This window comes from Pteronotus mesoamericanus, unplaced genomic scaffold, assembly GCF_021234165.1.
Source record: "Pteronotus mesoamericanus isolate MK-2021 breed Mesoamerican mustached bat unplaced genomic scaffold, CSHL_Meso_final contig_94, whole genome shotgun sequence".
In the NCBI taxonomy this organism is placed as follows: Eukaryota; Metazoa; Chordata; class Mammalia; order Chiroptera; family Mormoopidae; genus Pteronotus; species Pteronotus mesoamericanus.
The window spans coordinates 35,704,005-35,848,183 of record NW_026555285.1 but is presented as its reverse complement, the minus strand read 5'-3'; the positions used below and the strand labels follow the sequence as shown (position 1 = coordinate 35,848,183).

The window sequence follows — 144,179 nt, the reverse complement described above, 5'->3', positions numbered from 1 at the left end:
GGTAAGAGCTATGCAAACTCCATAGCAGTATTGATAATAAGGGTAAAAAAAATCACTTCTGGGTCACGCAATTTGGGGGACTTTGGTGGATATCTTTTTCACGGTGTTGATAGTATTTTACCAAATGGAAAAGATAAGACAAAATAGTAATTATTGGTGGATTAACAGAACTCTAACTGTATGAATAAAACGACTCAATACAGACTCTTTGAGGTAGTGCATATGAGCAAAAATGGCACAATAAAGAAGATAATCATAGAAAACTATTAGGAAATACTTAGCAACGAGTTAAGAATGAACTCGGCTACAGCAGATAAAGGTCTAGTGAAGATTTTGTAGAGCAACAGTTCCAGCGGGAATTCTTTCTTAAATAATCAACAAGAAGCAAGTTATAATTTCAAGTGTAATTTAACTGACTCTTAGCTGAAAATCTTATTGCTTGGGAAATACAATATTATAGGTAAAGTGTTTATGAATTTATGAGAGGAGTTGTAAGCAGTAGAACCAGATTAGAATGATCGTCTTCAGTTACATAACGAGTTGAGGACTATGAAGCACTAACAACAATGGGAACAGGAGGCAAGCTCGGGGCAGAGAGCAGCTGTAGTCACTATTTCATCAATTTCGCAGGGAGAAGATTTGCTGTTGGAAACACTGTTGTGTTGGGTGATAAGCATATCCCAGCCCAGGGGGGTCTATCAACCCTCTGAATGTAAACAATCTGATTCGCAATCACTTCGAAAAGAATACAATACCTAGGAATAAATCTAACCAAGGATATGCAAAAGACCTGTACACAGAAAATTATAAGACACTGTGTCTTACACTTCTTTTGGGTCATACATCTCAGAGACAGTAGTACGGAAGCCATAAAAATCATTTTCTGAAAAATGTACTTGTCCAGAGCCAATTGGAACTAAATTATATATATTTTTGGAGAATGTGCCTTTTAAGAGCAAAAAGGACCAAGGACATCTAAACAGAGCTTATGCTTTGAGAATCGACAGAAGTTTAGCCCTTATCATACTGATTTGCCAAGCAGGAAACCAAAGTCAATTGTTACATGTGGAATGATGGTTAGAATACAAGTGCTCTCTGCTGCAGATGCCTTTTGTTGCTGTGCTTCTGAGTCAGAAAATAAAAAAATGAAGAAATGATTGGCTATAGCAGTTGAATATAAAATATTTTAATGAAAAATCCCAATAATTAATCATTGCTGAGGGATTAGAAAACACCCAAGTTATTACAGTGAAATATAGTCAGACTAGACCATTCCTGAAGTTTAAGTTTTATAAAAATGGACTCCCCAGATATTAATGCACACAATGATTTTACTCAAAGACCCGTTGAAGAAAAATTGCACTGGATGTTCCGACACTGGGATGAACTAACAGAAAAGCACTAAAGGCTGCTAGGAGAGAGGGAGGGTTTTTAAGTGCGGGCAGGTATCTGTGTGGGCTAATTGATACTTCTTTAACCGTGGCTCCTACCCTGCCCCAGACAGTAGGAGGTAGAGTCTCTAGCTTTCCTGTTGATTATATTTCAAAGGGATGACTTTCAGATCTTTGAGAAAGACATTCTTGGGTATGTGAAACTGGCAAGAGGCAGTTTAACATATCAAAAGATCAGGAAAGAATTTACACTTGCTAGTTTTCTACAGTAGGTGCTGTAGGAAAAGGGAGATCAGGGGCCTGCAGTGAGGAAGAAAACTAGCTAAAGCTGAGGGGGACATCAAGCTGTCTTGGTCACAATCTTCTGTCATTGGGTACTTTCCTGGTATGACAGCTGTATACTCAATCTACTTAGTAATGTTTTTCTTTAACAAATTCCATGGGAGAGCTTAGACTTGAAGCTGCCCTACTAAATGCCATTGCCGAAAAACGGAGCACCGTGTATTTCTGCTTGCCACCTTCAATTTGCTAAACCATCCTGTTTTCTTTAAGGAAAACAAAAATGTATATGCACACATATTCAAAGGGGTTATTTTCACACATATGCAGCCTGTGAAAATGTTTCCACTAGAGTTTCAAGGCTTTGCTGAATTGGCTGAATTTTGTATATTGCAGTAAAACTAACTATTCTTTTGCTTACACTGCTGTAAATTTCGCTTATTGTTATGTATAATGTATAAAAAAGCACAGATATACAATTTATCTTTCGCAGGAAGATTATGAACTAAATCAACAGTATTTTCAATATAAATAATAAAATAGAAAAGGCAATTTACAATAGAGCTAGAAAAGCTTAGACACACAAATAAAATTTCCAGAACTAGTTTAGAAATCATGTGAAAAACAAAACAAAACAACAAGAAAGAACCCCTCGTAGACACAGGCAACAATATGGTGATTACCAGAGGGGAAGGCGGGGCAGGAAGAGCAGGGGGAGGGAGAAGGCAGGATGGGGGGCAACAATGATGGAGGAGACCTGACTCGGGGTGGTGAATGCACTGTGCACTATACGGATGATGCATTCGAGAACTGTGCACCTGAAACCTATATAATTTTATTAACCAATTTCATCCCAATAACTTCAAGTAAAAAAGAAATATGTAAGGCAGGTTGTGGACATAGGACTTTGTTATTGTTACAACTCCTTGGAAATATGTTTAGTCGATATGGGCAAGCTAATTTCTGATGAAAGTTAATCACTCAGATTTGGGGCTTCACACTAATACTTAGTAGCTGAAGAAGAAAAAAATAATTTAAAATATTATCCATAAAGGAAGGGAAAATGTGTGAGAAAAGTTTTCTAAAACTAACACTACTCAAACTGTAAGTAGAGAAATCTATTCCAAGACATCATTGGAAGAGTGTGTTCTAGACATTGGATAAGGTCAATATGACATTAAAAATGACAAAGGGCTCTGGCTAGTGTGGCTTAGCTGGTTGGAGTATTGTTCTATAAACCAAAAAGTTGCAGGTTTGATTCCCTTCAGGTCATATTGAGAGTATGGTTTCCCATCAGGGCATATTCTAGAGGCAATCAATGGATGTTTCTCTCCCTCACTCTTTTCCTTCCTTTATTCCTCTCGCTTTAAAATCAATAAGCAAATCCTCAAGCAAGGATTTTGGTGGGAATGCAAATTTGTTCAGTCACTGTGGAAAGCAGTATGGAGATACCTCAAAAAATTAAAAATGGGCTTTTTGACCCAGTGATTCCATTTCTGGGAAAGTATCTGAAGAAATTAAAACACTACTTCAAAAGAACATAGGCTCCCTTATTTTCATTGCAACATTATTTACCATCACTAAGATATGGCAGCAGCCCAAGTCCCTACTGGTAGGTGAATGGATAAAACAACTATGGGACAGTTACACAGTGGAAAACTATTCAACCGTAGAAAAGAATAAAATTTTACCTTTTGTGACAGTATAGATGGGCCTGGAGAAAATTATGCTGAGTGAAGTAAGTCAGTCAGAGGAAGAGAAATACCATATGATTTCACTCATATGTGGAATCTAATGAACAAACTAAACCAACAAGCGAAACAGAGACAGGCTCATAGATGGAGAGCAGGATGGCAGCTCAGGGGTGGATGAGGTTGGGGGTGGAGAGATTGAGCAAAAAGGAAAAAGAACGCACGGACATGGACAACAGTGTGGTGATTATGGGGGTGCGAGGAGGTGGGTATAAGGGGACTAAATGGTAAAGGGAAAAAATACAATTAAAAATGAGAAAAAAATAAAATGTAACATTGTCAAAGTGAGGGCTTCAGGTCAAGTAATTTTTCTTCTGAAATAAAACATTTGAAAAAAAAGACAAAGGAACAAGGTCTCAAATAAGACAAACTTTTACTATTACTTTTTTCATTTAATATTGAAACAAATTTCAAGTATAGTCAATTCTGAAACAATAGAAACATTCTCAGTTTGATAACATTGTTGGTTGTATAACCTAGACAGCAGATATTCAAGGGACAATCTAAACAGTTCTCAGTCTTTTGCTAAATCATGGGTGGTGTCCACATCTCTGTTGGCTAGTATTTAGTAGAAATATTGGAAAGAAACTCAATGGTCTTTCATAAAGAGAAAATTTAGTCATGAGTGTAAATGGTTCTTTTGCAAATTAAATATGCATAGACCAGTTGTCCTTGATAATGCAATCTGAGTAACAGCCAAATTAAAGTTTTATAGAAGAAACAGACCATTATCAAGCTAATGTTTTTGGCATATTGTACCTTACTGAGAGAGTTAAAAGGATGTGCATGTGTATGTGTTTCTCCCTCCCCCATGTTTATAGTGGGGTTTTGGGGGAATTACATTTTCATACATATTGAGATTGTTCATTCTGAATGCATGCATTTCAATTCTAGTATCAGTAGCCTTGTCCAGTGTTCAGTTGGTTGGAGAATCCTGAAAACCAAAAAGGTGTGGGCTTGATTCCCAGTCGAGGCGCACACCCAGGTTGGGGGTTTCATCCTCTGCAGGGCCTCACACAAGAAGGCAACCGATTGATGTTTTCTTTCTTACATCAATGTCTCTCTCTCTCTCACTCCCTCTCTCTCTCCCCTTACCTCTCTCTTTCTCTCTTCTCTCTTTAAAAGCAATGAAAAAATATTCTCCAGAAATTCTAGTACCATTACTCTCATTTCATCTATTGCCTTTCTGCTTCACTGCCTAATTTATTGTCATTGAATATTTCAGTCTGCAACAAAGATAACCTCAACATTTCTTTTTCTATTTAAATATCTTTAATTCAGACTAAATTCCACTTCTGTTGGAAAATAATAGATCTACACTGAAAATCCCTGAGAATGTTTACAGGTTGTATGTTACATGTATCTTCTCTTTTTATTAAATTACTAATCTCAATTTAAATTCATTTAAAACTGCTTTAATTTCCCAGAACCATGGAGATATTCTTTCTCCATTTTCCTAAATAGTCATAAAAAATCTTATATAAAACATATATATGAAGAAATATAGTAAATAATAAGACTTTCAACACAATACAGTTAAGAGTGTATACACCTTTCTGGTCTCAGAATACCACTGATTTTTTCTTCATCATCGGTACTCTTTTGCCCACAAATAAGTTATTGTCCCAGTAAGTCGATTGATTTTATTATGTAGAGAAATTTCATTTGACAGAGTTATGTAGAGAAAATTAACCTCTACTTACTCATGACAGACTTATCAAACAATACTTAGCTTTCTCAAAGAGAGGCATCAGAATATATTTTTCTAAATAATCAAATTCTATTCTTGGGTACAATTAACATTGCTTTGGAAAAGGGGAAAATCACTGGCATTTAGATTTTTGTATTAAAGAATATCTTGGCCCTATTTTTCATATTTTATGTTATATTCATTAAAATATTCTAATGAATGAATACCCATATATTTTATTATTGGTTAACATTCATTCTTAATTTTCTTATATATTACTATGGGCATTATTTTGTTCATGAAGTAACAAAATTAAAGTGTTAAATATATGTAAACTTTATAGTATACATGTATATGACTTACTATTTTATTTAAATATATTTAATATTGATGTTAGCAGAACAAAGTTTAAATTATTTTTATGAAGCCAGTGATAAATATGAACTTCAAAAAAAGTCTGTATTGTCTAAATAACACAGGAAACCAATGACTATTAAACTAAACAGGACATATTCTATCAGGTTTTTTATTTTTGTGTGTTCCTCAGCATTCAATTACTTTTATTGCCCAGATTCTATTTTTTTTGGTAATTTTAATTGTAGATGATATTTTTAAAATAGTACGTTGTACTTGGTTAAAGACAAGATAGTTATAGATATTCAGCTGAGAGAAATACTGCAGAAGGAGTTGGTAGGGAAAAAAATCCTTGGAAAAATTAATAAAAATAATAACAAAGAATTTTAGTGTGCCATAAGGGCAACATGAATAATCGGTGCTGTGATTTATCACATCCTAATGGTTGAATTCTGTTTTTATCAATGCTGCAAATTTTATTATTAGTAGCAAGAAAAAAAATAATAGTAGAGTTATATATCTTTAGGGAATAATTGAATTTACAAGAATGTTATTTTTTCATGCCACAGAGACTCAAATCACCAGAATTTACTTGTTCTTTCAATTGGATTATAAATTTTCTGAAAACTTTGAACCCTTGAACAACTAGCATTACTCAATATTAATGTTTATTAACAAAACACTCTGTTACTTTTTAGTCATGCAATAGAATATAGTTTAATATATACATATAAAACAATTCACTAAATTTTAAACTATCATTTAATTGTGAACTTTATTTTTTTAAAACTAAAATTTTCTTCTAAAGAGTAAATCATACCTTTAATATTAACCCACTCATACCACAAAACTCTGGCAAAACTAGTGGACATATTTCTTTTTAATTATATGATTTAAGACTCTCATATACACCACAACCTATCCAGAAAGTTTCCAGCCATGTATTATGAAAAATGGAGACATTCTTTGAAGAAGATAAAAAATAAAAGAAACATTGTAAATAGGACAATGATGCTTCAGTTCCGGTCAAAGTAAATACCTTGGGACCTCACACAGTACCCCTAGTCACCATCAGCTGACTCATCATATTTTCCTGAATCTCATCGATAATCTGAAATCCCTTTCCTCTCAAAAGTGATTTTTGTTTTGGGAAAAACCAGAAGTTGAAATATGGGCTGAAGAGGGAGTCACCTGGGAGATCTGATGTTTTGCCAAAAAACTCTGCAGAAGACTTGATGCATGAGCAGGCACATTATGATGAAGCTGCCAATCACCAGCTGACCACAGCTGCAACGTTCTGAATCATCTGAATAGTTTCTGCAGAGGAACTTTCGAGCTTAATGCAAAATTTGACTCAGATTTGTTGCTCTACTTGCCTGGTCATTTTGAATGTGATGTCTACACAGTACACATGCTCACTGGATAAGGTCTATTGCCCTCACTGGCTAGTACAGTGAAGTCGTCATTGTTCACCTATGAGCATTCCAGTTCACTCTCCTTGCTGTCAGGTTACACTGAGATCGCTAAAACCGTTCTTGTTATGTTAACAATGGCTGGACTTTTTCCAGACAGGCCTCATAGTATTTATATCCATTTGGAGTGTAAAAATAAAATATTATTATAATTACATCTTATTGTGGTCTTGATTTACATTTTACTAGCTAGTGAAATTGTGCATCTTTCCAAATATCTGTTGGCCTTCTGTGTGTTGTCTTGGAAAAAAAATATCTGCTCAGGTCCCCTGTCCATTTTTAATTGGATTATTCACTTTTTTTGTTATTGAGTTGTATGAGTTTTTTATACATTTTAGATATTAGCCCTTATCATAGGTATTGTTTGTAAATTAATTTGTAATATTAACTAAGTTAAATAATTTATAAGTTCAATTTAACTTAGGGAAAGGGGAAAAGGAAGGGGAAATTTATTGATTTATTTGGAGAGAGAAAAAAGCTGCCTATATTTCTGTTTTCTGGCCTGGGGCATATTTTCTGTGAGTTTATTTTAGGTCAAGTAGAAAATGCTATTAAAACCTAAATGATTTTGCAGTTACTCTATCAAAAAGTGCTCCCTGATTTAAAGGAAACTTTAGCAGCTATGGAAGAATTTGAGCCAGAAGTGAATTTTCACTTCCTAGAGCCTGGAAGTGCAAAGCCACCTAAGAGTTTGTGAAGAACTCACAGCTACACCCCAGTAACTCAGCAATACCAGTACAGAATTTAATATTAAACAGAGGGACAGGAAAAAATGGATTATTCCGTTCTTCACATTCGAAGTCCATGAAACCACAGGTTTGGACAGTCAATGGAAAGTATCTTAGTGCAGACTGCTCTAACAAATTACCTCAGACTGGAGGCTTAAACAAGAAATATTTAATTCTCCTAGTTTTGGAAAGTAGAAGTCCAAAAGCAGGGTGCCTGCAGGGTTCCTTCCTGTGTTTTCACATGGTGGAGAGAGAAGTAGCATCTTCTTGTAACACTGTATTTTCTTTTGCTGGTTTTGGTAATTTGTGACTTCTGAGTAATCTCTTTATCTCCTATAATGGCCATTAAGTTATTTATAATGTTCCATTTTTATCATATTAATATCTGAAATATCTTGAGTGATGTCCCTCAATAATAGGTAATAATGATAATTTATCATGTCTATTTTATTTCTTAATGAAAATAGCATAAGGTTTATCAATTTTATTGAGCTTTTCTAATAACAAGCTATTAGTGTTATTTATTTTAACTTAGAGTTGTCAGATTTATCTAATAATAATACCAGCACCCAATTAAATTTGAATTCAGATCAACAAGGGATAATTTTGTATGCATGGGTCTGTATTTTGTAGTTTTGAACTTTTGTAATTTTTTGTCCATATACTATTTTTGACATGCTAAAAACATACTTTATCTAAAAGCTGAGTGTTCTGAATTGTATGGGACAGCTAGCTCTATATTTTCCATTTGTGTCTGTTCTATTTTGTTGATTTCTGCTCTTTACCTCATTATACCATTCCTTCTACTCGATAGATGTTTCCTTAATATATTGCAATATATAATAATAAATGCATTCTATATGTATATATGAGTGTAATACATGTATGAAGTCTATAATTTTAGTGTTAATTACATATTGAAATGAGTACTCTGGGGTTAACTTTTGTTAAGTAATTCATTATAATGTTAGCTGTAAGGCACTGTGATTATGTTTTTGTCTAGTAATTTATGACTTATAGAACATATGTTTTGATGATTTAGTTGCTCAATGAGTATTTAATACTTCCCAATTGAATCCTAGCCTCCCCTTGCATATTCCTATGATTTCTGCCTAGTATTTTCTTCTAGGGCTTGAGTAATTGAGAGTTAATTGGGGTGGGATTCAGCTGAGAATTTTCTGCTTACCGACAGACATGAGCTACGACAGCCCTTATGTGAAACTTCCAAACTTTTCACAAATATAGAAAAGTACCACTTATTTGTTTAGGGGATTTTTCTGGTATTTTTAGGCTCTGTTAACTATTCAAGACACGCTGTTGAGACAATATACATTCTGTAGATGTCAAAATCTTAGGTTTCTATGTGTGTGAGCATAATCCTTTATATGCTCAGCAACAAAAGGGAAATTTTTCAGTATATAAAAAATAAACCTATTTTGAATATTTCATGGATACCCTACATTTGGACTTTTAAACTTCTTGGAGATAATTATTATTTTGGAACATCCCAAAGTTTCAGAGTATGAAAGTCAAGAATGCTTTAATTTTTTTTTAAATATTCCCAGAAACTTAATTACTCATGTTCCTTACTGGCACTCTTGCCAACAAGTTCTATGACTATTTATTCTTGACCTACTATTACCATCCTCTTCCTTTAAAAGCAAACAAGAAGCTTAGCTAATTCCTTGACTATAGTGTAGAGAGGAAAGCAGATACCTATCTTTCATCTTGATAATTCTTTGGTACCTTTTGCTTCTCAGATTAGTTCTGTAATGAATCCTTGTTTAATTTCCTTCCTAGAGGTTAAAATTTTCTTGTTTCATTATAGAGAAAAATTCAACTTCCTTTACTCCTTACTCATATTTTATAATAAAAATCATTGGCATTGTCTGGAGTAGCAACATTTTCTTGACACTTTTATATAAATAATAACATCTTTTTATATTTCGGAATAACCATCATTTAATAAAAGTTTGAAGACAATAGGCACAAAATATAGAAAGGATATTTTTTCACACCACATAGAGTTATTGGTCTAAATAAAGTAGTATTTATATTACATAACATGTTAATATATACTGTATATTTGAAGAATACTTAATTTATTGGTCACATTAGTCAGCTCAGACTACCATAACAAAATATATAGACTAGGTGGCTTCAGCAACAGCAATGTATTTTCTCTCAGTTATGGAGGTTGTAAGCCTGGGGTGCTGGCATGGTCAGGTTCTGGCAGCTAACTTATCACTGTCTCTTCTCACGGCAGCGAGAAAGAGGGAGAAAGATTCTCTGTCATCCTTTTTTAATAAGACCACACATCAGATTAGGGCCTGATGCTTATGACCTCATTTAACCTTAATTACCTCCTAAACACCTTATCTCCAGATACAGTCATATTGGGGTTAGAACTTCGGCATATCAATTTGAGAGGACAATTCAGTTAAGAGTACTGTTACTCAGTAGTTGCTATCTGAGTAGTAATGTTACGGCCCTTACTGAATACTTACTCAATGTACAGTTTCCATTTGATGCTCTTGCTTTTTCATTCTTTATTTGTAAAATTTGAAATATGTATAACCACGTTCTCGAGAAATGGCTTAACACTTCTTTATGAGTTTGTATCATAAACATTATCTAACTAAAGTCTCTAATTTCTAAGTAACAAAAATCATTTGATTCATTTTAAATCTTTAACCATAATATAGTTCTAATATATCTTTTATTTTATATACATTTGCTAATATTTTACTTCATGTATCAAATAATGAGAGACCCAAACATTCTTATTTTTAAATATTAAGCAGTTTTCTTGTATTTCTTTACTTTTTCTGGAGCATGTATCAGTACAGTAACCCAGGCTGTGAAAAAAGTGACTGAAAGAAGAATGTCAGGCAATATTAGGATTATAGTCATTTGCGGCTCAATCAACAAACAACATCTGCTAAACCAAATGGACGCAAATAGAGCTGCATTTTTGATAGTCCCTTGAAAAACCCCTTCTTTCCAGTTTTTGCAACAGCCAATATCTATAAAGCCTGGTTGATAAAAAGGGTTTTGATGTTTATATTTATGACTGAATTACAGTCTTGAAGAGAAAGTCCGTGATTTTAGATTTTTATGTTTCGAATTATTTGATTTACAAAGGCAGGTGCACTTTGTGAAGAAAATATGTAAATAGTTAAGTTAAGAAAATTTTAAAAATTCTTACAATTACTTTGTAGAGTCTTCCTTATATAAATTATTCAAATATCACATCAATCAGATGAAATATGGCTGTCTTGACACTTTCAAAGAAAAAGAGCTAGAAGCGTTATTTAGTCAGTAGTCTGTTTTCTGCTCCTTTCAGATATACAGATTAGATGGGAAGAAAAGATTTTCCTTCTCCTAAAAGGCTATACTCATATGATGATATTCCATTTTCTTATTGTTTTTTCTTTTAGTCTTAAAACAAAATGTATATGCTCCACTGATTTCTCCAAAATGTGAATTTACCTGGTAGTCAATCTTCTAATTTATTGTATTTGGATTTTTTAAGAAAGAAATAGCTATTAGATACTATGGAATTTCTTTTACAATCCTCATAATATGAGGTGTGTAAATATATTTTCATGCCATGAAGGGTTTTGATTTATGAAAGCATTTTTAAAATGTTCAGGAGGGAGTCTGCCACTACAGGGAAAAAGAAGAAATAGCTATTCCAAAAATTAAGAATTTCCTATTCTTATTGAGGAAAGAAAAGAGATTCATAAACTCAATAAGCATTATAGTTGAAGATAAATGATATGTGGCTCATTATTAGTGATAAATTGAGTGAAACTATTCTAGATTGATAGATAAGTAAATATATGAAAAAAATTGTGTGTTAGAGAAGAATGGATAAAGGAACAAGTAAACCAAATATTTATTCTCATTTAATTGCATAAAAATTCATAGTTGATATTTGTAAATGACTAATTTATTCCAATATTTCAAAGTAAACTATGCATTTTGGAATTTATTCAATACAGAATGTAGTATTCATGTAAATATAATTTCATGTAACTTTAGTAAGTAAAATGTGCCCACGTAAAAATTCAAAAGCACTCATTAAGTAGAAGTGATATTACCAGAATAATTTAAATGTCTAAAAAAGAGGAAAATAAATAATGAAGTAGAAAAAAATAATTAGGAAGAAAAGCTTAATATAAGCCTAAAAGAGGTGGAACCATAGCCTGCATAGGAAGCTATGGAAAGAAAATATGTAAAAACCATTGATTTAAGAATGTGGTAAAAAGCTAAATAGCTAGAAAAATGGACATTAAAAAAATGCTCTCTTGTTGAATAAATTAAAATAGGTTTTCTTTTAGAACAAAAGAGACACAAGTAGAATAAGTACTATAGAGTCCATCAAATTAAAGATCAATAAGAGGGTATATTAAAGATGAATATGGCTAGAATCTGAAAACCCGAAATTCTTATTTACAAATTTGGCATCATTATAGGCTTACTAGTTGCTATAGACAGAATATTTCTGTTTCCCTCCAGATGCATATATTAATTCCGAAATCGAGTGTGATGGTGTCAGGAGTGGAGGATTTGGAAGTGATAGGTCATGAGGGTGGAGCCAGTTACGCATTTTATTTACTCTATTGCACTTACAGGAAAATTGGGATATGTTACCAACTGCCAAACAATCCATCTTTTCTTCTAACCCATGTTCATTTATATTCAGGGGGCTGTTCATGCTTTTTTTACATTACCCTTTGAGCATTTTTCTGCCGTTCAGTATTTTTTTTTTCCTGGTTTTATTAGATTGTTTTAATTCTCATCTTCTCTGATTTCTATCTTAAATTTTTTCCTCAAGTGACCCCACATGTGAATGACAAATGCTTCTGCAGTGTGGACGTTTTTAAAACTTCTTTTGCTGTTATTTATCTGTTTGTTTGTCTATTTATTTATTTATTTTTATTTATTTTCTAATCACATGGGGTAGTTAAAATTGGCTTTTAGAATGGGACACATGTTATCTGAGTTCAGTTTGCTGTTGAATCTCAATCCGTAGAGGAGATTTTTGAAAAATATTTTTCCTGTTGGACCTTACATGTTCAGTTGTCATTCTTTGAAGTTGAATACATTTTTCATAGTCTGTTGTCTTTGATTTTTTTGCTGACATATTTTGAATGTTACAGATGTGTTTTATCATTTGAACATTTACAGATTATCCTTGCTGCATAACATTTGCTAACTTTTTAATATTAATTTCTCCTTTTAAACCCAAAGCTTTAGGACAGAATGATATATGCAATCTTTATCCTGAATTTGAATATTTACTATTCCATCTTTTCTATAGCTGTGCACATCTGTGTGGGCTTCTTTGATCCCAGTGCTTGATCTTCTTGCATGGAAGTCTGTAGTTTGTTATAAAAACTCTGATGTTATTTGTAATTTTCCCTTTCCTCAGAATGAGCAAAATATAACCTTTAGAACACAGTGAGTTTAGTTTCTTTCTTGTAATACACGCATATACTCAGTTGTAAAGAATGACTGTTTTCCATTTTTGTCTCTCACTGTTTATGGCATGATGAGAAAAATATGAAAATTGAGATCAAGCATCAGTTATAAACGGAATTGGTCACTGCCATTTTTTCTGTCACTAGCAAAACCCATCCTAAGGGAAAAATCCCAGATAGTAAATGTATTGTGGTATAGGGTAGGTGACCAGCTGATGATTCAAAAACTTCCTCTTTTGCCTCCTAAGTTCATGACACCTGACAAATAGGTCTTTTTATGAAGAAAAAGCATTCTTTTAAAGTATCTGATTATGACTATTCAATTCAGTAAGATCAGTACGTTAAAAATGGATAGGCAAGTAAATCTTGAAAAACAATTGGTTACATTCCTCTAAGAAGTGTAGAAGATACCTGAAATTCAGGAAAATGTAATAGATGATCACCTTTTTTTGCCAACTATGGTCCCAATGTTCTATCAGAGAACTTGTAATCTGAGAAAGGTGAAAATTCCTTACTGTTTCTGACCATATTCACAATTCCCTACTGTTGTGCACCCCTTTTGGGTGTTCATTAATATTTAATTGGGAAGTTAAAAGAGAGTTACTGAGATAACACTCTCTTTTTGCAATCATAATTGCTCACTATATTTTTACTGGAAGAATAAGTGATATTTTCAACCATCTACAGAAAAAACAATAAATTAGAATTGCATGAGGCTTCACACATCCAGCTAAAAGGCACAATGTGTAAGAAGTTTTGAGAAGTTTTGCATGTATATTCATTAGACTTATTGGTCTGTGGGGTTTTGTTTTTTTTGCAATGTCTTTGTATAGTTTTGTTATTAGAGTAATTATGACACCATATAATGATTTAGGTAGTATTCCTTCTGCATCTATCCTCTAAAAGAGATTACAAAAAATTGGTATGATTCCTTCCTTAAATGTGAACCCATCTGGGCTTAGTATTCTCTGATGTGGAAGATTATTAATTATTGAAAAATTTATTTAATAACTTACATGCCTATTCATATTTTTTTATTTTTTGTGAATTTCAGCAAATTCGTCTTTGATGAAATAGGTCTATTTTGTCTAGGTTATAAAATTTGTGGACATAGAATCACTCTTAGTATTTGTTTAATTATCGTTTTAATGTTCTTTGGATCGGTACTGATGCCCCTTTATTGCTTTCTGGTATTAGTAAGTTGCGTACTTTTGCTTTATTACTTAGGTAGTAGCCACAGTAGCTTATCTAAATCTTTATTAATCTTTTCACATCGCCAACTTTTTGATTGATTTTGCTCTAATAGCTCCCTATTTCCAGTTTTACTGATCCCTGCTCTAATTATTGTTTTTCTTTTGCTTACTTTGGATTTAATTTGTTCTAATTTTTCTAGTTTTATAATGGGGCAAACATAGATTATTGATTCATTTTTTTCTAATCATTACCTTCAGTGCTATAATATTTGTTTTCAGTACTCCTTTTACTGCTTGCCACAAATTCTAAGTCATGTTTTCATTTTCATTTTGTTCAAATTAAAAAAAAAAAATCTCTCCTGAGATTTCTTCATTGGCCAATGTGATGTTAGAAATCATTGTGGCTTTTTTTTGGGGGGGTGGTACAGGGGGTTTCCTAATGATTAGTGATGCTAAGCCCCATTTTTAGATACCTCTTGGCCATTTGCTTGTCTTCTTTGGAGAAATGATGATTCAAGTCTTTGGTTCATGTTCAAAATCAGGATTTTTATTTATTTCTGGGGGAGGGGGGTCACGGATTAGTTTCTTTGAGATAGATTTTTCCAAATATTTTTTCAAATTAAACATTAGTCACATGGTTGGCAAATATTTTCTCTCATTCAGCAAGTTGCCTTTTCATTCTGGTGATGGTTTCATTTGCTGCATATAAGCTTTTTGTTTGTTTGCTTGTTTCATATAGTCCCACTTGTTTATCTGTGTTTTTGCCGCTTGTGCCTTTAATAACATAGCTATGAAATCATTGCCTAGACCAATGTCACGAAGATTTCCCTGCTTTTCTCTCACTAATAGTTTTATAGTTTCAGGTCTGCATTTTAAGTTTTTAACCTTTTTGAATTGATTTTTGTGTATAGTGTAAGATAAGGATCCAATTTCATTATTTTAAAATTGGATATCTAGTTTTCCTAACATCATTTGTTGAAGAGGCTATCCTCTCCTTATTGTGTGTTCTTGGCACCTTTGTCGAAATTCAGATGACTGTATATGCATGTATTTATTTTGGGTGTCAACCTATTTCCTTGTTCTGTGAGATTGTTCTCAGGTTCCTTTATTCTGTTCTGATCACTGAAGCTTTCTAATATATTTTGAAATAGGGGAATGGGATGTCTCCCCATTGACTCTGTAGATTGCTTTGGGCAGTATGAACATTCTTAACAATACTAAGTCTTTCATTCCATGAGTATGGATATCTTTCCATTTCATTTTTTTGTGTTTCTTTTTTAATTTCTTTCATCAAAACTTACAGTTTTCAGCCTTCAAGTCTTTCACCTCTCTAGTTATGCTTATGCCTCATCTGTTTTTTTAATAGAGTTGAGTTGCCTATAATGTGGTGAAATGCAAAATCAGCACCAATAGTAAAAGTCATTTAGACTCTTCATTTTCCTTGAGAACACTAAGAAAAACAATATATTAAACAATACCTAATGTATTTTAAACCAGGAAGTTTTTAATGCATTGTTGAAATAGATTACATTTTTTGGACTTCATTACTGCATGAAGTAGTTAATTTGCCTTTATGGACTACATTGTAAATATAATATATATCAGTACACATAAAAGTTGTAATTGAATCTATATGAAAGGTAACAGACAGTGGCTCTTGACAAAACAAACAAACAAAAAAACCATTTCAGTTTTGTACCTCACACATCACTCATTTTTAAGAAGCACTGACCCTGACTGCTATAGTTAGTAACAAGAATTTTGTGCCAAATGATCATTCTTTTTCTTTCTCCTTCCCTTTTCTTCTTAACATTTGTTAATCTAATTAAAGGATGATCATGATTGCATTCTACTTTGTTTCTCTGTAAGCTTTTCACTAAAATATGAGAAATAAGCCATATTATTTGAAGTAGATAATCAAGTATATATACTTCCTTTGTTCCTATTACAACTTTGCACTCAGTGTCAGTTTTTAATCAACTGATATTCATGACATGTTTAATTATGCCCTTGCAATAAAAGAATTTTAAGTTATAAAACAGAGGATATGATATGGATAGAGTAGAAGGGTGCCTATAAAATGACACCTATCAGTGTTAGGTCTTACAACTTAGTTCACTGTCCAAATTAGTAGATGAGAGGGTTTATAGTTTTCTAAAAATATTACAAGGAGGTATTTCAGATATGAAACTCTGATGCAAGCCTTACTAATTCATAGTTTAAAATGGTAATCCTCTTTACTTCCAAAATCAACCAGGAAATTACTACTCTAAATGATGAGAGAATCCAGATTTAAGGTGTGTTTGTTTTTAGGGGAATGTCAGTATCTTCATGTTGTGGAAAGTGACTGCAATGTTCATAAGCAGTTTAGCGGACAGTAGACATGTCATAGAGAGAGAGTAGTAGTATTGCAAGTCATCTACTTCTAATGGGCTTTTTTGTTTGCATGGGTAAAGAAGGCCTTTAAGACCTACTGTAAATAATGAAAGAATGTGAGCATTGAAATAGCTAGGTTTTTATCATGATGGTAGGGATTGCATGAACTATAATTCAACCAAAAATAGCAATGGAAATTTTTCAGTAGTATACAAGGATTCCAATTTCTGTACGTACTCACGAATACTTATTATCTTTTGTGTTTTGGATAATAGTCATTCTAACAAGTGTGAGGTGATATTTCATTGTGATTTTGATTGTTGTTTGCGTAATGGGGAAGTTGAGCACGTTTTCCCTATACCTCTTGGTCATTTGCATATTGGTTCTTTTTTTGTAGAAATGTCTGTGAAAGACCTTTACCCATTTTTTAAACTGTTTTCTTTCTTTATTTTACTATTAAGTTATAAGAATTCCTTATATGTTTTGGGAATAAAATACCTATCAGATACTTTATCAGATACACAGTTTGCGTATATTTTCTCCCATTCCACAGGATACCTTTTCAATAGATATAAAATTACAATTTTACAAGAGGAATAAATTCTAGAAGTTTGCACTACAACATTGTGTCTGCAGTTAGGAATATACTTGCACACTTAACAATTAGTTAAGAAAGTAAATCTCATGGTGGGTTCTTACCACCAAAAACTGAAACACAGGTAAAAATAAACTCTCCCACCCCCCAAAAAACTCTCAAGCAGAAACTTTGGAAGGGATGGATATGATTATAACATCAATTGTGGTGATGGTATCATGGGTATATGCATGTCTGAACTCATCAAATTAGGTACGTTAAATTCTTGCAGTTTTTTGCATATCAGTTTTGTTTACATATGATCACTAAGGGCTAGAGAGCCCTGTGGCATCTGGGCTTTGGAATTACAACTGAAGTGTGAGAAGCAGCTCATTACTTCATGTGAAAACAAACCTTAAAACATGCCTTTGCCCTTCTCGTTTTGATTGGACAGCACACATTACCCAACCTTAAGTAAATATACTTTGTTGCCTGGAAAGCTCATGTGCTTAGTAGAGTTTCAGAAGAATGAAAAACCACATATTCATATAGAATATAGTTCTAATTGGAATCCTACACAGAAAAACAAAGGAAAAAGAAATAATGTCTCTTTTCTCTTGGACTTAGGAAAGAGGACAAGAGAGGAAGTGAATGAAGAATCAATTTGAATAAACTATGAATTATGCAATATATGTATCCTTAAAGAATATACTTGCAAAATAAGGGCAAGTTAAATTAAACTCCATAAAAATTAACCATATATATTCATGTAGTATTAAAAATCACAGAAAATAATTGTATGAACTTACTTATTAATAAAGTCAGATTACTGCTATCAAATATTACAAAATAAGGCCATATTCAAGCCAAAAAGGACAAATATGACTTTTGAAAATTAAACATGGAATAATACATACCATTTTATAATATTGTGTAGTTTTTCTACATTTAGTATAATTAGATACATGATATTTGAACACTGGTTAATATATTACATTAAAATGAGACTTAAAGTCTTGAGATTTCAGGTACACTGTTCGCTCTATTCTTCCATTTTGTGTTTTCTTTAATGATGACAAAAATATTGGGCTTATAATTTTGTGTTTATTTAAATGGAAAGTCTTTGGACTATCTGATTTTTTTTTCTTTTCAAAAACATGAAAAATACAAAGACAAAACAGGGTTCTGATATTCAAATGAGCTGTGGAGTATGTCTTTTGATAAGACATCAGGAATGATACCTGATGACAAGCAGAATAATAAGTATGATAATCATATTTTATATGACAAAATTGAATGAAGTTGTCTGACAATAAAAATAAAAAACTAGCAGATAGTAATATCTAACCCCAAATGTATTAAGACTTAGCATTTTGTCTGAATGTAGGAAAGAGCTTAATTGTAACTTTAACATACCTAAATGGTAAACTTATAAAATATCAAATATTTAAATTAAGAAAACAAAGAATTAAATGAATACAATTAAAATTTTAAATGAATAAAATATAATTTACATACAGTGCCATAGCTCAGAGGTAAATAAAAAATTAAAAATATTTTTTCTTCCATTTTTCTGTCACATGCACTTAAATGCATTTGAGCTCAAGCACTGAATTTCTCTATAAATAGCTGTAATTTTTTCCAATAAAATTTATGTTAGCATTATTATTGCCTTTAAAACAATTTGTGTTTATAGTTGCAGTTTTTATTTTAAACAAATTGACTTTTTTTAGAGTGGAGACAAAAGAACAATTAGTGACCTCTAATGAAGAGTTCTGCTGAATTCCAGTAGGTTCTGGAAATGGAAGACATCAATAAAAATTTAGCTTAGAGAGCTACTCCTATAACCTTCCTCTCAAAACAAAATACTATGTCAATTTTCTCCAAAAATTTTACATGAGCCTTAAATATAAATGTAGAACCCGTCATACACCATCAGATAGTTTAGACCATGGCTGGATTTTCATTTTCTATAAACAATGATAATTCTATTAAGAAACAATAGGATACCACCCTAGTTCTTGCACCTGTCATAGAAAACACCTGTGAATGTCTCCAGGTATCCTCTCAAATCCATCCCCAGAGTTATCACTCAGTGATTCCATGATGTGGAACAATGTATAATTGTTGTCTGAAATGTGTTGGAAACTCTGTCTACTCAGAATGGAATCTAATGTTAGCTGTTACAGTGGGGTGAACCTGAGGCTGACTAACAGATTAGCAAACACTAGCCCTTGAGAAGTGTTAATATTTAGGTTGCCATCTGGTTGCATGTCTTAGAACCCACTATAACTGCTACCCTGTACATAGCTTGCAGTCTCAGCCCAAATTCTTCCACTTTATTAGGAAATAAAGTAGAGTGCTTATTGCCTGGTAGATAATAGCATTTTGAACATGTTCACTTGATAGCTCCCATGAATTTTTTTCAAATCCCATTAATCAACCTATAAAAAGTCTACATTCTTTTTTTCCAGAAATGCATGCCAATGTCAGCATCCCATCATTATTTCTAGAATTGTCAAGAATTATGAAAGATCTGAGATTTTTCTCTACTTACAAGATTGCAAGATGTTTGCCACAGTTTTGTAGATGCTGGCAGAACACATGAGGCATGGGTCAGAGACAGAGAACTTCACTACTCGTGGCAATGCAAACAAGCATGAACATCGGAGTGTGTCGCCAGTCCCCCGTGGCACTAAGGCCCATGGGAGTAATGCAGGTGCGTCCAGATGGATGCCTGCAAATGCAATAGTTTGTATTACGTGAAAAGCACCCGTAGTTCACAAAACTCAAATATTTTGTAAAGGGCCTTAAACATGCTTGCTTCAAAGGGAGACACTTTGTATCTTCCTAAGCTGAATGTTAAAACAAACAAACAAACAAAATCTTTGAAAACATAATCTGAAACAAAAGCAATGCATGTTTCTCCTTATAAAATGTCAGGAAACCTAAGGGACCCAAAAAATATTGGCTTATCAGCTTTACCTGCGCCTCTCTCTCTTTTCTTTCTCTCATTTTCTCTTTCTCTGTCTTTCTCTCGAAATGAAGTTGTCTGCTTTCTTTCTCTCCCTCTCCCCACTCCCTGCCTATGCCTTCCTCCCTGCCTTCCTTGCTCCCTCCCTACTCCTTCCTTCTTTTCTACATTTCTTCCTCCCTTTTTTCTTCTGTCCTTCCTTTAATAAGTTAATTTTTTTCTTCTCTCTTTCTACTTTGTTCATCTTCTTTTCTCTCTGACTTGGCTTTAATAGACTTCACAAAAGAGAGACTAAAATGGTGTTAAAAATATACTTAGATACAATAATTAAATGGTCCTGATTTCTATGTTGTGCAATTAGTCTAATTTTTCTTTACGATTTTATTTTTTGTCATATGTGTATTTCTTTGTGAGTATGTGTCAGGGGAGAGGAGCACTTGGAGTGTTACTTTTTTAGAATTTGTATTAAATTTGCCTTTTACAAATTTCCACAAGTGATCTTAGTCTCATATTATTCCTGTAGAAATTACATTCAATAGGCCTAACACGGTACCCAGGTTGTATATTTTCAGAATAGAATCCACATAAGTTATAAATAAAGAAATTTTGAGAAAAAATCATGATAGTATATTTTTAAATGAAAAAGAAAAGGATATATCTTCATTAAATAAATTTTTACAATTACAAAACAACTTCAAATGGTCAAACATTTTTTTCTTTGTGCACTGATTAGGTAAACACATTTTCACTTTGTTCATAACTACATTTTTTAAAGTTTTTCAACAAATACAAATTAGTTGCAATATTTATTTTAACATATGGATTGATTTAATATAGAAACTTTATATTAATTAATTTGTCACACAAAAACAGATCTGTAACATTTAAAATGAGAAAACAAGTAAAACAAAATCAATATGCTAAAGTAAAATTTATCTCATGACATCTTGCATTGTTTTGAGAGAAAGAATTAAACCTTGAAATCCTAAATGCATGATTATTACATTATAAATAAAGCAAATGATTGATAAATAGTTGTTTAGATATTTAATTATATAACAAATAATTCTTAGATTCTATAACATGGTGACACTATATAAATAATCTCTTCTTCATGAAATTTAAACTATACTGGTAAAAAATTATAAAATTATTTAAATATGAAGAAAATTCAAATTCTAATGAAAATGTAATAAATAGTAATAAAAATTGTATGAGAGATTATAGGGGGGGACCAATTTAGGTTACTTTGAGGGTTAAGGTGGACTCTCAAGATATTACTGAAGTATGAATTATTCAATATAAAAGAAATGAGGAGTAAATGAGTAAATTACACACACCTGTCCATGTATCTACCAAGGAAATAATGTGCTACTGCATTATAATCATAGGAAAATATTATTTATATTATCTTATGCAAATGATGGATCTCTTACAATGAACCCATTGATGTGAACTCTTACAGAATTTTCCTTAGGATATTGGAGGGGTTTTTTTTTTAATGCTTAAAGCATTACCAAGGTAATTTGAGCTGCAAAGTTTGTTCATTCACTTATGTTATGGTGATAATGGAGAAGATAATTGTATTTTTCATAAATGTTACATGTGTCACATGGTAGAGTAAAATGGTGTTGAAATTAATTATTCTCTTCAAGTGTAGGGGATTAAACACAAAGAATAATTTATTTTTGTGAATTATTTCAGTTGTTAGTGGTGAACAAAGATAAAGCACATTAAACTATATCAAATTTATAGGTAACTTTGTAAGCTAATCAGAAGTCCAGATGAAATTTTATTGTTAAGAATCAAATAACTCATCTCTGACATTTCTATGACACACAAATATGAGATTGTACTGAGCTGATATTCATTAGCATTTTGAGGGAGTTTCATTAGACCAGTAAGAGAAAATTCCCTAAAATCAAGTCCTCAAAACTTTTTATTTTACTTACGTTTTCCCATCAGTTCTAACTTGACTATTTAAATGAATTAAACAGCCATTGCATACTGAACATGTTGAATATGGCACATGGCTAGACATAAAAGCTGACTACAATAGCACTATTATTAAGATTTGTTTTAATTCAGATAATGAGATAGAGGAAAGGATATTTTGCTAATAAATATTGTGGGGAGACTACACTTAAATTGTGTTTTAAACAGAAAGAAAACAGAGTTGCTTTTTGGGGGGAACAACAACTAGCTTTGGATAAAATTAAATGGAACTGATTTATCTCTTCTCAGAATATTCAGAGTATATATGCAGTGATATGAAGGCAGAATGCGAGATGAAAAAATATTATCTCTTCTTCCTGAAGGGGGTAATTACCTAACTTAATGAATCCAGTAAGCTCTCAGGTCTAAATTTTGCAGGTTTCATTGCAAGCATTTAATGACAGCCCAAGCAAAAAGAATTCAGTATTATAATAATTCCCATTTATTTAATTGAAAGGAAGAGATTCACAAAAGAGCAGTCTGTCCCTTCTGATATATATATATCAAGAATGTAGTTAAAAAAAAACAAACAAATAAAAACCTAGTCATACGGATTATCTACAGTTTGATTTATCAAAGCTATTTCTTTAGTTTATATTTTTTTTTCTGATAAAAGTGAAGCCATTTAGGCCATCATGTTATTAGGTCCAGTGAAGCTATTCCACTCTGAAAGATTTTTTTGTCTTAAATATTTCCTTTTTCACTTAAAACTCAAAAGGTTTTTATTACATAAATCAGAATCATTCATAGATATTAGTATGTTTTAATATTCTTTCAAAGATGAGTTGGGTTTTTATAAGCATAAAATTGGGTAGAAGGCATACCTTGTAGAAGGCATAATGACCCATGGTAAAGTATTTTAGACTGTAAACTATTTTCAGGAAATTGGTAGAATGTCAAAGAAGCTTGAGCATAAAGCATACATAGATAAGCTTGGATATAACACAGTGGACTAGATATTGTTCATATCAGAATGTTTTTAAAGGTGTGCATATAGAGTTACTTTTCAGGAAATTGGTAGAATGTCAAAGAAGCTTGAGCATAAAGCATACATAGATAAGCTTGGATATAACACAGTGGACTAGATATTGTTCATATCAGAATGTTCTTAAAGGTTGTGCATATAGAGTTACTTTGAAATCTTAATTTAAAATACTACCAATGCAATATTTATAATATTACTTTAAAGTCTTATTTAAAAATATTACCGATACACAAACCTATATGTGCATGCACAAAAATACACACACATGCATACAGCTTGTCCTTTATTACAGAATCCTTATAATACAGAATTTATTTTGGCTTAGAAAAACTCATTGATATGCTGTAGAAATGAAATAACAGAGGGCATAATGACAAAAAACACTGACGTTCTTTTCATGTTATGAAGGTCAAGATGTGTATTATTTCCACTGGGGAGAGTTTGTTGTGAAGAGGGAAGAAAGAGGAAGCAAGTTCATGAAAGACCGCAGCCTAACTCATGGTGCAGTGCATTGTGAAAATGCGAGATAATGGGGCTTTATATAGGTTACTTTAGGCACTCATGTAATAATACATTCTAAGCTGTTAGAAATGATTTGATATAAACTTCTGTCACTCCAAAACCTTATTTATGTCACAGATGAGGCTTCACTCACCATTCTTTTTGGTGGTTGTCTTAAAAATTAGGCCAAGGGATCCAGTCCCTTGCCAGATTATGTTACAGGATAAAGGCAACAGAGAAAAAGTGGCATGATAAACAGTAAACTGATCAGTAATTCAAGAAAAGAAGAATTTGCACTAAATATTTGTCATGGAAACAAGATTCCCTAAATTCACAGAAATCTGGGGAGGGTATCAAAATTCCCCAAATTTCCCAATGTAATTTTAGATGTTTTTTCCAAACTTTTAAAAACTGCATCATATTTTGGGTAACAAAATTCAGTGAGGGATTTTGTTTTATGTTATTTGGTTAACTTGCTTTTATTTGGAGCACAGATTATCTTTCTATATATTTCACTTTAAAGCATTAGTTTGTCCTTTAGCACTGGATTTACTATTTAATCTTGCTCTTTAAGAAACACACACACTTTGAGCCAATATTAAGTGCATTTAACTGTTAATAGAATCACTATCTTAGTCGATCAGTGACTAATTTTTGGTTCCGGGTCAAATTACTTTTCTCATATATCTCCATTTTTAACTGTGACTTCGATCACATGTATCTGGAGGGTCCACATTAAAATATGATTTTTATAATCCATTAATATAGTTTTGAAACAGGTTTTGGCAGGAAAATTAACTTTTCCCTCTGCCAGCTTATATTTAATGATTTGGCCTGTGAATAAATTGACAAAAGACAAATTCACAAGAAAAAAAGCCAAAGTTTATTCATGTTTGTGGGAAAGCATAAAGAAATAGCTTCCCATACATCTAAAGTGTTTATCTATCATCATAATAAGAAGGAGAATTAGGGCCTCAAAAAGAAAAGTAAATGGTGGGAAACTAACAAAAACAAGTGGGAAAGCAAGTGGAAGGAACATTTCTATACCCTTTTGTTTATGTAAGTTATCATCCAGGTAAGGATGGGTGGTCCCTTTCCTTTCTGACTGTTACCCCCCAGGAAAGGAGAATTACGGTGCTTTACTTCTGGCAGGCTTTGCTTGTCAGCAAAAGAAGTTTGGATGAGGGCATTTTTTTTGCGTTCTTCTTTTTTTCTTCTCTTTTAGTAATACATTTGTTCTAATGTGTTTAGTTTAATTTTTTCTTTTTATTTCACATCAGTAAGTCCAAATTGGTCCCATCACAGGTAATACAGTATAAACTTCTTCAGAAAATAAGATGATCTCTTCCAGAACCTGATGATAATACATTAGATTAATTTGGTTACTTCTTATTAATCACCTTAATTTGATTTATAATATTATTAGAGCATAAGGACTAAGAACAACTTATTTCATTTTCTACATCATGGGGACTGAACCCTGGTTTTGTCATTCCATGCTCTGTGAATTTGGGAATTCTTTCTAGCTTTCTGGAATTATCCAGAAAAAAGTCATTGAGATAGATTAAGGAGCAAAACACTGAGGATTAAAATTAAAATGGACTATGGAATAAATGTTTTTAATTTGTAGAGAATAATAAAAATTTTAATTTTATATAAAACAGTGTGTGCAAAATATTTTAAAAGGTATATAATATTTTTGCATGTGTATTTTTAATTCACATTTTTAATTCAGAGAACTATAATATGGTTTTCATACATTTATTATAACTTTATCATGATGAAAAGTTTTCATGGGGGTTATGGTTTCCAGTTTTATGAAGAGCTACAGGGACCTGCTCCCCAATGAAACAAACATAATTGTTGAAAATCATTTTTAAAAATGCAACTATAGAACATGTCTGGAAATTTATCAAGAACATACAGAAAGTTAAAAAAAACTACAAAATTTTATTTTCAACACACCTACTAAATAGTAATTCAATAAGAAGACTGGAGTATAAACCACAGCGTGTTCCTGCTCTTACCTCCCTTGACTAAGCCTAATGGAAACTCTATCCTGGGTGTGTGAAGCCAAGAATACCAGGCTTCTTCTCTACCCAGTTTATAGTTTAAAGCTATAATATCTTTATGGAAGTAGCAGACTGCTAGCATCTCATCCCACACAGCTACATGTGTTGCAGAAAATAAATCATAGGTGAGTGCAGCCAAGAGCTTATGGCATTCCTTCTACTCAGTCCCCACTTGAGGAGCTAAGGGTCTTCTCCAGGTTAGACAGGCTAAAATATGGGGTCCCTGGTTGCAGTCACACCTGCTTGTTCATGGGCCAAAAGTTCGCATTCAGGGAAGTCAAGCCAAGAAGGCAAGAGACTACTAACCCCTTTCACTTCTCACTTTTACCCTAGAAGCATCGCTCCCAAAGAAATAGGTCTGTGTTTCCACTCCCAGCCCCAGAACAGTGGCTCCTACATTTTTCTAGGGAGGGAAAGCAGGCCGTTAGAACAAAGAGCTCTATAATAGTAATTACCATGCCAGCAGGATATAGCATGGGAGCTGGAAGAGCAGTGTCCTGCATCACAACTCTATGGACAACTTCTGGCCATCATGGGTTATCGAGAGACTCCAGGAGACGTTAGAGGTCATTGCTAAGGGCTCTACAGTAACTACAGTGAAGGAGATTTAAAGTGAGGAGGGGAAGGAATGCGTGGCACAAATGGGAATGCCGTTGTATTCCAGCTGGACCAGGTTCTAGTCTTTTGTTGGAGGGTCCTTATTTTTCTAGTAGGCTTGCTTGCAAGTAAAAGCATAAATGAGCTTAAGTAAAATTTGTTAGTGAGGGATATATGCATTACTTCATCTTGAGATTAGTTGTTACTTTTTAATTATTAGTAAATTAATCTAGCCATTATTATCTTCACATCCTGATTATAACTTAATTGCTGTAGAACCAGTTAAAAAATAAAAAACTTTTTACTCATTGTTATGTGTTTATTCTTCTCAGCTATTACCTATATTCTAAAAGTTTTTGGAGGAAGAGTATTTTATATCCACAAATTAATGTGTAATCACTTTTAAAAACTAAAAGTTGAAATATGCCTGAAGAAAGTCAAGCTTTGGCTTTAAAATCAAGCTAATCATTTATGCTTTTCTGCTTTTACATATCCTACTCATAATAAATTCTGTTTATGATAGGATACATTTTTATTATTTGCTCAAATAAGCTTGCATACTATTTATCATTTAAAATATTTTTATTTGATAGTTACAATATTTTAAATCCAACATATGATAAGTTAAAATAGATCATTTAAAAATACCTTGACACATGTAATATTTGGTCAAATAGCAGGGTCTTACCTGACTTGTATAGTCTTCAAGATTAAATTCATACCTAATTTAATTTGTACAACCTGTCTGTAATTCTTACATTTCCACATGTCCAACAGAGCCCTACCATTTTTTAGGTATATAAATCAGTGTTTTATTATCATATAATAGTCATGACTGAGTGCCCATAAAAATAAACATAGTCTCATGTCTGGACTTTTTTCTTTTTCTCTTTCATGGATTACATAACATCGGATATATTATGGAGTATTTCTTAATGAATCAAAGTCTGTTGTCCCAGCACTAAAACTAAAAGGGCCACTCTACTTTATCTCAAATCATCTTCAAAATAAGCAAAAAGCACACATACTAAAAGAAGCCACCAAAACCGAGCTGACAGGTAGAATGTCCTTAGCCCCCTCTAACCCTGTTACCTACCATTCCTTCCCATGAGTTTTGTTAAGATAGACCAGTCTACGGAATTCCTGAATTTATTTTATTCTTGAAGTTTGAACTGTAATGTATGAGAGTATTCTTTTAACTGCCTAAAATTAGAAACTCAGAATTTTAAAACAGGAAAGAATGTTTGAATTTGAAGACTTAATGAAGAAGAATATTGAAGAGAATGTTCTATACTAGCATTTTGGAGGTAGACACCAGGTGAGAAAAAAGAAGATAGAGGTTTGAAATCCCATTATGGATGGAAAATGATAGGGAGAGATATTGAATAGAAGCAGATCAACACGGGTTCAAATAAAAACAAAAGATAGCTGTATCAACTGTAATAAATGGAATTGTGAAATGTCAATTTTAAAAAGTCAAACTCAATCACTTAAAACACAGTGTAGTACTTATATAAGCATGTATATTTGAAATAGTTTATGAAAATACATATATTTGTTTCTCAATACTCAGAACAAATCTATTGTTTTAGGTACTGTTATATGCTATAAAAAAATGAAACCATTAAAGAGTATTTTAATGATTCACAAAGCTTTTAAAAGCTGCATCATATTTATTGAAAACATGTTATATTACTTTAGGGAATCAAACAAGTTTTCTTCCTTACCAACAAAATAATAAATTATTTTTTACTTCAAAGAAAATTCTACATACTGTATCTTTTTATTGAAAGAAAGAAAATCTAAAATATGGAGCTTTGTAAATCAGTAAATTAACAATTAAAATAATAAGTTAACATAGGTCAAAAGATAATGTGCTTCAAATTTCTATAGGGTTTTTCTTATAGCTCAAAGATTTTTATATATATTTAAATTTATGGCATTTTATTACATTTAGATTATGGTCCTCCTAAAAATCCTGCTTAAAATTTTATCATTTTTACTTTTGTGCAATATTATATTTGAAAACAAAGAAAATAGATTTGTTTACTTTTAATAGACCAGTTTACAAGTACTGCATTTATTTATTATTAAAGAAACCAAAAGTGCTTGTGGAAACAGTGCTCCATGAGAAAGTAAATAATGTTTCAGGAGGTTACAAGATTTTATTCCCTTTAAGCACAAACGATTCACATAATTTTATAGGTAATAAAGTTTCCTGGAGAAGTAGCCTGTAAAGTGGATTTAAGACATGCTAGGGGTATGCAATGCAACTTTCCTCATTAGGAATACAAAAAGATATTCAAGTTATAAACAGCACTTGTGATTTCTCCTATTGGAATTGCTATTTTTAATATGGTATTAAAGCAGTAGAACATCAATTTAAATAAATAAATGAAAATTGAGGTGCATGTTCCAATTAATTTACTCTAGACATGTATTATTAAAAATGTTGGGAGATTACTGTTCTGAGAAGTATAAGAATGTACAAGATGTTGGAAAACTGATCTCATTATTTTTTTAGAAGTGGATGCTAGATATTTCACTCTTCATAATTTCATGGAATGTAAATTTTATTTAATGTAGGTATTGCTGCAGATTCTTAATTCTCAAAGTTAGAGAAAAAAATTAACCTTTTGAATTTGTTGACAATATGAAAATATAAGGAAATGTTTACTATTTTTGTTTTCATTGTTTGATTATTTAAGCCATTAAACTTTTTTCCAGTTATTACTGATCAGTCATATATTAGCATCAATTCAAATCTTATTTTCTGCTGGATAACCTTGCTCTTAAGTGAACATTGATAAATGATTTAAAACAAAATGCATTTCATTCTTCCTCCAAATATCCAGTTATCACAGAAAAGAAAAGCTTATTATTTGAAAAATGAAAATTATTTCTAAAAGTTATATGTTGGAAGTAAAAATGGAGTTAACGCATAAAGTATAAAGTAATAATTTGTTATTGGACCGCACAAACAGAGATTAAGACTAGCGTGTGAATGGAGGAAGAGGGGCTCAAGGAGTCATTCTTAGGAATGTGCCTTCTTCTTTCGCCACTATTCCCTTCCTAATGAATCATTCAGCCTTTTGGAAGTTCATAGCTACAATAGTTATTTTACACTCAAAATGCAAATTAAATTATACTTATAGACTAGATGTAGATGTGTTCTCTGGTAAATCTACCAAACAATTAAGGAAGATTATGCAAGTTTTCTACAATACCTTTCAGAGAATAGAAGCAGAAAGAATACTTCCTTACTTATTCTCTGAGCCCAGTATTACCCTAATACCAAAAACAGACAAAGATGTGTTAAGAAAACTGCAGGCTGGCCCTGGCTGGTGTGCCTCAGTGCACTGAGCGCCAAGCTATGAACTGAAATGTCACCGGTTGGATTCCCAGTTAGGGCATGTGTCTGAGTGGTGGGCCAGGTCCCCAGATATTTCTCTCCCCCTCTTTTTCCTTCCTCTCCCCTCTGTCCAAATAAATAAATAACTTTAAAAAAGAAAACTGCCGACCGATATCTCTCATGCAAAAATACATGGGAAATTATCAATAAAATATTTCTAAAAAGAATCCAGTAATGTGTAAAAATAATTGTTCATCATGACCAAGTGACATTTATCCAATGTATGCAAGTCTGAATCAATATTTGAATAAATGTGAAACATCACATGAGAAAAAGTATATGATCATTTCAACAAATGCAGAAAAAAACATTTTGCAACATCTAACACCCATTATGATAAAACTCACAGGAAACTAGCAATAGAGAGCAACTTCCTCCATTTGATAAAAAAAGTATATACAGAAAATCTCCAGCTAATGCCATATTTAATGATGAGAAACTTGAAGCTTTCTGACTAAGATTAGACACATTTCTACTGTTACCTTGAGTAAAATTTTGTTTTCAAACACTATGGAATTTAATTGTAATATAGCAACATTAATACGTATCTATCAGTGTAATCTTTTGAAAGTCTACATAAACTTTTAAACCTACAGTAATAAAAAGCATATTTAAAAAACAGAGGAATACAATTGAATGTATAATATAAAATAAATCTCACTTTTTTGATTCAGTCACTCATGCCCAGTAGATCTTATTGTAATCATTTATCTTCACCTTTTTAATATCATTTGCCCATCATGAGTTTTGTTCAGTTAGTATCAGTGAATATGGTAAGTCGCTATTATTTTTAACTAACTTTCATTATATACAGATCTCATCATTTCTTTTTTTTTTTACATATGGGAAGAAAATATGTATTTTATCAGCAATGCAGAGCCAACATTTCCCAATACAATTTGCATGTAGCTTGAAGATGAAGGTCACTTGGTGATGGTTTCCTTTTTCACCTTCTTCACCTGTCTCTTCGGCAGTGGAGTCTGATGTAGCACCTGGCTGTTGAGGTGGAGACTTCCCCCTTCTCCATTGTGTCAAAAAGCCTATCCTCATCAAATGAATCATTTTTATGTAGCTTCTGTGCCACATTTTTCTTGCATATGGCGTTGAGAAGCCAATGCATATCCCAAAGCCAAAGGGGCCGCCCTCTCCAGGAATAAGCCTCCTCCACCTTGCATCCGCTGAGCATCTCCTAGACCAAAAAATGGAGAAGAACCTCAACTCCACCATTTTAATGATGGAATGTTACACACTGTTTCTGTAAAAATGACATCCTTCAGATGCTTCGTGGCTTTTCAGATATGCACACCCTTGATGGCTTGGCAATGCCACAAGTGGTCTTGAGCGTCCTTCTTTGCTTTCCATTGATGATGTTCTGTGACAGACCACAATCATACAGACAATTACAATAAAAAAATCATTGTTATACAATCACAGGTATCTCCATGATGAGTGTGTTCTTACACCCACATCCTGGTACTTCTTTGGTGAGCTCACGTGATTCCTGCTCTTCCTGTTCGCCCCGGGCTTCTGAAATCTCACTTTCCATTAATCTGTACCCCACTCTGGCTTGGGAATCTTTACTTATTGTTCACTGAGAAGCTTCATCAGGAAGTTCATGAAGGCTGAGAAGCTGTTGCCCTTTGTGCCGGAGGATGCCCTTCTCTGGCTCAGCAGTCAGCTCAGCGCTGAGGTTCTTCCAGCCTTGTAATATTTTCATGAAAGAGCTTCCACATTTCCTAATATAGTTCTTCATCACAATGTGTGTTTGTCAGACATTCAGTGTCTCTCTACAGTTTGACACTCTTGCTAATAGCCTCGATATTATTTTTAAGTCATCAAAGGCAATAAGCCAAACGGCTAGGCAGGATCAGTTTTTCTAGTTCAAGGGTCATCATGGGCGTGCTCTCAACTGTTGTGACACTTGTGTTGCTCCCATGTCTGGATATTTTAATGCTGGCAATTTAAAAAGGTATGAATCTTCAACACTTGTCAGGGGGCTATGATTGAGATTTAAATACTAGAGGGATAGCAGACCTTCAAATAAATCCTTATTAATTTGCTCAAGTCACTTTCACTGAGGATTAGTTTCTCAGCCCAATGCTATGACTTCCCTGTATCTTTATGGATGTAAGAAATAGAGTTCCTTTGGAAACTGAAGATGGTGAAGGTGCTGTTGTAGGTGTTGGGCTCTGATACTGTTATTCCGCAGAGCCTCTGCTTTGGGCTGAGACCAACACATGACAACGTCTCATTATCGTAGGTGCAGAGCTCACATATGTTCATGGTGGCACTCTGGTCAGTCTTTGGAGGACCTGTCTCAGATGACTCTGGTGGCTGAGTTCTGATAACTTCCAGATCCAAAGGTTGACCTGTGACTTCAGTCAAGGTTGGCTGCTGAGCTAGAACAGGCTCTGAATGTGGAAGTGTCACCTCAGGGTACTTTGGAGGAGCTGCGACCTCCTGCAGGGCTGTAGCATGTTCAGCCTTCAATGGCAGCTGAGCTGGGGTCTCCTGCTGAGATGGAGATGATTCTAACTTCTCAGAGGGCTTTTTAGGGACCCCTGCTGCATTGGAGGACCAACCACTTCTGTGGATTTTACAGGATTAGCTGAGATGTCCTTCACAGTTGCAGATGGCTTAATCTCCTTAGGGGCCTCTTGTGTTATCAAAACCACAACATCCACATTCATATTAGGCAACATTAGATTCTGAGTTTTACCTGAACCTAGAGGTGAGACTGTCCCTTCATGATATACTGAAGGTTGAGCTACAACATCTGTAGAAGAACTTGGAGGCTGAGTTGGACCCTTCTGCTGGACTGGAGAGTTGACATTTCCAGGGAGGGTTGGATGCGGATCTAAAAGTCCTTGATAAACTAACAAAGATTTTAGCAACTCAGGAGATACTGCAGACTGAGCTGGGGCCTCCTCCTGGGTTGAAGATGGTTCTTTAATCTCTGGGGCACCTCTTTGATGAGTTGGGGCCTCCTGAGGGGTTGGAGAAGATTCTATTTCTTCAGGGGCCTCTGTAGGCAGAGCTGAGGATTCCTGCTGGAATGACGAAAGTTCGAAGTCTTCAGAGATATAGGAAGGTTCAAGTGAGGGGTTTTGCCGACCTGAAGACCAAGGCTTGGTGGGCCCTGAGGGAAATGGTCAGCAGGGCAGGATCCAGGGCCAACTCCAGAGGTTCAGGTACCTGGACCAGTAGCCCCAACCGCCGCCATGTGAAAGGAGCTGTGGGGTTCAGGGGTGCATCCTGCACATGACAGAGGTTTGAGGCACAACAAGTGATCCAGGCAAGTGGGGTGCTGGTACTGCACGCTGACAGGAACCAAACAATTCACAGCTATGTCACAATTGGCAGCCATGTCATGCATGTGCTCCTTAGCAACAGAGCACCCCTCCCCTGCCTTGGGTTTCAGTTTTTATTTACGCAAATTTTACTAGCCTTGGGCTGAGAGTGACTGCAGAAGAATGAGCCTTTTCTCAAGAATCACCGGGGACCAAGAGTTCCTTTTCCCTTGAAGAGGGGACAACTACTTCCTACTGGGGCCCTCGTCATTCCTCACAGTGAAGCAGGATTTGAGCTGCCTAGCTGGGTGGCCCTGGACTCCAGCAGCCCAGGGGTGGTAGGATGGGGGCTGTTAACAAAGGTGAAGGTTTGGGTGCTCTGGGTTTAGACCCTACACTTATTAGGGGAACCCTGCGACCAGCCCTGCAGCTGAGCTACCCTTCCAGAATTTCAGTTGTTGCCTGTGGGTGCTCAGCCAATACACTCATGTCTCCATACTTCTTACCAGTCTCGATGTGGCTTCTTCTGTAAGTCCTTGGTTATAAGGCTTCTCTCCAGCTAGTCTTCAGTTGCTTACTCAGGGTGATTTTTTGATAATTTAATATAATTATAGTTTGATCCCAGAAGGAAATGAGTGTAGCTTCCACCTAATTTCTTTCATTGCTTTAAAAATATAACTGTAGTCTTCTGTCTGGCATAGTTTGTGTTATAATTTCTGTCTTTCCTCTGCATGTGTTATTTTATTTTACTCAGGACTACTTTAGAAATTTTCTGATTATCATTAATTTTCATTAGTTTTAATATGATGATTTGAACATGATTTTTCCAGGTATATGTGAATGTATGTACATAAATGTATGTTTTGTTTCTTCATTTTGTTTAGTCTTATTGGGAATTCTCTAACATTTTAAAATTTTTGGCTAATGCTTCCATCTTCTCAGTCACTTATAAGTGACTACTCAACATCTCTTCAAATGCACCATGTATGTTTTTCTTTACTTATATTTTGAAACTTTAATTACATATATATTAGATCTTTTGATTTTATTCTGCAAACATTAGATATTCTGATTTTATTTGGCTTGCTTTTTAGGGGGAAGTTTCATTTAGGTAATTTTTTATTGACTTATTCACATATTCTCTCCTTGAATATGTGATTTTCAACTGATGAAGTCATTGAAAGAATTATACACACACACACATGCACACATACACATGCATATATATTCTATGCTGAAATCCTCCATCTACTCCTCCATTTTGTCCCCATTATTTTTTTAAACATGCTTATTTGGCAGCCCATCTTCTCTTCACTGTTTTACCACATTCAGTCTCTTCTTGGAAGCTTTGTCCCATGTTAAATTTCAGACCCTCTAGTTGCCTTGACACTCCTGTTCTCATCATTCTTTAAACAAAATAATTACTTGTAAAATCTATCTTACTTTTTTCTCATTGTTATGGTAGGACAGTATTTTTCTGCTTGCATCATCCTAGGTGAAAGCAAAATGCCATTTGGCTCTTATAAATAACAAATATTTTCCTGTCCTTATTACATTATTTGTAATTGTGATTATTATATATATGGAATTTGATTTCATTTTGGCATAGAATGAAATTAAGAGTGATAATATAATATTTTAAAAACATGATTATTTATGGTTGTGACATTCATGCTGTCTGTCCTTGATTTACTCTTATGAAGTCTTATGAATGAAGTATATTTTTAGAAAAGCTACAGTTAATGGTGTTTATCATTCTCTTGCAGAGTAGATATACTGATGAATAGCCCAAACAAAAACTATTTGTTTTTTAATAGAAACATTTTAGGTATTGTATAGTAGAAAATTTGATTCAAAAGAGACTTGCTACATAAAAATCTCCAAAAATTTCTCAAAATCTACAATCCTCCCCTGTTGCAAAATTATGTAACTTAGCATCTATCACCCCTCATTTTCCATGTTTCAAATAATGACAACTCCATGGGAAAAACTTCACTACAACTTGCTTTTTAGTTTATAAAATTTATAACATCAGAAACCCAAGTAGATTAATGAGTAATCACTTCAACATACGTAAATATTTTTGAGGAGAACTTAATGATAAGTAGTAGTTCATATGTAATTCTACTTACCCCATATTAACATGTAATTTACTGCACAAGAGAATTGGTAATTTAGAAGATAGTAAATCAAGTAGAAAGGGACACTATGAAATAACAAAGATATAAGGCAGGTCTTTGGTGGTTTAAAATTATTTGTCACAGCACAATAATATTGGAGATTTCATTCGTTTGAAGTAAAAGGGTGAAAAGTAAACCAGAAATGTCAAAGATAAAACATGCTTATTTCAAGTGAAATAAGCCAGTTGGTTAAGGAAAAACACCATATGATCTCACTTATAACTGGAATCTAATTAAGAAAATAAACTAACGAGAAAAATAGAACCAGAGACATGGAAACATAGAACTGACTGATGGCCATAAGAGAGGAGTCGGGCCGGTGGGAAGAGAATGGCTGAAAGGAGGGGAAGGGATTAGTCAAAGGACATGCATGAATGACCGATGGACATGGACAGTGGAGTGACTGGGGCGGGGGCTGAGCGGAGGGGGGCTAAGGGGTAAAAATCGGGACGACTGTAAGACAATAAACAATAAAAAAATGATCTGCAGAGAAACTGTGCAACACAAAACTACTAATTGTCTGATCCATAGAAGGTTCTCAATAAATAATAGTTGTTATTTGTTTTTTAATTCCTATTTCAGACTTAGAGTAGATTTTAATCCCAGGAAACAATAAAGTTAAAAATATTTAAGAATGTAATTAAATGTATTTTTTAAAAGTCTCATCTTTTCTAAACAGATATTTTATTGAACTTGAATTACAAAAAAAAACTGATAAAATAATCTTTCTGGTGGCGTTATAAAGATCCTAATATTTATAAGTAAACACCAGGGAAACAAACAATGCCGAGTAAAATTGCTGACTGTCATTTAATCAGCATTATAAGTTTTGTAAAATAGTTGGCTAGGTCATTCAATCATTTTTCACTGTAAATTAATCCAATTAGATGTTCCTATGTTGGAAATGGAAATTAATGGAAAATTTTTAAATGGACATAATTTGGTTGTGAACCTAACCAAAATAATGAATCATATCTACTCCTTAAAGTGAGTTACAGAAACAATATTTATGGGAAAAAGTGTATGATTTTCAGTTCTCTCTCAAAAACTCTGTTGAAGAATGTTTTCCTGCTGAATAAAGCACTCCCTTTTATCCAATGCATAAGTAATGCCCCTAGAGATAAAAGTGTTACAAATTTGCTAAACTGTATGGTTATTGAATCAAACTGAAAAACAGTAAGTGACAGCTCATGCAGAAGTAAGTCTGCTTCAAGTCATAGACTTTAAAATTGTGACAGAACAATGTAGACCCCCTTGCTAAAAAAAACAATATGCAAGTCAAGGAACAGGAGGAGAGGACTCAGGGGCATGTACAGTGGGGTGGGGACTTACTGGGAGGGGTGGGGCAGAGGAGAGCAGTGGGGGAGAAAGGTGGGGCAACTGTAACTGAACAACAACAATACTAAAAAATACAAACAAAAAAGAAAAGAATAAAAACTTTATAATCTTGTGTGTAACCTTCTAACCACAAAAAGAAAAAGATAGTTCTCTGTCAAGTAACTCAAACATGAAAATGTCTTGAAAATCAATACTGATTTCCTCCCAGATTTTTAAGATCTTGGGTTGATGGGGAAGCTACTGAAATCACATTCGTTTTGGGATTTGTTTCTTACAGACTCTCAGCAGTTAGTTGTTTTGTATAAATCACCTGCAAAAATGGGTCTGTATCATTCTACTGTTGATCCACTGGTCATATATACCCATCTTTTCATGGACAAAGAACAAATACTAGTTCCTTGATATACCCTCCATGAAAACGTTAATCTGGGGTTTGATAAGGATCAACGACAGTAAAAGATGCAGAGGGAAGGGCAGAGATCTAACTGAAAATGTCCCTAGTGAAAATGAAAATAAACCCAGGGTTCAGCAATATTTCCTTTTTCTTCCTCCCAAGTGGATATTAAATTGAGAATTAAAATTTCCAAGTCACAGAAAATAAGAGAGAAAAGGAAAAATACAATTTAAAGCACTGTTGAATCTGGTCAAGGCACACTAGGTTATGTCAATGATTTCATTTCCTTTGTAAGGCTCTGACAAGGAAGTTATATAGCTTTTCAGAGAAAGCAGAATACATTTTATCCCTTTACATGGGAGGTTTTCAACCAGTGTGCAGCAAGACTTTTTAAAACATGTAACATCTGAGTATTTAGTCCGTGGACACTGAACTCTTTCCCCTTAGGCTATCAAAAAAAAAAAAAAAGACAGCAACCAGAACATTTTCTCAAGTCTGTTGAAAGATTGTTTCCCAGAAATTGTCCTCAGTTTGGCTCAAAAAATCTCATATTTTTTTTTTAACAACAGCCAACATATCCATGTCTGCCTGGTGTGAAAGAATTAAAATTATGCATAATTTTTGTAAGATCAGCAAAAAGATATACATATATACATATATATACATAAAAATACATATATATGTATTTTTTGGGTGTGCCACAGGATTTTAATAATTAGTTTATGTGTGCTATGAAATGGAAAAAGTTGAAAATCTCTGTTGTAGACCATTCTGAAGTAAACGTGCAACGGGGCAACTTAGACTATTGGACACTGCTGCTGATTTGATCTTTATTTTATTCAACTGACAAAAAGTAATCAGTCTTTAACTCAGTGTGTGAAAAAAAGGAGTAGGAAAACAAACTTTTGTGGAAAATATAACATGTGGTGAAAGTTACAGAACTCTGCATCCTTCTCTCATTTTAGAAATTGTAAGTTGTGAAAATGAAGATGTATGTTTAATCACAGATTAATTCTTTTTATGTTAACGGTCTTCAAAATCCGCTGCATTACATTATAATGTATTATTACATTATATAGTATTAGATGTTTTAAGTGTTTTTTTTTTTTTTTTTTTGGTTCAAAGCACAATCACTGTATGTTACCTTACCTGTATGTACACTTTTGTTTCCTTTTCCTTAGCAGCTTGAAGGCCCACAACATAATATATTGAGTGATATACATGTGAAATAGGGACTTTCTCTGATTTTAAAGAAAATATTCTCCAAATATTTTAAGATGCCCTTCTGGAGTGTTCCATATAAACCCCCAAACATATCTCCCCAGCTACCGTATCCCGGGGACGAGGCACCCCTGCTGCGTTTCTGCCGTTTTCCCGTGCCCGCTCGCGCATACGCCAGCATCGCTGCTTTCTGCCATCATCCACAGGTGGAAGCCTCACGTCTGCCAAGAATGAGTATTTGCTGACTTTTTTTGCCTAATATTCTTTAAAGAAATATCAGAGCAAGTCTTCATGTTACCGTGTTTTAGAGAACTAGAGTAAAATAGCTCTTTCTTTAAAAAATATTAAAAATGAAGTGAATTATGATTCAAAGAGAAAAAATATCAAGATTTCCTTGAAAGACAGATGTAATCAGTGTAATTATTTTGGTCTTAAAAAAAATAAAATGGCAGAATTATATTCCAAATATTGTAACTAATAATCAAGGGAAAATAACCATTGTGTGACTTCATGTTTCTTAAAATTTCTGATATAGGGTCAGAATGATTTATGAGAATTAATTCATGACCCTGCTAGAATTCTGTGAATTCCTGTTATTTACAGTAGATGCGAAGTGTTGTTAATCAAAAATGTTATGTCCTCCAGCTCTTCATTTTGCGCTCCATCCTTCCTGCGAAGTACCAGTGCAAAGCTCTCTTGTTTGAATAATGAAGACATGCATGAACATTCTGATTCCTCCATGTGTTTACCACGGGCAACCTCTCTGAGCTCTGATTGCTCATCTGTATTATTACCCCAAGGCTGCGTATTACGTACCTTGCTGGGATGCTTTGATCATTGCATAAGACATTGTGTGAGATAGCCACCACCGCATAATAATCATTTGATAAATATCAAATTCCCCCTTCTGAATGTTTAACTCTGCACCTCAATTGCCTGTTCTCCTTACTTCTCAAAAAACCTAAAATATTTTCTGATGCATGTTTTTGAATTATTGAGAGCTCTTCTCACTCTGATAAATGTTTGATGATCTTCTCCTGTAATTATCCGTACAGCCTGCACTCCACCTTTTGGACCCTTCCTGTATTGCAAATACACAAAAAGAAATTGTAATAATGTAACCATTACCATTGTGCCTCCGCAAACATATTAATAATTTATCATATTTGCCTCAAATATAACTTTCTAAAGAAAATCATATATATTTTTAGATTCCACAAGAGAGATCATATGGTATTTGTCTTTGACCCTATTTCACTTAGCATAATGTCCTTGAGGTCCATCCATGTTGTTTCAAAAGACAAGATTTTATTCTTTTATATGACTGAATAATTATAATTACATAAATATTATAACTTTTTATTAATTGATCTATCAATGGACACAAGTTTTTTCCCCCATATCTTGGCTATTGTAAATAATGCTGCCATGAACATGGGGCTGCCTATATCTTCTTGAGTTAGTGTTTTTGTTTCTTTTGGATAAATAGCTAGAAGAGGCATTAACATCATATGGCAGTTCTATCTTTTTAAAAAATTTTTGAGGAAACTCCACAATGTTTTTATTTACATTCCCCACAACAGTGGACAAATGTTTCCTTTTATCCACGTTTTCTGATAATATCTATACTAACAGTTGTGAGATGCTATGTCATTGTGGTTTTGATTTAAATTTTCTTGGTAATTAATGATATTGAACATCTTCCCATGTAACTTCTGATATTCTGTATGTTTTCTTTAGAAAAACTTCTTTTCAGAACTTCAGCCCATTTTTTAATTGGATTATTTTTGGGAGTTGCTATTGAGTTGTATACATTTTCTTGTACATTTTGGGTACTAACCTTTTGTCGGATACATGATTTACAAATATTTTCTCCCAATCTGAAGGTTGCCTTTTCCTTTGTTTGATGATTTTCTTTTCTGTACAGAATATTTTAAATATAATGTAGTCCCATTTATTAATTTTTACTTTTGTTGCTTTTGTTTTAGGTATGAAATTAAAAAAAAAAACAAACAAACCTATCACTAATTCCTGTGTCAAGGAGCTTATAGCCTATGTCTTCTTTTAGGAGTTTTATGCTTTCGGGACTTATGTTCAAGTCTTTAACCCACTAAGAGTTAATTTTTGTGTATGGTGTAAGACAGTTTTTACACATGGCTGTGCAGTTATCCCAACACCATTTATTGAAGAGGTCTGTCTTTTCTCCATTGTATTTTGTTGGCTCTTTTACCCTAAATTAATTGACCGTACATGAGTGGGTTTATTTCTGGGCTCTCTGTTCTGACCCATTGCTCTGTGTCTGTGTTTAATGATACTATCATACTATTTTAGTGACTATAGCCTGGTAATATAGTTTGAAATCAGGGAGCATGATGCCTCTGGCTTTGTTCTTTCTCAAGATTTCTTTAGCTATTTGGTTTTTTTCATAGTTCTACATAAATTTTAGGATTATTTGTTTTATTTCTTTGAAAAATACCATTGCAAATTTGATAGGGATTGCTTTGAATCTATAGATTGCTTTTGGTAGTGTGGACATTTCAACAACATTGATTCTTCCAACCCATAAGCATGGAATATCTTTCTGTTTGGTGTGTTGTTTTCAATTTCTTTCATCAATGTCTTCAGAGAATAGGTCTTTCACCTTCTTGGTTAACATTATTTCTAGGTATTTTATTATTTTTTATGCATTTGTAAATGGGGTTGCTTTTTTAATTTCTTTTTCTGATTATTCATTAGTAGTATATAGAAACACATAAGATTTTTGTGTATCCTGAAAATGTACTGAATTATTAGCTCTAACAGTTTTTAATGGACTTGAAATGGTTATATGATTTAATTAATTTATTTTTTTCTTTAGATATCCTGGCATTTTTATGGAGGTAGGCTGTGAGTATCTCAAAGAAATAGACAATACTATATGTGAAAACTCACATTCTATGGCATTTTTATGGAGGTAGGCTGTGAGTATCTCAAAGAAATAGACAATACTATATGTGAAAACTCACATTCTATGTGAGGTCTAAGCCATTGTTACTAGATCAAATTATGTGTGTTAGTTCTTTTCTTTTTTTTTTCCTTTAGTGCAAGTTCTTTCCTAGGCAGCTTTTTAGTATGTCACACACATTATGAAGCAAACCTATCAATTTTACCAGACAGTTATACATAGGTAGGTACCATATCAATGATCCAGTCACCAAGATCCATAAATGTCCTATGTCCTTCAGCAAATATGGGGCCCCAGGACAAATATAAATAGCTGCATGTGAAATAGTAGTGATGTACTAAATTTTGTAAGTTATCAGCCAAAAGATTCAAATAAACTATTGAAACATCAGTATTTACTCAGTAGTGTATTTAAATGAAATGATGGTTGCTCAGTTTTATATTCAATTGCTATAATTTTGGGGATAGTTTCTCAGTATGTACTCATGGAATTATTAGGAAACTGTTATATGGTAGAGTGAAATAAAAATTTCACACTGTGAAACAAAATTTTGGAATAATTCTTAAAGAAAATTTTATATGAAAATAAGTCATAGTATCACTGAACATCTTATCACTACCAATAATAGTTTAATGGAGAATGTTGTATTTTCTACAGCATAGGGAAATTATTTTCCATTATTCATTATAAACAAAATAGTCTTATAATTTACACTAGTTTAGAAAGGTAGTTAAAAAATGTATAAACTTCTGTAGTGTTTTTTCCAATTTTTTTCTTTTTGTTTCTGTCTTAAAGATAAAAACATATTTTCCTCCAAAAATACATATTCTTCCTTATATTATTAAGGTACATTTGTACTCTATATTTGAATAACTTATTCATTGCTATAAAACTTATTAAACATTTTTACTCTAACATGAATCCTGGAAGAAAAATATGTTAGTTTGTTTTTCATAAATAACCTGTCTTTTTACATGTGATTTATGAGAATTTGTAATTCAGGGGAAATCATAAAATGAAAAATGCATATTTCAGTAACAAAGTATGCCTGCTCTATGAAGTAGGGTCAGTGAATCAATCCAGAAACACAGCACAAATCTCAACTTTATTGACATTTGCAAACTGAAAGATGAAAGTGATAAACGAAGTTAGGCCAAAGTTAGGGTTTCTACCTAACTTCCCAGAAGCAGTAACAGCTCTGCAATACCTAGTTAATTCCTTCACTTTCTCTTCTAACTCTATTCTTCAACAGCATTCTGCCAGTCCCCCTCCCTTTGCCTTAAATGATAAACTACTATTCTGCGGTATGCCTAAAAACAGACCAGAAGCTAGGATGATGGAGGAGAATAAAAGACATCCATAAGAGCTTCATGTTTAATTTACCTGCTTTTAAAAGCGTGAGACTTTTAAACTAAACAGAACTCTTTATTTTACAACTACAAAGAAGATTTAAAAACATTATACTTAAAGAGGTAACACATTGAATTCCAATTATGCACATTTGTAAATAGAGCATTTCAAGTCTTTTCTACAAAGAGGAGTTTGATAGAAGGTTAGGGAAGAATGGCTAAGACGGGCTTTTAATTAGTATTTTGTCCTGGAGCCATCCCAAAGACCAAGAGGAACACGGGTCAGTTATTTACGTCCCCATTAGTGAAAATCTTAGGTGTTTTTTGAATTTCCAAAACAATCTCTGTCATACTAAAACTCAATCTTAGCTCATAACATTGGTCCAATTAAGTTAAGTGCTCCACAGCGACCTGTATTTCTGTCAATGTATGTGTCTCCAGGGTGCAGTTGGGAACATATAATAATTCAGGAATGATTGCCTCAAAGGTTTTATTGGACTCACTCAGTTAACTCAGATAAAATACAGAGAAAAAGAAAACCTTATTGCTCACTTGCTCACTGTGATTGTTTTCTGCTTAGACATGTGTTATACTGTTCACGGAGAGAGATATAGATGAAGTGGGCTTGATAATCTGTCTAGCTATTAAAGTTCTGTAATACTTTCTATTCAGGGGAAAAATATGCCACCCCCATAGCAGTTCTTCTAAATATTTAAATTAAATATAGCCAGAGTCTTTATGTAAGAAACAATATAAATGGGGAGTCAGAGAGCATATTTAAACTAATTATGTAGGTAGAGAAATGTAGGAGGGGTGATTTTTTATAATATATTTATATAATCTTTTACTTGCATGGTTTAGAAACTGGAAGGATTTAAGTGAATGCAGTAGACGTTGTTAACTTTCTGAATATATCTTTGTTAAACTTGGAAAATTAAAAAACAATAAATAAAAATATGTCCTCATTGAATCAAACATCCAAATTGTAATGCAAAGAGTAAATATTATGATCCATTTAGTCTCAATATGTATTTTGATGGAGCATTTAATTCATTAATGTTTAAAGTAATTATTGACAGATATATATTTATTACCATTTTATTATTCATATTTTAATGTATTGTCCTTCTTCTTCTTAATGAAGACCCTTTAACATTTCTTGTAATACTGGTTTGGTGGTGATGAACTCCTCTAATGTCTTACTGTCTGGGGAGCTCTTTATTTGCCTTTCAATTTTAAATGATAGCTTTGCTGAGTAGAGTAACCTTGGTTGTAGCTTCTTGCTTTCCATCACTTTGAGTATTGCTTGACAGTCCCTTCTGGGCTCTAAAGGCTGACAAATAAACTGACAGTCTTATGGGAGCTCCCTTGTAGGTAACTAACTGATTTTCTCTTGCTGCTTTTAAGATTCTCTATTTTTAATCTTTGGCATTTTAATTTTGATGTGTCATGGCATAGGCCTTTTTGGGTTGATTTTGCTTGGTATGATCTGTGCTTTCTGGACTTGTATGTCTATATCCTTTTCATCATGATTTTTTTCACAAAATTTTCACAATGCCTTGCTCTCTCCCATCACCTTCTTCTCCCTTTATAATGTGAATGTTGGTACACTGGAAATTGTCCTAGAGGCTCCTTATACTATCCCCATTGTTTGGATTCATTTTTCTTTTTGCTGTTTTGATGAGAGTAGATAAGAAAACAAGATTGTTACTTATGTTGTCTACAGGAAGCTCATTTCAGATCAGAAGACACACATAAACTGAAAATAAAGTGAGGGAGTAAGATATTTCATGAAAATAGAAACAAACAAACAAAAAAGCTGGGATAGCAATACTTATACCAGAAGAAATAGAATTTAAAACAAAGGCTATATGACAAGAGACAAAGAAGAACCCAGCTATTCCACCTCTGGATATTTATCTGAAGATATCCAAAACACTAAGTTGAAAGACATACAAGGTTGGTTCAGAAGGGATCCAGCCATGTAATAGAGTCATTTATTGAAGATAATACAAGATCCAAGAAACGTTGTACATAGGACACTGGTGCCTCAGTCCCCTTCAAAGTAGAAACCTTGAGACCTCACACAGTTCTCCCAATTACCATCAGTTGCCCCGTCATATTTTCCTGAATCTCATCAATGGCCTTAAATCTCTTCCCTTTCAAAGTATTTTAGTTTTGAGAAAAACCTGAAGTCACAGGCTGCCAAATCTGGACTGCAGGGGGGCTGAGTCACCTAGATGATTTGTTGTTTTGACAAAAAAAACCCTGTATGAAATGTGATGTATGAATAGGTGCATTGTCATGATGAAGCTGCCAATCACTAGTTGCCTAGTGGCAGCCTTCTGAATTACCTGAATAGTTTCTGTGGAGGAATGTTCAAGCTTAACACAAAATTTGATGCAGATTCATTGCTCCACTCACTCAGTCATTTTGAATGCAACACAGCACACATGCTCACCCAGCAGCATCTGCCACCCCTGCTGACAAGTACAGTGAAGTTGTCATTGTTCATACATGCACATTCCAGTCCCTTCTCCTTGGCTGTCAGGTTACTTCAATGTTGTGAAAACTGTTCTCTTTATATTAAAAGTGGCAGGACTTTTTCCAGACTGACTTTACATCTATATGTTCATTGTAGCATTATTTACAATAGCCAAGATATGGAAGCAAACTAAGTGTCCATCAAGAGGTAAACGGATAAAGAAGTGGTGATGCTTTTATACAATGGACTATGACTCAGCCATAAAAGAGAATAAATCTTTCCTTCTGTGACAACATGGATGGACCTAGAAGGTATTGTGCTGAGTGAAATAAATCAGACATAGGAAGATGAACTGCAGGCGATTTCACTTACATTTGGAATCTAAAAAACAAAATACGCAGAACAGAAACAGGCTTGTAAATAAAGAGAACAGTTTGACGGTTGCCAGATGGGAGGGGTTTGGGGCAATAGGTGAAAAAAGTGAAGGGATTAAAAAGTACAAATTGGTATTTTCAGAATAGTCATGGGGATATAAAAGTATAACATTGGAAATATAGTGAATAATATTGTAGTAGCTATGTAGGGTACCTGATGGGTACTAAGTTTATCAGGGTCATTACTTAGTAAGTTAGACAATGTTTAATCACTGGTTTCTACACCTGAAACTAATATAATATTATATGCCAACTATATTTGAAATTTTTAAAATTATTTTAAAAAGTAAATAATATGATACATTGTTCAATGGAGAAGAATTGCCGTTCCCACAATATTACTCTTTATTTCTCTTTTTCATATCCCCTTATGTGTTGTTCCCTGTGCCTAAACCATCCTTCCTTAATTCTATAATTAATAACCCATACCAATCCTTATCATTTCTTGCCTCATTTACAGCAATAAGACCTTTCACTTAGCTACCAGCCTATCCCAAGCTGACTGGACTCCACACTGTCAACAAAACCCTTTTCTTCAAAACAGTAAACTCATGAACAAAAATGTGTAATCTGATATTGACATCTCTCATCTTGATAAAGACATGGAAAATAACAAACTTCACCTCTCACTTGCTTTATTAGTTACAGTTCTCCAGAGAAATAAAATTGATAAGATGTGTGTGTGCAAATGTACACAGATGCCTATCTAGACATATCTATCTATCTATCTATCTATCTATCTATCTATCTACCTACCTACACAGTTGATGTTTGAACAATGCATGTTTGAATTGAACAGGTCCATTTATACATGGATTCATTTCAATGACTATTGCTAACTGTATTTTTGCATCTTTATAATTCTCTTAATAAAACATCTTCTTTTATCTAGCTTACTTTATTATAAGAATATGGTAATATACTACATGCATATAACAAACAAATACGTGTAATAAGACTACTTATGTTATCAGGAAGTCTTCCAGTCAATAGCAAGCTATTATTATTAAGTTTTGGGAGTCAAAAGTTATACACAGATTTTTTACTGTGATAAGGGATTAGAACCCCTAACCCTGCCTGCTCAAGACTCAGCAGTATATATCCATGTGGTGCGTGTGTATGCGTGTGTATATGTGTGGAGAGAAAGAGAGAGAGAAGAGAGATGTTTACTATTATGAGGGATTGGCTCCCATGATGATGTGATTATGGCTGACAGCCGGTGTGCATTACCCATCTGAATCTGAATCTGAATGTCTATGAACCAGGAGACCTAATGATAAAAATTCCATTCTAAAAACCAGCAGGCTGAACACAGGAAAAGCCAATGTTTTGTTCAAAAGAACAATGTCTTGTTCTATTCAGGTCTTCAGTTGATTAGAGGAGGCCCATCCACATTAGGGAGAGCAATCTTCTTTACCCAGTCTACTGATTTAAATGTTAATCTTATTCAGAAACACCTTCACAGACACCTTACATAATGTGCCGCCAAATGCCTGGGTATCTTGTGGTCCAATAAAGTTGACACATGGAATTAACCATCTTGCCTCCTCTCAAGCAATTGATAATCCACATGAACATGTTCTCATTTCTTGCCTTTGCAGCATTTTTAAAAAAAAAATCTACCACTATAACTTTGTACAAGCTTCTGCCTTTGAATTGAATAACTTCGCTTTTTCTCTTTGACTACTATTCTCCTGAAAATCCATTTCACAGACACATCATAATGATGATTCCATGAACTGACCTCCACAAAATTAATTTCCTGTTCCTCTGTCTTCTTATAAAACCTACTCTGCTTTCCTGTTTTAGCTCCATGAAATGGCATTACTATCTGGCAAGGCCACTCCTCTGTCTTCCTCGCTTAACTGTAAGCTAAGTATTATAGCACAGTGGACTCCAGCAAGGATATAAATCTCCATTTTTAATTAGAGGATATTTGTTAATATCTGCAAATGATTTGATTGTCATAACTGGAGAAGGGAATACTAATACAATCTAATGTATAGAGCTCAGGGTGTTGCTTACCAAACTATAGCGTACAAGATAGCTCTCCACTACAGAGAATTATCTAGCCAAGGTTTCCTTAGCACTATTGATATTTTGGGCAGGATAACTCTTTGATGTAAAGAGCTCTCCTATACAGTGTAAGATGATTATCAGGATCTCTTGCCAGTAACAGCTCCTCCACCAGTCGTGAAAATCAAAGCTTTCTCCACACATTGCAGATGTCCTCTGAGTTACAAAATTTGTCTACATGTATTAAGAAATTAAAGAAAAAACATACTTTGAAACAGCCAAACTTCTAGAGATGGAGAATAAATACAAGGGGGTGACCAGAAGCTGGTAGAGGGGAAAATGGGAAGCTGTTGGCTAGAGGGCGAAGACTCCCAGTTGTAATTTCCAGGGATATAATAAACAGCATTGTAAGTATAGATAACAGTATTGCACTACATACTTGAAACTTCTGGGAGCATTCATCTAAATGTTTTCAGGACAAAAAAGAAACGGTAATTATGTGATGTGATGGAAGTACTAGCTAACACCATGGTGGGAATCATGTTGCAGTATATAAGTGTATCAAATCAACGTGCTCAACACCTTACAGTTGCACAATGCTATATGTCAAATTTTATCTTAATAATGTTGGAAAAATCCCGTACTGTGCACATTAGCACCCGTTGAGGCAGAATTGTGAAAAGCTTAAGGAAATGAATGCTCGAGTAACAGAGTCCTGTCTACATTGACTGCAAGGAATAATGGGACCTATTTAACCTCTCCAAATTCTGTGTTTTCATCTGTGACCTGATGGTCTAACAATAAATACTAAATGACTCACACAGTAGTCAGACCAATTAAAGGAATTAATGTGTAGTGTCTGGTAAATGATAAGTGCTCAATAATTGTAGCTATTGTGACTGGAGAATATAACGCCACCATAAAGAGAGGTGAATTTACCTTATAAATGCCCTAAATTACATCATTTCAGAACATTTATAAAACTATAAATTTGTACCCAATATCACAGAAGCACTGTCTGCATTCTATTTAAATGTTTCCTGTGTAATTTTTGTCCCTTGAATACATGGATAACCTTTCTGCTTTCTCCCACAATGTAGGCAGTGATAAATATTGGTTGAATTGAAACTAACAAGGAAAAATATTGCCACTTATAGAATTGAGTGTAGCTGCTAAACCTCCAAATAATTCTTATGTGCCCGCCTCACCCTATTTCCATGAGGAGTAATTTTCTTTTTATCAATATTAAGTGCATACAAAGTTGGCACATAAAACACCAACCTACAGGGCTATGGCATACTGTCGCTACAATGCTATGATGTAATGCAGTGACAGATGAAATTTGGTACAAAGCTCTCTGTAGGAGGTCCAGAAGTTATGGAAAATGATTCAGATTGTATGGAACACAATCACAGGATTATGGAAAGCAATTGTCACTTACACTGTGTGGTTATAACGGGAGTTAGAATGTACCAGATGCACAGCTTCTCTGCAGCTGTTGTCATTTGAATCTTTTATACAACATCCATTTTTCTTCCCAACTGTGTGGGATTTATAAGTGCTGAGAGTTGATCAGAATCACTTTGGTATAGAGAATACTTGTATAATAGCTTTTGGATTTAAACTGTGCATAAGGAAACACAATCCAGAAGTAATTCCGCACATACGGTTTGAGCTAGCGCAGATGCCTTGTTGGATTTAGTTGGATATAACTGTAAAGTGCTGATTAAATGAGGTTCTGGGTACCACCAGCTAGAGCTAGAAACTTATGAATTGCTAAAATGCCACCTTTAGGATATCATATGCTTTAGATGCAGTCTCTACCCCAAAGATCGTTTCCATTCTGGTCCTGGTGGCAAAGTCTGGGATGGAAAGATCGACAGGACTCCTCCGAGAGGTAGCTGTGTGAGCTCTTGCTCTGGAGAGGCATCTAGGGTCCTCCTTCAGCATTCCTGGCCCCCAGGGCTCAGCTGCAGCATCACCCCCCCCCCTTTGCGATGCCCCTCCACTGCCAGCCAGGAAAGGGATGGAGTCAGCTTCAAAAGATACTGAGAGTCTTCTAACTGGTATCACCCTTCATGTTTCTATGTACTGTTAGACTCTCAGTTTCCTTTATTAATGACTTATTGTACATAAACTCTGAAAAACTGATTCTTATTGTTAGAATGGCTCAATTTATGAGCATAGACTAAGTGTTTCTTCTTTGTGTTTCAGTAGACTTAGGACTAAAGTCACGTTGTGACTTCAGATTCATAGAGCAACTTCATTAATACAGTCAGATATCTCTAATGAAAAGTTTCAGATTCATTGTCTTCAGGTAGCACTTCCTTCTTGGCTGACATCGCATGTAAGGGTGAGGGTGTCGGTAGGCAAGTAAAGAGAAGGATATCTCGGGGGTAGTAATGGTTTAACAAACAATCTTAGTTCTCTGGTGCATGAGTTATCTTGTAATCTGAAACATGATATACAATATAAATTACATATTTTTTGATCCAACTATTTTTCTAAGTTATTCAAGTGAATTGACTTTTAGAGATCACTGTTCCTCCGTAGACTGATCCAACATTAAAGCTAGTAATTTTTAAAATTCCAAGCACTATCCCATAACAAAGAAACTATATGAAACATTTAAAATATGTCTTAATCTACAAAATGTGAAAACATAGTCTCTCTCACAAATGCATCACATATGCTTTTTGGTACATATGATAAGCTTAGGGGATCACTATGTAACTTTGAGATTTTTGTCTTTACCATGCAAGGTACCAGCAGAAATAAGAGTTTGCTTTATCTAAGTTCCCTTTCCAAGTTCCAGAGAAACTTATGGCTTCAGAATTGGGCATATATCCATACCATTCTGATTCATTATATCCAGGGTCATGTCCTATAATCACAGTTGGCGTAGGCCTGTCTTTGTGGATGGCAGCACTTTCACAGTGAAAAGAGCACATGGGGAACTGTCTAGACAAGCCAGAAATACCTATTATAAGGAAATATGCACTTTTCATTAAAGAACATTAGAATACATTATCCTCATGTCAGAACATTGGAATATATTTGAGTGATAAATGTAAGGATATTTTATGATCAAAGAGATTATACAGTATGAAATCTGACACACTGTTGAGAAGCTTGAACCTTGACTATGTTAATGGTGGCAGTATCTGATATCACTGGTAGGACCTGAGTTTAGAGCCAAAGATGTTGGTGGTACCAAGGGATTAAAATAGGAGTGGTCAATTATTTTGTATGTCCCATTCCGATAAGAGTGATTTCAAGAAGGGTAAATCTGTTGCTTATATTCATAATTATGAATATGAGTAGAAATATATATATATATATTTACAATATCCTGTTACATGTATATTCAAATAAAGTTATCCACCCTGGAAGATGATAAAATTTAAAAGTTATTCTTATTACATTCCAGGCAGATCTTTTATTTTTACATATCCAACTAATCAAGGAAGAACAGAACAAGGAAATGCAATGTGCTACAGCTATTCTTTTTAATGACTTGAATTTTTTTGTTCATCAGGTCCTTTGACAATTTTAAAATAATTCCATAATAAGTTTTCTATACAACTTATTAAGGGTCTTGTAGCTTAGTTTTCCTTTTTATTTTACTTTCTTTGAATGAAAAATGAGACATATAATCCCATCAGAAAAAAAAAAAAATAAATAAAAACAGGAATAACAGGTCCTTAAGTTGACAGTCAGGTTAGGTTTTCTTACCCAGTTTTTTTTTTTCACATTTATTTTAGAACCTCTCTTTAGGAATAACAAAATATTTGATAATAGTGACAAATGGAGATGTATAAGTAGCTAATGATTTGGTAATTTTAACATTTTTTTTTAGAACTATATCCCCATCCCCTTACACTAGAAATCTATTTACCAAGAATCAAGCTAAGGAATCAAGATTAAGAAATAATAAACGTTGCCTTTAATTTTTAAGCTTAGCCTATGAACGGTACTTGAAGTCTAGTATAGATAGATTTATCTATCTATCTGACTCTATTGATATGCCTTGTTTTATGTCAATGCAATGTTCTTGAAGGAATAGTATGTAGTCATTAAAAATGGAGACTCATTATAAAATATTGTGATTGTGAAAAACATCAAAGTAAGAAAGTGCTAAGAATTATTGAGTGAATATGAATTGCATTGGGGAGATGGCTATTAATACACTATTGCTGGATTGCAAGGGGAGTTCTGAAGAGTTCCACTACCATTAATTATGAAATTTCAGGGTTTTTGCAAGAAGCATAGTCATTTCTTTTACATCATAATGATAATAACAATGAACAATTCAGTTACTGAGCAAACATTTTTTGAATGCCCATGGTTTGGGAACTCTGTTAGATACAAAGACAAAGTGGTTACTATGACAGGAAAATACTTGCCTTCAAAAACATAACAAGTGAGATTATCCATATTTCATAGGATTGTTAAATAGGATAATTGATAGTGACTGTGAATTTCTCTTTTCAATTAAATGCCATATTAGTTTCAAATATTTTATGCTATTTAATCAAATTAAACCTGTGCATCTTCATGCCCTCAATTGGTAATATAGGCAAGGAAGTGCAAAATAGTATTGCTAATGTATTAATAATTTACTAATATTTTAATCTTTATTTTATTACACTTAGGATTCTAGGCAAGGAAGTGCAAAATAGTATTGCTAATGTATTAATAATTTACTAATATTTTAATCTTTATTTTATTACACTTAGGATTCCAGAAATTAAAGATTTGAAATGTAAAATTCTAATGTTAGGTTCAGGCTACAAAATTATTCAATACATATTTACAGCAACATTAAGCATTATTAGAACAACTTAAAATTGTTTATAAGCTCTTAGGAAAAACCCAGGTCATGAAGAAGGTGTACACACACTTGCTCAGGCATTCTTTCAAACCACTGCAATGCCCTGTGAGTAGCAAGTAAAATATTATGATAATTTAGAACTGTAAACAAAACTTAACTATTATTTATTCATTCATTCATTAATTATTTTAGAGAGAGAGGAAGGGAGGAAGAAAGAGAGGGAGTGAAACATCGATGTGTGATAGAACCATCTATTGGTTGCCTCTCACATGAGAGCAGACCAGACACCCAGGCCCATGGCCCAAGCACGTGTCCTGATGGGGAATCAATCTGGTGACTTTCTGCTTTGGGGGATGATGGCCAACCAACTGAGCTACACTGGTCAAGGCTCAATAAGTATAATTTGAAGTAATGTAATCTTTTTTCCTCATTAAAAATTATTTTCCAAGTGTCTCATAGATTTTTAAAATAAATATTGGCTAAATTATTTTTTAAATGTATTAGTTACATAATACTTATTCTTATTTGGTGCATATGAAATCCCAATAATCCTTTATGTATAAAAAAGTTGTCTCAATTAGTTGTATTTTGAGAATTAATAGTTAATTATTTGGCAGATAAATGTTCTATTTTACAAGAAAATTATATTGCTTGTATACATATTTTATTGAAATAAAGTTACTTAGATTTTCTAATATAAAATATATTTTAAAATACTAATAAAATTTAGTTGTAAATATACTGACTTTATATTTACAAAATGTTTGGGTATATTTGTTTAAATAAATGTTTTGGTTAACAGGATGTTATACATAAAATCATAACATGTTCATTCAAAAAATAAATTATAGATATTTGATATAACCTTTTTGTTTAACATATGAAGAAACTGACATCGAGAAAGGTCATGAGAAATTTACAGATAGAAGCCAGATGTTTCAACTCCTTTTCAAATGCATTGTCTGTTATACATATTGATGCTTCATGAATCACACATTTGCATTACAATAAGATGCAGTAAAAGATCAATCTTAAAAATACTTAACCATTCTATTATAATTGATGATGATTTTAATGGCACCTAAACATTTAGCAATAACTTTACATCACTGCTATAGATATAAATATATGTGTGTATATGTAATTCTATAGATGATTGTCATTTTGCTTTGGAATGTCAGTAGAGCAATAGTTCACTACATTGAAATAATTATAACATTTTCCAGTTTTACATATGTAAATTGTAAAGCATGTATCTCATGTCTTACAGCTCATAGTATTTGAAATCCCCAAAGGCCAAACAGTACACTTAAGAGAAAATAAAAAATCATGCTTCATTGCCACTTATTGGGGAAAGAAAGAACAAAGGAAAGAGAAAAGAGAAAAAAGAAAAGAAAGAAGGAAGGAAGGGAGGGAGGGAGTGAGGGAAGGAAGGAGGGAAAGAAGGAAGAAAGGGAAGGAGGGAGGGAAAGAAGAAAGAAAAAAGAAAAGAATAAAGACAGAAAGAAAGAAAAAAGAAAGAAAAGAGAGGGAAAGAGAGAGGAAGGAAGGAAGGAGGGGAGAGAAGAAGGAAAGAAGAAATGAGGAAGGAAGGAAGAGGGGGAAGAAGGAAGAGAGAGAGGGAAGGAAGGAAGAAAAGAAAGGAAGAAAGAAAGAGAGGGAAAGAGAGAGAAAGAAAAAAAGAAGGAAGGGAGGGAGGAAGGGAGGGAGGAAAAAAGGGAGGAAAGAAGGAAAAGGAAAGAAGGGAGGGAGGGAGGAAGGGGGAAAGAGAAAGAGAGAAAGACAGACCTCTTATCAACTTGCTTAATACAGAAGAGCTAAATAGACTTTTAAAAAACATATCCATTCCCAGAATGCCTAGACAGAGAAATAATCTCTTAAAAATCATGAATAACCAAAGTAGCATGGCAGCTCAGAAAGATAATGAAAAATCTCCAGAAAATAAATTTAAAGACAAGGAAATACATGATTTAAATGACAGAGAATTGAATATTGCAGTGCTAAAAAAAACTCAATGAGATTCAAGAAAACATAGAAAGGCAGTTTAATGAACTCAGAAATAAAATCAATGATCAAAAAAGAGTACTCATCAAAAGAGAATGAAACTAAAAAAAAAAACAAATTCTAGAGCAAAAGAACTCAATAAAATTAATGAAGAATGAATTAGTGAATTTAGAAAATGGAGGAAAGAATTAGTGATATCGAAGATGGACATCTGGAAATGACAAAGGTGGAAAAGAGATTTGAGAATAAAAAAAAGTGGAAGAACTCATGAAGAACTATCTGACTCCATCAGAAAGAGTAATGGATATAAAGAGTAAGAATAATGGATATACCAGAAGGAGAAGAGAGGGATAAGTAAACTGCCTGCTTAAACAAAAAAATCAATGAGAACTCTCCAAAGCTGTAGAAAGAACTGGGTCTTTGAATACAAGAAGTGAACAGAACAACTGATTACCTCAATCCAAAAAAGGCCTTCTCTATGGCATATTTTGTTAAAACTGTCAAAAATTAATTAAAACAAAAGAATTCTCAATACAACCAGGGTAAAAAAGATATTAAACTATAAAGAAAGCTTTATTAGATAATCATCAGGTTTTTCAGCAAAAATCCTACAAGCTAGAAGAGAGTAGAATCAAATAATGAAATTACTGAAAGAGAGAAATCATCAACCAAGAATAATATATCCAATAAAGTTATCCTTCAAAATTGAAGGAGTTGCAAAACCTTTTCCAGCTATTCAGAAGCAGAGGGAATTTACTACCACAAGACCTGCATTACAGGAAATACTGAAGGGTGTTACTGTACCTGAAACAAGAAGACAAAGGTTATAAAACTATAAAACACAGACTCAGGAAATTACAACACTTGTACAGAACAGGGTATTACACACTTATATATAACAAAATGTTAAAGGAGGTAAACCATTAAAAAAGTGAGAGAAGGAAACAATAGCGACTGAAATTTGGAAATTAACTCAACACATAAAAAGGGATAATCCACCACAATAAAAACATAAAAGGCAGTGGGGGAAAGGTCTGAGTTTGCACAGGGGAAAGGAGATAAAATGCATTCAGAAGAAAAAGGGTTGCTGCCCATATGAAACATTCTTTTGCATGAATCTAATGGTAACCACCAAAAACCCAAAACTGAGAAACATAACATGAAAAAAGAGAGGAAAGAGAAGAAAACATTATAGACTACTATTAACCTAACAGACAGAAACACAAGGGAAAAGAAACAACAGAGACAGAGCTACCAGTTTAAAAAAAAATAAAATGTTTATTGGAAATTCTCATATATCAATAATCACCCTAAATGTAAAAGAACTGAATTTACCAATAAAAAGGTACCAAGTAGCAGATTGGATCAAAAACCAAAATTCAACCATATGCTGCCTTCAGGAGAAGTATCTCAGCTATAAAAATAAATATAGACTCAAAAGTAAAGGACTAGTAAATGAAACTCCAAGCAAATAGCATCCAGAGAAGAGTTTGGAGTCATACTTATATAATAAGAGACAGATATGGATATTTTATATTGATAAAGGTGGATGTACTTCATTGATGGAGTATTAGGTAATGATGATGGGGTACATATCTACAATGCAATACTCCTCAGCCGTAAGAAAGATGAAATACTGCCATTTGCAACAACATGAAGAAGCTTGACATTATCATGCTAAGTGAAGTTAAGTCAGACAGAAAAAGCCAAGAACCATATGATTTCACCCATGTGTGGCATGTAACAGTGAAAACAACAAATGAACAAGCAGGGCAAACAAACAAATGCAACTCATAAACACAGACAACAGTATGGTGGTTACCAGCAGGAAAGGGAGTGTAGGGAGGGAGGAGAAAGAAGACTTGACTTTGCATGGTGAGCACACAATGCAACATACAGATAAAGAATTTATAGAATTGTACACTTGAAGGCTATATAAGGTTATTAACTAGTCACCACAATAAAGTAATAAAATTAAAACATAACAAAGATTTAAAAATATATTTTTGCCCATGGAATATTTTGCATCTTGTGATCTTCAGCATCCTGTGCATCATCAAAGGGTTATGTCCCGTGACCAGTGTCATTAAAACGAGTTGTATGGTGACATTTTGAATCTCTGAGTTGACAGGTGCCCCAGTATAAATATATATGTATATATATTTACATAGTACTTAATTTTGACAAAACATTGCCAAATTTTTAAAAAGGGAAGTAACTTTTTTTACTGAAACAATTATTGTACTTCAAATAGGGAACCAGTTATTATTCTTAAATTTGTATTTCTGTTTCCTTTATAAAGACTCATCAATACCTGTTAGGATGCTGGAAGCTTAAAGAAAACTCAAATAACAGAATTAATTTATGAATATAATTATTTGCTATTATGTTTCTGAAATAGGAGGAAAATCAAAGAAGAATATAAGAGCATCAATTTAAAGAGACTGCTAAAAGCCACAAAACTAAAATACTTACTATGAAGTTTAAATATTTATATGCTGCAACATTCTTCTGAATAATAATTATCACAACCTTGGATGCAGTGCTAATGTATGTGAAACTGCTTTTATTGCCAGAACATGCTGCAGGAAATGGGTGAGGAAAAAAATCAGGCATTAGCTCTAAAATCCCTAAGCAAATAATAAAGATAAATCAACTGCTCTTCTAATTCCAAATGCTTCATAAACTATGATTGTTTCACATTGCACATATGTTTATACATGTGTATATATGTGTGTTTGGGGTGAGTAACAGGCACATTTGCTAAAGCAACTTTTGTAATAAATTCCTAAGGCATCTTATGATCACTTTCTGTAAAGCCATTATACTCTGTAGTAAATACTGTTAGTGCCTTTCCCAACCTCTTCACTGAGCTGAAGTGCCCATCTCTCAGCCTGTGTGGATGTGGGCTGACAAAAGCTAAACAATGCACCCTTATTCCGAGAAATGGTCTTGGCTAAATTGAATTATCTCAACTAACCAGAAATACATCATGATTTTGTGCTCCCCTGAACATGCATAAAAGCCAAAGGCTGGCAGGTATGTGCATACTGTAAGCTAGCCACTGTCCTTCCAAATTGGATAACTTTGTCTTGCCACTCATGCTCCCTGTTGGGTCAGAGAGCTGCAGAAATAAAATCTTTATCTTTTTTTTCCTGCATAATCTTTTTCCCTCACACTCTTAAGAGTTTTACTGGCATAATTCCACTATATCACTTGCAGAATAATGTGCTGCTTTTAGTCTTTACTTCTAGGGAACCTGAACCTGGAAAGAAAATCAAGCTACTGCTGTGTGCAATGAAATTACAGCCAAAACTGAATGTTTTGAGAAGTCAGTGTTTGCACAATTTTGTTTAGTTATTATCTAATGGTTTGAAGAGATCCTAAAGCAGCTCAGGTTTATAGAAAACTTGGGAGAACATTCCCCATAGGAGCCTTGTGTTTCTGTATGTCTTGAATCACTTTTGTTCTGGTAAATCTTGTATTAAAACTATTTTTGTTAGAACAGTTTTCATTTCATAGCAGAATGGAGAGGAAGATCCAGAGATTTCCCATATGTTCTGTACCTCCACATATGCATTGCCTCCTCCATTATCAACATCTTTCATTGGAATCATACAATACGGACCCTTTTCAGATTGATTTTTTTTTTTTACTTCCTAATGTGCATTTAAGTTTCCTCCATAGTTTTTAATGGCTTAATAGCTCATTTCTTTTTAGTGATGAATAATACCCCATTGTTTGGATTGTGCCTCAATTATTTATCCATTTTCTTACTTGAAAACATCTTGGTTGTTTCCAAGTTTTGACAATTATGAATAAAGTTACTATAAATATTCCTGTGCAGAATTTGTGTGGACAAGAATTTTCAAATCCTTTGGATATGCACCAAGGAGAAAGATTGCTGGGTCGTATAGTAAGAGTATTTTTGGTGTTGTAAGAAACAAGCACACTATCCTCCAGAGTGGCTGTACTATTTTGCATTTACACCAACTGAATGAGAGTTCCTGTTGTTCCAGATTCTCATTTGCATTTAGCGTTGTCAATATTCTAGATTTCAGCCACTCTAAGGGGTGCAGAGTGGTATTTTATTGTTTGCATTTGCGTTTTGCTGATGACATATGATATGGAGTATCTCTCCATTTGTTTACTTCCCATTGCATAACATTTTTGATGGATTTCTGTGAAAGTTCTTAGTCTATTACTTGATTGGGTTGTTTGTTTCCTTTTTGTGGAGTTCTAAGAAGTATTCTGTTTATATTTTGAAAAACAGTCTTTATCCAATGTGTTTTTTAAATATCATTTCCCATTCTGTGGTTTATTACCTCATTCTCTTGACATTGTCTTTCACAAAGCAGAAGTTTTAAATTTTAGTTATGTTCAGCTTATAAATTATTTCCTCATAAATCATGACTTTTGTGTTGTATGTAAAATGACATTGTCATACTAGAGGTCATCTATGTTTTTATGTCATCTTTTAGTAGCTTTATAGTTCTGCTTTTTACATTGAGATCTGTGATTCATTTTGATTATTGCGCACAGTATAATTTCTCTACTGAGGTATGTATTTTTTGCTTGTGGATGTCCAGTTGTTTCAGCATCATTTCTTGAAGTGACTATTTTTGTACCATTGTACTGCCTTTGTTCCTTTGTCAAAGATCAATTGACTATATTTATATACGTTTGTTTTGGGAATCTCTTTTCAGTACCATTGATCTATTCATTTGTTCTTTTGCCAGCACCACCCTTTCCTGATTACGGTAGTCTATAGTAAGTCTTGAATTTTGGTGGTATCAGTCTTGCAACTTTGTTTTTCTCTTTCAGTAATGGGTTGTCAATTCTGTGTCTTTTCCTTCTCGATATAAACTTGAGAAACAGTTTGTTGTTCTCCACAAACAAATTGCTGGCATTTTAATTGAGATTCCATTTACTCTATATGTAGATCAAGTTGAAAAGAATGGACATCTTGGCAGTGTGGAGCGTCCCAATCCATGACATAGAATATCTCTCATGTATTCAGTTTTTTAATTTCATTAGAATTTTTTAATTTTCTTCCCATTTATCTTGTACATATTTTTGTTAAATTTCTACCTAAGTAATTATTTGGATGTGAATATACATGGGATGGTGTTTTAACCTCAAATTCCCCTTGTTCATTTCTGTTATATAAGAAAGTGATCTACTTGTATGTATTAACCTTGTATCCTTTAACTTTGTTATAATCAGTTAATAGTTCCAGGAGTTTATTTGTTGATACTTTCATATTCCAACATAGATGATCATGTAATTTGTGAACACAGACAGTTTTATGTGTTGCATTCTTATTTGTATCCATTTTTGTTCTTTTTTCTTGTCTTATTTCATTAGACGTAACTTTGAGTACAGTGTTGGAAAGGAGCATTGAGAGGGGATTTTCTCACCTGGTGTCTGATATTAATGGGAAAACTTTGAACTTACCATCATTCATAATGATGTTAGCTATAGGCTTTGTATAGATATCCATCATCAAGGTAAGGAAGTTCTCCCATATTCCTAGTTTATTGAGAGTTTTTATAGTGGGTAGGTGTTGGATTCTGTCAAGTGCATTTTGTGCTTCTATTGATATTCTTGTCCATTTTTTAATGCTATTGATTACATTGATAATCAAATGTTGAACCAGCTTTTTATGCCTGGGATAAGTCCCACTTGGTCATGGTGTGTAATTTTTTATGCATTATTGGATTCTATTTACAGATGTTTTTTGAGGATTTGTGTGCTTATGTTCATGAAAAATGTTGGCTTGTATGCTTTCTGCTTCTATCCTCTGATTGTAAAGAAGTGGAATAATATCATTTTAAGTGACATAGTTCACCAGTAAACCCATCTGGGCCTCGTGCTTTATGTTTTGGAAAGTTATTAGTTCTGGATTATCTTTTCAAGAAGGTTTGTGTAGTTAATAACTATACAGCAGTGTTAGTGGTTCCTTCCAGGGAAGAACACTGATTTATTTATTTACTTTAACGATTGTATTTCTATTTATTTTTAGAGAGAGGGGAACAGAAGAAGAAAAAAAGGGAGAGGTGCATCAATGTGCAAGAGAAACATTGATTGGTTGCCTCTCATCTTCACCTGGGGACCTGGCCTGCATCCCAGGCATGTGCCCAGATGAGGGATCATATATCAGTGACATTTTGGTCTGCAGACCAGTCAGTGCTCAGTCCACTGAGCCATATCAGCCAGGGCAAGAGTTTTGATTTAATTATTATCCAGGATAATAAATATAATACCTTCATCTGGGACAAAGTTTGGACAGGTTTGCTAGCAGCTTCCTTGTAAAATTACAGTTCCCTAAATTTAGTGTTTTCTTACCTGTGATGTCAACCCTCTGCATGGGTAACATTTTCCAGGGCTTCTTTGTATCATTTTATGGTTCTCGAGGAGCAAGGGAAACCAGTGCAGCCATGGAGCTCCTGGTTGCTGTGCTGTAACTTCTAACCAAGGAGTGTCTTGTATTCTTCCCGCATCTATAAAATAAGATACTATGAGGAATGTTCTCCCATGTCTCCTATAATAACAGTCTTCTTTAAAATCTCTTCATGGGGTAATAACTAAAAAATGAAAAAAGGCAAAAATAACAGATCCTTCCCAGTCCTTTTTAAAAAACTGCTCCAAAAATAAATATATGTTATATAACAAACATGATTAAACAGAGACCCCAGAGATTATGCTAACACCACATCCACATAGACACATTTAATAAAAGGTAATATACTTGTAGAATGGAGATTACTTCTTAAGCTTTCATTAGAACTCTGATGATCAGAATTAGATTTTGTCATTTATTGAAATCTTCCAATATGAATGTGATTCATCACAGACTCTATTAACAAATGACTTAAGTAATTTCACCCTGGCCGGGCCACTCAGTTATTGGGGTGTGGACCTAATTAGCCAAGGCTGAAGATTTGATCCTAGGTCAGGGCACGTAAGAGAATCACCCAATGAAAGCATAAGTAAGTAGAATAATAAATTGATGTTTTTTTCCTCTCTCCCTTTCTCTCTCTCTGAAGTCAATAAATAAATAAAAATTTATAAAGTAATTTCACATTTTAGAATAATGTTTATGCACACATACTTGGCTTGAGGAGAGAGGTCTTGCTTGACATTTTGAACTCTAGAGACTCCTTCTCATTCCTGGCAAGGTATGAAATAATCAGTAGGCCTTCAGCCACATGAATTTAAAAATGGCTTTTAGTGCATTTTTTAGTCTTTGGCCATTATATCATACAAACAATAGTGACATTAGATTCTACCTACATTTCTTTTCTCCATTTGAATTTGAGGCTTTTTTATTTTTACTATTTTGGGCAGTTAGGACAATCATGGAAGAAGAATAAGAACAATATATACAAACGAACCTTACATCAGAGCAGGTTATTTTCTTAAATATTTATTAGCTTTTCATTAACATCAGAAAATATAGATAAGGGCAGAATATGTTAACTTTTATCTGTTGTTGATCATAAGGTTAAGCTGAAGTTTCTTGCAGATGATTTTGAATTAAGGTTTAATCAGTCTGTTTTCCTAACATTTTGGTAACTGCAGGGATCTGAGAGGAAAATTGAATCAAGACATCTGAATTCCTTGAAGAGTTCAGATCTGAAGTTCAATCCCAAAGCCGCCCCAGGCAGTGTATTTAGACTCATTATGTATAATGTAAGGAAGTTATACTAAAACGAATTTAAGGTCATGCTCAGCTGTAGCATTCTATGGTGAACCTAAGACCTTAATTACCAACTGTATCATTGTTTTAATGAAGAATCATGATGCATTTATAGCTGTTTTTGGAACAAATACAAGTAAATGCTAATGTTACATGGAAAATTCAATTTAATATAGTTGGTAATATTTATGTTTGAGCTGAGCTTGATAGAAAACTTAGAAATTGACAGAGATGAGACTTGAATGATGATCACGCATGCACCTTGAGGACAAACAAGATAAAAACACCCAAGACATTATTTGTGTAGGCACAAGGTTGTGAAAGCCAGCCATGCCAGGGAAGCGGAAGTAGTTTCAAGTTATTAAAACATAAAGTTTGAGTGAGGACAGAGTCAAGAAAGATTTTGTCCTATGAGCAGAAGAAGTCATGCCATGAATATGTAATGAAGAAGAGTTTAATTTTTATTGTGTCAGCAGTATACAACCATTGAAGATTTTGAGGAGGTTGGAGAATTACATTTCTCACTTTCAATCCTTGCTAGCAAGTTAATGTAGGAAGTAAAGGAAGGGGGTGCAGAGAGAAGAAGAAAGGAGGAACAGTCCTCTACTGTAGAAAATGATGGAAAGCCAGTGTGACTTGAAAATGAGCACAGGTTACCATCATGCCATAAGTCAGCCTAGTAGTCTCTTGCTGCACCAAGAACTTGGACACTATCTCATAGCCTGTGGTCAGTCCAGGGTACTGTTTTCTACTAACTCTTCATATTTAGTGTATATAGACTACATATATATATATATATATATATATATATATATATATATATGGTCTATTTCCTCTATTTCTTAAACTTCATACAAACTCCATTTTTTGATCAAAAGTGGAAGAACCCATATAAATGGTTTTGAGGATTCTGTAGAGACAAAAATGTTAACCAAGAATATCTTACCTGGCATTGAATCTTTCCTCTGTGTGCACTTTATTAGTAACTTTGAAACAGATTTTTAATCATTTGCCTAAATACTCTGTGATAGATAACATCGAAGACTGAGGCTTTCATTTTAAATCCACATGTTATTAATGCCAACTCTTTGAATGCTATATTAGTATTTAAAAATATGTAACTCTTGATGACATAATGCTCATATGTAAACTTTCCTTGAAAGTTTTGTTTTAGTCCTCAAAACCCAAGAGCAGGTCATGTTGTAAGTTGAATTTCAGTTTCTGCACTAGAAGCAATCAGTAAAACATCAATTGCTAATCTTGTATCTTATCTCTATTTGCATGTTAATTTAAACATGCAGGCATGTTAGACTGAATTACTGAAACCTGTGTTTTCCTAACATACCTATATATAAGGCACTAGTGGAAAGCATAGAATTCCAGGTTCCAACTCAGACTCTGAGTCAGTAGCTCCTGAGGGGAGTCTCAAAAGCAAATTATAAATATAAGCCCACACGATAATTAAGAACAGAGATTTTTTGGAGATTAGTTGTAATATTTCATTTATTATTTGCAAACTGTACAGTGGGACACTTTTTAAGAATCAATGAATGACAATATTTTCTTACATTCTTTTCTTATAATTTAAATTTTTCCTAAAAGAAGGTAAATAATGGGAAAAAAATGGCTATAAAAAGAAAGAGAGGAATATGTGTGTGGTTTCAATGAGGTATGGGATGGAGGATAAACATAAAATGGTGAATGTCAGATTGGACAATTACCTGTCCCCAGATTTCCAAGAGAGTAACAAAGACATTTGTTCTGAAAGAAAGTATTGATGTAGGTTATGGATACTAGTAGTAAATATCACTGTGTCAAGAAGCACTTGCTAAAGACATCTTTTATTCTTTCTACTCAGATGACATAATCCACTAAAAACCAACACTTGTTTAGCCTCCTCAATATGTTTCCAGGCAAGGTCATATTTTTCTGAGTATTTAATCTTACGGTTTTCAGGCAGAATCAGGAGACTTTCTGAAGTTAAGATAGATTATGTCTGCCTCCTGCGCTTCTTTGATCTCTCCTATCTGTCACTCTATTTTAGGGGAAAGAGAGATTATTTTGACAGCATTTCTATTCTTAAATTCTGACAGAATGTGCCCAATAACATGTTTCATTCAACTTGTGGTGAATAATTTACCATGTATTTGTAAATAGAAAGATGATGATAAACTTATAGATTCATGCTCTATAGATGATCTTTTGTTATGCTGTTTTTTACTTCTTGATATTATAAATAGCAACTTGAAATAATTATTCAGAACATTGTTGGGTTTTTTTGTAAATAAATTATTTAACTTTTGAAGTCCACATCTTATTTTGTTCTTATTGCATAGGATAAAAGAGGTATGTATTTACATGTGTATGTATTTATTTTATTTTTAAATTACAGTTTACATTCAATATTATTTTGTATTAGTTTCAGATACACAGCATATCTCAATTGTCATAGCACAGTGGTCAAGCAATCACATACTTTGCAAAGTGTTAACTCTGATATTTCCATATGGCACCATACATAGTTACTATAGTATTGTTGACTATATTCCCTAAGTTGTACGTTACATCCTCATGACTATTTTCTAAATTTATATTTCTTTTTTTTTTTTTTTTAAGATTTTACTTACTTTTAGACAGGGAAAGGGAAGGAGAAAGAGAGGGAGAGAAACATCAAGGTGTGATTGCATCCTGCTCACCCCCTGCTAGGACCTGGTCTGCATCTCAGGCATGGGCCCTATATTGGGAATCCAACCTTGACTTTTTGGTTTGCAAGTGGGCACTCAGTCCACTGAGCCACACCAGCTAGGATCAATTTTTATTTCTTAATCTACCTTTTTCACCCAGTCCTTCAACTTCCCTCCTTGCTGGCAGTTATCAGTGCCCAACAATGGATGAATGGATTTTAAAAAAAAGCTGTAGTACATTTATATAATGGAACGTTACTTAGCTATTTAAAAAAATAATGAACTCTTTGCTTTTTGAGATAGCACTGGTAGACCTAGAGTGTGTTATACTCAGTGAAATAAGTCAGTCAGAGACAGACAGATGTATGATATCATTTAAGTGTACAATCTAAAGAACAACATATACAAACAAACAATACAGAAACAGACTAGACACAGAGAAGAGGTTTTTATTTTGTTTGTTTCAAGGTTGTTGAAGAGTGCTCAGAGCAAACATTGTAAAAACACAAATTAATGACATATTTCTCATTCAAATTGCATTTTGGCATGAAAAAGAGAAAGGAAGAACAGGGCTTGCATTTGGAAAAGAAGGGCTTAATAGTAGGTTTAGAGAGGGGAAGATGCCTCAGTTTTGAGAGATTTGGACATTTTTAATCATTTAATAATTGATAGAATTGTGGTAGTAGGGTGTTTTGTTTCTGTTACCTACCCAGCAGATAGATGATAAACCAAATGGATGGAGAGGCAGGATCTGTGAAAAATGCCTGGAGTAGTTTGTAGGTGATAATTAATAAAAGTAATAGAAAAAAAAGTCACGATTTTAAAATTGGTAATAATATTCATTTAAGCCATCAACTTTCTTTGAAAATTTCTTCTATAGGTTATGAATGCTAGTTGCTTATAGGGAGCAAGTAAAATTACTCTTTCATGTTTTGATTATAAACAGTTAATTCATTTCATAAAATTGCCTTTATCCCCAACCAGGCAGCAGCCCCGAGTGGTAGAGCAAAGCATCTGAGAATTTTAAAGCCTTCCTAGAGCTATCTTTGAAACACAGGCATTTCAAGAGATGGGAATACTGTGTCTTTCTACTTGTCCTCAAAGTTATTGGTATTTGTGATTTAATGTGTTGTCCGTTGATGTTATAATTATCACCTTTTGGCTGAATAAAAATGCTACTTTGTTTTCAGCTAAACTCTACTATTTCTCTTTCCTTTCTTCAAAATGAGGAAAACTGTTCCGTTTGATCAGGTCCCTGAACTTAAGAATGGTTAAGTTCATGCTCTTTTTTTTCTTCTTCTTTTTCTTGTTCTGATTTGTTGATTGCTTCTTTGTTTGCTTATGTTCCAAATCATTGATTTGATTCTCAGCTTCACCCACTCTACTGTCGATTCCTTGTAAATTCTTCATTTCCACAACAAGTGCATCCTTCATTTCTGATTGGATCATTTTTATGCTGTTGAGGTATTTACTAAGTTGCTTGAGCATCCTTATAACCAGTGTTTTGAACTCAGTATCTGACAGATTGCTTACCTCCATTTTGTTTATTTCTTTTTCTGGAGTTTTGTTCTGTTCTTTTATTTAGGCCATATTTCTTTATATCCTCATTTTCACAGCCTCCCTGCATTTGTTTCTGGGTACTATGTAGAGCTGCTATGGCTCCCTGTCTTAGGTAGCATGGCCTAATGTAGTAGGTGTCCTGTAGTGTAGTGTAGTCCAGTGGTACAGCTTCCCTTATCTCGCAAGATGAGGATTTGAGCTTTACGTTCTGTGTGGGCTGAGTGCACCCTCTTCTTGTAGTTGAGCCTTGATTGCTGTTGGCAGGTCAATGGGATGGACTTACCCAGGCCAGTCAGCTGCAAGGACAGGTTGTCACCTCTACAGCAGCAGGGTGGTGGTGCTCTGCATGGTCTATAGCAGTCTACTGAGTGTGCAAGCTCTAGGGTTCTCTGGGTGTTGCACGCCAAGGTCCGCCACCACCTGTGTTCTGCCTAGGGCTACCCAGCATGAGCTACAAAGCTGTCTGCACATGGCTACTACTTGTGCTGGGATTGGAAGTTCCCAGGTGAAGCCAAACTGCAAATCAAGGCTGGCTGCTGCTAGGGTGGGCCTGGGGTCCCTTAGCAAGAGGTTTGGGGACTGGTAGCTCACTGAGGCCAGCTCTTGCTTATTTGAGAGGATTTAGGTAGATCTGAAGCACAAGCCACTCATATAGAAAAGTTACTGTTAACAGATTGAGTGGGCCCATAAGCTGCGTGGCACGGAGCCTCAGGGAATCACCAGGGCAGAGAAAACATTGTGAGTCAGGTTGGTGGAGTCTCAGATGTGGAACCTGTATGTCGGGTCTGTGGCTCTGTGGCTCTGTGTGGGGAAGGTTCAGAAAAGGAATAGTGGTTTCTGTCTGCTGTCCAATCTAGAAGAAAGCTGTCCCCCAGCTCTCACCCTGATGCCAGACAGTCCAGTTCCTCCCTGTTTGCCATGGGTGACTTTCAAGCTGCTGCCCCAGTTCTAGAGCTCAGAGGAAGTAAGTCTGAATAAGTGTGTGTGCAGGCCCCCTAAGAGGAACTGCTTAGGAATCCAGCAGTTTCTTCTATCTATCCAGGCCCTGCTGGTTTTCTCATGGAGAAGTTGTGGGGACTGAGGGGGCCTGGTGAGGGGCAGGGACCCCTCACTCCTGAGATATCTCTCTGGAATTTTTAGCTGGGATGCATGGGTGTGGGACCAGCCCATTCCATGTTTCTGTGTATCTGTGTCTCCACCCCTCCTACCAGTCTGAATGGATGTTTAATTCCATAGTTGTCAGACTTCCATTCATGTCAGTTTCTGATGGTTCTGAGTCATGGTTGTTCTATAGTTTAATTATGATTTTGATGTGTTTGTGTGAGGAAGGGAATTGTGTGCCTATACCTTCATCTTGACTGGGAGTCCAGGAGCCTCTGGGACAACTTTGAGCATACCAACATTCATGTCACAGGGGTGCCAGAAGGAGAAAAGAAAGAGCGAGATATCAGAAATCTATTTAAAAAATAATGAAAGAAAACTTCCTTGATTTGGTGAAGGAGATAGACCTGTGAGTCCAAGAAGCACAGAGAGTCCCAAACAAGATGGATGCAAAGAGACCTACTCCAAGACACATCGTAATTAAAATGCCAATTGGTAAAGATACAGAGAGGATCTTAAAAGCAGCAAGTGAAAAGCAGTTATATACCTACAGGGGAGTTCCCATAAGACAGCTGATTTCTTAAAAGATGCTTTGCAGACTAGAAGGGATTGGCAAGAAATATTCAAATATGTAAAGCAGGAAACTATAGCCAAACTTGCTCTACCTAGCAAAGTTATCATTTAGAATTGAAGGGCAGATAAAGAGCTTTACAGATAAGAAAAAACTAAGAGTTCATCATCACCAAGCCATTTATTATATGAAATTTTAAATAGACTTATTTAAGGAAAAGGAGAAGATCAAACTATGAACATTAAAATGGCAATTAATACATATCTATCAACAATTGAATCTAAAAAACAAACTAAGCACACAAGAAGAATAGAGACAGAATCATAAATATGGAGAATGTTTTAATGGGTTCCAGATGGGAAGAGGTGTAAAGAAGTGAGGGGATTGAGAAGCACAAATAGGTAGTTAAAGAATAGACATGGGGATGTATAGTACAGTACAGGAAATGGAGTAGCCAAAGAACTTACGTGCATGATCCATGGACATGAACAAAGGGATGGGGATGGCCTGAGGGAGTGGGGGTGCTGGGGGAAGGGTGGCAAAGGGGGAAAAGTTAGGACAACTGTAATTGCATAATCAATAAAATATAATTTTAAAAAACAGGAGTTAAGTTTAACAAAATGAATGTAAATCTCAGAAATACTCTAAAATTAAGCATTCTGAATTAGTCCTTAATTTATCCTAGATATTCAATAGGATGAGAAAAGTAAGAAAATTTTAAAGTTTTAATTTATTTTTATTTATTTTTGTGGTGGGGGAGGCTTATTTATTTCTGTAAAGTAACAATATGGAAGAAATGGCTGACTTAACCGGGAAATATGAAGGCAAATGTCCTGTGTGAGAAAGAGATTAAGTTCCTTACTTTATTTCAGATTTTGCAAAAGGAAGCAAGCGTGTAATTTGTTTTACTATATTCTACCACCAGCCATTGTCCCTCTTTTGTAATGATTTCCTCTCTCTTCATCCCTGTAAGATTATGCATGCAGCTAAGAGTTTTGTTTTTATTGCCATTAATGTTACTTTGCTACGTATTCAATTGCAAAAGTAGGTGAAGAATGTGTGTATCACAGATCATAGTCAACAGCAAGTAAGGGTAGGGTCACAATTGACTGAGGAGCTTCCTTGGATAATTGAGGCAGGTTAACTCAACTTGCACTTCACCTGGTTGACAAAGACCCTGAGAAAATGCTGCCTAAGTTTCTGATAGACACAGAAGTCGCCATCACTTTCAGTAATCTGTGGCCCTGTCTCGCATGCAAACCTTTTTAGTGGGACCACTGCTTTTGCCCAGGATTGTTTCTTATTTGAGAGCTGAGGATGTTTTTTCTGTTTCCCAACTTGGGGATTGACACACTCAAGAGGAAGCAAAATGGCTCGGTTGTCTTTTATTATGATGAAATGCTGCCGTTCTCGGGTTGTTCATGTCTTTCAACCTTGTCACTCTAAATAATTCCATTTTCTGCCCCGAGCATGGTCCCTGCCTTTGATATTCAGTTTCTCATCTATGTTTTCCAACCTGATTGTCACTAGAATTTCCCCCTTAGGGTCCTTACTCCTTGAAAGTTTTTGGAAGCCAAAAAAAAAAAAAAAAAGTCCAATAAAAAATAGAACAACAACAGTACACATTAACCACTATATCATCATAACAGCTATTTTTCTTTTTAGGCTGATTATTTCTAAATTCATAGCTATATTTGAATACATGCAATTATATTTTTCTTCAAAATACTATATAGTCATTAATTCAAATTATTTCAGTCCTCATAGTACTTTTTTAATACTTGCAAATATCATCCTTTCATTGTTGTTTGTTTATACACTTCAACAGAGTACATACCTTGTGATAAAATTTTTCATACATATAGATTTTTTTAATTATCCTGAATAATTTTCTTCAAATTCTTAATTGTATGTCAAAGTTTGTGGCATCTTTAATAATTTTGATTAGTATTAAAATGCTTTCCCTTGTATTTCATAGTGCATAAATATTGTAAAAATAATATAATACACAGTTTATTACAAAAAACAAAACAAAACAGCAGTTTTGTCTCTAGTTTCATTTCCAAAAAGTAATATATTTTTATACATCGTGTTTTAAAATATGATTTCTTCTATTAGGCTAAATAATGTGGTTATACTGTTAACTTTTAAATTGCTATTTATTATTTTATATACTTAATGAATTGCTTTATATCAATGAAGATTCTTTATTGATATAATTCTCATCTATCCCCTTAATATTGTAATTCTTCTAATCTTGTTAGGTTAAGTTTTAAATAATAATTCTATGAACATCTATTTCTTATTTCATTTTCCTTAAACTATGTTTCATGGACTTCTTACTACATAGAATATTTAACCACCTTATCCCTCTCTCCACCTTTTTTTCTTACTATGTTCTGTTTCTCAAATCCTGTGAAATTTAACTATAATTTTAAATTCCCAAGCTGGCAACATTTTAAGTTTAGCTTTTTAATATTAATTAGAATATTGATTACTTTCAAGCTTTGTCCATAACATTATTCCAATCACTAAAAATAACTAGCAAATATTTACTAAAGTGCATATGAGTATATTGTCACTGTAAATCAAAATATGCTAGTGTTTTTTCTGTGGATCAATGTAGCTTGATCCCTTTGCTACCTTAAAAAAGATTGGTTTTACTTTTCACATGCAATTTCTTGTTGGAAAGCATGATAGGATACATTTATATAGATATATATACACATTTGTATATAAATATAATAAATTTATATTATATATTAATCTTTGTAGGTTGCCTGATTACTTGGTTGTGCTCTGAAGTTTATCTTTGCATACATTTTTGCTGTTGTTGAGAAAAATCATATTTCTGTTGCCCCAAACACTTCCACTTTTATTTTTTCTAATGATTACATTCATCTCACTTTTTAAAAAATGTTTATTTTTTTAAAGACTTTATTTATTTATTTTTAGAGAAGGGAAGGGAGGGAGAAAGAGAGAGAGTAAAACATCAATGTGTGGTTGTCTTTCAAGCACCCTCTGCTGGGGACCTGGCCTGCAACCCAGGCATGTGCCCTGACTCGGAATCGAACTGGTGATCTTTTGGTTCACAGGCTGGCGCTCAATCTACTGAGCCACACCAGCCAGGGCATTAAAAAAAAAAAAGTTTATTATTTCTTTCATGAAGATTCTGTAGAGATACCATCTAAAACTTAAGACTAAACACAAAATAAAGATATTCTTTTGAGCCGTGACCTATGTGGCTCAGCTGGTGGAAGCATCATCTCATAAAACCAAAGGTCAGGAATTCAATTCTTTCTCAGGGCACATACCTAGGTTGTGGGTTCGATCCCTTGTTAAGATGCATGCAGGAGGCAACAGATCGATGTTCCTCTCACATTGATGTTTTTCTCTTCCCCTTCTTTTCTCTCTGAAATAAAAAAAGGAAGAAAATATATTATTTTTGTGAACATAGAGAGGGTTTCTAATCCCTTTTTGCTGGAGGATAGTAAAAGACAAGGAATAGGACCAGGGTTTAATTACAAGGAAAACAGCGCTACTTAGATACTGTTCAGAACCTGCATTCCTCTTCTTTTTTTCTCACCAGACTCATAACTAGGATTAGCCACAAAATGTCTTAGCAGAAAAAGTATTATGCTTCCTCACAAACAAAGAGAAGTATACCTAGCATATGCCAGGAGAGAATCATGGGACTTGATCCTGAGTTACTGTATCAAGAGAGGTACAACATAAAGTTTTATGACAGAATTTATCCATATGTGAGCATATTTCCAGAATACAAGAAACTGAGGAGATGGTGTTAATTGTTGCCAGGATGCCTCTTGGAACTTTGGATAATGTGATGAAGTATACTAAGGAAGCAGAAATTCCAGGATGACTATAGAAAGTTGTAGAAAGAGGAACTAAAAAGCTCTAAAAAATGGACATGCTAGAATGTGGAGAGAATGCCTGCCCATTGTGTTTTTTGGGAGGATTTGAGTGATACTGTTTATCGTAGACAGAAATAATGTGATGAGGGTGACACTAATACTATTGAGAAGAGCACTTGGTCGCACCTGTTGTGTAGAACAGGGCTGATGGTAGGAGATACTTTTATAAATGTAAGAGCCTTCACATCAAAGTGGATATAGGATATTGAAATAATGGCGCACAGAAGGCTGTGCTTAACTGCCAGGAGTAAGACAAACACAATTACAAAATAAGTAACGAAAGCCAGAGCTGCAGCCAACTTGACTTAACCATCAAAGAGTTATGGAAATGGATATTTGAACATGGCCTTCCTGAGGTCAAGGAAGATTGGCAACTGTCAAGGACATTCAATCCGTAGAAACAAAAGATATCAAGGCTGAGTACAACAATCCCTTTCCAATTTCTGAACTCGAGTCCATATTCACCCTGGGAACCTGTTGACTATGGGAGAAATCAGGGCTCCAGAAAGAGCAACCCTGAAATACCACGTCCATCTCAAAAAGACCTAGAGTTAGTTTCTTGAGCATTTTAAGGATCCCTAGATGCAAAATATGATCATGACCACTATAAGGGTAGAAACACAATGGGATTAAGAAATAAATAAATTTCACTTGCCAAGTTCTGAATATATGATTAGAATAAACATTCTTGTTTGTTGACAAATTTCTCCATCACTACCGCCTCACACAGCATGCATGCAGTTTCTATAAATAATGGATTAATAGTGGGAATAGCCAAGTAAAAAACTCTGAATTGGTCCCCTACATAACCATTATAGGAAAAAAGAAAAAGGAAAATCAAAATGATCACATCCCAGAGATCTGGCAGATTTTAGTACCTATGACAATAACCAAAAATATGAAGGATTAGTGGTCCCTTTATTTCTTTATGTAATTCATCACTCTAGCTCCTACAAAATTTATACATATACTAGATGATGACAGTTGACTACCACAGATTTAGCCAAGTAGAATCCTCAATTGCAAATGCTGTGCACCTATACTTGATACAGCAGATTACCAGGGCCTCTGGTACCATGTATGCAGCCTTAATCTGTCAAGTGATTTATTTTCTATTCCCATCAGAGGTATGGATCAGGGAATTTAAAATTTAAGTTGAAGAGATAAGAGTCTACATTTACAGTCCTTCCCTGGGGCTATGTTAACTCTCCTACTCTATCATAATTATAGTTGGAAGGGACATAGATAATTGTATGCACATTCTATACACATCACCTTGTTCTGGATGACACATTATTAACTGCACTGGATGAACAAGAAGTGGCAAATGCATTGGGGAGTTTGCAAAGATATGTGTATTTCAGAGCATGGGAGATAAAAGCAAATCAGTGAAGATTCACTGACTTACCACATGAAATAGAGTTTGTCTCCATTTTCTGATGTTTGACTGCTGATAGCTTTTAAGCCTCATCCCTTCTGCTTCCCCCTTTGCTTAGTATATGGACAAGCCATTAAGAAAACCCATTTTCTTCCTCGTTTGGTGCCAGTGAGAATTTCAAACCACATGGAGGGTTCTCACTGGATACCCACTCTCCACCGTAAAATCCCTGAGCAAGTCTCCCCTCCTTGGTCTCTCAGACCATTTTCAAGACTGCTTGGGAGCCTTCCTGCTTTCCTCGTGAAGTGCATTATGTAAATATGATGATAGGGTATGTTTTTCATATTCTCTTGGTGTGTGTGTAGTTTAGACATCTGAACTAACTTCTGTGTGGGAGTACCTTCTGTCTCTATGGGCTGATGACACACCGCCACATCGGTACAATCTTAGGACTCCCATTTTCTGAAGGACGCTGAGATGCTCCCTTTGTTATTTCAGCTTGCAATGCCCACCTCTAAGAAGGAAGTACACAGTCTCAGCTTTTACACTGTAAAAACAAAGTATCTGCTGTATTCACTGGTGTACCACTAACAGGAGAGATGCTGTGCAGCATCAAATACGGAATGGGAAGACATATGTAAGGAATGTGTAGGAGGTAATAAGTAGGTGACAGCGTCGATCCACTATTTTGCTAGAAAAGAGGGAAAAGAATGTCACTATTCTGCATGACTATAAAACTGTATTTAGATAAATAATGTAGCACATTAGAATGACGGCATTTACTAGTGTTAACAGAGGGTCAACCTAATCTAATCACTAAGTGAAACATGCTGTATATGCTCATTTTAAAGAAAAGCATACACACATTATCTTGAAAACTACAAATGTTGCTATAAAATTCATAGGTATTTTAGAATATTTTCTCTAACATTCAACTCTATCACTTTGACAAGGCTAGAATACATATTGTTCTGTAATTTTCCTCTGTTAAAAATGTTTCTAAAACCATATAAATTATCTAAAATTCAGTGAATTACTCAGATATTACTACTACTAATTTTAGAAGTTTTCTTAAATTAAAATTTCCACAACCAAAAACATCATTCAGATGTATTAAAATCATTTCTTAACAATTCATAAACCCACATGCCAAAAAACAATAACTTTAGTAAATCAAGGTATAACAGTTCTTCAAATATTTGCAATTTATTAGTGTTAGTTTTATACTTGCCACCATTTTAACCAAGCTTTTTAAAATCACTGTAATTAGGTAATTAAAAGTATAAGAAGATAATTTTGAAGACAGTCTTAATAGAGGCGATCTCCAGACACATATGTTTTGAACAGTCAACATTGGCTTGATTTAGAGTCATTGATTATCCAGATGCTTACCTTATTCAGCTGTTTGCATCTGAATTAGCTAAAAAAAAAAAAAAAAAAAAAGCTTACATCACTGAAACTCAGATGAAACCAAAAGTATGTGCTAAATTCAAATTCTCTTTTTTTTTAATTCTAATGTTCAATCAAAGGCAGAATATGTACCTAATTTAAGATCTGAAAGCAGTCATGTGTACAGAGTGCCTCCTTCTGATGTCCACATGGTTGGTAATAAAAATACAACCTGGGTATAGCTTGTTAATACAGAATCAGATTAAAGATAGGTAGATGTGAATAAACATATGCAATTTCATCAAATGATCTCATCCTAAGAAACTGCTCAATTTTTAGAGTCATATTTTCAGTTGAAAATCTCAAAACCTCTACCTGGAAAGAAAATCTCCATTTTGTATGACTTTATGCTATATTCACTGTATAGTATTACTGCTTATTGTTGCTGTGACTGAGTGAACAGAGTAAGCTTTAAAAACAAATACAAATGCTCTTTTATTAGTAAAAACAGCATATTTTACTCTGTATAAATATATACTGCATATTATAAATTAGAATACATTGTTTTATCTTTATTATTATATTTAGCTGTCAAACTTAAGAAATAATTATCAAAAATAATAACTGATTATCTAATATAATGATACTACTTTCTATTAAAGATAAACACTGGATACAAAGTACAGAAATGCACTTAAGTAACTTGTGATAAAAAATACAAAATTCACAGGAAAATCTTCACACTTATCTGATTGATATATAATCTTGTGTGTGAATGCCAGATCTTGCTGAGACAGGCTTCACCTGTGGAAAGTTAAAACAAAAAATTCTTAAACTGGATTTCAGTGCTTACTTAATAAAAATTGATTTTCTTTAAATCAAAAAAGGGATTTTATATCAAATACAGGATCTGACTTTCTGTGTGCTTAAACCTTACACTAGCCTCCTTTCACATAAAAAATAAAATTCAAACTCCCTTCAGTGACCTCTAAGGCACAACATTCATAACTCATGCCCACCTCTCATCCTATATGAGGCTCAATGCCACCAGATAAAGTCAAGGCATTCTGGTCTTCTGTGTGTGTTTCTAGCACACCATGCACATTTTCTCCTATTATTTATACTTGCTTCTTTAGGCCATTCCTTTATGACTGGCTCCGTGCTCTCAGCTGAAATATCACTATCGCAAAAGTCTTCTTTGGCATGCCAATTTCCTATAGCCCCAGTCACTTTCTGTCACATTATTTTGTCTAGTATTTTCTCATTTCACTCTAAACAAGATCAAATTATCTTGTTTAAAAAATTACTTCTGTGGGTGTGTGTGTTCTTAGTCTGCTCCATAAGAGATAGAATAATATCATTCCTATATACACACACACACACACATATACACACACATACGCATATATATGTGTGTGCGTGTGTGTTTATGTGTGTATATATACATATATACACACATATATATGTATATCAGAGAATGCAGATGTTATATATATATCCGATATAGAATCTGAGTGAATCCGATGTAGAACCTCAGAGTTTTGGAGTGAATATATGACTTCCACAGCATTTAAAAAGTTGCCCTCTGAGAAACATCTTCAGGCTTGTCACTGAGCCGTAATAGAAACACAATGTGTGACAATGGGCCACATCATAAACTTGAATTTCTCTTATCCCCTACACCAGCAATTTTCAACCTTTTTCATCTCACAGCACCCTTAACCCAATTACTAAATTTTGGCAGTAAGCCAAAAAATATTTTATATTTTTTGCAGATCTGAGGGGAAAAAAAGCACAATTTTGATTCTTTCATACCAGATAGCTATTATTGTGTTGGCTGTTGTCATTTTTTAATTTAACAATCTTAGGGAAAAGAGGCCAGTGCCCCGGACTAAATAGTCAGGTATTGCACGTTTCATTTTTTTCCCCATGGACATGGGCTTTATTTGGGAACTGTTGGGGTAAGGGAAGGAGAAGCTAAGACTAGTGGATATATTGGGGGAGGGATTTCTCAACTTGCTTTTTAATCTATGCTTGGTGTGTGGAGGTTAGGATGAGTGAGAACAGGTGTAGAAGTGAAAGGAGAGGAAAAGGGAAGGTCGTGGAGCAGTCCCTTCCCTTAGGGAAGGAAGCCAGGGCCAGGATATGGGGACTGGGGTGGGAAGGGACCACTTCCTACCGCTCAACCACTCCCCCTGCGTTACACCAGCTTCCCAAACCTCCCCTGCCCTCTTATCCCCTGGCCACATGACAGCCTTTCTGGCCCCCCAGTTCCTGTGGAAAAGGGGCACTTTCTGCCTCTGGGTCCCTTGCCTGAGAGAATGTTCGCTTAGCCTGCCCCAAAGTCCCCGCCAGAGACAGGAGGTCAGGAAGCCAGGGCACAGGCGGGGGAACGGTTTTGCCCTTCCCCACCCTCCTGACGCTCTTCCCCTCCCTGGCTCCTCCCTCGAGGTCGCAACTCTGGGCTCGGTCCTTGTGTGTTTTGCCTTCGTTTCAGTTCCTTCTGTCTCCTGTCCCTGGTGCGAGTCCGTGTGGAACAGCTGCCTGTGACCATGGCCAACGGGAACTACAGTGGCTACGTGGCAGACATCCCTGACCCTGAACTAATAGGACCACGGGAGAAGCACCCGACGTAGGACGCTGGCCCCCACCTGCCGGGCCAGCGCAGGCCCTGGCAGACGCTGCTCGGACAGCGCCCTCACTGTGTCCAGGTTGGTCAGCATGTTCAGCTTACAGCCAACCAGCACAGCCTTGGCATTGGGGCAAAACTCCCGAGTCTCCCTTTGCCGCTTTTTGAGGACACTGTCCAGTGTCTCCGGCCGGCTAAGTCAAAGCAGATGAGAACGGCGTCTGAATCAGGATAGGCCAGGGTTTGCAGGTTACCATAGTACGAGGAACCTGAAGTGTCCCACGTGTGGGGTTCAGTGCCACGGCTCTTTGTCTATTTCAAAGCTCCCGGTGTAGTTCGCAGACACGGTGGGGACAGAGCTCTGGAGGTAGGCGTCCTTGGCAAACACCTTCGGCAGCGCCCTCTTGCCGCACTCCGTGTCTCCACCACCACAAGCTTGCAGCCGCCTCTCTGCCCCATGGTCCACGCTATACTGGCCCCACGTCCCCCGCCCCGATGCAGCGCCCCTCCTGGCCTCGGCCTTGCTGCCAACACCAGCGTCTTTGGGCCCCAGGCAGGGCTTACCCGCCCCCATGACCCGCCTCCAGTTCCTTAAAAATTCTTGTAGTATACGGGTTGAAAAATCGCTGCTCTACACCATAAGGTTGGACGTACAAGGCAGTGTTCCATTACCAAGGGGCACTGGTACATACTAAATAGGCTTTAAGCACATCCTGAGGGAACAATTAATTTGCTTGAACAAGAGGTTAAGAACACATATTTCCTGTGTAATTTCTATCTTATTGCACAATGTACGCTCTTGAGACTATTATGATCAGAGAACTAAAACAGTTCCGGATTGTTTTAAGTATAAATATAGCTCTGCATATTTTACTGACATACAATGCATAGGTCTAGCACCCATGGTAGCCCTGAGAAAAGGAGAGAGGGCAATTCTTTCCAGGGGCTGAATGTTCGGCTGATTATTTTACCTGGAAGATGAGGAGACAGATATGCATGAGATATGCACTATGCTATTGACAGATGAAAGCTAGTAGTTTGTCTGCATGGTCAGGACCTCAGAATAATTTACTGAGAAAAGTGACAGCCCGGCTGGGGTGGCCCGGTGCATTGAGCACCAGACTCCAAAGCAAAGAGTTGCTGGTTTGATTCCCAGTCCGGCCACACGCTAGGGTTTCAGGCCAGGTCCCCTGTAGGGGTGTGTGGGAGGCAACCTCACATTGACGTTTCTCTCCCTCTCTTTCTCCTTCCCTTCCCCTTTCTCTAAAAATAGATAAATAAATCTTAAAAAAAGAAAAGTGACAGACAGGAATAAATAAGAAGTCCATGAATTGACATATTTGTATGACCTCAAAAATATTACTTAATTTGCTTAAGTAATTTAGGTATTTATTTACATTTTTTTTGTTAAATTGTTTAAGTAATTAAGGTATTTGTTTACCCTGTAAAAGCTTAAGAAAGAGAAGCCTCAGAAGAGAGATTTTAATAATCAGTTGGATACCCCTGTTCTTTCTCATACAGCTTTTGCCAATAGTAAAAATGTGTCTATGGAGGAAGGGATGTGACTAAGGGAGTCATGCGTGATGTCAGCAACATGGACCTTGAAACATCCAGGCTTATCTGATTACAGCAGCTGCTGTTTGCCCAGCCTGGCTTTACAGAGGTAAACATTGAGCCCTTGATTTAGCACCGTACCTCAACACCCTGCTTGCTCTCTGGAGTCAGAGTGAATATATTTGAAAACTTCCCTTAAAAAGGAACAATGTTGTATTCTATCTGGAAAGGATGCGTAATCTGTATATGCATTTTAATTTCCTGCCTGCGACGCTTCCTCCAATATCACCATCTGTAGACATAACTGTGTGTTCCCTCTCACAGTATTTCACACAGCACTTTTGACGAGGGAAATAATTTTAAAGTAATGAAGCGTGGCGTTTGGCTCATTCTCCTGGAATTCACAGTTGAACCTTGCACCCCACCATTCTGAAGTGTAGGGAGCCTGATACATGTTAGACTGTTCTTTTGAACAGTAAATTATATTGCAAGCTCGGGGGTACATTGCAGTTGGAATATTGATCTTCAGGGGGAAAAATGCTCTGAATTAGTGACTGGCATAAAAGGCTCTTTCTCCAAATGCCAGAATAAATTATCTGGGAATCGAGAGGTGAAGAGGAGAGTCCTCCTGTCATTATTGTCTCTAATGACCCACTAGTAAAACATTTCCTTCTCTTCCCAACCACTTTGGGTTCTGCTGTTTAGAGAACTTCCCACCAAGGTGAGGAATACTGTTATCAGGTGCACTGAAAATAGAACTAATACACTCAAAGCAGAGCCGGTCTCTTGGCCACTCTGATCCCATGTCATCCAAACAACGTGCAAAAAAGCGAGTTATAATACTAGTGGGAGTGAATGATGCTAAGTATCAAGTGGAAATTTGGTTACTACTATAGAATTGGGTTAAGAAGCATATGTCTGAGATTTAGGTGTTCCTTAATAGTGCCATATACTTTGCTAAAACTTAATAAACTATTAAGTTTCTATAGTTTATAGAAAAACTATAAAACCCCAAGATACACATGACTGTTATTAATGTAGACACTTCGGGAGTAAAATTGAACATCATACATTAGCGAAGAGCCACACTTACTGAGGTGCTTGCTGAAGCTAAAATAAATATGGAATAAAAAGTGGAAGAAGACAATTAAACATCCTCTGACCATGTGAACAGTTGTAGAAATAGTATTTATGATGATTTCTTCCTTGCTTAATATGAATATACATTTATTGTGCATTTGTATGTCAGTCCCCCCACCCCGCTTTTTTCCTCACATTTTTCTATTGCTATCGCAAGATATACTTATAGTGGTGAAACATATATTTAAGTATTGAAGTTATATGATTCCAAAGGGTGAGTGTGACTAAGGTAGGAAAGCAGTGATTATCACCCAGTAAAAGATATCAAGAGATATATATCCAATTTGGGGGAGAGAAGTAGCATGGCTTTGATCATATAAGGGATTTTTGCATCATTTTAGGTACAAGAATGATTCTGTCATCACCTTTTTGTCTAAGTGAAAAATGTCTAAGAGATGTGTGTATGGATATTACTATAGTATTTAAATTGTGCTGGATTGGATTGTACTATGTGAACTTTGTTTAACTACAGACTGCTTTTCAAAGAAACCAGTGGAATGGTCCAGGTTAGATCATTGCTAAATGTTGAACACCCAAAGAGTCCAACATTTTTTGGAAAGCAGTGAAAGGTCACCACTATTAAATATGGTTAAAGGCAAATGCCACATTGATCAATGGTTTCAAGCTTGCCTTTGCTTTTCTCCACACTTCAATCCACTGCTAACTTTTATAGCAGCCCTGGCCCGCGAACATAAGCTTGGCTGTGGATTTGAAATGATGGCGATCACATGGAAGCCACGCTTTTCCTAGCCTCCTCCATTCCAGTCAACCGGGGCAGCTGGATGTTGTGCTTGGATTCTTGGTTTCCTTGCAAGCTTTGCACTTGTTCAGCTGGACTAAAGTTTAGACAGGCTTCATCCAGTCTTGTAGTCCATAACCATTCTTTTTTTAGAGTACTTATGTAGAAAATATATCACTGTAAATTCTTTCTCTGCCTCTTTGAAATACTTTTTTTTTTTTTTTTAAGTCTCTTGCCCGTGTTATAAACTAGGAATGTCTTTGTGAATGACCTGGGAAACATCCTTTTCAAATATCAATGTCAAAGAAGATAATGTTCCTCTCTCCCAGTCCTTGTGGAAAGGTAGGAGTTCAACTTCCCTGAACACCAATTTGCTAACATATATGGCCTGATTACAGAGAAAAATATTGGCAAACTCAGGAATAACTCAATGTGCTTGACACAGTCTGCTGATCGCTCCCTCCGCAACTTCTTCCATTACTTCCCCAGTAATGGTGTCTGCAAAATAAACTAGTAAAATAAGTGTCATGGTGGAAAGGACAAGGCAGGAAATCGCACAAGGCTCTAGAACTTTGGTCACAAAATTATGGTATCAGAATCCTCACTATACATTAAATACAACCTGTTTTAAGGTTTTGTTAAATTATCTTCTTTGTTCATGTCTTCACAAGAAGACTGATCACAAATTAATAAACAATGGTCTAACTGAAATGCAAACCTATTTTCTTCTGTACTTAAATGTATTTAATATTTCATTAAATTCAAACACATCTGTGAACAGAGTTTAAACTATTTAGTTATATCAGTTTTCCAACCTTAATTGTCTTTCAGGTATTTAATTTATTCTTCAAGTAACTTGCCCTTGAGCAGGGTCAGTGAAGTGTTGCACTCTGGCCAAAAGAGGCCTGAGAAGACTGTCACGCCCTTTTTCTTTCTTTTTTTTCTTTCTTTTAAATAAAGTGCCTATGGCTGTGTTAGAGCTACAATAGCAGAATTAAGTAGTTCTGATAGATACTCTCTGGCCTGTAAAGCTTAAAATATATCCTATCTGATGATTATCAGAAAAACCTTAATGAGCTCTGTCCTAAAGGGAGATTTCACTTGTCCACCTAAGACTATTATTTGTTTCTCTTTTATTCTTGCCATTGCTACTTATCCACTTCTTTATCAAAGAAGGCATTATACTGTTTCTGAAGTCTGGCATATATTTGTATACCTTAGCATAAAATCTGATGCATATTATCTGTTTGTAAGATTAGCAATTCCTTAATGAATAACCTTGATATATAAGGTATGAAGAATCATTACAAAGGTATAAATGTAATATAACATATGCACACATTCTTTTCCCTGTTAAAAGAGTTTATTACTTTTTAGCTGCATTCATTCATCCTATAATCACATATATTTAATATATGTTGTTATTTTAAACAGAAAACACCATGAAAAACCCAGGTTTGTGGAGTAATCTAGTCAATTATTTTGGTTGTATCAGTTACATGGCCCAAGCAATCAGTTGCTAAGACATTTCCCCGATGAAACTCAAGAGTTCATTGAGTAGATTACATTAACTGCTCTTCTAACATTATATTGACCTTTAATATATGTGGTCTACTTTGATTTCTTCCTGAATGGCTTTCTAAAATATTAATGAAACTATTCTCTATTAATGACTCAATCCTGTGATTATTTATTTTCTAAATACAATGTACTGGGTACTGTGTTTACATGTATGACCACATTAAGCCAGTACATCAGTAGCACTTGGACCTGAACTTTGGCAAGGATGCACACATTGGGATTTATGGAGACATTCTTTAAATCAAAATTGTCTGACTTTCCATCTTCCACACCTAAACATTACTACTCACATTGTTTCTGAATCACAGCTATTTTGTAGTATCTGGCAAGACCACCAGGAAATTTTAACCAACAGAGCTATTAAGATAATTGACTAAATGGGTTGAATCAATCAATCAACTCAGTTATTTAAAGGTTGCTTTTTTGGCTCTTTATTCTCTCCCTTTCTCTGGCTTCCTGCCTTTGTCCATTTCATTGCTCTTCAGCACTTTCATTAGAGAGTTGGCATGAAGAGAGAAAAAAAGATGAAAACCAAATAAAACTATTTCATTTTTTAACAGGTGTAGCAATATTTAAATATTCCCTCAGGGGAGTAGGATGCAGAATGGGTTATCTCACCTATTCATCCAAAAGGGCATATAACTATTTATAGCATTATCCTTTTAGCTCACCAGAAAGGAGTTACGTGTCAATCCAAGTGGACTTAATAGGAAACACAAAATCTACATTTTTCAAATGTTTGCAAATTTAGCCCTGGCTGTTGTGGCTCAGTGGATTGAGCACCGGCCTGTGAATCAAAAGGTTGCCAGTTCAATTCCCAGGCCAGGCCACCGGTAGGGGGCACTTGAGATGCAATCACACGTTGATGTTTCTCTCCTTCTCTTTAGCCCTCTCTTCCCTTCTCTAAAAATAAATTAAAAAAAAAAAAAATGACAACAGCCAACACAACAATAGCTGTCCAATGTGAATGAATAAAACTAAAAAATTTTTAAAAATGTTTGCAAGTTTAAATAATATACTAGGTTTATTGAGTGTCTAGTTAAATTTAATTATCGTACTTTATTTAATTGTGTTTTTATTTAGCTTCTCAATACACATTTTTACTGAGAAGTATTTTACATGTCATAAAATATACTCATTTCCTGTGACTCATTTCAAACAATTTTTAGTAACTGTTCTGAGTGGTTCAACTCTTAACATAAATCAATTTAAAAACAATCTTAATCCTCCACTACGATGCGCATTTCCTGTAAGTTCCTGTTACTGAGCGAGGGCCCACTGCCTGATGAGCATCAGAGCCAAGACCATGACAACTGCCTTTGAGACAGGAAACTGGAGGCAAGAGACTCCACTCAAGCCCGTCTTCCTGACCTGGGGTCTGGACATGTTTTAAGGGTCAGAGAGAACAGGCTAGCATGTGGTAGTGCCGGCAGGAGGAGTGTTGATTGGGGGATTTTGAAACTTGGCCAATTATGATATAAGGTACAGGGGCAAGAGAAAGCACAAAGGAATTCCAGTTTGGCGGGATTTCGTTGGTCAGTTCTATATTTATCCATATTTGGTCTAGGCACTAGATCTTCCTTATTGAAGAACCTCTCACTTCATAGAAGGCTCTGGTGGCTACACTCCTGTTACTTGTGTCTGCAGATTGAACATTCTATTTCTGGGGTCCACTTGAGGATGGGGTGGCACATGCCAGTCAATGCATTCACTGTAAAATAACTCAAGGATTGTATTAATCACCAATCTGCTTTTAGGAGGAGAACCAATGTGCTGTTTCATGACCATTCTCACACTCAGTCCCAGATACCCACTAAATCTACTTTTTGTCTATAATAATTTGCCATTTTAAAAAATTGTGTGATATAAATGGAATCATAAAATACATTGTCTCTTGTGTCTGGCTCCTTTTACTTAACACAATGTTGACATTCATCCAGGATGTAGCAGTTGTCAATACTTTGTTCCTTTTCAATGCTTAATAGTATTTTATTTTATTAATATACCACATTTTATACATCTGTGTACCAGCAGGTAGATATTTGGATATGTGTTAATGTTTGCCTATTATGAATAATGCTATTGTGAATGTTCACATGGATTTTTTTGTGTGGAGATATATTTTCATTTCTCTTGGGTATGTACTTACAATGGAGCTGCTGGATCATATGTTAGTTTTATGTTTTTGAGAAACTACTAAACTGTTTTCCAAAGAGGCCTGCAACTAACATTTACACACTAATATTGTTAATAGATCTACTGAAGTTAAAATAATGACATTAATATTATCTTTAAGTACAAATTTTTGCAGCAGACCTGAAAAAATTGAATAAAATGTACCACTAGCTATTTGAGAAAACATCAAATATGATTTTATGGAACTAAGAAATGAATTTAACAATATTATATAATGTATATATAGAGAACTTGATTTAAGAATGTCATGCTACTTGATAAGATTTTAATAATTAGCTCCCTTTGAAAAGATTTAAGGAAAAAGCTAAGGTCTGCAATTTAAAGTCTTCTGGGTAGTTAAGGGAGGTGCAGAAGTCTCACCTGAGCCTGCAGGGTCTCAGTTGCCTTTGGCTCAAAATGATCCACATACCGAAGTAGCACATCTTAGGAAGGCCTGTTCCGAACTCCTTCACAACTGCTATAGACCTTAAAAGAAATTTTATTTTTCAAAAGGATTAGTTGAGATATATGATCCATCCCAACATAATTGTATGAGATATGTGAACTGTATAGCATTTGGAACAAAACAAAAGGTTGCTAAGTAACAACTATTATTATTGGACTAAATACTTGGCAGACATTGGGAATATACAGTCATCATCAATCCCACCTAGGGATACACAACGGTTGGAGGACATGTGTATGAATAATTATAGTGTAATGTGCTTTATTAATCCACCATAAGATTGCATCAGTGAGCTGCTTGCGATAACAAGCTCATCTTTGACTTCTCATATATTTATTTTTATGAATTAAAAAGAAAAATGAAAAAACTACATAATTCACTCACATAATTTTACTTTTTACATTTCCATCCTGTTTTTTTATAAAAGGAATTAAAACACCTTTGAAACACCATTTTAGACCAATTCTGTTTTTCTCTTCTCCTGTGGTGACTGCATTACAATGAAAATGCTGAGGAACCTTTCAAATCATTTATTTTTGGGACATAATATTTTGTTCTTCTTATACTCTTAAAATGTACTTATTTTATAAAATTGATAAGAGCACAATTTGTCTTTTTAAAAATTCACTATTTTTATAGGTATAAGCTTGTTTTATTTTTATTTGTATCTAGTATAATCTATCTATCTATCTACCCTGTTTTTTTTTCTATATACTAAAGATTTGTAACACCACAGGGCCATCAAAAGGTTTTCATACCATATTCTCTTTAATTAGTTTCTTATTAATGAACATTGCAATATTTTCTGTTTTTTTTACATTACAAATACAAACTGTGCTGTGTTGAACATGCTCATTACCTGTTTCTCTGTGTACATATGTTATTGATTTCTGGATAGCTGAAATTGTAATTTCATTAGGTAATCTCAAACTTTGTTTCAAAGCAACTGTATATAAACAGCAGTATATGAAAATTTCTAATTTTTCCTCCCTACTCTAGCAGTATAGATTCTAATATTTTGTATACTTGTTTAGTTAAAAACAGAAAATTCTTACATTTTTTCATTGGTCTCTTGGTTTTCCTTGGCAGATTCCTCATTTTTTATTAACTATATTTTATTTTCTATTTTTATGAAGAGCTTTAAAAAATATATTCTTGTAACACAGGAGCTCTAAACTCAAATGAGGGAGCTGCATCAGTTTACGTGATATCCTGAAAAAGCCACCCAGAGGATTAGCAGGTGTGGACATGCCATTTATTACTCACATTACGGGGGAGTGAACTGATGGAGGTGGATCAGTGCCTCCTCTAGTCCGAGGCTCGTTATAAGCAGTCCCAAAGGAGGCCTATGTCCTAAGTGTGACTCTGAACTCCACTACCTCAGTGTGTGAAAGGTCAAGAAACAGTCACAGGACAAGAAGCTGCTCACAAAAGGAGATAAGGAGGGAGTTACAATCCATTCCCAAAACAATACACTTTCCTCCTGGTCAGTGGCATCTGACCAGCCCTCAGACACGGGAGGGGGAAAGGCCATGTGCACTGACCCCACAATTCTAAATAGTAATTTTTGCCTAAATGAATTACAGATATTTTTCTCTCAGATTGTTGTTTTCAAATTGGCTTAGAAAATTCAATAGAAGACATAATGCGCATGTAACAGTATACATAATATATATATATATATATATATAAATGATATTTCTATGTTACCTTTAAAATACTAATTATTTGAAGTAAACATAAGCATATTTTCACACTGGATATGAGATACCTTTAACAAACCCGGGGCAGCTGCACTACCAGATCTGATTTTATGTAGTTGTGGCGATGGACTTTGGTGCCTGCCCACCCACTAAAATATAAAAGCCAAGTTCTAACTTTAGGGTTAACACTAAAGTTGTTAACTTTCATATTCACCTTACCTTTCAATTTTACAAAATTGTTCTGAACCAAAGCCAACTTTGAAACATAACCAGGAGGGATGAATACTCTTAGAATGTGAGGCAACACTACTATACACTTCATGTCTTATTACCTACATTGATTGTTACTGAGCAGACTGGGGCCTGGTCAAGCGTTACCTTGGGGAATGACCCAACAACTAATGCTGGTAGAAACAAGTCTTTATTTATAACATTCCAACCTTGGGAAAGCTTAGGGCACTTCAGCTTCGAGCCTTCCTTTCCCATGAGACCCAGCACCTCCCATGCTCCCCACCAAGCTACAAACCAAAAACATCCCCCCAAGTTCTCCATGTCCTTCTCTGTGCAGAATCTGGAATACGTTGCCATCGCCTCCGTGTAACAGTCCAGAAAAGAACGGGCCACATTAGTCTCAGTTGTGGTGAAACTCAGGAAAGGCACAGGTATTAAAAGTCCAGGTAAAATTCAGGTACAGCAGGTCAGGATCTTGCAAGGAAGTCCTTTGCAAATTCAGAATCAGCCAGAGCATGTGTGATCACAGCAGCAGCATCTCCTTTCTTATTAGTCCAGGCCACATGGCCTCCTTCCTCACTACAAACTCTATAGCTGTTTGCTTACTTCTTTCTCCCTGGTCACTGCTCTCTTTCAAACTGCATAGCCAACTCCCCAGTAGCTGCAGGCAAGCTCTGTTTAAATTCTGACACCTCCCACAATGAGGGGCATCATGAATCAAAGTCTCACGAATCAAAGTCACAGCTTTTTTTTTTTTAAGATATTATTTATTTATTATTAGAGAGGGAAAAAGAGGGAAACATTGATGTGTGGTTGCATTTTGTGCGCCCCTGCTGGGAACCTGGCCTGCAACCCAGACATGTGCCCTGCACTGGGAATTGAACCGGCTACGCTCTGGTTTGCAGTCCAGAGCTCAATCCACTGAGCCACACTGGCTAGGCCCAAGAATAGCTTTTTAACACAATGATTAAGCTAACCAAGCTGTCACAGTAATGCAAAGTAATTCATTTCTCCTCTTCTTTCTCCTTCCTCTAAGCCAGGTGTTTCTGGAATATCCTCTGGACCCTGTTACTAAATGACCAAATACAGAGGAAAAAAATAAAGCACCTGAATTACCTCCAAAACTCTTTAAAATATTGACTCAAGATTTTAAAATAAGTTCGAATTATTTCCAGTATGGCCTCATCTCTTTCCTGAAGGACGAGACATCATTCCAATGTTACATCAATTTATCCCAAAATTGAGTTAGTATCTTCAATTTCATTATCTTTTACTTTTGTTCATTCAATTTTTCTGATTGTACATGATTATCATAGAGAAAGTAGGCCCTGCTATTCAGGGAGCAACAGAGTGCATGACCAATTCGACCTTAGTGGCCTCTACATATATGGTAAATTATAACCGATTTTTGTTATATTTTCATTTTCTAATTACAAAAATATAAAACATGGAATAGTTCTGATTCTTAAGTGTGCATGTGGTTTTGTATGTGTTGTACATTATTTTGACGACAATTTTTTCCTAAAAGCATTACATTTAAACAACTTATTTCTATGATGTAACACTGGTAAATTTTCTTACAAACTGTAGAATAGATTTTCCTTCTGAATGTGCACCCTGATCAAAATTAATTTCTAAAGTCTAATGGTGAGCAGTAATTAAGAGAGCAAACTAGACTAAATGTACAAATTTTAGAGCATTTAAATGCTACTTAATGGATTTTATATTTTTCAGTTAATCAACTATTAGGTGTTACCATGCCAAAAAATTTTGTAATTGCTTTTTGATATTGGCAAAACAACCAGATACAGAATGTTTTAGGGCTTAAGCTTTCTTATAATTCTAATTGCTACCATCATTTTTCTCTTAAGTCTAAGAAAAGAAAGGAAAGAAATAACAAATTCTACATTACTCCAGATCACAGATAAGGTTAAAAATATGCAAAATGTACACATTAACATAAAATTAAATAATTTATGGTTTATTTACTCTATGGTAATAATTAGTTTATTCAATATCTACATTAATTTTATATAACTACTATATTACCTATTTGGAATGGATTCTCATGTAACTGAGCAAAATACTGTTATAGTTTCTTTTATTAATAAAAATTTAGTGACTGAAAAAATATTTAATTTCTAAAATGTAATAAGTGAATACTTGCATATTTTTCAGTTGCATGTATTTTTTGGGGTATATGACTGTTTTCTAAGGAAGAGAGGTATAGTTATTGTGATTTTTTAAAAACTCTTATAGTGATTATGACTGAATTATAAAAATAAAAGGAACTTTCTTATTGTTAAACTATTGGATTGACTATGAAATAAGTTTCATCTTTTATGCCCTTAAATATCAAATAACATGGTGATTATATACTATTATTCACCTATTTTGGTATTATCATTAAATTTACTTTTCCTCATTTATCCTCAAACTGATTTTAGAATTAAGAAAATACTATAAGAAACATTGGCCTTTTAGTGAATACACAAGAAACTACTGAGGGAAAATAGAACGGACTAAAACTGTACAGAGCAACAGAGGTAGGGAGAGAGATTGTAGTTGAATGAAAGAAAAATATATATATATTTGTATTTATTGTAATAGTTTGTTTATAAATCATAATCATGGCTATATAATATGTTATAAAGATTTAAAATGTATAATTTTATTATTCTCAAATCTTACACATGCACACAAACATGTACACCAACCACTCTAAGTGAATACATGTTGGAGAATATATTAACACAATTGGCAGTCTGAAAATAAAGGTAGTCCCTCATAAATAAAGAAGCTTGGAATTCTCACCCAGCTTCTGTACCTGATTAGCAGAGAAGCCCGAGACTCTTAACCCAGGCTCTGTTCCTTACAAACAGCGAAACTTAGATTGCAATCCAGCCTTTGTTTGCCTGGGACTCTAATACAGCTTCTAGAGTATATTCAGAGGCTTAATTTTGATTAAGAATAAAAATATGCCCTTACATTGCTTCGGTGGGCAACGGTCTACAGCATTAACTCAGGAGTTCAACTCACAAATATATTCCCAAACAGTAACTCAGAAGTAGGACAAAGTCTTCAAAGGTGTGATTTTAGGGTTCTGGATGAAAAGTCCAGGGGCCAATGATGAATCTGGTTATATCTGAGTCATTAAACAATGATTAAAGGAAAAATTATCTGACACTTGTCAAAGGGGCAAGGGGACTTTATTCAGGACTGTTAAGAAAGGTGCCAAGACTACTGCAGTAGGGGAGAAGCCAGGCTCAAATTTGAGTACAAGAACAAATGGAGATTTATAGCCAAGGAGCATGTTGGTAGGATGGGCAGGGGTGGGGGATCCTGAGTAGAAAATTACTAAGAGGAGACATGGAGACATCAAGGGAAGGAGGAAGTCTTGCTAGACTGACCAAATAGAATTCTTGCTGACGACAAGCCAGAGGAATCAATTTGAAGGGTGGAGAATGTGGAATTTGATTAGATATGGAAAGTAATCATACATCAATCAAGAGCAGGAAACTTCTCTTTAAACTGACATAACAGAACTCTTGCTAAAAAATGTCCTTGGATTCTGCAAGGACAGACACTAAAGCCCAAGAATGAAGCCTCATTGAGAAAAGTGCTCAGAGAAGCATGACTAGAATTTGGCAAAGGTAGGAGTTTTCATCAGCAGACATTGACTAGAAAGATGAATAGTCTTGAAGACAAAATTAGAATAAACTCAACACCCATTTTTATCAAATTTTAAAGAGAGTTTATTAATCCTATTAACATTATGAAAATGTAACAAGAAGAAAATGATAAAACTTCATACGTCTTCTATCTACAGTTAAAATTGTGTCAAGGACCTTTACTAACACTTTCTATTGGCTATTCTACTGTCATACTAACCAGGTAAATAAGTGGAAGTAGAACAAATGAAAAATGAAACACTTCAATTGGAAATAAGCAGTCCTTTGTAATTAGCAAAGGAAACAGTTGGCTGCATGGAGAATTTTTTTAAAAACCTGCAAATTACCTAACAAAATTGTTTAGCAAGTTCCCAAAAACTGGATTAATGCATCACAAGCATAAAAGGAATGTAAGTAATTCACCTGCTTAATATTATTGTTTAAGATAACCCAGATGAGTTGCATAGCAACTGATACATTTTAAAAATAATTATTTGCTTATATGTAAAGATTAAATGTAAAACATTAAAATAGAAAATTTCATTGTATACTATCCTTTCTAAAATAATTTAAAAGAAATATGTTCATTAGAACTATGTTTTTAATGTTTGAGAAAACTTTTGCCTTATAAAATGTCTATTAGTGAATTTATAAATAATCAGGAAAACTGTTCCCATGTAAATTGAAGTGAATATGAAATATTGATTAAAATAAAATTCTGTACCAAAACAATGTTGTTATCACCTTTAACATGATGATTAAAAATGACAAGAACCACCATTCCCTTAATGTACATTCAATGTCTAAGCCCTAAGATTTAAATAAATTGATCTCAGTTTGCCTAATGTGTCCTAAATGTGATATAAGTCATTAATGGGTTGAGATCAAACATCAAATTATGTGTTTGACAGCAAATCTCTGATGACAAGAAGAAAATTTAGAAGCTTAAACATGTATGGAATTAAAAAAAAGTTTCCCTGCAAACACATCTTTCAGGATGAAAAAAAATATTTGAATAATCTGCTAGAAATATATTGCTATAGCTTTAAGCAAGTAATTTCAAGATGCACGCATTCTGATAGACCAAAAAATGCCTGGTAAAATAAATTATTGTTTAAAAATAATAAATGGAGAAAGCATGCATTCTTCCTACTTGTTTGTATATAAGAATATCCCTTCATATATATATTAGACAACATTGTGTTTCCCTGCGTATATAAATAAATTCATTTCAAAGATGCAATGTAAATATACATTGACTGCTTATATACTTCTTTTTGTCTTTCCAAAGTTTAGAGTGTTTCATAGAGGGAGGTAATAGGTACATCTTTAAAGACTCAACTGTCTTTTACTTATTACAGTAAGAATCAACCTGATGCTGCTCTGTGCTTAAAATAGCTGAACTTGGTATTTGAGTGACCCCTACCTAGTAAGACAAACAGACCCTATTTGGCAAAATGATGCAATGAGTAGTTAATATTCTAAGTAAGAAAAAAAAGGTTCACAACTAGCTTGAGGGAACAGAAACATACCACTGTGGGATGACTGGCAGATCAAAGACAAAAAGTTAATACAGAATAGCCACAGGCAATGCTTTGATTATTTAATAGTTCCTTCTTGAATGTTTAACTTCCCTATGGGCGGGAAACCATATTCTTATGAGACACCAATTTCTAAGAATTGAGTGTCTCAGTAGACTGTGCATAGCCTTAGAAGGTGCATGAGATTTTGTTGAATGTTGATCCAAATCAATCTACACTAATGGCTATTTAATAGCCACGCATTTAAAGACAAATGTGAGAATTTACCAATGATCAGGTGTTGGATTAGACAGTAGACATACAAAAGTAAAAAATTCAAAATAAGGTCCAGATTCTCATGAAACTTATATAAAGAAAAAAAATGCCATTATTGCCCTGGCTGGTGTGGCTCAGTGGTCTGAGCGCTGGCCTGTGAACCGGAGGGTTCCCAGTCAGGGCACATGCCTGGGTTGTGGGCCAGGTCCCTGGTGGGGGATGCGAAAGAGGCAAACCACACCATGATGTTTCTCTCCCTCTCTTTCCCTCTCCCTTCCCCTCTCTCTGAAAAAGAAAGAAATAAAATATTTTTTTAAAAATACTATTATAAAAAGATAAAGGCCCTGAACATATTTGAGGACCAGAGAGAAGACCAGTATGACTAGACCCTGATCAACTAACACTGCAAATGCTTGATGTGATTTCAGCATGAAAATGTTTAAATTTCACCCCAAAACATGTCCTCTTTTGTAGCAATGAAACTGGGCTGCTATGGAAAGAGTGAATATTAGATAAAGATCATAAGAACTGTATGTAAGATGGCTCCAGTAATGCTTACTTGTCTGTAACTTATCCGAAACAATTTTGTTAGATTGTATTGTGACAGCTGTCATATCAGCACATGCTTAAAAAAACATCAAAATTGGTGAATTTTTTGTAGCCATTTTAATATTGAAGATGGAAGAAAATATGTAGCATTTTCAGCATGTTATGTTTTATTATTTCAGGAAAGGTAAAAGCACAACTGAAACATACAAAAAAGATTTGTGCAGTGTATGGAGAAGTTGCTGTGACTGATAGAACGTGTCAAAAGTGGTTTGCTAAATTTCATGCTGGAGATTTCTCTCTGGAAGTTGCTCCCCGGTTGGGAAAACCACTTGAAGTTGATAGCATTCAAACCAAGGCATTGAGAACAGTCCACATTTTACAACAAGGGAGATAGCCAACATCCTCAAAATATCCAAATCAATAAAGTTATTGGTGAAAATGAAAAATGTGCCTTTCATTTTACAAAAAAGAAAAACAAACAAAAAAATATTTTGGCCAGCCCAATAAAAACTATAATAAGGACGTGATCTTCTAGGTAAACAATAATTTGAAATTAACAACAATCTTAATAAATCTATGCGTTTCCACTCATAATTACACATACCACTAGAGGCTGAATGGTTGTGTCTCCCCAAATTCACGTTTTGAGACTCTGATCCCCAATGTGATGGTTAGAGGTAAGGCTTTTGGAAGGTAACTGGATTAGGATGAGACCGGTGGGTGGGTCCCAGATGATGGGATTGGTGCCCATATCAGTGTATGAAGAGACCAGAGTTCTCTCTGGGCCCTGTGAGAATACAGTAAGAAAGTGCCTGTCTGCAAGCCAGGAGACAGGCCCTCACCAGAAAGGAAACACACAGGGTACTCTGATCGCAGATTTCCAGGCGAGTCTATAGCATATTGTTTCAGCAGCCCGAGATGGACTAAGACATGCACCAACAATGGAATTGGACGTACTTGCTTCTGGTTTTGTGATATGGAGGGAAATAAGGTAGAAAAGATACCAGAGATTTCATGAGAAATTTAGTTATCTAGATTTCTACTTTTCATTGTAGTCTAAGTGTTAAGAGTTTAAAAGAATAGTAAAATGTTTATTAAAAACTATTATTTTGCAAAAATTGTTGCTGCTAAATTCACTGGAGAACACATTGTTATTGAATTTATCTGGCATTCTAATTCAATGTGTAAGAAAGAGTGTCTACTGAGCATGGATTTTAAAGACAAATTCATATGGATATATCAGTTTAACATACCAGGATATTACCTGCCACTCAGTAACTCTGCTGTCCATAGTCAAATTAAAATGTCTTCAGAATGAGAACACCTTGCTATTATCCTTTCTCACTTAGACTCCCATAATCACATCTATTTTCCTGCAATTCTTTCTAAACCCATTCTTCTCTAAGTTATTTTTCACAGTGTGGTAAATGATCATTCTTAAACACTGATTTGATTAAAATGCTTCCTTGTATAAAACTCTCAAATGGCTAACAATTAACTACAGGTTAAATCCGTTCTATTTTGAGGAGTCTATAAAGTCAGTGACAAAAAGTTCCTTATTTATCTTTCATCTTTTCTGTTTAACTCCTGGAAATAGATAAATTATGTACATATACACACACACACACATATATTTATGTATATACCTATTATGTATGTACATACATATGTGTACCATCCCTGCATTGCAGCCACATTAAATAATTCAAAAACCCCATACCCTCTCTTATGAATCTTTGTAACCTTGTTCTTGTCACTGGTTTACCTAGATTTTCTTTTTAATTTTCTTATTTACTCTAATTTGACTGATACCTTGCTTAATATTACTCTAGATAAAGTTTATTTCTCTTGCTCCTTGGAACCTGTACGAGGTCACTTAGTAAGATATGACTATAATTGTCAACTTGATTATAACTCCAGCATACTTGGAATTCTGAAAGAAAACAATTTTAGTAATGTTCGAAATACTATTTTTAACATGAGCCTAATAACTATAGATAGATTTCCAGTTTTTAATGCTGATTAAAAAATACAAATTTAAAGACCTAACTCAAAAAAATATTTAATTTCATAAAGTAAAAATAAAATATCTTAAAGAAGTTATTTTTAAACATAAATTCATGGTTGGAAGGTTTTTTATTGTAATTATTGAAACCATGGATTTGCTAAACATTGAATGAGAAAATATACAAATTTAATAAAGGTAAATTTAACCATATATTAGATGTTTTTCAAATTGCTTCCAAAAGTAATCATGTTTCCATCCAAGTGGTTTGACTGCTAATCCATTTTCCCTTTTATATTAATATATATCATATTTTTATAAAATAATGAAATGCATGCTTAATTTATTAAATTTCTATTCAGTTAAATAAATTAAAGCTAACTAGCTATTAAGTCTTTATTGATTGTGCCTTGCAAATAATATCATCATACATTTCTGACAAAATATGAATGATTTCTAGTAAATTGGATTTTATTACAAAATTTGCATATTTGGGATATGGCTATCTTACAGAATAGAGTATCATTACTCTTTGAGAGTTTTGGGTAAATTTTTGGCCACTCCCCGGTTGTGTAGTAATATTTTAAAATGCAAGAAATAGGCTTTGATTAATCAATTTGAAGAAGGTCAGATTATAAGAAATCCATATTCATAATATTTAGATAGAAGTATATACATTGCCAAAGGAAAAAAATGTGATTTGATGTACTATAACACAATTTTTTTAAAAATTTTAAATAATGAACTATAAATATACTAAATTATTGTAACTTGATAGTTGACTTGAAGTGGACTTCAGGACTGGATATGAGTTGAATTAATAACATATCAATAGGTGATTAATAATATAACTAACCAAAACGATTGCAATTAAGTCAGTGATGTGAGTTTAGTCTTTTGACTTGTAATAACTGGTTAGGAATTAACAATTATTTAAGAGTAAAAATTATTAATTTACTTCACAAGATCTTCTGGGATTTGAAAATAAGATTTGGTTGGAATTCAGATACAAATATGATTAGTTGAATGGTTCTTATGTCACTCACCTATTACAGAGAAACAGCACAGCTTTTAAGCAGGTGATTTTTTTTTTATCCTTAACTGCACATCAGAGAGTTGACAGTTGAAGGCGAGAGAAAGAAAGCAATCTACAACATAGGGCTTTTGGGAAATGGGGTAGAGTCTTTCAGGCAACACTGATTAGAAAACATTCTTTTTATCTCTAAATCCATGTAGGCCTATGAAATAGTTACTTTATTCGACAGCTATAGATATAACATCTTGGTCTTCATAAGTAAAGGGCATTTGATTTTTCTCCTTCAAAGAAAACCAATAGAGGCTTTTAGTTTAAGAAGTTCTGATTTGCACTGCCTTTATTTCTTATTTCTTTTTTTCTTTTTTTGTCATTACGAGCATGTGCAACAATTACAGTGTAAGTACAATACTTGGGTTGGGAAGAACAGAAGATGAATTTCACTGTGTTTTAAGTTTTGGACTTTAGTCATTTCCATTAGAGAAGACAACAACTTGCTCTATTCAGCATATAAACTTTGTTATTCAAAAGAATAACTGAATGGGTTTAAGTAAATAAAGCTTAAAGCAAGACAAGAAAGCAGAAAATATAGTATAAACAAAGTAGCAAAGGAAGACATGAATCAATAACCAGGGACAGGCATAACAAAGTCCTGATGATTTGTGAATTAAAAGAGACAGAAACGCGGAAAGGATTAAGAGGTACAAACTTCCAGTTATAAAATAAGTAAATCATGGGATGTGATGTACAGTGCAGTGAATACAGTCAACAATATTGTAATATCTATGCGTGGTGACAGATGGTTACTAGACATTGTGGTGATCACTGTGATGCATATAAAAGTTGAATTACTATGTTGTACACCTAAAACTGATATAATGTGTGTCAACTATAACTAAGAATAAATCTTAAAAAGCTTGTTAATACCAATCTTAGGAGAGAATAGGAATCAATTATAAGACTGCATTTTGGTCATATAAAGTATTATTTTGCTATAAGCATATGCATTTATTTACATAATAAACATAATAAAATTATTGTTTGCAAATAGAGAAGAGAGAGGGGGCGATTTGAGTTTATAATATCGCTTTTGTCCCTTTAAGGTCACAACTGTTGATTTAAAAAAACAGTCAAGCATTAGTAAAGAGAGATATTGGAACCAAATATATTAAATATTTTTTATCTTGATCCTCTTGAGAGAGAATAATTTCGACATGCACGGCACTTTGTTGAATAGTTCAAGAACAGTCATTATCCATATTTGTTTTTGCCTTTCTTTGTGCAAGGAAGTGCACCACCTTTCCTATAAAATATGAAGACTAATTGGAACCAACCCCAATGTCCATACGGCTATATAAGAGACATAAAACAGGCAACTAAAAAATAGCACAGAATTTAATCAGTGGATGAGGGCTTCCAAATATTTTATGATTCAATCGCTCATGGGAAAGGTAACCACACATATTTTACAGGATGAAAAGTATTTGAATTGAGCCAGTGGTTTCAAATATTAGAAATGAGTAAGGGGTAAAGAATAATCAGAATGGAACACAGAATTATAGATATTTCTGTAAAAGGACCTTAAAGTCAAGAGGGGCTTCACACTTCATACTCACACTTGGCTTATATTCAGTAAGTGAGTGGAAGCTAGTGACAGCGCAGTGCAACTGACTTGTATGATTAGAACTCAAGTAGAGAAAATATATCTGAACAATGGCCTGAGGGACCCATGGCTACAGGGGAGACAAGCACAGAGTCATTCAAGTGAGACCTGGTTAAGGGTTGAAACAGGCCAGTGGAAGAGAAAATGAAGAAGAGACAGATGGAAGAAATAAAGAGATGAATTCATAAGATTTCAACACCCATTGAATGGGGGAAAATAAGAGGACTCGACCTAGAGGGACAAAGATGAGGGAATTTTGAATCCCCTTGCCCAAGCACTAAGCTAATGGAGTAAGTGTTTGGGATGTAAGGCAATAGACTTTATGATTCAAAAATGCTGGTTTTCATTTGTGGCTGTATGCTCAGCATATTCTAGAATACACCTAGAAATAAATGTATCGTATATTAATATCTGGTTGCAAAACAATATAGCATTGAATATATGAACAGTATTATAATTACTTTTATTTAGTTTTACTTTTTGGCTTTATCTGGGTTACAGACTTTCAGTACACATAACAAATAGTATGTAGCATTTGAAATTGACATATTAACATCATCTCATCCCTGAATACTTTCCCTAAGAGTAAAGTGCAAAGCAAAGCTGGATGCTTTGGTTACAGGTTTTAAGCAGATTAGTACCTGGCACATGGAAAACACATGGAAAAATCTTTCACTCCTATCTGGCCTACAGGACAGAATGTGGTTTTACAGATAATCGAATCTATCTTAATTTGTATAAAATTGTATTTCTGTTATATTTCAATCACTTTTCTAGTCAATACCTGTAAATGCTACATAATTATTTAAAATATTTCATTTTAGTGATACAGAATGGCTTCAATAATAAATATCATTAGTTCAGTATTGAAAATATTTACCTTTAAGTAATAAGTATGCTGTTATTTCAGAACAACAACTTTGTTGACTTAGGTTGACTTAGATGTTTTCTTAATTCGTTGACTTAAATGTTTTTTAATATTCTTAACTACATAACTACTACCAGAGTTAATGCTGTTATTCCATAAATATGCATAATAAGGAAAAGACAATTCATTTCACAGTGGTATTAGATTTGTTTTAGGTACTGTCATTCGAAACAATAAAATTCCTGGATCTTGTAGAGAAAGAGACTAGGAAATGACCTGGACACTCTACCTCAGACACTCAAATGCAAAGTAATAAAGACTGTTGTCTTTAGTTGGTTACTTATATATTAAATTATTTAAAGAATAAAAGCAATGTGATTGTTCCAGAGAAACACATTAGTGAACAAATATGAAAGCTATTCCTGAATTTTTTATGTTTATTGCATGTAATATATGAGGTATGAAGTAGATAACCATATGAAGGCAAACAAAATATGTATATGTTGTGTAATTAATGTCTTAAACTAATATGAAGTGTGAAATAAAACAAGTTACAATGAAAAAATTAGTGGAAGATACAAGTACCCCATTCTCGATGACACTGAGAAAACAGTCTCTACCATGTAAATGATAATTTGTGTAGAAGTATAATTTATCTACAGATTATTTTCTATTATTTGACAAACTAATAAGCTCTAATATAATTATAATAAAAATATAATGTGAAGATATAAATATTAGAGATTGATTTTAAGTGAGAGCTTTATTTAAAAAAAACACGGGATAAGTTAAGATTTGAGCTGTTTTGAAAGCTAAGTATATTTCTATAAGAATAATATTGTGAATACAGGAACCAGGAGAGGGTTCAGAAAGGGTTTCAGGTGCTGATTTTGTCTAGAACCATTTTCAAAGCTGAGATTATTAAAATCACTTGGGATGATATTTAGAATTACAGATTCCCTGGCTCTAGTCCAGATACACTGACTAACAATTCCCAATGTGTGGTAGACACATTATTAGTAGAGGAATCAAGGTGCTGGGAATATGAATACAAACACATAAGTGTGTGTGTGTGTGTGTGTGTGTATATTAATTTTCCCAGTTTACTCATTAAATATTTATATATATTTAATTTCATGAATAAACTACAAAGTGATTGGGTCAAATAGTAATATAAAATTTTTATTTTATAAAGATCATTCTCATTAAAATGTGTACAATTTATGGAGAGGTGAATGAGATACATTTGACTAGTTACGAGGCTATGAAAATTACACATTTGAATGATAGTGAATAATTGATCTTGCACAATATACTTACTACAGTCATAACTGAAATGAGGAAATAGCAAATAATTTGATATTCAAACAGCAGGGTACTATTCCCAGTTACCTCAGGGAGAAGAGAGAAACAAATATAATTCCTAGGTCATATGTTAATTCTATTATGTTGGGAAAGACAGGCCTGCATGCACAAGTTTTGACCTATGCTTAGCCACATAAGAATGAAACTTGAGCCTGGATCATATGAGGTCTGTTCAGAAAAAGTCCAGCCATTGTTAATATAATGAAAGCAGTGTGTGCAACATCAATGTAACCCGGCAATCAGCAAGAGTGGGCTGGAACATGCATGCGTGACCAATGACAACTTCACTGTACTAGTCAGTGGGGGTGGTAGATGCCATTGGGTCAGCATGTGTACTGTGTGGCCATCACATTTAAGACGACTGAGCTAGCAGGGCAATGAATCTGCATCACATTTTGTGTTAAGCTTGAACATTCCTCCACAGAAACTATTGGGATGATTCAGAAGGCCGCAGCTGTGGGCAACTGGTGATAGGCAGCTTCATCACCACAAAACGCCCGCTCGGGCATTATGTCCCATGCAAATCTTTTTGGAGAGATATCGAATTACCCAGGTAGTTCAGCATCCCCCCTCCCTACAGCCCAGATTTAGCACCCTGTGCCTTTTAGCTTTTCCTAAGACTAAAATCACCTTTGAAAGGTAAGAGATTTCAAACCTTTGATGAGACTCAGGAAAGTAAGATGAGGCAGCTCATGGTGATTGGGAGAACTGTGTGAGGTCCCAAGATGCTCACTTGGAAGAGTACTGTGGCATCATTGTCATATGGACAATGTTTCTTGTATCTTATATCTTCTTCAAAAAAATGACTGTATTTTTCATAGTGCGTGGCTTGATACTTTCTGGACAGGCCTCGTATTCTTACCAAGAGATGATGAGCCCAAGCAGCCTGTGCCAGCTTGTTCCCTTGTGTGAGAATATCTTCCTCTGTTTCAGACACAATGAGTGTTCTCTTGTACATCAGGTAGCAGCTGGGAAGACCCACAGCCCGTGGAGGTCCATCATACCCTACTGAAACAGATCTTGCTGAATTTCTTTGCCAAGTTACTAAAGCATTGTTCCATTCAGTACTTGACAGCGGTGTGATTTTATTGGCAATTAATACCAAGATGCAGTGTAAGTAGAAGTGTTTCTTCCCCTGGGATTCAGACCTGGTGCACAGTGTTCTATTCCTTTGGGATTGATAACTGGTGCACAGTACTCTGTTTCACACATTATGGAACAGGGACAATGGAAGAAGATTGTATTTGAAGTTTGTAGTAATATAATGAGCACATGATCTGAACATGCCATTGTGGAATCTCTGCCCAAATGCATGTAGGAATTTTATTTGGTCTTTGAAGAGTTATCAAAAGCTCAGTTGGAGGGCAAGGACAAAGAGTTTGGGGCATCTTAGATAAAAGATCCAGAAGGTGAAGGAGTATGTAAAATGAAAGTGATAATCTTATAAAAAATTAAATAATGTGAGGATTATCTCTTTTCTAGTCTATAAGCCTGTCTCATAGGAAATGCTCCCAGTAAATGAATGTTGTAAGGATAGAAATAAGTAATAAACCTTTTAAAATGAACAATTCAAATAAACAATAGTAAATGCTATGGAGGAAGCAAATAGGATGAAGAAATAATTTTAATTGGGGTCTTCAGTGGAATATTTTCTTTAGAGCATACACTTGATTTGAAATATGTAGGTTGCAAAGTTCTTAGGGAACAGCTTTTCAGTTAAATAAAAAATAATAATAACACGTGCAAATGTTTAAGAGGAGAAATGGCTGGTTGTGTCTGAAGAAGATGATGTGCCTCTCCTGTAATGAACAAAAGAGCTTAATGAACAGTGGGGAGAATATGACTTTATTCACAGTAAAATAAATGAAAGTACCAGCCACTGACAACAAACTAAGCCAAGAACCTGACTGCTAAAAAAGACTTTAAAATTGATGGCTTTCTAGGAATTTGACATTTAGTGAGGATCCATTACTACCGTCAGGTTATATAATTTACAGACTTTAAAATATAAAATAGTAACTTATTGTCTAAAACATGTGACATATAACTGTGGATATCCATTAGAGTCAATAAGATTGATCTCTATGATCTGTATGTTAGGGAAGGGATGTGTGTGTGTACAGATGTTTGTTCAAGTTCTAGGTTCACCTGTTACCTTGTTATTACTCAGAGAGAAAGTCTGTATAAAGCAGGATAGTAGGACAGAGCTTAAAGTTACTCCAGAATTACAGAATATGGTAAGAAAAAGACAAATGATAGGGCAAATTAAGAGCCAATTGAGAAATAAGCTAAGAGAGTACATTGTCACAGGGAAGCCAAGGAAAAAGTGTTTTCAGAAAGGAACTTTCAAATAGCTTACCAAAAAGTCTGTTCTCATTAAGAATATTGAAAAGATTTGTTTAACTTGAGGATAACAGATGATTGGAAAGATAGTCATGAAGTGAGTAACTGGAAGAGAAAACTGTGGGAAAATTTTTTGGAAGGATTTTCTGTAAAAGGAAGAAGGAAAATTAGGTGGCAGTTGAGGTAAGAGGATGGGACAAAGGGCAGGTGTTTTTACAGACAGGAGATGAGAGGGCTTTTGTACATAGATATATGTAGTCGTTTAGATGAGCTGTTTAAAATAAAATATAAAAATGATGTTTAGGGAATTAGTCTGTGGAAAAATGAAATGGGGCTAGATTATCAGAGCACAAAAAAGAATAGATTGTTCTTTGATAAGGCAGAAGCTGTCCATCTATGTAGAGAATTGAGAGATAGTGAAAGTACATGCAAGGATTTGTAAATTAAAAGTAATTTACAAAGTCAAGAAATATATAGCAAGGACTCATGGACAAAACCAAAGGGGAAGAGCTGAGGGAGGGAAGGAAGGAAGGGACAAGGGAATGTGGTGGCGGGTAGGCAGAGACAAATGTATTTGAAAAAATAAATTAAAAAAATAAAAATTTAAAAAAAGCAATTTATAAATTGTAAATTAAATTCAAAATTGGAAATGTGAAGACAGTTTCCTCTAATGTCTGCTATATTTTTCAAAGATTTCTGAGTTGAAGCATGGTGTCATTTGGATAATATTAAGAGAAATATGGAACTATACAATAGTAAATTCTGATATGAGGCCATGATTGGCAAAGGAACTGATGTGGAATTGCTGGGAAATGTTAAATGCACATTTGAGGCTTGCAGTTATAATTTATGGTGAAGTAAATTAACCTTGGGATATTTTCCTCCAGGAATATTGAGCTATTCAGGTGAAAGCATCAATTAGTTTTGTTTTAATATGTTTGATTGTAATATTCTTGTCTGGTGAACTACAAAGTTTGTAGCTTTGTTTTCCCCTCAGGTGTGTACAATAGATATAAGAAAGGGGTGATTTTTTTCAATTATTAAAGTGTAGCATTATTGCCAAACTATGCAATCTAATTTGGAGATAAGAAAGACCTGCTCTAATGTGGGAAAAAAATTAAGGCTGATGACATCAGCAAACTGGAAGTAACCACATGGTTAAAAAATGTTTTAGAACAAATGAGCTGAAGAAATAGGAAGTAGCAGAAAAAAGTTTTTGTGTCCAGAGTAAAGAAGTTGACAGGTATATCTGTTGAATGGATCATCTGAAATGATGGTATTAGACATCATGATAAAAGACATCTCAAGAAAACAAGATAAAAGATATTAATCCAGTGAGTAAACAATTCAGCAAATTAAGGGATATGATTGAAAAGTCTGTAACTGAAAGTGGAAGGAACGGTGGTCTCCTTTGATGGAACTCAAGCTTCTGAAGTAAGAAGGAGGTCTAGCATTTTGCATATAGCAAAAAGAGAGCAAAACAGTCCCACTTGTTAGAGCAAAGGTGCAGGGAGTGGAAAAGCTGAAGTACAATCTGCTTGAGGCAATTAGATATGATGCGGTGTTTTCAGGAAAATAAGGCGACAGTTGAAGACATATCATGGAAAATTTCTAATACATAAGAAATCCTGTTAATAATAAATGTTATTATACAGAGCTAAGAGAGATGGGGGATTTTGTTAGATTAAGAATTACACAGAAATAGTAACATAGAAATCTTGGTCATAAGAGTTGGTAACAAGATAATTGGGCCTTTTGTTTGTTTTTGTTTTTCAGTATACAATGCACTGTTGTTAACTGTAGGCACAATATTATAAAACAGATTTAGGTAAGTTGTAAATAGTTGAAGCCTTATATACCTTGAACGACAACTCCCCATTTCCCTTTCTGGCTCCCAGACCCTGGCAATAACAATTCTACTCTCTGCTTCCATATGTTTAACTATTTTAGATACTTCACATAATTGGAATTTGAAGTATTTGTCCTTTTGTAACAGGATTATTTCACTTAACATGTCCTTAATGTTCATCCATGTTGTTGCATATGGCAGGATTTTCTTCTTGTATGAGGCTGAATACTATTATGTATATTTCACATTGTCTTTATCCATTCATCTGTTGATATTAAGTTTGTCTCCACATTTTGCCTGTTATAAACAATGCTACTATGAATATTAAAGTACAACTACCTCCTTGAGAAGCTGGCTTCAGTTTTGTTTTTGTTTTTATTTTTTAGGTTTTTTTTTATATACTTGCAGGTGTCTGAATGCTGCATCATATGATATCTAGTTTTTCTTTTTTTTCTTTTTTATAACTTTAAATAGTTTTTTGTTTTTTAAATTATAGTTAACATATAATATTTTATTAGTTTCAGTTGTACAACCCAGAGATTAGACATTATATAACTTACTAAGTGATCACCCCAATAAACCTGGTACCCATCTAACACCATACTTAATTATTACAGTAATATTCACTATATTCCCTATGCTACAGTTTTACAATCTCATGACTATTCTGAAAATACCAGTCAGTATTTCTTAATCCCTTCACCTTTACTCACTTCTCCCCAACCCTTCTTGCATCTGTCTACTACTGAACACGTAGTGCGGTATGAGCAGGTGCACTGGTAAACCATCTATCACAAAATGGGCAAACGCGTTCAGTCTTAAAAAAAGGTCACTGAAGCTGAATGCAGTCTCTCATAATAATGCCAGTTGGTGCACTGATACAGGTGGGTTACAGATGGGTTCCTAGGACACTCACTCAGCGGGGAAAGCCTGTACTAAAAGTGGCACATCCTCCAGAAGATAATTCTGTTTGTTTGTTTTTTGTGGGCCCTCCTTCATATATTTTGGATTTTAGCTTCTTATTATATACATGTTTTTTGAATGTTTTGTTTCTTATTGCATAGGTTGCCTTTTCACTGCACTAATAGTTTTATTTGCTCTGCAGAAGCTTTGATGCAGTTCCACTTACCTGTTTTTTCTTTTATTTCCTGTGCATTTGCTATTATATTGAGAGAATTGGATTCTTAAGTTTCCTGAAATAAACACGTTCTATATCATGGAAGTAATGGATTTATCTTTTAAGAAGAAGCACTGTAATCAGTTGAAATTATGAAATTGGGATCATAGCCGGGGTGGAGAGGTATTTGAAAATATTTTTGAGAGAATGGTATAAACAGCCTGTGTATGTTTGTCTATGTGATGTGTGTGTAATTTTCTGGATATTCAGACAAATTATTAGCCTCTTGGTCTCTAACAAATAATGTGATAAAACTAGAAAGATATGAAGATCAAAGTTCTACCAATTTAATTTTCTAATTAATTTCAAAAAGGAATACTAATAAGCAGATCATCTCTTTTTTTATATTAACTGAGCAAGAAAAGATTACAAAAAAAAGTCCCACCTGAAAAGAGGGGAAATTAATCATTAAGAGCTGTAATTGCAAAAAGGCTTAAATGTTAATGAACTTGATAAAATATTTATGAATCCTATTCAAAAGGCATACAGATTAAGATTAGAGGTCACATAAGCCAATTAAATAATTAAGAAATATCACCAGACAATAAATTATATAATCTGTCAAATGTTTTTAAATAAAAATGACTCAGACAAGAAGTATGTGATCTTGGCTATAAATGTTCATTGTTATCTTTATATAACTTATGTAATAGAAATAAAAAGTAGGAAGAAAGTTTGTTTATGTTTTTAAGACAAAAAGTCTTCAATTTGAAAGAAATTCATATTTAACAAAGCATGAATTAAACCATAATGAAAGGATAAATGGATTTCTTAAGTCAAATATATCTAGAAACATAATATAAAAATCAAGTTTATTGAAAGAACATGTCTTTCTTTCCTATTACGTCTCTTTTATTTCCTTTTAGAATATAAATTTAGGGCCTTGATTTATATATTTAGCTTTATATTCTGAGATTTCATTCTGTGCCCAAAATACATTCAAGAATTGCCAGGCCCTCATAATTCATCCCCCAAAGGAGGATGAATTAGACATAGAGGATACAATGTGTATTTTAAATAAGTAAAATAATTAACACATTTTGAATACGATTTGGAAAATATGATTTTACCATATCTGCAACTATTGGTTAAACATATCCTTTTTTTCTTTAATAATTCTCATTATTTTGCCAGTTAAAGTCATTCTAAGTAAAAATTTAAATTATTATTTCTCCAAATATACTTTATAGATTTGAATGTTTTTTAAGAAATTAACATGAATTATTATCCAGTAGTCTATAATATTTTATAGATAATTTATATTGAAGAAATTTTAAAGATGTTATTTCACTTTTTTATTTCTGCATTTTTGTACCTTTGTATGCTTTGTATACTGATTCAGTTACATACTGCTCATTTATAGTTATTTCCCTTTTTTATTTTCCAGCATTAGCTGTACATGCCTGGATACAGATCAGTTGCTTTTTAGATAATGATAATTATGTCAATTATTCAGCTGCAGATACTTAAACAACAGCACATCAGCAGACTCAAGTATGCAGCCACACAGTTATATCATTTACAATTGTAAAAAATAAAAGTTAATTAAAACCAACTAAAAAGTAGCTTAACCAATAAAATGGTCATTATCTCAAATAACAAGTTGTATGGAAATAGGGTCAGTTCAAGGTGAGCAATTTAGAGGCACATCGACATTTCTGCAACTGAGTTTTCAATTTCTGCTCAATCCTCAGTACATTCATAGATTCGGTTTGCAGTATTGCAGCATGTCTATTCTCAGCATAAAAATGTGAAAATATGAAAATACCCAAAACAAGAAGAGTCATATTCCTGGTGTGTTATACTTTTTATTTGCAGGGAAGTAAATTATTTCCCACAGCCTCCGCAGAAGATTGTTTTTTCAGTTCTCATCAACCAGCATTGCGTCACTTCTGCTGAAACAAACAAAAAAAAAATAAACAAACAAAAAATAACAAAGGGATAAGATAATCGCTGGTCTCCTGAACAAAGTATTTTGTACCCTTGAAGCTAGAGAGGGTATCATCCCCCGAACGCATTGCCACTGGTGATGAACTTTCAAACAAACTTAGAGTTATGTCAGCAAGGAAAGAAGGGAGAGATAGAAAAGGAAAGCAGCCACATTGGGTCATTAAAAATAAATTCTCTGTATTTTTTTTAAAGGGCATTATTTTGGTGCATGTAATCTAACTCAGTTTGGCAGTTATCCCAGTTCACTTGCATTTTAAAGTCCAGGACATATTTTCCAATCACAGTTAATGGAGGTGCAGTGTGACATTTGGGGCCAATTTTTCACACGTTTATGCATATTGAGTTCTAGATTAGAGTAAATGGTATAGCCTCCTATGTCCTTACCAAGCCTAGGGTTGAAATTATAATCACATCCACTTCTAGCCATGCATATCTGAGAAGTTTGGATGTTGAAAGGTTTTCACAAAGGAGGGAACTTTGCTGAAATCACCTCACAGTATCATGGCAGAAAATGAACAGTAAAACAATTTATTTTCATCATCATCAACAAGTACTATTAGTGATCAAGCAAGTAAGAGAACTCAGTGGTGTTAAGAAAAAGAGTATTGAATAAGAACTACCTTTTATCTTAAATAACAACAATGACAAACAAACACAGATATGTGGACAAGTTGATAATCATATTCCCATGAGTTTCATCAATCAGATCTGTCATTCCTCTTTTGTGTAGAACCTTTGAATAAGCAGATAGTGAGCGGTACCAAAAAGCAAAACAAAACATTACTAAGGTATTTCTCCTTCCAGGGTAGTGAAGTGAAAACTCTTCATGTAAACAAGGAAGAAAATAGTATGATTCATCATTATAAAGGCTCTTAGCTTTGAATTCTTATTATCAACCAGCGACCTGAAATTAATTTCATCTTGCTTCTAATGGGTCTCCCATCTTGCCACTTGTTTTTCTAGTTTCCTTTTTGATTTATGATTGCTTTTTATAAAGTGCTTTTGAATTTAAGTGTACATTTTATATGTTTGACATATGTGTAAAGCTGTAAAAGTATCGCCACAATCAAGGTAATGTACATCCATTATTCTCCAAAATTAGGATTTATGTTTGATAGTCTCTATTTTCATGTTTTAACAATGTCATTTGTTCCCCACCCTAAGTATAACACCTCGACACATTAATGTTCAATGTTTCTTCAAGTTGTACTGAGTTTCAAAACCCTTCTGCAAGGAATACCATCACAGTATGTAGCCGTTCTTCATTCACTAAGCTTGCATTAAACAAAGACAGTAGATTCTTATTATGTTTACTAATTACGTTCTATAAAACCATCATGAACACTAAATTAGTAAATATTGAACTGTTACCCTTGGAAAGTAAGTACATACACGGATATGTGCATATCTCACATAAATTATAATCGAAAATCATAAAAACAACTTAATCACTGTAGAGTCCGTTTTTCTTTTCTTTTCTTAATAAAGAAACAAGATTCAGAAGTAAGTGGCTTGCTTGATGTTGCCCCACTAACAGCTGCCAGAGTTGGTTTTCAAACCCTGTGCATCTGTCCTAAAGTGCAAGTGTCTTGCGCTAAACCGCACTGTTGTGTATTGTCCCCAGTTTTTAGTCATCTCTGCATGACGGCTGAAACCAGAAGGTGGAGCTTGGCCTTGTTCACCCTCAGGTGGACATTCGTGCATGAAGTGATTCAAAATTTTTTGTGTTCTATGCATGTCTGCAAATGAACACCAAAGTGCAATGAATAATGATGTTTAGGTTACAAATAAATAGTCTAGTGAGAGGGCAAATAAACAAATACAAAATTCACCAGATGATGAAAATAGTCTCTATTTATTTCAGGGTCTATGACATGGCCACTAACAAAACATATGTTTCAAAGGAAATGGCCACAAACAATGGCATCAGAACTTTTCAGACATCTGTTTTTTTATTCTTTTATTTTTCTTCCAGGATGGTTACATAAAATCTCATAGTACATTACAGCTATCAATATTGAACATGAGTTTGTCACAACCTTTACATAGTGTAATTGATATTATTGAGACCAGATCCAGTGCTAAGCATAGTCTCTAGTTTAGTCGCTAATCTCTTCATTATCATAACTACAGATTAAATCTATGGATTATGCAAGGTGATTATCAAGATCATGATGATGATGATGGTGATGATGATATTTTTAAAGCACAGCAAATTAAATATTTCTTATATGTTAGAATAGAGGCAAATGGCTCTTAGGTGATTTTTTAAAATCAAGAAATGTTTTGAAATTAAACTAATTACATATGGCCACATGCAAATTAACACAGATATTTTTCCAGTCAATACCTTTTATGTTCACCAGCAAAGAGGAACACAATTAACGAGTCCATGTCACCAAACTGACAAAAATGTTGCTATAGATTTCAGACATAGCTTACAGCTGCGAGACAAAACAGTTAATCACAGATATAAAATACTGTTTTTATATAAATGGATCCAGTTAGGAGATCATTTTTGATATAAATTATCATAAGATTTTTTTTAACTTCCTTTAACAGAAGTCATTGGATAACTTTATTTCAAAATAGAGAGTAGTAGAAAAAAACTGCATTTAACACATATTTCAGTGTTAACATTTTTTTTTGTCGCTTTCACTTCTAGTTATTAGGACAAAGAAAAACAACAAAGGAACACCACATTATATATTAAAATGTTCCCTGGGGACTGTGGTTTTCATTTGATAGCCACTGATACAGACAAATTTTTACTTCTCTGTTCTTATATTTATCTCTCACCAACGTTTTCTTATTTTTTAAATTTTTTTCTGTAAATTGCACTTATTCTTCCTCTTATTATCTAATTCAAAATAATAAAGGAGCCAAAGGCACTGTTTTTGATTCTTTTGTCTTTGCCAAAGTGTCCTTATTTGACTTTTCTTATGTACCAATGGCTTATGATTCTTGCATTATTTCAGATATAGCCTGCTGCGACCAGCGCGGAGTGGGGGTCCGTGAGTCTGGGCAACGGGAGATTGAGAAAGACACAACACAAAGACACAACACAAGAGAGTTTAAGGAAAAGCGGGGACCAGGTGGGGCATTGTCCTCTGATGGAGTGACAATGACCCTGAACACGGTCTCTGAGTTTATTTTATGGGCGTTGGTTAGATGAAGCTCAAGGATGTTTTGCAGCTGTAGGCAAAGATTGTTCATTTCTCAGGCTACTTAAATGATAAAACTTTTTTCTGCCAAGGCTGCAGTTGCGTTCAGCTGAAGATTGCAGTTAGCTATTTCCTTCCCAACCTTGAAGGGCTCCGGCTGCCAGATTGCTCTGCCTTGCAGATGCTAGTGGTCAATCATGGCCTTGCCAAGCACATAACCTGGGCTTTGACGCCAGCCCTCACAATAGCCTAAGACGTCTTGGCCAAGAGACCCAGAAATAAACAGTTACAGTGGTGTTAAAAATTTTTTATCAATCAGCCATATTACAGTCCAAAAGTAGTTGAAGGTGGGTAGGGAATACTGGTACACAAGATATGACATGTCCCAGGGGGGCAGAGGGGAACATATCCTAATGCATTCTACGTGGCGCGTATGCCTGTCAAAGCCAAAAAAAAGACACCAGAGATATATGAAACTGTGGACTATTGTCTTATGAATACAAATACAAAACTCCTGAACAAAATATTAGCAAACCCAATTCGACAGCGTGTTAAAAGTGTTACACACTATGAACAGGTTGGATTTATTCGAAGAATTCAAGGACAGTTAAAACCTCTTCACTCAGTAACTGTTATACGACACATTATTAATATAATGGGAAAAAGAAAAACACATAATGACCTCAACTGATACATAAAAAAACATTTGACAAAACCCAACACCATTTCATAATTAAAATAGGAAACTAGGCATACAGACAACATGTTTAACATGGTAGAGAGTACTTAATGAAAAAACAAACGCTAACAATATATTTGATGCCAAAATACTGAAAGCTCCCTGACAAATGTTAGGACAACGAGTGCTGGAAAGCAAAGATGAGAACATCTTGAGGAATCCAGAGAAATAAAACATATAACTTACTTTTCTCAGAAACTTTAAATGAAATAGTATATTTATAATCCTGCATGGAAATAATTTCAACATTATTTCAATATTTCTCTACCATGAGAAATATTCTTTAAAATGAGAAAAATAAATATATTATCAAATTAATAAAATATATGAGAATTTCTCTCTAGCAGGCCTGTTTTCAAAGCTGTTAAGGTGATTTTTCAGAGAGAAGAGTCACATAATATGAGAATGCAGAGCGTCCAAGAGAAGGGAGAACTTTGAAAAGAGCACACTGACTATGTAAAATAGCACTATAATGGAATTAAAATATAGGGCAATGTAACATAAGTCAGGATGGATGAATAAAATTAATATACTTTATTTTTTCATTTTTATGAAACATGAAAGTGTCAAGTGATACTAAACTTTAATAAGTCAGACTGCATGCCATTATCTGTACAATAACAACAACAATTAGTAAAAGATAGAGTACTTATTAATAGTGTGTGGTTCACAATGAGAGAAAGAAAACAAGAGAGACAGAGGCAGTGAACCCCATTCACTGAATAGAGGCTCTCCTAATTTAACTCAAACATTGAGTTCTGCTTATTTACTCATTTCAGATCTGTGGGAGCTTCAGGTCACCAGCTTCAGCATGCAGTTATTATAACTTATTTCTGTGGCAATGAGTTTTGTAATCATTGTTTTGCTAAAAAGAATTTTGTCCTCCTATATTATAAGTATTCAATATAATGTTACAGAAAATATTTTAAAGTTAGATATTAATAACTCATATTAAGTATATAATACAGCCAAAAATCACATTTTTATATTAGGATTGGTCCTATGCTGGACATTTATATGTGGAGAAAATGCACATATACATTATGACACTTTTTTCTTCCTTAGCCCCAATGGGTTAAAAATAAATAAAACACCCCCTATCAAATGTTGGAATGATATATGCAAATCCTTCCCCTTATTAATACATAAATCTTAGAGTAAAATTAGTCTTTTGGCACAGGTCCTATAATGTATTAGCTATGATAACAATAGGCAATTTAAGTAACTCTTTTAAGTTTTCATAAAGTCAGGATAAAAATAGAGCCTAATTTATAGAACTTTAAAATTTACCAGGTACTGCATGCACAGTAACTATTTAGGTACCCAGCAATGTGCCTATCACAGAGTAAATCTTCAATCTTTACTAAATTATTATTTTAAATCATATAAAGCCAACTTCTCTTGTCAGACAGGCATTAGTTATAAATTTACTGCCTCAATGTGTTTATTTTAAGTTTTATAATTCCTACTTATAATTTTATTAACCTTAGCAGTGATGAGAAAATACTTTACTGCTTGTATGCCTCTATCCCATTTACCAGTAAATTGAGAGATTGTACCAAGAGATAAGAAAATTATAATGGTATTAAAGAGTAAATTTACTTGAACAGCCACTGAAGAATTTTAGCTGATTAATTTTCCTGACCTTTTCTCTCATTAAGGTACATAGAGATATCAGAATTTATAGTCTTATTTTAGTGTGGTTTATAGTCCCATTATCTTACCTGAGATCTTTGGTCTATCCTAATGCTAAAATTAGATATGGTCCTACCAAAGCCTCAAACAAATTTTTCCTAGAAAATAAGTCACAAAACTATAATTCCAGCAGTGAAATCTTTGGTTCTAATTTCCACTCTGGTATAGTTACTGTTTGACATTGTATTTTTGCTCTCAGGCAACATTTAACAAGCAACTATTTTCCTGATATTATTGTACATAAGACATTATATGTTCTCTATAGCCGATTTTGGTTTTTTGTTTGGTTGGTTGGTTGGTTTTCTTTATTTTGTTTGTTTTTGGTACATTTGTGTATTCAGAAGTATTCATGTTTCAAGGCATCAAATTCAACAGCAGTTTTACTTTACTTTGGAAATATAAAGAGTTGAAGAATAATTGCAATAATATTTTCTATGTCTATCTGAACATAAAGCCTTTATTTTAATGTTTTTTACTTTGTATTCAAATCTTTATCTCTATTTAACATATCATAAAGAATATAAATAAGCTGTTAAAGTCATATTAAAATAGCATATATGTGACTATATGGAGATTTCACACTTGGCCAAGATGCTTGTTTATCATTAAATGAATAGATCTTTCAAAATTGCTAAGGTTACTATGGATACCAAATGGGGAATACTATTTATAATAGTCTGATAATATGATTATTAAAACCCCTCAAACCTCAGTCACTTAAAATAACTATATTGCTATAATTTAAAAATATTTTAAATATTCAAAACTTATTCCAAAAATAAATATAAATATTGCTAATTGGGACAATAAATAAAATTTAAAAAATAAGAGTATCAATGGCAAGCAATCAATTGTTTAATGTTAGTATAATTTGAATTCATATGTTTAATTCCTGGCTGATAATTTCATTTCTATACACATATTACTACAATAGAAGAATAGGAATCTTTTGTGGGCTTGTTGGAAGATTTATAAGTAGAAATAGTTAATTAATTAATACATTAACTACACTTAGAGAAAATTCATTTTTAATTGTTGAGATTCCAAGGTATATCATCAAGTTTTTCCAAAGTTTTTTTGTTAAAATCATTTTAAAAAAGAAACAATAATGGTCTGTACAGTGATGAAGACATTGTAATAAATATTAATACAAACTGTAGTTTAACATGTTCTCTTTACAAATCAAAGCACAATTCTAGCACATTTTTTTGTTTTATCTTTACCAAAAAATACTTTATTGTTTTACTCTTACCAAACTCTTTATTCAACATTTATTTTATCCTTAGTTCACTCAAGTCTGTATTTCCAGTAATGGTTACAATGTTAAGTACTGGGTACATGTACATATGGAATCACTGTAAGGGCCGTCAAGGCTTTTATTGCAGCCATAGTAACAAAACTGTCCTTAGCCACAGCTTTTGCATTCTTAAGTCAAACAGATAGTTAAAAACTTATTTAAAATCACATAGCTGCAGCATTGTTCTCCCCACCGTGTTGACTATCTATAACCCTCATCCCTCCCAACTCGTGGGGCCAACACAAACCATTCTTAGTGGCTTTTCCATACAAATGGCCTATCTTGGCTTTCCTATAATCTCTCAAAGAAGTAACAGTTGGCGTCTGCATACCTGTACCTCTTGCTAAGTGGCCCCAAGCCTGGCACTAACAGTGGCCAGCCTTGATTCAGAGCTTGGCTTCTCCTGGGCATCTCCAAGCGCAGCACAAGTGACAGTCATTTGCAGGTTGATCTGTCGCTCATTAGAGGTGGTCCTGGGAAGGCACAGGTAGTGGCTGACCTTGACCAGTATCTCCCAAGTGGCCCAAGAGCCAGTGTACCTGGTAGACAGCTTCAGGTCATGATGGATTACAACCTAACCACCTGCATAAGTGACTCACTCACTCAAGGAGTTGGGGGCATGGCAGGTACCAAAGCCCCAGTGAAGCTAGTCTTGTTCTGTGAGGTTGGCTCCTACATAACAGCTCTTCCACTGTAGTCCCAGCTAGTACTCACAGCCAGACTGGGAGTCAAACCCTCCCAAAGATGTTCCAATACTAATTAAAACTCATCTACAATTGGAGAGTGCATATAACCCACATTGGATGAGGATGCACACCTGGAGCATCCCTCTCAGGTGACTGGGGGTGCTGTGTGCCCCTGGACTCTACAAGATAATCCTTACATAAGGCCACGTTACTAAGACTAAGAAATGTAGCAGGTCTACTTACTATATAGAAAGAAATACAGGAAAGCAGCCAAAGTGAGGAGATAAAGAAACTGATTCCAAATGATGGAACAGGAGAATTCTCTAGAAAAAGAACTAAATAAACCTTGGATGGTGTGGCTCAGTGGATCGAGGGCCAGCCTGTGAACCAAAGGGTTAACGGTTCAATTCCCAGTGAGAACACATACCTGGGCTGTGGGCCAAATCCCCAGTAGGAGGTGTGTGAGAGGCAACCACCCATTGATGTTTCTCTCCCTCTCTTTTTCCTCTCCTTCTCCTCTCTCTAAATATAAATAAATAATAAATAAATAAATAATCTTTTTTAAAAAAGAAAAAGAACTAAATAAAATGGAGGTAAACAAACTAACAGAGTTCAAAACAAAAGTTATAAGGATGTTTCAGGAACTTAGAACTTAAACAGCAACAGTGTAAAAAGGACATGGAAATCATAAAACAGAACCAGTCAGAAATGAAGGATATACTAACCAAAATGAAGAATGCATTACAGGGAATCATCAGTAGACAAAGTAGATGATCAAATCAGCTATTTGGAAGATAAGGAGTCAGAAAACACCCAATCAAAACAACAAAAATTTAAAAAAAATAATGAGGATAGTCTAATGAAGATAGCCTCTGGGTCAACAATTTCACGTCACAGGAATGTGGAAGGAAGAAGAGAAGGAGCAAAAAATTTAAAACCTGAAAAAATAATAATGGAAAAATTCCCTAACCTGATGAAGGAAATGTAAATAAAATTCAAGGAGGTACAGAGAGTCCCAAACAAAAGAACCCAAGGAGGCCCACATGAAGACACATTGTAATTAAAAAGTCAAAGAATGAAGACAGATAAAATTTTAAAAGCAGCAAGAGAAAAGCAGTTAGTTAATTATGAGGGAGGTACCATAAGACTGTCAGATGACTTCCCAACAGAAGTTTCACAGGTCAGAAGAGACTGGCAAGAAATATTTAGTGATCAACAGCAAGGACATATAAGCAAGATTACTCGACCCAACAAAGTTATCATTTAGAATTGAAAGACAGAAAAAAGTTTCAAGACAATAAAAAGCTAAAGAAGTTCTTTACCACCAAACCAGTATTGCAAGAAATGTTGAAGTGCCTTCTTGAAGAAAGAGAAGAAGGGGAAGGAGAAGGAGAAGAAATAAGAAGTGGTACATATATACAATGGAATATGACTCAACCATAAAAAAAGAATAAAATCTTGCCATCTATTGTACAACAACAGGGATGGGCCTAGAAGCTATTCTGCTAAGTGAAATAAGTCAGACAGAGAAAGAAACAAGCCATATGATTTCACATATATGTAGAATCTAAAAAAAAAAAATCAAAATAATTGCACAAATAGAACAGAAACAGACTCATAAATATAAAACACATTTTCATGGTTCCCAGATGGGAAGGGGGTTGGGATAATGGGTAAAAAAAGGTGAATGGATTAAAAAGTACAAATTGGTAGTTACAGAATAGTCACACAGATGTAAAGTAGAACAAAGGGGATGTATAGTTTATGATGCTATAATAACTATGTGTAGTGTCAGAAGGGTACTAGATTTGTCACATGGATCACTTAGTAAGTTATACAATGTCTAATCATTGGATTGCACACATGAAACTAAATAAAATATCATATGTGAACAGTAATTGAAAAATAAAAAATAAATCACATAGCTACTAAGAAGTTCAGTGTCTCAGAATGTCTGCAATATCACCAAAGCTCTACAAAATGATGCAAGATTTTCTCTAATAAAGAAAATATATATCATGGAAGTGTAGTTAGATATCATTCTCAGTGTAATGATGAAGAAATCAACATTAAAAAGTTATCAAAGTTCATGGCAAGTGTCAGGTAGACTTGTAAAGACTATATTTAATTATTCAAATTAGGAGTAATGTGGATTTTTGTTGTGAGTAGTATATGTAATATAAAGATATGAAATATGTGGATTTATTTGAGACTTATTAGTACTGGTTCAAAATGATTAGGTTAACAGAAGCCTTTGATATTGTTCAGGCATGTGTCTAAATATGAAGCCAATGGTGTTACAGAGCTTCTAAGTAGATTTTGAGAAGGCAGGATGCAGAAAGTGAAAGGCAGTAGATTATGAGGATGGTTTAATGTTACCTACTCAGAGAGAGAATGACAGCGTTGTTTATTGTACAAGTTTGGGAACTTTTAGAATGCTGAGAAATGCTAAAATAATTAAAATTGCATTAGGGTAGAATAGTTTTATCGTAGTAATGGACATCTGAATCATTCTTTTTGCATAAACATAATTCTTTCAAAAATGCATACATGTTATTAAGGAACAATGTCAACAAACCTTTTTATATTGAGTACCTGCATATTAACAGGTAGGAAAATGATTATTCTTGGGACATATGTAATGTTTTGTAGCCATATTTGTATCTACTAATATGTTGCATTTTTTTGAAGTGCATTTTTCTGTGATTTACTCTTTCACACATTTTTTAAATTTTTTCATAAAAATGCCAACTGCCTTCTTTCAAGTTGCATTTTGTGGCTAATGAAATTAAATTGTTGACACTCAACTCAGTCTTCTCACTGAACCATAATATTTTGGTCTTCTCTTTTGAGCTACACATTTTGTACAATAAAATTTAAATGCTTTGAGTATATAGTTCATTGAGTTTAATAAAATATGCTATATATAACCAACACCACATTTAAGATGTAGTACATATCCATAGTCTCAGAAAATTCCCTGGACCCCCTTAATTTATATATCCACTAACCCCCACCATCCCAGCAACTATTAATAATATATGTCTATACAGGTTAGCTTTGTCTCTTCCAGAAATTTACATAAATGGAATAATATAATATATACTCTTCCATGTCTTGCTTCTTCCACTGATCAAATATTTTTCATAGTCACTTGTGTTGTGGCAGGTAGAAAAGATGTATTCTTTTTATTGTTGAATGCTGTTCTTCTATAAGATTATACCAAATGTTTATTCAAATATGTATGGACTGTAGTTCTCTTTCCACTTTGTAGCTATTATGAACAAAGCCCCTATCGACATTTATATACAGTGGCAGAATCCAAAAATAAATAAATAAAGATGCTGTCATTATATTGTACTTGTGATCTTTATTGGCTAATAAAGTAATACAAGTGATTGTAGTTATGTAGAACATTTCAGATTTCCATCTTATCTTTTTCTTATTCTTAACTCTACATTTTCAGACACAATAGGCCACAATCATTAATAAGTAAAACACTCAAATAGCCAGAATGGCAATAAATTAAAAATGGAACAACACTTCAAGTTAGGTCACTATTTGGATGGATCCCAAAAAGATCATTAAGTTAGCCACACCATTTCTAATGCTCCAAGAAATAACAATGAGAAAAAAAAAATCACTTTTTAAGTGCTTAATTACATTTATAAAACACTCTTTTTCACTCTGTATACAGTCTTATTCTCTATAATCCTCCTATCCACCCTGAAAGGTAAATATTATTAATCCATTTTTTTTCAGTGTTTAAAGGGTTTATTTCTTTTCTTTTTTTTTCTTTTTGTTTTAATTTATTGTTTCAAATACATTTGTCTCTGCGTCCCCCCCACCACTTTCCCTTGCCCCCTCCCTCCTTCCCTCCCTCAGCTCTTCCCCTTTGGTTTTCTCCATGAGTCCTTGCTATATGTTCCTTGACTTTCCCCTTCCCTTCCTTTTAATCCATTTTAGAGTAGAAGAAACTGAGCCTCAGATAAATTGAGTCTGCAAAATTAATGCAACGCGCCCGTGATGTACACATGAATCAAACTTAGATATTCTAAACACATTCACTCACCAAACAAAAAAGTGTCGGGATCTAACTAAAGCTAGTCTGGCCACAGTGGAGGCCCTGCTGTAGTGGTCATTCTGTTTGTATTGTAACATCCAGCACTGTGCCTGGCAACTAAATTGTGCTTGCTAAATAAGTGTTAACTGGACAGATGTGCCAGGCATTTAAGTTTCTTTTATTTCCCACATCACTAAACTCATCATATTTTATATCATTGCAGATTATATTCTAAAGAGTAACTGTTAATCCAATAACATAATTCAATACAGATGTTATAATCAACTATTTTTCTAAGTACTGCAAAACTTCAAATTTACATTTTCATTGAAATTTGTGTATCAATTTAGGTGTGAGACTATAAAATATTTCTTAGGTGATTAACTTAAGGACTTTACAAGGTCTGTATTTCACTGCAAAGCATGTATATTTTGAAATATGTTTTATTAAACTTTAGTGAATCACCACCTGTTTATAATGAATCCATATTAAAAAGATAATGAACAAAATAGGTATATAATTATACTGTTATACTTGTGAATTTAGATGGAAGATACTTTTCATTAGAATCACCCTCACTTCACCTTAACATAATTGTAACTTTTAAAATATGGCCCTTTAATTATTTATGGGTTATGCTGCTATTCTTCTGGGTTTGCTGAGGAAATTACAAGGTGGTATAAAACTCAGTTCTAGCCATCGCTGGGATTTTGGGGATTAATTATCTTTCTTTTACCATTGACTTGGAATTCATCTGAGATTCAGAGACATTAACTGGGCAGCAGCTCCTAAGTATAACCCTTTAGAAGCAAAGAGAGTGGAAACTGCCGGCAAATTATCTCTACTCTTCAGTGCTAGTGTGTTTTGTGAGGAGGGAATGTCCCTTGCGCATCACTCAATAGGTTAGAAATATTTTGTCTGCCTGTTATTAAATAATCCAGTTTCCCTAATGTGAAGCCCTATTTATGTCTTTTTAAAATCCTGTCCTTTTAAAACCCTGTCCTCATTTTCTTTAATGAAATTCTCCTTAGATCTCTTTTTGAATCACTACGGTTGCGGAACTCTGTATTATAGTTGGCCTTTACCTGAGCGTTTGTCTCATTTTCGCCACCAGAATTCCTTCTTCCTCTTCTCCCCACTTTTTCTTTCACACTCCCTTGCTTTAAAAAATTAATCATTTTTCACCAATCTGTGCTGGTCATTTCAGTGAGCTCTCAATTAGACACACATGGAGAAATAATTCAGTTACCCATATTAAAGTGTTCTAAACCTAGGAGTTGATCTATCATTTCTGAAAGGTATTTTCTTTCTGAGGGGGGAGTAATGAAAGCATATTTATTTGTATTATAGAAGTGCATAAGGCTCAGTTGTTTGAATTAAAAGATATGACAGACACTTCTGTGATTCCTTCTCTACCTAGTGCTGAAAATTAACATGCTTCCCTTCTTATGTCCTCTCTTTCCATTCCAATGTTTTCATTGATTTAGATTTTTTTTAAACAATGACAGATTCAAAATTCTTTTCTGGAATGTCCAAATTTTTGGCCTCTCTGTGCCACACTGGAAGAAAAAAGGTTGTTTTGGGTCACACATTAAATACATTGTGACATGTAATCACAAAAACACCTCATAATGTTTTAAGTAAATTTATGATTTTGTGTTGGGCCACATTCACAGCCATCCTGGGCTGCATGTGGCCCATGGGCCTCAGGTTGGACACCCCTTATTAGACTTTCTTCACTAGTTACTCTGATGATCAATACTTTGAAACTTAAAGTTTCTTCTGTCTGTTGGAGAAAACTTACTTTTTTAGTATGTATCTCCTCAATGCAGTGCTGGGGTGGCTTTTTGCCATTCTAATACAAATGCTTACTGCACAACTGGTGTCTGGTACTGACTCACTCATGTAACTTTATATTTTGGGGCAGTTTATTATCCCAGACAAATCCATGGAGAAATGACTTATTTCAGCCTAGTACCATCTTTTATATTCCCTTTTTACTGTCATGTGTATTTTTGGATTTATTCACATGCTTATTATTTCATGAGTTTCTTTCCCTGACACTCTTCGGTCTTTGTACAACTTAGGTTTCAGGAGAAGTCTGATTTTTGAAATTCATGACTAAACTTGCCAATGCACTTCGAGTCTGATAATATAAGGCATATGGAGGGGATTGCCTAACTGAAATGGATGCTGGAGAATGGTGAGCTACTCTCTCCATCTCTGAGACATTCCCAAACTTCATGTAAGACCATCTCCGATAGCTTTTCCTTTGTTATCGTTTCTCCTTTGAGACTCTGCTTATAAAACAGAGGCAGCAGTCCGACGCTTGGCACCGTTCCTCACTTTCAGTTGTACGTCTCTAAATCCTCACTGATACTCGTCACTTGCGTGTTCGAAGGGATATTTAGTTTTCCACTGTGGGTGAAGGACAATTGACTCCAATGCTTTATTTTAAATTTTTTATATGTTTGACCAATGTTTAAATATATTGCCCTATTTCACACTAGGAATTACAGGCTGCCTTAATGTAGAGCCTAAAAATGGGTTCCCTGCCAACTGGTCCCCAGGAAAATTAGAGGCCCGTGATCGGACGTGTAGATGGGGGTAGTCTACGAGAATGGCGGTGGGGGAATGTGTAGAAAGAGCTTGATTTCTCTAGTAATTAATCTATCACAAATTAATATCCCAAATATATCTTTCTACACCTGCTGGTTATATTTAGACGTTATAATCAGTACTTCTCTAGCTTCTAGAGTGCCATTGATTCTTGCCCCTACCCCCAGCAAAGTTTTGCTCTGAACATCTGCTTACTTATTCTAAAATCTTTAACATATTCGCCCTTTGCTAAATGTTTTAGGTGGTTTCAGTCTCCAGTCCCACTCTCCACTCCCACCCCGCATTTCCCCAATCCTCATATAGGCCTGTCTCCTCTTTAACAAATACTTTGTTTTCTCTAGGATAAGATTTGAAGGGCAAATGTTCTTTCTCTCATGACAGGAATATTTTAGCATAGGCAGTTCAAATTACAGTAAAAACTTAGCATTTTTGCAGTCCCATTCCATAGCTCTTATTTCTATAATACACACATCTCAAAGAATCTTGTACGTTGCCAAGGATCACAATTTTTTAAGTGCTAGTCTGCTATTTCATATTTTTAAAATTTATTTTCTTCATTTTCTATTTTCATGTTTCTATTTGATTTCCTGGTCCTTCCTTTTTTGTATCCAGTTGGCTTCTATATTTTTAAACATGTAGTTTATTTTAAAATATGATTCTTACAAAGATGCAAGGAAAATAAGACCAGCAACACTGAAAGGAAAAGAAATCAACGGAGAGAAGAGGGGAGGAGGGAGGGGGGGCTGGGAAAAGGAAGGGAAGGGGAAAATCAAGGAACATATAACAAGGACTCATGGACAAAACCAAAGGGGAAGAGCTGAGGGAGGGAGGGAGGAAGGGAAAGTTGTGGGGGGTAGGCAGAGACAAATGTATTTGAAAAAATAAATTAAAATAAAATTTAAAGAAATAATAAAATAAAATATGATTCTTTATTTCAAAACACACAGAGAATTTCATGTTTATTTGTTTGTAATGCCAGATTTGATTGCGTTACATAAATCTCTCACTAAGTCCTGACCTCGTAAGGATTTCTCCTTAATCATCCGTCACACAACATAGAAGGACAGACTTGTTTTACAATCTAAACTCATGATTTCTAGATCTTTCTAGTTTATTTCAATAAGGTCAGTTATGTATTTAATATTTTATGTAATGATAAATGGGCAAATGTGTTTATGTGTTTGAATTCTATGTTTAGCCTGTATCACTGACATCTATATAAACATACTGACATCAAAAGAATTTAAGTATTTATTATGGATATTTAAAAAGCTTGACTTTGATATTAATTACCTTTTAAAGAATATTACTGTTAATACAAAATGGAGAAAATACAAACATACTCTTAATACTTATTTACGTAAAGTATGAGGTATTATGTAGAAAATAATTAAAAATCATGCATTTAAACAATGATCCTTTAAGGAATCTGTCACTATCAATATATATTAAATGAAGTTTAACAATATTAGTTGATTTCAAATACAAGCTAGATATTAGACTATACTTATACTGAGTATACATTTAAAAGTATGCTTGATATGAGGTTCTTTGTAATCTGATTTGCAGTTCTAATTTCTAAAGAAAATGCATAGTTTTTCAGACTCTAGCATATAAGACATTGCAAGAAGACACCGTGCAGACAATGGTCACTCTGGCAAAGGAAAAATGGCAGAATTCAGAATAACAAGGAATGCTAAGACATTACTCCTTTATTCCTCAGCAATTTGCCCAGATTATTTATTTATTTACTTGTTTAACCTGAAGGGGTTTACTGAATGTGTAAGTACAAAACCATATTTTTTACTTAAGACCATGACAACTAAACCATCTTCAAATTGATCTTTTAAGACATTGCAGTTTTCTGACAATTTGGGAGTCTTTGTGATGATGAAGTGTAAGCAATCATCTTTCTACCCCAAGAATTGTAAAGACTAGATTTTGGCTGAGACAGCTTTTGATTGATAGGCTCATGAAGCGCTTAGCAATAATATGTTGTTTCCCATGAGCCAAGGGGTTATCCTGAAGGCTATTCTGTCCCTGGAGAGAAAAAGGGAAGCCTATAAATTGGAGGATGTGACACCATGCAAGGGATCCAGTAAGGACATTTTTAAAATTTTCTAGAAACCAGATTTATATGGCTTAGAACTCATGTAGTACTTTTTGGAATACATGAAGTAGCCAGAACTGAGACATGACTCTGACCTATAATCATCTGTATTTTCTGATAGATAAGGGAAAAAAGGGGAGGTACAATAAATATTAGTTCCATGTTTTGTACTTCAGCAAGACGGTTCTTGTGGCACTGTGATGTCATGGACTGAAAAAGGGATTTGACTCAAAACAAGTTTGTAAGGTAGAAAAAAATAAACTTTGTTTAAATTTTTAAATTTCAGAACTTTATAGGGACTTCTTTTAGTAAACTATAGGAAAAGTACATGTGTATATATGCTCTAGTTTATATATATCATTCTCTACATCTACATGCATATTTTTCTTGTTTGATTGTTTGGGAGTTTAGTTTTCATTCATTTTACCTAAGGAGAACAAATATAATTCCATTGGTACAAGAAATAATTACTTTTCCTCACTTATATCAAATAAACCCTAATGTTCTGTTGATGCTTTGAATTCCATAATTACATATAAGGTTCACATTAAGTGCTCCTGGATGAACAAAAATGGCTGATAACTAAGTAATTAAACAATTTAACATGGGTAGAGGACCAGCATATATGATAATCAAAAATTTGCCTATGATCAGACCTCCAAAAATTTTGGGGGGAAAAATAACTCAGTGACAGTTTAAAGCCATAGTCATCTGATACATATTTTACTTTGCTTTCCTTGATAAAACCTAAAGACCAGATAATTTACTCAAGAACTCTATCTTCATAATACCATTTAAAAGTGGAAGTATTCAATTTCTACTGATTCCTAGTGAAGTTAAATTAATTTTCCAATATTTGACTCTGATTTTAATATTGACTGTTATTTTTGTGGATTGATAGTCAGCTATACCCAACATATAGTATCTTTTATAGAAAACAACATAAATTATGACAAATACATTTTTCCTTTGTGAGCAGATTTATATCTATCAGTTTTGAAAAGAATTTTGTAAACCTCCCAACTATACACGAGATACCAATAGATAATTGAGAGAAATTACATCAAGCTTAACTAAGCTCCTTGTCAGTGATTCTCAACACAATCAATATATATCAGGTAGCTTTTTTCACACATCATCACGCTGCACAAACAAACAAGATAAATACAACAAAACACAGACATTTCACTCAGATGGTTAAACACACTGGCAAATTTATTTGCAGGAAAATTAAAGTAAAAACTAAATTGCATGTTATATAAAACAACTGCTAAGAAAAATCTCAGAACATCTCCATTTACACTTAGATTAGATCCTTAATATCACTTCCTTCTCTATCATCTGTGTCTTTACATTCTCCAAAAGCAAAGATCTAGCTGCGGATATATACATCAAATTTATTATGTTAAAAAATTAAACTTATTTCTGTTTCCATCATTTTTAACTCTATTAAAATAATTTAGCAAGAAATCATCTTCACTTGAAGGATGAGTGTGAAAGAGTTATAAATATTTTTAATTTCAAGGTTTCTTTTTCACGTCAAATTTACAGATCTATGGAACTTGGGAAAATTATCAATTTAATTAAGCCATTTATGTTTAGTAATTATTAGTTTTGTCTTATGTTAGCCATGTGGAAAATGCTGGTTCAGCACATACCACAAGTTTGCACAATTTACTGGGTACGTAAATGGATAATGATGAACAAGATAAATATTCTACCATCATTGTTCAGATTCCAATGAGGTTTGAGAGTTTTTCACATTAAAGCTGAAGAGTGCTTTGATAATGGAAGAATAGTGTATGTAGGAGTAAGTAATAGTGAGAAACATTATAGTCTAAAAAATGAACAAGATCAGAACAAGTAATATTTAAATTAAAATGCATAAGATGAATATGTGATGATGTGAAAAGCTGACACTGCTGATAACTGATTTGAGACATTAGGAAATTGGAAAACGTTCTAGGAAAAGGAACCCAATCTCTATAGAGCAAATATAACATGACATATTTCTGTTTCTTTTGTTGCATGACAAAATTACAGCCAAGCCTAGTGGCATCAATTCACTGGTTTGTGGTTCAAGATAATTATATATATATAAATAATTTGGTGCTGGCTACTCACTTTGGACTTCAGTTCCTTTCTATATGGAACAGTCTGTGTTTTTTGTCTACATGGACTCTTTGGGCTTCCTCACAGCATGGTGGCTCAGTTCTATAGGCTCTATAGGTGAACATCCTGGGAGAGAAAGTGGGGGGGGGAGAGAGAGAAGGAGAGGAAAGGAGCAGAGAGAGAGAAAGAGAGAGAGAAAAGGGGGAGGGGGAGAGAGAGAGAAGAACTGTATTATTTTCACCGTTAAACCTTGGGAGAAGTCTATGATTGTTTCTTCTAAACTGGTTAGAAGAGCTGCAAGCTCCCGCGAACACTATGTTAATCAGGAGGAATACCAGTCATATATATAACAGTCATTTCAGGAAATGCAATATTCCACAGTCCACTTGAGTAATTTAACATGTTTAGAATTTCTGAAACAAGGTGTGCAAGAAGAAAGGAAGTCAATGTTTTATGAGATATGTGGAAACATTGATTTTACTCTGTGGGTTATGGCAAGATACTGATGAATTTTAGGTAGGAGAATAACTTGACTAGTATGTTAAAAAGATCTCTTTATATGATTACTTTGTAAGAAGAGAGCAAGTTTAAAAATGCAGAGTATTGTAGTTGTCTATTTGAAAAACGTATGGAGGTTAATATAAAATAAGAGCATTGGGGAAAATAGATAAAACATGTTTTTAGCATTAAAATGGGAAGGATGTGTGATTAACTGGTTGTGAGGAGTCAGAGAAAAAGGAGTTTAAATGACAAGCAGATTTCTGGTTTAACAACTTGTAACAACACAGTACCATATAAGGGGCGGGAGAAAGGAATATAGGTATATATAATGAATCAGTGATTTACATGCTGGGTTTCAATAGAGATACTATAAAAACCTTAATATTTTGTATTAGAATACATAAGACTTGTTAAAACTGAACATATAGATTTAAGGAATTTCCAGTTGAAAAGAGAGCAATTGAAAACCATTGGGACAAAAAATATGGTTTTGTAGGAATATATGGAAATGGAAAGAAAAAACGTTTATAGACAAATCTTGGAACATACCAACATTTACAGGGCTGGTGATATCTAAAATGTATTGGCATTGACATTCACTATGTTCCAATCAGTGTCCTAATTACTTAACACATATTATTTTTTTAAATAACATAGCTATCACATGCAATAGGTGTCATTATTATTTTTTTTTAATAAATAGGTAACATAATCAATAGAAGCTAAGATATGGTGCATAGACTCCAAGTTGGACATCTAAGTTCGCAGCCTGTGCTGTTCTTGACCACTGTTTTTTTCTGCTCGGAGAAGGAATTGAGATAATTTGTGAAGAACGAATAAGACAAATGTCAGGGCGACAGAAGAAGTGACTGTACTGAATCATGTCAACAGCATGGAGAAAGGGCTTTTGTAAAATACTGTCTTCATAGTTTTGTATAAGTTTAAAAGTCTTCTGGCAATTTGGCAGTGAGAAGCTAATGAAGGTGTGGGACAGACACACTACAACGGAGGAAAATAAAATCTCATTTTATTAAAATGTTAAAGTTATTAACATTTAAATACAAAATATTATTCAATTTTTGATATGTAAATACATTTATGTGAAATTATTCAACCACGATATTTAACTCTCAAAATTGAAGGAGTTATTTATATCTCAATATAAACATTAACTTACAAAAATATTTCTTTTAAACCTGAGAAGAGTAAGTAATAAACAGAAGACTGAAGATGTCAATGCAACATCTCTTATTATACTAGAAATTTATTTGAGTTCATACCTATTATTTTTAACATCTTTTGGATACTTGTCCTCTTTGCTAAATTATATTGCTATGCTAGTTAAATTTCAGACTCATAGATAGAGAGCAGGCTGACAGCTCTGGGTTGGGGGAGTGAAAGGATGGAACAAAAAAGAAAAAAAAGAGAAATAACTCATGGACACAGACAACAGTTGGGTAGGGACAGTGGGCAGAGGTGGAGGAAGGTATGGGGGATAAATAGTAGTGGAAAAATACCATAAAAATAATATAAAAATAAATTAATTTAAAAATATTTAAAAGTTTTAAAAATTAAAAAGAATACATCAGTTTACTTGCCAGAGGGCAAAATCAATATATAAGGAAGATACAGCATTTCTATCATGTAACATATTGTTTGTGGTGCTTCATCACTTTAGAGTGAAAGACAAGAACTATAAAAACAAGAACTGCCATTAATCTTTGCTACTAATGGAATAGTTGGCATTGTACTTCTCCAAGATTATAACTTCAAATACCCAGTTGACAACAGTGTTTCAGGCAAAATTTAGGACTGAAACTATATTTTTGTTGGACAATAAGTTGTTCTTATAATACAGAAGTATTTGTAGAAATACTGTTTATCTTTGGGTATCTGTAAATACTTGTATATGCAGGACAATCCTTGTCTGACAAGTACATGCAAGTCTTAAAAGAGGTTGGACATCAAGTGAAGTCGCTCGTCCCATGTTTAAGCTGTTAATACAGCTACCTAAACCACAAATGGTTTGACTGATTTCTCCGATAAATCTATGTGTGGATACAAAGGGGTTAGGTGCCCCAAATTTATCTAAATATTGTTGAGGAAAAATAAAATCCTTTCCTCTCAGAGCTCAAATTTGCCTTTTCCAAATCTCAGGGTAAATAAAGTGATCCAGAAGAGAAAAATAAAACATGTTTAAAAACTTAAGCTAAAATTTCGACTCATCAAATCATGGGAAAGTTTTAATATCTAAACACAGGTGCCCAGATCTAGAAACATGCAAATGGTAACTGTTCCAATTAACAGCTGCCCTTCCGCGATCTCTTAGATGCTGTTGATCTAGCCATCCATAATCAGATTTCTGAAACTCGGATTGGAACTCTACAAAATGCATGCCGCAGACTCTTTTTGCCAGCTTGCTTCTTTTTAAGTTATTTTCGTAGCAAGAGCTAGAACTAGAGTACTAGTGGAATTCAAAAGAAAGGGATACTTCATTTAGGTTTGTTTGTCATTCTTGCGAGCTTCTCCCCAGCATCAGCACTTCACACTAGCAGAGGGTCCAGACCCCATGCACTTCCATTGCTCCCTAAACCAATCCTCCTACACCTACTTTGAGATTCCAAAAGCAGATGGGGCACACCTCCTTCTCAAAGCCTGTCTTAGCCTATTCGGGCTGCTGTAGTAGAATACTATAGACTTCATGTTTTATAAGCAACCGATGTTTATTCTCACAGTTCTCAGGTTTGGGGATGCTAAAATCAATATGCTGATAGAGGCAGGACCTGGAGAGGGACCGACTTCCTGGCTTTTAGACAGGGTTTTCCAGCTGTGCTCTCACATGGTAGGAGGGGCAAAGACACTTTTTAGGGTTTCTTTTTATAAGGGCACTAATTCCATTTATGAGGGTTCTGCTTTTATGATGAATCTCTTCCCAAAGTCACAGTCTCCAAAAGCCATCACATTGGGAATTGGGTTTCAATGTCCGAATTTTGAGAGGACACAAACATTAAGTCTGGAGCAAAGCCCAGGTCCTAGACCCATGTTTTCCTTCTTTTGATCTTCCTGATCCTTTCAACCTCCATTTTTCTCTTTTTGCTCTTTCCACCAACCATAGAGGCAGTAGCTGCTTGCTGCAGGAGTTTCTTTGCCCCTGATCTTCACCTTTTTGCTGTTTCCAATTTCTTTGCAGCCAATTAGTTATGCCACTTTTTTTCTCGTACCTAATGTGTCTGTGTTAGTCACTGGACACTAGTGGTAAATGCAGTAGTCCCTCTTATCAATGTAAGACCCACAGAGGATACCTGAAACTGTAGGGAGTACCGAACCCTGCGTATATTATGTCTTTTCCTATCCATACGCACTTGTTCATGGAAAGGAAGCACTTTACAGTGTCTCTTTGGCATATCCGAATTGCCAGTGTCACTACTGTTGTGCTTTGGGACCATTAGTGAGTAAAATGAGGGTGACTTGAACGCAAGCATTGTGATATCACAAAAGTCAACCCGATTACAGGGACAGGTGCTAAGAGACTAGGGGACAGATAGCATATACAGACTGGACACATTAGATAAAATGATGATATACATTCTGGGCAGGATGGAGTGGGGCAGTAGGCAATTTCATTATGCTACTCAGAATGGCATGCAATTGAAAAATTAGGAATTGTTTATTTCTGGAATTTTCCATTTAATAGTTTTGACCCAAGGTTGACAGTGGGTAGCTGAAACCATAGAAAGTGAAACCACAGATAAGGTTGGATTTCTGTATTAAACAGTGTTTGCTGATTTGGTTTTCTGTTGTTTCTTCAAGGATTCCTGAAAACCCAACAATCAAGTCTTAATGTTTCCCAAATGTCTTAGAAGTAATGTCTAGATACCTTAATTATTTTTTTCAGTCAGAATTTGGTCAACATTTTATAAAATTAAATCATTACAATTTCTAAATATAGCATTAGAATTCATTATTAAAAATGGGGAATTAATGTCTTATTTAATATTAATATATTCCATGGCTATACCTTAGTGGGTCTATAACTGCAACCTAGTTCATTCCTGATTACTGACTTAAATAAGGTGCCCTAATTAAATGCATACACCACAGATAATGGTAAATCTTACGTTGGTCTTACCATTTAAAGAAGAAAAATATTCTGCCATTATATAATGAGGCTTTTAAGTCATTATTTTAGTAAAGATTTTTTGAAGGGCTTTTACCACCTCTTAACTGACATAACAAGTTCAAAACACTGTATAAAAAGATATATAAGTATGTGCTACAGTATAAATTATTTTCATACACTTAAACTTTGCTCATTTAATTATATTGTAATAACCAAAGTTTATATGATTTTCCCCTTACAAATGGTATAGTTTACTCTCTCAGTTAGGTCAAAAGTGTCACATTGATTCTTCATGACAACCAGAGTATCATTTAGTAACACTCCTAGAAGTGATGGGCCTTTGTGAAAGATAACTAATTAAAGTGCATTCCCGAAGACAAGGTACTTTTGAGATAATATATTACCGAATTGAAGGAATCCTTAGAACTGAAAAGTTATATTAAGATACTCTTCTGATCTGAGAGTATATAAAGTATATTAAATTCACATTGACATTTTCAAGAAGAATGAAAAGCAGGAGCTTCCTATTATATGTACTGAAGATCTTTTATGGCATAATACTCTTATTTCTAAAATTATGATTAAAACTGCACTTCAAAAGTCAAGTCTTTTCAAAGAAACTCTAAATTACTGAGTAAAGAATTGGGAAATCTTATCTGACGTTCTTGTGAAAAATTCTCTTGACCTTTGGTTTAACATGAAGTGTTTTCTCATTTTCTATGATCTTCTTTTGCCCTATTCTTTTCATGACAATGAAGTGATAGGGAAAAAAGCTAACAAAATATCTGCTCAATGTACTGTGCGAGTAAAGCTTTCTTACATCTGTGTCTGTGTATAATTTTATTGTACATGTACATATATTCATACAATCTGATTGAGAATGCACTTATAAAATTAGAATCCAGATATTTAAATTAAAAATGTTGTGCTAATTTTCTTTGCCCTGCACAGTACATCACAAAGAAGTTTTCCAGGCCAGAGTTGTCTTTAAATAAGTAAGTTAGAGATACTCACTCTCAACTGTGAGTAAAAGAATTAGTCCTATTATTTCTAAGATAAACAGGTAACATTATAGAATACAAAGTATGAGCTCTGTAAATATATTAACAGAAAAGATTTTAAAAATCGAGTGTTTTATCTATAAACGAGGTTCAATGTTACTCACTGAGAATCCCAAGGTTTCTGCTGGGGAGGCATTAAGGCTCACGTGGGGGTATTTCTACTTATGCATTATGGATTGTCCATGTTAATTTATCTTTTTCTTTTTCCACTCTCACTGAAATGAAGTAAAATAATCTTTTTCCAATTCACAAACATATTATTATCTCTATTTATAATTTTAGATAGATTTTGATATTTTTTAAATTTTCATGGTTATTTTACCTGTGTTAACCTTTATATCATAATTTATTATTTAATTTTATTGAAGAATAAAATACTTAGAAGAAAAATCTGTAGCTCAAAATATCATAAATTAAATGCTTCCAAATAAACAGTATGAATACCAAGGAACTAAAAATTACTAGAGCTTTAAAATCTTTTCTTATTTCTTTGAAGTTAAGGAAATGCTATTATCCTGACTTTAATATCATAGATTCTACCTGTTTAAAAATGGAAATCTACAATACAATCTATTTTTATTAGATTTTTTGCTCAATATTGAGTTTATGAAGTTAATCTATGTTATTATTTATAGTAGTACTTTGTTCATTCCTAGTGCTATCTGTCACCCCATGATTTATCCATTCTAAAATAAAAGGTTATTAAATTTGCTTCCTGTTTTGGTCAATTATAAATAATAAGGCTTTTCATAACCTTACGCATGTCTTTTTGCAAATGTATAAACATAATTCAGTGCATATACACCTAAGAATGGCATGACTAGGTAATAGCATACTTCAGCCTCAATCAAAATCACCAAATATCTTGTCCAAATGTGTTGTGTCAATTACATACCAACAGCAGTGTATAAAAATACCAGTTGCTTGACATATGTGACAACATTGCTCTTCCTTAATCATATACCATGCTTTGTAGATGTAAAGGTAAGGTATAAGAAGGATAATTTAGGAAAGAAAATAAATAGTATGTTGATTGCTATCCAGGATTGGATGACAAGTTCTTAGACAATGCAGATAATTTGACAATTACCCAAAATTGATATATGGAATCAGAGCAGTCTCAAAGTCTGGATTATTTTGAGAGAACTTGATCAGTTGTTGATAAAAACAGAAATAAATAGATATAATACAATGTGAATAACCTCTAAATAATAAATGTCAATGATATAGCAAATATTATTTTATGATTTAAGTATTTAGATTATCTAGAATGAACTTCATTCTTAAGTTTAGAAGAATGTTAGTAACTCCTGTGATAACTTACTTTTAAATGCTTCATAGACAACATATATTTTGTGTTTGACTTGTAATAATCCTATAAATGAATTTTGTTACAAAAGTTTTTTTTTTAAAGATTTTATTTTCTTATTTTTAGACAGAGGGGAAGGGAGGAGAAAGAGAGGGAAACATCAATGTGTGGTTGCCTCTCGTGCACCCCCTACTGGGGACCTGGCCTTCAACCCAGGCTTGTACCCTGACTGGGAATCGAACCAGGGACCCTTTGATTTACAGACTGGTGCTCAATACTTTGAGTCACACCAGCCAGGGCTGTTACAAAAGTTTTTATATAAATATGGAAGACTGTCTTCATGATTTTAAGATTTTGTTTTGCAAAGAAGTGCTAAAACCATTTTCTCTACTAGAAATATTTATGTATCCATTTAATAAAAGATTTAAAATATAAGTGTTTTGGGTAATTCATATTAAAACCAAAATAAGATATTACCACACATGTATAGAGATATTGAAAGTTCTATACTAAAAACAAAAACATGAATGGTTGGGGGATTTTTTCTTCAAAATGACTGCAACAAGTCCTCGACTGGTGTGGCTCTCGGTTGAATGTCGTCCCACAAAGCAAAAGGTTGCTGGTTCGATTCTCAGTCAGGGCACATGCTTGGGTTGCAGGCTCTGTATGGTCCTTTGTTGGAGGCAACCAACTGATGTTTCACTCCCTCTCTTTAACCCTCTATTCCCCTCTTTTTAAAAATAAATAAATACAATCTTTCAAAACAAACAAAAAAATGACTACAACAAGATTTGCCATTCTGCATGCTTGTCTTATAGCATAATGTGATATTCCTGTCATTAAGAAGTGTGTGTGTAGGTGTATGTGTGTGTTTCCTTTCCTTGAATTCAGGTATGACTAATAGTTTTGTGAAGCATATGCTATGTGGTTTCCAAAGTTAGTTCCTAAAAGGTGCTGTATGTTCTGTTTTGTGCTCATGAAGTACTCCCGTCATGAGCACAAAACAGGACCCAAACGCCATGTTGCAAGAAAGTTCATAGAACATTTAGAGGTCATTTGTAGGTGTTCTGCCTGACAGTCCCAGGTGTGAGCCCAGCAGAGATTCAGCATCAACTACCAAATACTTGAGTGAGGCAGGGTGATAGACTGAATGTTTGTGCTCTCCTCCACCAAATTCCTATGTTGAAACCTGATTCCCAACCACATAGTATTTGAAGTTGGGGCCTCTGGGAGGTGACATGGTCATGAGCGTAGAACTCTTATGAATAGGAATATGGCCATTCTAAAACAGACCCGAACTGATCCCACACCCCTCTGACATGGGAAGACAGAGTGAAATTAATCACCATCTATGAAGCAGGAAGTGGAGTCTTAACAGACACGCAATCTGCCAGTACCTTGATTATGGACTTTTTAACTCCCCAGGCTTTTAGAAATAATCATATGTTGTTTATAAGTCAGCCAATATGCAGCACCCTAAGTGGACTAAGAGAGCAAGCCTTCGAAATGACTCTAGTCACAGGCTGGCTGCCCCTTGTGGGGACAGCATAAAATAGAAATACCCAGCTGAGACCTGGCAACTTCAACAAACTATCTTACCTAATAAAATACTTATTTTTAGATACTATGTTTTAGAGTGATTTGTTGTATAGGAAGAGTAACCAAGTGTTTAGGAAATCTGGAACAACAAAACTCTCATGGGTTACTAGTAAAAATTTAAATGGACCTCACTACTTTGGAAAATACTGTAGCATTATATAAATATTTCTGAAGATGCACATACCTATGAATCAGTATTCCATTTCTAATTATATACACTAAAGAAATTGTATATATGTTCATTATCTTATATTATATTATTTATATATACAAGAATGTCTTAACAAGCATTATACATTAACTTAAAATGGGGACAATCTACATTTACATCAATGTACAATAGAATGGTTGTATTATTTATAGACCAATAAAAGAGAGCCTATGAAGCTAAAATAACTGCAATAACAGAGGAATAACTTTCAAACATAATATCAGCAGAAGGCAGGAGGAAACAAATCATTCGGCACGATTTCATTCTATGAAGTTGAAAAGTAGCAGACCTAATTGATACAATTTAGGGGTAAACACATAAGTGATCTTGGTAGGTAAGGTAACATTTTTAATGTACAACATAGAAGGAAAAGGCTAATGTATTATTAAGTGAAAAGTAAGAAATGTATGGTCATAAGGAAAAATATTGTCATATATTTTAGTCACAAAACATATGCTTTGTTCATTGTCATAAAGTATAAATAAAATCCAGACCAATTTATATATGCATATTATCTTTTCTTGAATAATGGTAATATTAACATATTCTTTAAATTACCCTGTGTCTTAAATTCACTCTATCTATGGCAACTATTGCTTTAAGTTCACCGAATATATCTTTCTTCTTTTTCCTGATGAATGACAAATCACTCTCAAATTTAAAAACTTAAAGCAAAAAATAATTATTTTCTCAAAGTTTGTGTGGGTTGATAATGCGGGTATGGTATATCAGAATCTTCTGGTTCTGAGTCTCTCACAAGGCCCCATTGCTCATTTTTTGGCTTATTCATTAAATTATACTAACTTTAAGTATTAACATTGATTGCCTCTCCTGTATGGTGAGGATGGTGGTGGTGGTGGAGGTTGTGTGTGTGTCTAACTGCATGTAATGAACTTGAAAAACATTTATTAACCAACAATTATCTTTATTCTATGAGAGTTTAGTGGTACAAATGAAAACACTGAGGAGTTCCCATTTTGTGTCTCCTAAAAGATTATTTAAAGGGATATAGGTTATATGAAATATCTGGAATCTGCATTATTCTAAGTTTCATATGTTTATTGAAATAACTTAGGGGTAATTATAAAGGTTATTCAAGGTCTTGAATTGTATAAGGAACACAAAGCACAAGCCAACTTTGAGAAATGACAGTTCTACCATGTTACAATTGAGATGGCCATAATTTACCTCATATAGGGTAGTGAAAATCAGTGTATTATATCACTCAAAAGCATTACTTATGACTTGTAAGCCATGTATAAATCCAGGACCAGAAGACAAGGTACTTAAATATGGATTTATTCACTTAAAACATATTGACTTCTGTATATGAATGGGGCATTCTGCTATTTGCTGTATAGTTAATGACGATTAAGTTTTATCTCTATTCTCACATGTAAATAGTTCACTAGTAGTTGCCAATATGGATTACAATTCCTGAATCAGTGGAAATAGAAAAAGTTAGTTTTCCTGTATTTATTCAAGTATTTCAACTTATATGGGGCGGCTAAAGAGTTTAAAACAAACAAAACAAAACAATAGAAAGATGAAAAATCGATGTGTATTTTATCGCAATTTTAAAAATACATGGTTGTTTTTGAAGTCAAGAATTTTAAGAACCAAACACACACACGCTACTACTAACACATTTGCTTGCTTTTTTTCCTAAGTGGTTATGGTCGTTTTGTTTGGATTGTTGTCATTTTTTAAAATATTTCCCTAAAATAACTGTTTGTCCTGTTTCTATGATAAAAATAGTGTGAAGAAACTAAGTTTCCTATTATTTTTTTAGAACATAATTTCTGGGGCCTAAAATTTATACTGGCTCCATTGTAAAATAATAACAAGACTGAGCAATAGTAATTAATTTATTTCTAAGAAAATTACTGCTCCTGAAAAATACGCTGGGAGCTAACTAAAATTGTTATTGCATCAAAACTACCGGTTGCTCATCAAGGCTCAGGGGATGCATTCTGCTCTCCAATATAAAGCTATTATTTAATAAACTCATTGAGCCTAAATCTGATAAATATCTTCCTTCAATTTCCACATTTTCAATACTGTAAGTGTATGTTAAGATTTATTTTCCCTTTAGAGTGGAACTAATAAACTTGGGTTTTCTTGATGACCCTCTGGTAGGTTGATGGTCTCTGACTTTTCATAAACCATTAAGCTTGGGACCAGAAATCAGACACTGTAATAATTAATTAATTAATCTACTATAATCGGGCATATTGTAAATTACACAGAGGTGGGTTTTAGAAAACATCCTTTTTCTAATTCAATTTGCTCAAATAAAGGAAAACATAGTATTTATAATTGAAGGAATTATTACAGTTAACTTTTATTTCATAGTTAGAGATTATTTCCTACCAAATGGAACTATAAATTATAGACCGTCTGTGTTATATGCCATTGAGTCAGCTCTAACCCTGGATGACCCTATAAATAAAAGATGTTCCCAATGTCCTGTCCTCTGCAGTCCCGCCCCCCTCCTGTAGACTCATGTCTATGGCTTTCTTCATAGAATCAGTCCAGCTCATATTTGGTCTCCCTCTTTTCCTGGCACCTTCTATTTTTCCCAGCACTATTGTCTTTCTAGACGAGCCTGCCTTCTCTTATAAATTCTTGTAAATTCACTAAATATTAAATAAGTCAGAGAGATTAAGATCCAGTTTAACAAAAGGAGAACCATAAGCTTTAGTGGCATGTATGTTATAACAACATCAGGAAAAATGTATTAGTTTACTCTATTGTCTATTTTGATGTTGGCAGCTCCAACTACTTTTGATATTCCTCTTTTGTTGAATGAAACTTAAAGAGTTTGAGGAGATTCCTCATTGTATACAGTTAAGCTAGAGAGATGGGAGAAATGATACCAGTTGATTAGCCACTGTAATAATTTATAATAACATGGACACACATAAATTTATTTTTAACACAGATGAATATTTTTCACCTTTCCCCCCACTCTCCTCCCCAAAAAAATATACGAGAAAACAAAAAGAGAAAAACAAAAATAATGTGTTTTCAGGACAAAATCTCGGTTGAGTGAATTGTTGCCCCAAAGAGCTGGCCTTAGGAGGTGTGAACAGTTTCCTACTAGTTTCAAAAAGCAAGGTACACTAATGGCAGCAAACTAAAAAAAAGTGACAGCATAATGCAAAAACAAACAAAACAATCAACAAAAAACTGGTAGGCAGAAGAAGTATTTGCTATAATTAAAGACATAAAGGGAGTATAAGAGCGGTGGACATAAGACAAGTGAGCCTGCACTGCTTACCAACAGTAGCTCTGTTTATACCTGGTGTCAAGGAATGTTCTAAGGGAAAAAGTGGAGATAAGTAATAATATCCTAGGGATTTATTAATGATTCATTCTCTTTTTGAATATTCTAATAACTTTCATTTATAATTCATAATGTAATTAGAAGTCTGATTCTATTTCATAATGTTTCAGTGGCACTAATTATTTCTTAAATGAGACAATAAGGAATCATAAATAAAACTTCTCTGTGGTGCTTATTAAACCTGTACTTAGTTCTTTACCATCTTCAGTGGTTCAAGATGTGTGGCATGTTAGTTAGAGAACTACAATGCATGGTGGGTTAGACTCATATGACTTGACTTCATAGTTTCATATCCTGATATTTTTATTGCGCAAAATCTAAAATAAAATAAAAAATAAAATAAATAAAAATTAAAAAATGAAAATACATCAACAAAATAAAAAGAACCCACAGAATGGGAGAACAAATACACAAACACAACTTATAAAACAAACAAAATAATAAGCTCTCATAAAACCAAACTTGAAAATTTTTTAATATACCAGTAATAAAACCTTTTAAACTACATAGTTTACTTGCTATACTGAATTGGATAGAGGATTTTGATATTGAAAGGTTACTGTGAATTCTATTGGAAAAGATCTAAAATTATTTTATAAAAGTATAGCATAATAATTTATTTGAATAGTTATTTGTTGGTAAATAATATCACCAAACAACAACCTATCATTGAATAAGCCAGGAGTTGAAAGACAAATACCATATGATCTCATCCATAAGTGGAACCTAAACAGCAAAACAAACAAATGAGCAAAATAGAACAAGAGACTTAGAAATAAAGAACAAACTGACAGTGACCAGAGGGGAGAGGGGAGAGAGATAACAGTGGAAAGAGGGGAAAAGTTTTCAAGGAACGCGTATAAGGGACCCATGGACAAAAACAATGGAGGGGGGATTGAATGTGGGAGGTAAGGATGAGTAGGGGAATTGAACAGCAATAAAAAAAGAAAAAAGAAAGAAATGTAGTTAAGGGAATTATTTTTTATCTCTAGCTTTTAATAATGCTGATTCTGAATAAATAGTTTCAATTCTATATTACTGAACGTTTCAATAGATATATTTTATAATATAATGGTCCTTAACCATATTAAGTGACTAAGCACATAGTTTAAGCATAAATTACATTATTAAAAATATATCAGTTGGAGAATTTCCATATTGTTTCACACAGTTCCAGATTGAGTAGCTACTATTTTTGAGCTCAAGAGATCTTCATCATTGTTATTATAGATACACAAGGAAATTTAAAGAATATTCCAAAAAACACAATGATCATTTCAGTGATATATCACTTTTGTATGAGTGAATTAAATACTTGAATAGTTTAGTGTAATTAACAATTCCCTTATAATATTATTTTTATAAATATTCTTTCTTGTGTCTTTCTAAAAACTGAAAATACATCAACAAAATAAAAAGAACCCACAGAATGGGAGAACACATTTGCCAATACCTCAGATAAAGGGTTAATATCCAAAATTTATAAAGAACTTACAAAACTCAACGCTAAAAAACAAACCATTAAAAAAGGGGTAGAGGACCCGAATAGATGATTTGTCAAAGAGTACATACAGGTGGCCAGTAGACATATGAAAATATGCTCAAAGTCACTAATCATCAGAGAAATGCAAATTAAAACCACAATGAAATACCATCGCTCACCTGTCAGAATGGCTATCATCAATAAATCAACAAACAACAAGTGCTGGTGAGGATGTGGAGAGAGGGGAACGCTACTGCTCTGTTGGTGGGAATGCAGACTGGTGCAGCCACTGTGGAAAGCAGTATGGAGATACATCAAAAAAATGAAAATGGATCTGCCTTTTGACCCAGCAATTCCATTTCAGGGAATATATATATGAAGGAATCCAAAACACTACTTTGAAAGAACATAAACACTCCTATGTTCATTGCAATGTTATTACAATCTCCAAGATATGGGAGCAGCCCAAGTGCTCATCAGTAGGTGAATGAATGAAACAACTATGGGACATTTACACAGTGGAACTATACTCAACCATAAAAACAGAAGCAAATTTTACCCTTTGTGACAGTATGGAGAACATTATGCTGAGTGAAATAAACCAGTCTGAGAAAGACAAATATAATATGATTTCACTCACCTGTGGAATTTTTAATGAACAAACTGAACTAACAAGTGAAATAGAAAGAGACTCATAGATAGAGAGCAGGGGGAGGTTTGGGGATGGAAGGATTGAGCAAAAAGGAAAAAGGACTCATGGACATGGACAACAATGTGGTGATTTTGGAGGTGGGGGGGAGTATAAGGAAGCTAAATGGTAATGGAAAAAAATACTAGAAAAATAAAACTAAAAAAAAAAAAAAAGAAAGCAACTGAGGCAGGCTAAAGTAATTAAAGTAATTTTGTCCAACGTGATCCATTTGGTGAGTCATCTCACTCCAAAGCCTGAATGTGTGTGTTTGTTTCTTGCCTGTAATAAGTATATTGATCTTTTAAGACAACAGCGTGGTGTTTGTAGAGGGGAGGGGAATAAGGGGACTTAATAGTAATGGAAAAAATGCAATACAAAATTTTAAAAAATAAAAATTATAACTTCATTTTTAGATAAAGTAGTCCTGTATTCTTGGTCTTTAAATGTATTTTAAAATGTCCTATGCTGATAGTTCACCTAATTACCTACATTTAAATTTAAAATTCCAGGTATAAATTATGACACAATAGAAGAAAATATTAACACTGATTTCAGAAGGGACCAGGAAGATATTAGATGCTTTGTACTTCTGTTTTACGACAATGTTTATAAAGGCAAATTTTGACAAGTAGGATATAAGACTGTAGATTATCTAACTACTTTTTAAAAATATCTATTTGCCTATCTAACTATGCATCCATCTATCATCTATTTATCTACAGAGTATCTACTGGAGATTTTTTTTTTTAACTTTAGTAACCTAACTAGAGATGTCTTAATTGAAAAGGCATTTGTGTAAATTAAAATGAATTTTCATAACAAAAGTTTGTGAATGCATATAAAAAACTATTGTATTAGAGTTTATGATAGATAAGAATACATAAAAATATGATGAGATAGTAAAACATATTGTTTAGAATCTGATATATTATATTTAATATCGATCCATGAAATGAGGCTTTACAACAGGGTCAAGTATACACTATAAAAATATGTGATGTCAAAATAAATCATATGCTTTCTAATTTTATATTATCATATCATGTATACAAAAGATCATTATAAGGGACTTTTAAGTAGTCTCTTCAAGACTGTCCTGAAAATATGATCAGATTTTTAAAATAACTTTCTTCTTGTCACATGCATCAGTGACAATATGTAAGCCATTTCTAGTTCATATATGCTATATTAAACAATACCATTGCCAATCAAGTAATAATAGCTAACATTTATTGAAAGTTTACTGTGTTAGGCACTGTTTTAAAGTGAATTAGGAATATTAATTCATTTATTTATCACAAAAGGTGTGTGTTGTAGGTATTGTTTTTACCACTCTAATTTACAGGTAAGGAAAAAAACAGAAAGTCGTGAAACCACATAATTCATCTGAAAACTCTGTATTCTTAACCCAAAATATATCCTCACCCTGTTCAAGTTTAACTTCAAAGACTTAGTACTGTTTCAAGTGTGAGGACTATGGACAAACTGTATTAAAATCAACTCAGTAACAGATCAGTATAGAAATGTGGGCCCCATACACAGTCCTAATCGGCCATCTTCTCTTAGGTTGGTATCTGGTTATCTTTCTCTCTCTTTTTTTTTTTTCCTTGCTTTTGTGCATTTTGGTTTTTTATTTTTTTTATTTTTTAATTAATTAATTTATTTTTTCAAATACATTTGTCTCTGCCTTCCCCCTACCACTTTCCTTTCATTTTAAACTAATCTCCCTTGTATTCTTGAGATACATTTTTTTTAAAAACATTACTTTGTTCTATTTGAGGATACTTTCATTATGATACCTAAATCTACCTTCAACTAATTAATTTCCATGAGTGACTCCAATTCACTATTCTTATAACTGTTTAAAATTTGACTTGGGTGCCTATGTAATTTCTGTTGCTAAGAAAATATTATCAGTTTGCCTTTATAAAAACATTTTAATTTTATTCACACCATAATGTATATCATACAACTTGGAAGAGCAAAAATACATGACAATTTCTGACTAAAAGAATACATACCTGAAAAAATTATGTATATGCAGGGTCCAGCACAAATAATGCCCCCTTTTTATTACAAAATCATAAGCATGTATTTCTGTAACATAGCAACCTCACACTCAAGTATACCAAATGACATTTTAAGTAAAATGTTCAAATCAAAACTATAAACTATTCCACCTAAATTATTACCTTACCAAGACACTCAAAAGGTGTTACTTCTGCTGGGCCTCTGTATATAGGTGTGAAGCTGGTCCTGTGATTTTGTCCTCTGCTCTTTTGTAAGATGTGATTCTTTTTTGAAAATAAATACACATAGCTTTTCTTTTTTGTAAAATAATACACATAGATGGTTATTTCCCAATTAAAATATAAAAAACTCAGTTGAATATGAATATCAGATAAACAAATAATTTTTAATATAAGTATATCTCAGGCAAATGCAGATTTTATAGTAAAAGTAATTTTGTTGTTTATCTGAAATTCAAGTTTAAGTGGGCTCTTGTATCTCTATTAGCCAAACATGGCAATTCCAGGCACATTTGAAAAATGATTCAGTTTCAGATCAACCTTGGTGATTTACTGTAGCAGTGCCATTTCCAGCAGGAGAAATCTAAGCTGAATACTAGCAACTAATCTGTTTTTAAATTTACCATTGAAAATTAAATTGACATAAGGTATCTTTTCTCTGGAAATCAATTACTTGGAAACACACTTTTTTTTTTTTCGAATTTGGATCTTTCTGTTTCAAGAAGATTACATAATTTGGGCAATTATTTTTCTGGCATATGGAGTTCATTACACAGTTGAGCTCTGCTGCAAATACGGTCAGTAAACCTTCAATATGGATGTGGTAGGAAGCTCCCCCAAGTCGCCTGACCAGGCTATGTAAATAGCAACACTGGGATAGTATCTGGTCTTCTAGTTACTGTGTATGTTCTTTATTTTTCAAGTATTTGAAAGAAAAGACAAGGGCATGAACAACACCCTGTTCCCCACATGAAGAAAGTAAAAGGAAAATGAAACTGAAATAAGACAGGGTATAGGAAAGGCCTTGTAAGGAATAGTCAATACAAATTTTTGTTCAAATATTTAAACTGAAATATAGAAACTAAAAGATAACTACATGTGAAGAACAAAGAATCCCTCTGCTATCTTCCATTTTTGGTGTGCACTGGGAGAGGATCTAAGGAAGCTTTAAGGAGCACAGAGAAAGTTAAGAAAAGAAGTCGTAGAGGATCAAGAACTGCTAATTTGGAAGAAATTGATTTACAGCTAATAAGTAAAGTGCAAATGAAGTTGAGAGCTGTGGATTTATTGTAATTCCATTCTATAAATTTGTCAAATTACGTTCAGCAATTAGTAGAGGCAGAGAGAGGATTAATTGAATTAATTTGAAACTTGAACATAAACTTCAGTAAGTAAGCACCAGAATTAATATCACTGTCATGGAAAACATCAACTTAACTGAGCATGGCTATAAATAAACTATGCAGACATATGTAAAGTCTACAAAAAGTTGAAAGATAAATATTAAGTAAAACAATAATTATGTCTGAGGGATCTTTATGAGGTTGAGTAACAATCTTAATGACAATACATTGACTAAAAGGAAGTGTTGAAGTTTATACAAAAATAAAGAATGAAATGCTGGGACATGACATAGTCTGTGTGACTGCAATGCTAGAGTCACACAGACTATGTCACCAGGTGACTCTAGTGGAGGAGTATTATACCACACAAGAATTAGACACATTTAGAGTTTTATAAAATTATTTCATCCCTACTCTTTCCCCAGAAGGATATGATAAAAGCTTAGCATTATATGGACTTCTGGTATTCCACTTCTTATAGTATTTTATTTCACTTTTCATATGCAAAACTTTTACTATAATATATACATTCTGAGCTTTGGTTGCTGTTTGAACTGTCTTGCATGCAGACAATGGAACTGACTATTCCAGGTGTACTTTTTGTTAAATGACAAGTACATAGTTTCTTATTGGCCTTCAGTTTTGAATAAATACATGTGAATCCAATATTTTTTACAACTTGGTTTTCATAAATGTCTTTAATTGCCACTATTTGCCCTCTAATTAAGAGGATTAAGGGTAATTCTCCCAGGATCATCTCTACTTTCTCCAGTTGTCAATATATCTTTCATGAAGGTGATTTTGGGTCACTTTTCAATGATTTATTAAATCAGGTCTCATTGTTACAACTGGAAGATTTTCACATCCTTGT

At 34.0% G+C, this 144,179-nt stretch overlaps 1 pseudogene; it reads right to left on the bottom strand.

Moving 5' to 3' along the window:
• Positions 1-74,643: 74,643 nt before the first annotated feature.
• On the bottom strand, positions 74,644-77,727 carry LOC129081176 (rho-related GTP-binding protein RhoN-like; annotated as a pseudogene).
• Positions 77,728-144,179: the final 66,452 nt, after the last annotated feature.